The 121,896-nt window shown below is 44.4% G+C and overlaps 1 protein-coding gene, 2 long non-coding RNA genes, 1 other non-coding gene and 1 pseudogene across 7 annotated transcripts; 3 read left to right on the forward strand and 2 right to left on the reverse strand.

Moving 5' to 3' along the window:
* Positions 1-69,465: 69,465 nt before the first annotated feature.
* LOC139362909 (uncharacterized) lies at positions 69,466-121,253 on the forward strand. 4 transcript variants are annotated; one of them, XM_071095264.1, is made up of 7 exons: positions 69,466-69,573; positions 69,892-70,166; positions 110,545-110,747; positions 113,076-113,152; positions 114,654-114,856; positions 117,050-117,208; positions 121,142-121,253. In XM_071095264.1, the coding sequence occupies exons 2-6, from the start codon at positions 70,061-70,063 to the stop codon at positions 117,178-117,180; spliced, it is 720 nt and encodes a 239-aa protein (XP_070951365.1). In that variant the 5' UTR covers positions 69,466-69,573; positions 69,892-70,060; the 3' UTR covers positions 117,181-117,208; positions 121,142-121,253. The 4 variants fall into 4 exon arrangements, with proteins under 4 accessions (XP_070951365.1, XP_070951366.1, XP_070951364.1 ...); XM_071095265.1 differs by lacking the exon at positions 121,142-121,253 and adding an exon at positions 117,466-118,307; XM_071095263.1 differs by lacking the exon at positions 121,142-121,253 and having other exon boundaries at positions 117,050-117,340.
* LOC139362910 (uncharacterized) lies at positions 70,173-74,270 on the forward strand. Its single transcript, XR_011622531.1, has 4 exons — positions 70,173-70,943; positions 72,203-72,299; positions 72,391-72,699; positions 73,735-74,270. It is a non-coding gene; the product is annotated as an uncharacterized lncRNA (long non-coding RNA).
* Positions 74,371-82,068, forward strand: LOC139362913 (uncharacterized). Its single transcript, XR_011622542.1, has 2 exons — positions 74,371-75,863; positions 76,457-82,068. It is a non-coding gene; the product is annotated as an uncharacterized lncRNA (long non-coding RNA).
* On the reverse strand, positions 89,787-91,535 carry LOC105466294 (60S ribosomal export protein NMD3 pseudogene; annotated as a pseudogene).
* LOC139363038 (U6 spliceosomal RNA) lies at positions 91,996-92,107 on the reverse strand. The gene has a single exon (XR_011622926.1). It is a non-coding gene; the product is annotated as a U6 spliceosomal RNA (small nuclear RNA).
* Positions 121,254-121,896: the final 643 nt, after the last annotated feature.

The raw sequence follows: 121,896 nt of genomic DNA on the forward strand, positions 1-121,896 counted from the left end.
AAAGTGCTAGGATTACAAGTGTGAGCCACTGCACCCGGCCAGGTTCACGTACTTGAGTGAACAGTGATTTTAAAAAAATATGGAACTTTGGGAGGCCGAGGTGGGTGGATTGCCTGAGCTCAGGAGTTTAAGACCAGCTGGGGCAACATGGTGAAACCCTGTCTCTACTAAAAATACAAAAAATTCGCCGGGCGAGGAGGTGTGTGCCTGTAATCCCAGCTGTTTGGGAGGCTGAGACAGGAGAATTGCTTGAACCCAGGAGGCGGAGGTTGCAGTGAGCTGAGATCAGGCCATTGCACTCCAGCCTTGACAACAGATCGGGACTCCATATCAATTTTTATATATATATATATATATTTATATATATCAGGCCAGGTACTGTGGCTCACACCTGTAATCCTAGCACTTTGGAAAGGCCGAGTAGGGTGGATTGCTTGAGCTCAGGAATTTGAGACCAGCCTGGGCAACATGATTAAACCCCTTCTCTACTGAAAATACAAAAATTTGCTGGGTGTAGTGGTGCACACCTATAATCCCAGTTACTCAGGAGGCACAAGAGTCACTTGAACCCAGGAGGTAGAGGTTACAGGGAGCTGAGATCCTGAGAATGGACTCCAGCCTGGGCAACAGAGCATGACTTCACCTCAAAAAAAAAAAAAAAAAAAAAAAAAGAAAGAAAAGAAAAGAAAAAGAAAAAAAAAAGAAAAAGAAAAGCCAGACTCTGTGACTCACACCTGTAATCCCAGCATTTCAGGAGACTGAGGTGGGCAGATCACCTGAGATCAGGAGTTTGAGACTAGCCTGGGCAACATGGTGAAACCCCGTATCTACTTAAAATACAAAAATTAACCGGGTTAGGTGGTGTGTGCCTGTAGTCCCAGCTACTTGGGAGGCTGAGTCAGGACAATCTCTTGAACCCTGGAGGTGGCTGTTAGAGTGAGCCAAGACTGCACCATTGCACTCTAGCCTGGGTGACAGAGCGAGACTCCATCTCAAAAAAATAAAATAAAATAAATAAAATAAAAAGGAACCTGGCTGATTACATACTAGTTTCTCCCGAGTAGACGATTTGGGGTGTTTCTTCTGGTTTTCCTTCTCTACATCTGTTGCTTTTCAATTTTTTTCTGTAGTGAGGCTTTAATAAAATCAAAGAAATTTCAAATTATAATGAAAAACACAAAGGCTAACCTTAGGATTATAGAACGGAGTGATCAGGCTGGGTGCATTGGCTCACGCCTGTAATCCCATTACTTTGGGAGGCCGAGGCGGGTGGATCACGAGATCAGGAGTTCAAGACCAGCCTGGCCATCATGGTGAAACCCTGTCTCTGCTAAAAATACAAAAATGAGCCGGGTGTGGTGGTGTGCACCTGTAGTCCCAGCTACTCGGGAGGCTGAGGCAGGACACTCGCTTGAACCAGGGAGCAAAGGTTGCAGTGAGCCGAGATTGGGCCACTGCACTCCAGCCTGGGCAACAGAGACTCCATCTCAAAAAAAAAAAAAAAAAAAAAGAACAAAAAAAGAACTGAGTGATCAACATCGTTAACATTGTGAAATCCATTCCTTATCTATAAAAGCTCTATTTAAAAGTTGAGCTGTTAGGGAGAAAAAGCGTCGTGGGAACAGGAGTATGGGCTCTAAGCTGTGATAGTTACATGTTTGTCTCTTTTTTATTTGGATATCATTTGACATTTATAACATGCTTGCAAAAATAGTACAAAGAATCCTCTTATACCTTTTACCCAACATCCCCAAATGTTATCTTATGTAACCTTAGTATTATAATCAAAACCAGGATATTAACAGTAACACAGTGCTATTAACTATGTTAAAGATGTAACTCAAATTTGGCCAATTTTCACACTAATGTCCTTTTTTGGGTGCAGCATTCAATGTAAGATACCTCATTGCATTCCCTCCCTCCCTCCCTCCCTCCTTCCTTCTTTTGACAGGGTCTTGTTCTGTTGCCCAGACTGGATGGAGTACAGTGGCACGATCTTGGCTCACTGCAGTCTCTACCTCCCGGGTTCTAACAATTCTCCTGCCTCAGCCTCCTGAGTACCTGGGATTACAGGTGTCTGCCACCAGGCCCAGCTAATTTTTGTATTTTTTGTTTTGTTTTGTTTTGTTTTTAGTAGAGATGGTTTTGCCATGTTGGCCAGGCTGGTCTCGAACTCCTCACCTCAGGTAATCTGCCTGCCTCGGCCTCCCAAAGTGCTGGGATTACGGGCGTGAGCCACCGTGCCTGGCCCCTCGTTGCATTTAGTTGTCACTTCTCCTTGATCTCCCCAGAGTTCATACAGTTCCTCAGTGTTGAACGGTTCCACAGTTCTCTTTCAATATAGTTTCTCAGTGTTTGCCTTTCATGACATTAGCAGTTTTAAAGAATCCTGGTCCGTTATTTTGTAGAATGTCCCTGAAGTTAGTTTTTAAGAAAAATTTTGTAGAGACAGGGTCTCACCGTGTTGCCCAGATTGGTCTCAAGCTTTTTGCCTCAAGGGACCCTCCCACCCTAGCCTCCCAGGGTGCTAGGATTACAGGTGTGAGCTACTGTGCCTGGCTATTGAAATTGGGCTTGTTTGGTACTTCCTCATGTTTAAATTAGGATATGCATTTTTGGCAGTAATCCACAGGAGTTAGGTGCCCTGCTCTGTGTATCATGTCAGAAAAATCACATTATCTGGGATAAGTTTGCTCTCTTGGCTTAAGGGTTTTATAGAGATCCTTGACCAGGTTTCACCTCTGTAAAATTGCTGTTTCCTTTTGTAATTAACCAATGTTAATATATTGTGGGGAGATACTTGGAGACTATGCAAGTCTTTTAATCAAATTTAGCATCTACTTTGCCTCCAACACTTATTAATGTGGTGTTTACCAAATGGTCATTTTTTGTTTCTACCATTCCGTTTACATCTATTACTGGAAATTCTACTGTAAAAAAAGTATTGTCATTTTTCTCCCATTTCTTTATTCATTCAATTATTTGTTTTATTAGTATGAACTTATAGCTATTTATTTTATTCTGTGGGCTATAAACTATTACTGACAGATACATGAAAAGTTGAAGACGAGTGTTTTTGACTTGACATCACAGGTTCTAAGGTATAAAAATGGGACTGTTGGATAGAGGGGAGGAGGAAACAGCCTACTACATACTGTTTCGAGGTAGTTAGTTTCCTGTTACTTCGGGCACTTGCAAAGGTTGAGGAATCACTGAGTTAACAGAGTCCACCCCTGGCATCGGTAGGTGGACTTGGTGCCCTTGAAGGTCTCTTCTACCTTTGAGATCCTCTCAATGGCTTAAGCAGAAAACACAGATGGCCAGTTCATAACTTACTTAACTACTAAGCTTGCATAGTCAGGGTTAGCCTCTGGTGTATCAGTCACAAAATTAGTAAAATCCAGCGAGAACACCAGGCAATAGGTAAGGTGTGTAGAAGTTCAGTGTAAATGATCGAAACAGGCCATTCCTGACGATTCCACCACACTCATTTAGCTGAGGTCTCACTTGCAAGACTCAACATACTGATGCCTAAGTAGCTCAAAGGACTTTTCCTTGGCATGTATAAAGAAGATTATTTCATTTTCTGGTGTTGTTTTCTAATACCAGCTACACTGCCATATGATGTATTGCCTGCTGCCACCCCAAATCCTTTTCCAGCACTTTTTCCTTTGAATTTCAGCCTTGGATTATTCCCCCCGCCTGTCCCTGACATTTCCATATTTTTCACCCGACTTGTGTACATGTTCCCTGCCTCCTCCATTTGTCAAATATTTTCATGAAGCAATACAATGTAATAGTTTTAACACACATATTTTCTTTTTTCTTTCTTTCTTTCTTTCTTTCTTTTTTTTGTTGTTGTTGTTGAGATGGAGTCTAGCTGTATTGCCCAGGCTGCAGTGCAGTGGCTCCCCACAACCTCCGCCTCCTGGGTTCAAGTGATTCTCCTGCCTCAGCCTTCCGAGTAGCTGAGATAATAGGCATTCACCACCACACCTGGCTAATTTTATATTTTTAGTAGAGACAGGATTTCTCCATGTTGGTCAGGCTGGTTTCGAACTCCTGACCTCAAGTGATCCACTCACCTCTGCCTCCCAAAGTGCTGGGATTACAGGCGTGAGCCACTGCATCTGGCCTGATTCTTGTATTTTCAGTAGAGACAGGGTTTTGCCATGTTGGTCAGGCTAGCCTTGAGCTCCTGGCCTCAGGTGATCCGCCCGTGTTAGCCTCCCAAAGTGCTGGGATTACAGGCATGAGCCACCGTGCCCGGCCTTATTTTCTTTTTCTTACTATATGTTCTTTTACAACGTCAGTTAAATTTTCTTCCCTTTCAGTAGCCTGTAGTTACTAGTCTCATTATTGGCCCAACACTTGGGTTTTATTAATTTTCAATTAATTGTTAAATTTAGAAGGTCTTAGGTTTTATTTGAATTTCTTTTTTTTTTTTTTTTGTTTTTTTTTGAGACGGAGTCTCGCTCTGTCGCCCGGGCTGGAGTGCAGTGGCCGGATCTCAGCTCACTGCAAGCTCCGCCTCCCAGGTTCACGCCATTCTCCTGCCTCAGCCTCCCGAGTAGCTGGGACTACAGGCGCCCGCCACCTCGCCCAGCTAATTTTTTTGTATTTTTTAGTAGAGACGGGGTTTCACTGTGCTAGCCAGGATGGTCTCGATCTCTTGACCTCGTGATCCACCCGTCTCGGCCTCCCAAAGTGCTGGGATTACAGGCGTGAGCCACCGCGCCCAGCCTTGAATTTCTACTAGCCAAGTTTGTGCACTCCTGGCAAGAGTCCTTTGTTGACTACATTTTATCCAGTATGCAGTCCCTATGATTGCACTGTCTCAAGCAGATTTGTTTGAGTCAGTTTTGCAAATAAAATACCAAGAAACCTTGTAGAAATGGCTTTATTATTAATGTCCACATGTAGAATGCCTACCGAGGCTTCATCACAAAGTCCCATTAGTTTTTGCTCCTGCCATCTCATGTGTTAGCAGGCATCAAAGTCGCTTTAAAGCGGGTCACAAAAGGCTGCTTGGCAACATTCCACAGAAGCACAGATCAGAGATATTTTAGGGTCAGGTTGTAACTTTAACAGAAAAACTTCAGTGGTCACAGATCAGGAAATCACATGGTTTTCTGGTGTTATTTTTATTTATTTTCATAAAAAGCCCTACACTCAGCTGTATTGGTCTTTACAACCTTCCTTGATTGTATGATTTTAAACTTCATTGTTGTTTTTAGTTGTGTAACACTAATCTTTTTGGACCTATGGAATTCATAATATTGAAGTAATGTAGTCCCAGATTTGAATTTACCTGTTTATAACCGTTGAAGAAATACTTAAAGGGGGCCAAGTGTAGCGGCTCACACCTGTAATCCCAGAACTTTGAGAGGCTGAGACAGGTGGATCACTTGAGCCCAGTTTTGTGACCAGCCTGGAAAACATGAGGAGACCCCGTGTCTACAAAATACAAAAAAGCCCGGCATGGTGTCTACGTGCCTGCAGTCCCATCTACTCAGAAGACTGAGGTGGGAGGATCACTTGAGTCCAGGAGGCCCAGACTGAAGTGAACTGAGATGGCGCCACTGCATTCCAGCCTGGGCAACAGAGTGAGAGTAAGACGGCCGGGCATGGTGGCTCACACTTGTAATCCCAGCACTTTGGGAGGCCGGGGTGGGTGGATCACCTGAGGTCAGGAGTTTGAGACCAGTCTGACCAACAAGGTGAAACCCTGTCTTTACTAAAAATACAAAAATTAGCTGGCTTTGGTGGCAGGCATCTGTAGTCCCAGCTACTGAGGAGGCTGAGACGGGAGAATTGCTTGAACCCAGGAGGCAGATGTTGCAGTGAGCTGAGATTGTGCCACTGCACTCTAGCCTAGGTGATGGAACGGGACTCCATCTCAAAAAAAAAACCAAAAAACAAAAAAACAGAGAGACTGAGAAAAAAAAAAAAAAACAACTTAAAGGGGGAGGAAAAATGCTGTGTCCTTTTCTGTATGGTTGTAATTACTTCTAATATCTTTTAAAAATGCTTTCCTTTTTACTTTCTCTCTGTCTCTCTTTTTTTCTCTTCCTTCCTTTCTTTCTTTCTTTCTTTCTTTCTTTCTTTCTTTCTTTCTTTCTTTCTTTCTTTCTTTCTTTCTTTCTTTCTTTCTTTCTTTCTTTCTTTCTTTCTTTCTTTCTTTCTTTCTTTCTTTCTTTCTTTTTTTTTTTTTTTGACACAGGTTCTTATTCTGTTGCCCAGGCTGGAGTACAGCGGCATGAGCAGCTGGGACCTAGATACTACTTATTTGTTTGTTTACTTATTTATGTAGATACAGAGTCTCTTTATGTTTCCCAGTCTAGTCTCCAACTCCTGGCCTCAAGGGATCCTCCTGCCCTAGCCTCCCAAAGTGCTGGATAACAGGTGTGAGCCAATGCACTGGGCCTGGACATTTATTATTAAGTGTCTTTTTCTTTTTTTAAATTTGTTTTATTATTTTATTATTATTTTGCTTTTGAGACAAAGTCTCGCTCTGTCGCCAGGCTGGAGTGCAGTGGCACGATTTTGGCTTACTGCAACCTCTGCCACCTGGGTTCAAGCAATTCTCCTGCCTCAGCCTCTCGAGTAGCTGGGATTACAGGCACGTGCCACCAGGCCCAGTTAATTTTTTATATTTTTGGTAGAGATGGAGTTTCACCATGTTAGGCTGGTCCCAAACTCCTGACCTCATGTGGTCTGCCCGCCTCAGCCTCCCAAAGTGCTAGGATTACAGATGCAAGCCACGGCGCCTGGCCCCTTACTATTTTATTGTTTATTTATTTATTTATTTTGAGACCATCTCACTCTGTTCCCCAGGCTTAAACTTTAGGTTGTGAAATATTCATGCAAGTCTGTCTATAAGACATTTGTACAGTTAAGAATTATTAGAAAAAGAACACTTGGATGGGCATATTGGCTCACCCCTGTAATCCCAACACTTTGGGAGGCCAAGGTAGGTGGATCATCTGAGTTCAGGAGTTCGAGACCAGCCTGGCCAACATGGTGAAAACCTGCCTCTGCTAAAAAAATACAAAAATTAGCCAGGTATGGTGGTATGTGCCTGTAATCCTAGCTGCTCGGGAGGCTGAGACAGGAGAATTGCTTGAACCAGGGAGGCAGAAGTTGCAGTGAGCTGAGATCATACCACTCGCTGTACTCCAGTCTGGGTGACAGAGCAAGACTCTGTCTCAAAAATAAAATAAAATAAAATAAAATAAAATAAAATAAAATAAAATAAAAATACAACAATTAGTCGGATGTGGTGCTGGATGCCTGTAATCCCAGCTACTTGGGAGGCTGAAGTAGGAGAATCACTTGAACTCGGGAGGCGGAGGTTGCAGTGAGCTAAGATCATGCCACTGCATTCCAGCCTGGGTGACAGAGCGAGACTCTCTCCAACAACAACGAAAAATAAAATAAAAATACAAACATTCGCTGGGCATGGTGCTGGACACCTGTAATCCCAGCTACTCGGGAGGCTGAGGTAGGAGACTTGCTTGAACCCATGAGGCAGAGGTTGCAGTGAGCCAAGATCGCACTACTGCACTCCAGCTTGGGTGACAGAGTGAGATGTCTGAAAAAAAAGTAAAAAGAACACTCAATCACCGTGCAGTTAGGAAAGAAAGCATTGCCAGCCAGGTGTGGTGGCACATGCCTGTAGTCCCAGCTACTCTGGAGCCTGAGGTGGGAGGATTGCTTGAGCCCAGGAGGTTGAGGTTGCATTGAGCTGTGATCAGTGATCGGGCGGCTGCAATCCACCCGGGTTCACAGAGTGAGACCCTGTCTTAAACAAAAAACAAAACACACACACACAGGAAATAGAACATTGCCAATATTGCTGAATCCTCCATGTATGTCACTGTCCCATATTGTCTTCCTCCTAATCCATAAGAATTTTGTTTTTCTTTTTTTGAGACAGAGTCTCACTCTGTCACTCAGGCTGGAGTGCAGTGGTGTGATCTCTGCTCACTGCAACCTCTGCCTCCTGGGTTCAAGTGATTCTCCTGCCTTAGCCTCTCAAATAGCTGGGACTACAGGCATACACCACCACACCTGGCTCATTTTTGTATTTTTAGTAGAGATGCGGTTTCACCATGTTGGCCAGGCTGGTCTTGATAGGATAATCATTCATTCACTCTTCTTTTTTTCTTTTATTTTTATTATATTATTATTATTTTGTGACGGAGTCTCACTCTGTCACTCATGCTGGTGTGCAGTGGTACAATCTTGGCTCACTGCAACCTCTGCTTTCCAGGTTCAAGCAATTCTCCTGCCTCAGCCTCCTGAGTAACTGGGATTACAGGCATCCGCGACCATGCCCAGCTAATTTTTGTATTTTTAGTAGAGACGGGGGGTTTCACCATGTTGGCCAAGCTGGTCTCGAACTCCTGACCTTGTGATCTGCCTTCCTTGGCCTCCCAAAGTGCTAGGATTCCAGGCATGAGCCACCATGCCTGGCCTCCCTTACTCTGCTGTATAATGTTTTACCATTTCTGCATGGATGCTTGATAATGTAGTTCTTAAGTATTATGATTTCTTTGGGCTAAATTCCCAGAGGAAAGGTTCCTAGGCATGGGCATGCAGTTAAAGCAAAATGTTTTTTTGTGTAAAATTTGTATTTGATTTTATCTGAATACAAAATTAATCAGGTTTATTATAAAATTATTTAGGGTCATTACAAATGCATTAAACACCATCAAAATATATGATGTAGAAAGTAAAAGTTTCTGGTAACTACTCCACTACCAAATAACATATATTTGGTTATGTTCTTATGAGTATACAAACATTTATTATTATTATTACTATTATTTCTTTGAGGGGGACAGAGTCTTACTCTGTTGTTCATGCTGGAGTGCAGTGGTGGGATCTCTGCTCACTGCAACCTTTGCCTCCCAGGTTCTCCTGCCTCAGCCTCCCAAGTAGCTGGGACTATTGCTATATGCCACCGCACCTGGCTAATTTTGTATTTTTAGTAGAGACAGGGTTTCTCCATGTTGGTCAGGCTGGTCTCAAACTCCCAACCTGAAGTTATCTGCCCACTTTAGCCTCCCAGAGTGTTTGGATTACAGGCATGAGCCACTGCGCCTGGCCAACATATAACTTTTTAAATGACTTTTTTTTTGAGATGGGGTTTTGCTCTTGTTGCCCAGCCTGGAGTGCAATGGCACAATCTTGGCTCACTGCAGCTTCCGCCTCCTGGATTCAAGTGATTCTCCTCCCTCAGCCTCCCGAGTAGGTGGAATTACAGGCACCCACCACCATGCCCAGCTAATTTTTTGTATTTTTAGTAGATACAGGGTTTCACCATGTTGGCCAGGCTGGTCTCGAACTCCTGACCTCAGGTGATCTGCCTGCCTTGGCCTCCCAAAGTGTTGAGGTTACAGGCATGAGCCACTGCGTCCAGCCGAAATGACAGGTTTTTTTTTTTTTTTTTTTTTTTTAACATAAAGCAAGTTGAGAGAAGAATGCAATAAAGGCCACTATGCCTGTTATCTCAACAAAACAAGCCTTTTTCTCTGTGTAAATGACTGGAAGGTGTCATCATTAAGGTTAAATCTCTTAATGATAAGAGTATTCTACATGATTATGGCAGTATTACAATTCCTTTACATTATCAAAGTTCATCCTTAGATTTCTCCAGTTGTTTCCCAGATAAAACAATTTTGAGCCTGGGAGACAAGCACCAAGATCTGTCCTTGAAGTCCAGGAAGGGATAGCATTGCAATCAAATCAGTAAGTACAATCAACGGATTTGACAGAGAGCTGTGTAGAGATAGCAAAGGGAGGGGTGCTTAGTTTTATCTAACTGAAACTGCTTAAGAAATGCATCCTTTACTGTCACCTTTGTCCAGTCCTTGAGAGATGAATGGGTGATTTGGGGCTATTGGATGGGGAAAGGGTGCAATGACAAGGGCATTCTAGGACTTGAAGCAAGCCTGCTTGAAATAGCATTTGGCAAGGCTCCAGACCTAAGGAAATCATGTAGAGGCTGCAGTTTCCCAGGTGATGTTGATGTTTAGCCTGGTGCAGAATGCAGCTTGAAGGAATGAGAGTTTCATTTTAGAAAAAGCCCCTTAAAACTGCACTAATATTTGAAATTTGGGTACGGCAACTAAGAAACTGACTTTGTGATTTCATTTCAATTAATTTACATTTGAAACCTGAAGCAATGCACAATATTTTCCCCTGAAATAGAAATTCATCACTTTGGTACCACTACATGTTACTTTAGTCATTAAAAATTTACCATGTAGGCAGGGCACCATGGCTCACGCCTGGAATCTCAGCACTTCAGAAGGCCTGAGGTGGGGGAATCACCTGTGGTCAGGAGTTTGAGATCAGCCTGAGCAACATGGTGCAACCCTGTCTCTACTAAAACTACAAAAATTTTCCGGGTGTGGTGGCAGGTGCCTGTAATCCCAGCTACTTGGGAGGCTGAGGCACGATAATCACTTGAATCTGGGAGACAGAGGTTGCAGTGAGCCAAGAGAGCACCACTGCACTCCAGCCTAGGCGACAGAGAAAGACCTTGTCTCAAAAACAAAAAAACAAAAAAACAAAAAAAAAATCAAATAAATAAAAATTTAGCATCTGGCCAGGCACGGTGGCTCACGCCTATAATCCCAGCACTTTGGGAGGCCGAGGCAGGTCGATCACCTGAGATCGTGAGTTCGAGAGCAGCCTGGCCAACATGGAGATACCCTGTCTTTACTAAAAAAAAAAAAAAAAACGAAACTAGCCAGGTGTGCTGGTGCATGCCTATAATCCCAGCTACTCAGGAAGCTGAGGCAGGAGAATAGCTGGAACCTGGGAGATGGAGATTGTAGAGAGCCGAGATTGTGCCATTGCACTCCAGCCTGGGCAACAAGAGTGAAATTCCATCCCAAAAAGAAAATAAAATAATAATAATTTAGCATCTAAATTGAGATATATTAAATGTAACTTATACTTTGTATTTCATAGATATATTTTTAAAAATCAAATATTTAGTTTGTAAATGTTTTTGAAATGTTGAGATATTTTTGATACTGCCTTAAATTATATTATTACTAGTATTTTTTTTTTGAGATGGAGTCTAGCTCTGTCACCAGGCTGGAATACAGTGGCATGATCTTCGCTCACTGCAACCTCTGCCTCCCGGATTCATGCGATTCTCTTGCCTCAGCCTCCCAAGTAGCTGGGACTACAGGTGCCCACCAGCACACCTGGCTAATTTTTTGTATTTTAGTAGAGACTGGGTTTCACCATGTTGGCCAGGATGGTCTCGATCTCCTGACCTCGTGATCCACCCGCCTCAGCCTCCCAGAGTGCTGGGATTACAGGTGTGAGCCACTGTGCCTGGCCAAAATTATATTAATATTAATTCCATCTGATTCTGTTGGACAGTGCTTACTTAGAACAATATGAAGGATTGGAAGTGCTACATACTTAAAGCCACCGTCAATTTTTTTTTCTTTTTTTCTTTTTTTCTTTTTTTTTTTTTGAGACAGAATCTTGCTGTGTCACCCAGGCTGGATGCAGTGGTGCAATCTTGGCTCACTGCAACCTCTGCCTCTCAGGTTCAAGCAATTCTCCTGCCTCAGCCTCCCAAGCAGCTAGGATTACAGGTGTGTGCCACCACACCTGGCTAATTTCTGTATTTTTAGTAGAGATGGAGTTTCACCATGTTGACCAGGCTGGTCTTGAACTCCTGACCTCAGGAAGCTACCTTTAATTCTGAGACTAATTCTGTAAGGGTGTGAGTTTATACAAGATTAGGTTCTGTGGCCCGGCGCGGTGGCTCAAGCCTGTAATCCCAGCACTTTGGGAGGCCGAGACGGGCGGATCACAAGGTCAGGAGATCGAGACCATCCTGGCTAACACGGCGAAACCCCGTCTCTACTAAAAACACAAAAAATTAGCCGGGCGAGGTGGCGGCGCCTGTGGTCCCAGCTACTCGGGAGGCTGAGGCAGGAGAATGGCGGGAACCCGGGAGGCGGAGCTTGCAGTGAGCTGAGATCTGGCCACTGCACTCCAGCCTGGGCGACAGAGCGAGACTCCGTCTCAAAAAAAAAAAAAAAAAGAAAAAAAAAAAAGATTAGGTTCTGAAAATATTTGTCAGAACAATCGTTAGAGTGTAATCTCCATAAATCTGTTATCTTTTTTATTTTCTTAACCATTCCTAGAACATGTTTTAGATACTCTGTAAGTATTTGTTGAGTGAAGGCACTGAGGCATAAGGAGTATGAGTAGAGGACATGGGCTGGATGGAAGAGGTGCTAAGTATATCAGCTCTGCTGAACTTGGTGGCTGAATTTGGGTCTTGAACATAGGGATATTTTGAGAGGAGTCTTGGGTTATTATTAAGTGGGTATTGGGATTAAAGCATGTATGGGGAAGAGGTTTTGCATAACTTTTAGACATGGTTGAGTTTTGTTGTTTTTTTTGACACCGAGTGTCATTCTCTTGCCCAGGCTGGAGGGCAGTGGTGTGTCTTGGCTCACTGCAACCTCCACCTCCCATGTTCAAGATATTCTCCTGCCTCACCCTCCTGAGTAGCTGGGATTATAGGCACCTGCCGCCACGTTCAGCTCATTTTTGTGATGGGATTTCACCATGTTGGCCAGGCTGGTCTCGAACTCCTGACCTCAGATGATTCGTTTGCCTCCACCTCCCAAAATGCTGGAATTACAGGCATGAGCCATAGTGCCTGGCCTAGACGTGGTTGACTTTTGTCTGGTGAAGATAGCCAGTTGGTGGTTGATTGAGTTTGGAATTCAGGAGAAAGATCTTGTCTTGATAGGGAAGTTATCAACAAATAAGTGTAGGTTGATGCCAAGTATGTGGACAAGTGGAGAGATTGGACAGAGCGCAAAAGGGAACACCATCATTTATAGGTGGGCATGGGAACCTGCAAAAGTAAGTGAAATAAAGTGTGGAGAATTGAAGCGAGAATCCTAAAGGAGTGAGTAATACTATCAAAAGATATTCTAGTCAGGTGCAGGGGCTCAGCCTTTTATCCCAACACTTTGGGAGGCTAAGCCAGGAGGATCCCTGGAGCCCAGGAGTTTGAGACCAGCGTGGGCAACATAATGAGACCTTGTCTCTACAAAAAATTTAAAAATTAGCCAGGAATGATGGTGCGTGCCTACATTCCCAGCTACTTGGGAGGCTGAGGCAGGAGGAGGCTCAAACCCAGGGATTCGATGGTACAGTCAGCTGTGATCCTGCCACTGAAATCTAGCCTGGGCAAGAGTACCAAACTTTGTCTCAAAAAAAAAAAAAAAAAAAAAAAGAAAGAAAGAAAAAGAAGAGGAAATATATTTTAAAAAAGATGATTCTGGAATTCCATTGAATTTGGCAGTGGGGACTACGTTGGGTTGGTGAATCTTGAATAGTTTCAATGTAGTGGTGGAAACAAAAACCTAAATAGTAGTAGATGGAATATTGCATGTTAGACAGATATTGATTGCAGACAATTATTTGGAGGACTTTGGTTGTAAAATGGTGCAGTGTGGAAGGGTAGGAGCTAACTACTCCTGGAAGATTTTCCCCTCCTCCTCCCCCTCCACCTCTCCCTCTCCCTCTCCCTCTCCCTCTCTCGGTGCAGTATGGTAGGGTAGAAGCTAACTACTCCCAGAAGGTTTTGTTGCCCTTCCTCCCTCCCTTCCTCCCTCTCTCTCTCTTTCTCTCTTTTTTTCGTAATTTTTAGTAGAGGTGGAGTTTCGCCATGTTAGCCAGGATGGTCTCGATCTGATCTCGTGATCCACCTGCTTCAACCTCCCAAAAGTACTGGGATTACAGGCGTGAGCCACCACCCAGGTTTTGGTTTCTTAAGATAGGAAAGACTTGCTTGTTATTTCCTGTGGGGAAAGTGCCAGCAGGGGAAGATTTACAGATCTCCAAACTTTGGCTCCAGAAAGCTCTCTGATTTTTCTCTTAGGAATGTGTAAACACTTCTGTGCATATTACAACTAGCTCATTGCTGATGGTAAATAAATACTCAGTATTCTTGCAGCTTATGTTCTTAGAAAGTTGAGACAGAAATAGACATTACTTTTTTCTTTAAGGGGTAACATTAGAGGAACTGAGTAGAGACTCAAGACCATAGGGGCAATAATGAAAGAACTAAAAGCCTAAACATGGATTGGTGCCTTGTCGGATCATGAATTAACTAGTTATCTGATGGCCTTCTGCTTGGAGTTAGGCAAGGTCCCTGAAAGTTATCTTTGATCATGAGGGAGCATTCCACGAAGGATGACTTGACACTGGCTAACCCCTAGTGGAAAACAAATTTGTCATAGGAAGAATCTCCTGAACTCTTAAGGAGCATTTAAATGGTATTTGAATTAAAAAAGTGGGGGGGCAGGTACAGTGGCTCACCTGTAATCCCAACACTTTGGGAGGCCGAGGCGGGCAGATCACCTGAGATTTGGAGTTCGAGACCAGCCTGGCTAACATGGTGAAACCCCGTCTCTACTAAAAATACAAAAATTAGCCCAGCATAGTGGAGTAATCCCAGTTTCTTGGGAGGCTGAGGCAGGAGAATCACTTGAACCTGGGAGGTGGAGGTTGCAGTGAGCCACAGTGAGCAACACAGCACTCCAACCTGGGTGACAGAGGAAGACTCCGTCTCAAACAAACAACAAAAAAAGGTTTAAGTCTGCCTTCTAAATTGAGCCTTTACAATAACTTTATTTGTAAACCTTATTTGTAAAACCAGTGTGATTTAATCTTGTCTGATTAATCTATAATTATATGGTCTTTTAATTTGGTTTTAAAAAAATTATAATGGAAATTTATACTGGGGGATTTTTTGTTGGCTTGTTTTGTTTTTTGAGAGACGGTCTCCCTCTATCATTCAGGCTGGAGTGCAGTGGTGTGCCCACGGTTCACTGCAACCTCTGCCTCCCAGGCTCCAGTGATCCCTCCCACTTTCGCCTCCTGAGTAGCTGGGACCGCAGGCATGCACCACCACGCCTGGATAACTTTTGTATTAGGTTGGTGCAAAAGTAATTGCAGTTTTTGCCATTACTTTTTTTTTTTTTTTTGACGGAGTCTCATTGTATCACCCAGGCTGGAGTGCAGTGGGACCATGTTGGCTCACTGCAACCTCCATCTCCTGGGTTCAAGCAATTATCGTGCCCCAGCTTCCTGAGTAGCTGGGATTACAGGTGCCCACTACCACGTCTGGCTAATTTTTTATTATTATTATTATTTTTTTTTTTTTTGAGACGGAGTCTCACTCTGTCGCCCAGGCTGGAGTGCAGTGGCGCGATCTCGGCTCACTGCAAGCTCCGCCTCCCGGGTTCACGCCATTCTCCTGCCTCAGCCTCCCGAGTAGCTGGGACTACAGGCGCCCACAACCGCGCCCGGCTAATTTCTTTTTTTTTTGTATTTTTAGTAGAGACGGGGTTTCACCGTGGTCTCGATCTCCTGACCTTGTGATCCGCCCGCCTCGGCCTCCCAAAGTGCTGGGATTACAGGCGTGAGCCACCGCGCCCGGCAATTTTTTATTATTTTTAGTAGAGACAGGTTTTCACCATGTTGGCCAGGCTGGTCTCGAACTCCTGATCTCTGGTGATCCACCCGCCTCGGCCTCCCAAAGTGCTGGGATTACAGGCATATGCCACCACACCCAGCCTTTGCCATTACTTTTCGTGTTTTTTGTAGAGATGTTTTTTTCACCTTCAATATGGTGAAACCCCAGGCTGGTCTCAAAGGCCTGACCTCAAGTGATCTGCTCACCTCGGCCTCCCAAAGTGCTGGGATTGCAGGCCTGAGCCATCACACCCAGCCCTGGGGTATTTTTTAATGCTAATAAGTTTCCACTGGATCTTAGTCTCCCAATTATATGAAATTATAAAATATGAGGAAAAAGGTAAAAATATAGAACATATCAGGATTATGCAGAAATGAGGACGGTTGTAGTCCAAGGAACATTTGGAGGGAAAATGGACCATGACCTTTGACCACATCCTTAAGGAGTAGATTCTTTTTGTGAGACTCGGTGTGACTCTCAGCTCGCTGCAGCTTTGACCAGTGGAGCTCAAGTGATTCTTCTGCCTCAGCCTCCTGAGTAACTAGGACTTCAGGCACGCACCACCACACCTGGCTGATTTTTAATTCTTTTGTAGAGATGGGGTTTCGCCATGTTACCTAGGCTGGTCTTGATCTCCTGGACTCAGGCAATCCTCTTGTCTAGGGCCCCCAACGTGCCGGCATTACAGGAATGAGCCACCACACCTGGCCAAGGATTGGATTGTAAATCGAGTTCTAAATTTACCCATTTTCCCTAACAGCTTGCTGTGAGCTCAGTGTGTACTGTAAATACTGATTTTGGACATGAGATGGTAATATTTTGAATAGCAGTGCTACACCCCTACAACTCACAGATAACAGCCTTTCACAAAAAAATGAACACAACAGGCCAGTGGATTTGGAAATATGATAATCCGTACAATCTAAAAAGTAAACTACCAAAAGAAGCATCCATTGTAACTTTAATTCAGTACATCTTAGTTAGCATTAGTAACAGTGGAATTCACTGTGAATGTTAACACTTATTGTTTGCTACTGAATTTTAATTTTAGAACAGTGCCTGGGGGTTAGACACTAGGACCTTGTTGTTAGACCTCTGGTTTGAGAACCTGGCTCTTGATATTGATCTGAATAAGAAATGTTCTTATCAGTGAATGGAAATATTAACATTACTTAGTTGGAGAAGCAAAATGAGAGAATTCCTGTGAAGTGCTGTTCATAATGATATCTGGCAAGTAGCAAATGCTCAGTACATAAATAATAGGTGTTCATAATTCATAACAAACATGTATTTTCATATATGTTCATAACAAAATGTTCCTTTTTTTGTTTGTTTTTTTGAGACGGAGTCTTGCTCTGTCGCCCAGGCTGGAGTGCAGTGGCGCGATCTCAGCTCACTGCATCCTCTACCTCCCAGGTTCAATCCATTATTCTGCCTCAGCCTCCTGAGTAGCTGGGATTATAGGCGCCCACCACCACACCTGGCTAATTTTTGTGATTTTTAGTAGAGGCGGGGTTTCACCATGTTGGCCTGTCTGGTCTTGAACACCTGACCTCATGATCGCCCACCTCAGCCTCCCAAAGTGCTGGGTTTACAGGCGTGAGCCACTGTGCGTGGCTCAATATTCTTTTATTAATTGTGAATTTGAGACCGGAATTACTAGGTTTTTCTTAAATGTTGAAGGACAAGTAGAAAAGGGAGAACTATCTAATAGGCATTTTTCCTTTAAATAAGTCAGTTCATTTCAACATTAAGTCCAGGAATTTGGCTGGGCCTGGTGTCTCACACCTGTAATCCTAGCACTTTGAGAAGCTAAAGTGAGAGGACTGAGCCCAGGAGTTTGACAGCAGCCTGGGCAACATAGCAAGACCCTGTCTCTAAAAACAAACAAACAAACAACAACCCACAGATTATAGGAAAACATTGATTCACTTAATCCTCACAATGAACCTCTTTAATACGTGTTATTACTAGCTCTGCTACAAAGTTTGTTGTTTGATTCCCTCCAAACTCATGTTCTTAAAAATATATAAAATAGTTAAGATACTGAAAAGAATAATACACTAACCACCAGAGTTAGTTATTAACCCTTTTTTTTTTTTTAAGATGGAGTCTAGCTTTGTCACCAGACTGGAGTGCAGTGGCACGATCTTGGTTCACTGCAACCTCCATCTTCTTGGTTCAAGTGATTTTCCTACCTCAGCCTCCTGAGTAGCTGGGATTATAGGCAAACGCCGCCATGCCCAGCTAATTTTTGTATTTTTGGTAGAGACGGGGTTTCACCATGTTGGCCAGGCTGGACTCGATCTCCTGACCTCGTGATCGCCCACCTCACCTCCCAAAGTGCTGGGATTACAGGCGTGAGCCACCGCGCCTGGCAAGGTTATTAACCTTAAGCATGGGTGGGGGATTGTTCATGGAAAGTGTGAAGAATGAAAAGGTAGTAGGTTTTGCTTTAGAGTCCTCTAGAGCCTGAGCATGGCAGCATATGCCCGTAATCCCAGCCTTTTGGGAGGCCGAGGCAGGCAGATCACTTGAGCTCAGGAGTTACAGACCAGCCTGGGCAACAAACTGAGACTCAGTCCCTACCAAAAACAAAATGAAAGAAGTGAAAATAAAGTAGCGTCCTCTACTCCTAGACTCAGGGGAAAATATCTACAGTCAAGGGGTCAAGAGGTGTGGGAGTGAAGCTTCAAGGGAGATCTACATTTTAGAGAGTTTTCAGTGAAAATTCTCCTTGGAGGTCTACAAACCAGACCCTTAGGGGGTCGTAAGCAAGTTAAGTCTATGGTATTTAAGAAATAATTGAATTTGACTGATAATTAAATTATAATTTGCATAGAAGTTTACAATATTTGAATGAGGAGGGAAATTGGTAGAATGATAGTTTGAGGCAGATTGGAGGGTCTTAGAAGGTTTTTCCTCCTTCGGGAATAAATTGTACTGGCTCATAGCCCCAAAGAAAAAGGAAGATGGCCAGAAATACTTGTGAACAAGAGAACATTAGCTCTTAGTTCAGTCATGATTTTCTACACATTTGGAGCCAATCTTCAAATTACACATTAAAAAAAATTAAATAGAAGTTTTTGATTTCTCCCTCGATTAACAACCTGTTCAACTTCCCCTCCGCCCTTCTCCCCACCCCTGATTTATTTATTTATTTATTTATTTATTTATTTATTTATTTATTTATTTTTTTGAGACGGAGTCTCAAGCTGTTGCCCAGGCTGGAGTGCAGTGGCGCGATCTCGGCTCACTGCAAGCTCCGCCTCCCGGGTTCACGCCATTCTCCTGCCTCAGCCTCCTGAGTAGCTAGGACTACAGGCGCCCGCCACCTCGCCCGGCTAATTTTTTTTTTTTTTTTTGTATTTTTAGTAGAGACGGGGTTTCACTGTGGTCTTGATCTCCTGACCTTGTGATCCGCCCGCCTCGGCCTCCCAAAGTGCTGGGATTACAGGCTTGAGCCACCGCGCCTGGCCCCACCCCTGATTTAAAATGATTTCTTTTGAGTTCTAAGACACCCTGGCCAGATGAGGGTAGAGTTCTTGTTCGGGGTAGGAATGAGAAAATTAGAATATCAAAGTAATCCCAGCACTTTGGGAGACCGAGACAGGAGGATATCTTTAGCTCAAGAGTTGGACACTAGCCTGGGGAACATAGCTAGACCTTGCCTCTACAAAAGCAAAAAAAGTAGCTGAGCTTGCGGGGGGGGTCCCTTGAGCCTGAGAGATCGAGGTTGCAGTGAGCTGTGATCCTGTCACTGCACTACAGCCTCGATGACAAAGTGAAAAGAAAAGAAGCCTGACTCTAGTGAAGAAATTTTGGAAACTTCTGAAATCTGCTGTGGTTCCCAAACAGCCTAGATGTGGAGGAGCCATGAGGACCTACATCACCAAGGTAAGGTGAGTGGAGTCTAGCACCATACAGTTTCTCAGACCCACTTTTGGGGCAGCACTTTCTTTGACCCTGACTTTCTGTGGACTTTGAATCTCTCAGCTGATGGTTGTAGTCAGAGTAGGGAAACAGATCAGAGGCAAAGCTCCAAGAATATTAGGGATTCAACACTTGGTTTAGTAGCTGACTTCTTTTGTTTCTATTGTTTCACTCTTTTTCAGACAGAGTCTCACTGAGTCTCGCAGGCTGGAGTGCAGTAGAGAGATCTTGGCTCACTGCAGCCTCTGCCTCGCAGGTTCAAGTGATTATCCTGTCTCAGCCTTCCAGGGATTACAGGCACGCACCACCACACCGGCTAATTTTTGTGTTTTTAGTAGAGATGGGGTTTCACCATGTTGGTCAGGCTGGTGATCCACCCACCTTGGCCTCCCAAAGTGCTGGGATTACAGGCATGATTCACCACACCCGGCCAGCTTTCTTTTTATCCCTGAAAAAGGAAAAATAAATCGATGGCTGAAATTCTGAACTAGTCAAATGAGTTCATTTTGGCTGGGCGCGGTGGCTCAAGCCTGTAATCCCAGCACTTTGGGAGGCCGAGACGGGCGGATCATGAGGTCAGGAGATCGAGACCATCCTGGCTGACACGGTGAAACCCCGTCTCTACTAAAAAATACAAAAAACTAGCCGGGCGAGGTGGCGGGCGCCTGTAGTCCCAGATACTCGGGAGGCTGAGGCAGGAGAATGGCGTGAACCCGGGATGTGGAGCTTGCAGTGAGCCGAGATCTGGCCACTGCACTCCAGCCTGGGTGGCAGAGCGAGACTCCGTCTCAAAAAAAAAAAAAAAAAAAAAAAAAAAAAATGAGTTCATTTCACTTCTTTGGGAAAATAAGGTAACTATTGTACAGGTCTTCTTTGAAGAGATTTTTGTTGTTTTTGCCTTAAATGTTCATTTTAGATTTCTTCTTAGGTGAATCTTTGGCGGGTAGCTGGTTCTTTGTTTGTTTGTTTATTTATTTATTTGTTTGTTTGTGTGTTTGTTTATTTAATACAGAGTCTTGCTCTGTTGCCAGGCTGGAGTGTAGTGGTGCTCTCGGCTCACTGCAACCTCCACCTCCCGGGTTCGTGATTCTCCTGCCTCAGTCTCCCGAGTAGCTAGGATTACAGGCATGTGCCACCATGCCCAGCTAATTTTTGTATTTTTAGTAGAGACAGGGTTTCACCATGTTGGCCAGGATGGCCTCGATCTGTTGACCTCATGATCCACCCACCTCAGCCTCCCAAAGTGCTGGGATTACAGGCGTGAGCCACCGTGCCCGGCCTCTTTTTTTTTTTTTTTTTTTTTAAGACAGAGTCTCATTCTGTCACCCCCAGGCTGGAGTGCAGTGGCCCCATCTCAGCTCACTGCAACCTCTGCCTTCCAGGTTCAAGAGATCTCCTGGCCAGGCACAATGACTCACACCTGTAATCCAGCATTTTGGGAGGCCAACATGGCAAACCCTGTCTCTCCTAAAAATACAAAAATTAGCCCTGTGTGGTAGGGCACACCTGTAATCCCAGCTACCCAGGAGGCTGAGTCAGGAGAATCGTTTGAACCCGAGAGGTGGAGGTTGCAGTCAGCTAAGATGGCGCCACTGCACTCCAGCATGAGCCACAAAGTGAGACTCTGTTTCAAAAAACAAACAAACAAAACAAAAAAACAAAAAGGCCGGGTGCAGTGACTCACACCTGTAATCCCAGCACTTTGGGAAGCCGAGGCAGGCGAATCTCCAGGTCAGGAAATCGAGACCATCCTGGCTAACACAGTGAAAGCCCGTCTCTACTAGAAATTAAAAAAATTAGCCGGGCGAGGTGGCGGGCACCTGTAGTCCCAGCTACTTGGGAGGCTGAGGCAGGAGAATGGCATGAACCCGGGAGGCGGAGCTTGCAGTGAGCTGAGATCACGGCCACTGCACTCCAGCCTGGGCCACAGAGCGAGACTTCGTCTCAATTTAAAAAAAAAAAAGAAAGAAAGAAAAATAAAGCCTTTCAAAGTCTGTTCACTGACATGGTCAAGTAAGATCTTGACTATCGGTAGCTCAGGGTTTGTCAGCTGTTTTCCATCTTCATCAATAATCATTCCCTCCAGCCTTTTTTAGACTTTTTTTTCCCCAATAACCCTCCCCATGAAATTTTAATACCATGGACATACCATTTAGGTACTCTGACCCAATTGTAATGTCTCAGATTGTCCCCCACTCACCAACATCTAATTTTCATTTCTCTTGAGAATGCATAAAGTGAATAAATCAAATTGTTGAGGAAAGACCAAATTATTAATAAAGTATTATGTGAAACACAACAACGGGCAGCCCACAAAGTATTTATGTCTAATCAGAAGTGACACTGTCAGGACCTATGCTGTCAGCCTGAAAACTGAATGTTTGTGGAAAAAATTCAGAGACAACCACTGGTGTCTTCATAATGTTGACTTTAAGATCCTGAATTCCCTTCCTCCCACTGACACTACTAAGCAGTATAGAGGTCAGGCCCTGTTCTGCAACCAACCACCGTACAGTGGCCAGTACCACTGGCAGTTTAATTCAACATAATTTAAATAAAAAGAAAAGATCGACTGGGCATGATAGCTCATGCCTGTAATCCTAACAGTTTAGAAGCTGTGGTGAGTGGATTACTTGAGGTAAGGAGTTCAAGACCAGCCTGGCCAACATGGCAAAACCCTGTCTCTATGAAAACTACAAAAATTAGCCAGGCAAGGTGGCACCTGCATGTAATCCCAGCTACTTAGGAGGCTGAGGCACGAGAATCTTTTTTTTTTTTGAGACGGAGTCTCGCTCTGTCGCCCAGGCTGGAATGTGGTGGCGCAAGACGGGGTTTCACCATGTTAGCCAGGATGGTCTCAATCTCTTGACCTCGTGATCCGCCCGCCTCAGCCTCTCAAAGTTCTGGGATTACAGGTGTAAACCACCGCGCCCAGCAAAAGACTTTATTTTTCTATATGATTTGAGTAGCTCTTTCTTTGTTGGTTGTTGTTGTTTTTGGAGTAGCTGTTTCTTGATACAAGAAATACTGCATGGATGGAGTGTGTGTGTGTGTGTGTGTGTGTGTGTGTGTGTGTATGTATGTGTATGTGGCAGAGGGGCTATAATCAGATTATGTTCAAATGACCCAGTCATTTCAGAATAAAACACCACATTGCTCCTTTAGACTGGATATAAGATTATCAAGACAATGGGAATGTGGAAAAATGAGAGAATGGAGAGGGTTTAGGGACTATTAGACCAAGACTTGATCTAAGGAGTTCAACATTATTCTTGTTTCAGAGTGGGCAGGATGGTCCCAGAGCAAGTTCTAGTCCTAGGATAATTTTTAAAAGTCATGTGAAATATAACTGAATAACAAAGTTCAAGCGTTCTTAATTAAGCTCATTAATTAATGTGAATGTCTTAAGAAGATTTCCTTTTCTTTTCTTTTTTTTCTTTTTTAAGACAGAGTTCCACTCTGTTGCTCAGGCCAGAATGTAGTAGTGATACTCCTGCCTAGGCAGGCGGATCACCTGAGGTAAGGAGTGTGAGACCAATCTGGCCAACACGGCAAAACGCAGTCCCTACTAGAAACACAATATTAGCTGGGTCTGGCGTTGCGAGCCTGTAATCCCAGCTACTCGGGTGGCTGAGGCGGAAGAATCACTTGAACCTGGGAGTTGGAGGTTGCAGTGAGCCGAGATCACGCCACTGCACTCTACCCGGGACAACAAAGCAAGACTCTGTCTCAAAGATTACTGTTATTATTATTGTTTTAGACAGGGTCTCTGTCCCCCAGGCTGCAGTGCAGTGGTCCAATCTCAGCTCACTGCAACCTCCGCCTCCCAGGCTCACATAATCCTCCCACTTCAGCCTCCCAAATAGCTGGGACTACGGGCACGCACCACCACGCCTGGCTAATTTTTAGTAGAGACCGGAGTTTCACTCTTGTTACCCAGGCTGGAGTGCAATGGAGGGATCTCGGTTCACCGCAACCTCCGCCTCCCTAGTTCAAGCCATTCTCCTGCCTCAGCCTCCCGAGTAGCTGGGAATACAGGCAAGCGCCACCATACCTGGCTAATTTTGTATTTTCTGTAGAGATGGGATTTCTCCATGTTTGTCAGGCTGGTCTCGAACTCCCGACCTCAGGTGATCCGCCTGCCTCGGCCTCGCAAAGTGCTGCGATTACAGGCACGAGCCAACACTCCCGGCCTCCCATGGGAATATTTTTCTTGAGGAAACTGTTAATGAATAAACTTTACCCACCAATGGATAGCAAAGGGAACATCAGCAAAGGGACAAGCAGGAGCACTGAGTGTATAGAACTGCAAAACTAAGACTAAGCAAACCCAGGTTTTGGGGAGAAACAGAATGTAAATGTTACCTACTCTGACAACATAGAAATGATGCAATAGAAAAACTAGGAGGACAAAGATTATGGAAGAAATGAAGTAGGGTGAATTTTTATAGGCTGTTTCATCTATAATAACTGAGTTAAAAGATATTATTTAAATCACATTTAAATAATGGTGTAAGAAGATCTTATTTTCCAAAAGGCCAATGAAGTTTTTACATTATCCTTGGCAAAAATCATGTCAACAAGAGGAGGAACAGACAGGGGGAGCACATCTAGTAGCAGGGGTTTGAGAAGAGAGGAATTCAGTTGACTGTGAAGCAAATGATATTTTAAACTGATATTTAAGTTATACATGCACTGATATGAGGTCAGTTAGAGAAAACACCTCGAATCAATGTGTATATACATATATAACTTAAATGTCAGTTTTAGTGAAGTGAACTTTTTCCTATAGAGCTCTTAATTTCATTAAAATCAGGTTTTAGCCAGGTAAATAGCAAACATTCCTGTTTCTTGGCTTTTCAGGTCTGAAATTTACATCAAGAGGGAGTTTTGGAGATGGGGCATATTTGTTTACTGGAGGTCTAGGGTAATCACTATTTAAAGTAGTTTGTCTCTGAAATGTTTTAATAAACAGTTTCCTTTCTTTCTGAGTCTATGTTTTCATTTAGCTTAGGAGAGAAGGCTAACCAAACAGAACAAAGAGTTGCTAATACACTCTAAATATAAACCCAAATTTTGAAACAAAAGTACACCCGAATAAGTGACTGAAAACCAACAGAAATAAACACGCATGAGACCAAACCCAAAAAGTCTTTTTATAGCTTTAATCAGGGTCTCCAAAGACAGCAGAAAGTTTTAGCTCATTCATAATCAAAACCTCTTCCAAAGACAGCTTACTACAAGTGGGGTGCAATCATGTCGGCAGGCCCTATCTTCTAGAGTCTTTGCTTCTCAGCTGACCACAAAGGCCAAATAGAAGACTGAAAGAGACAGCAAAATAGGAAAACCAGGCTGGGCGCGGTGGCTCACGCCTATAATCCCAGCACTTTGAGAGGCGGAGGCGGGCAGGTCACGAGGTCAAGAGATTGGAAACATTCTGGCCAACATGGTGAAAACCCGTCTCTACTAAAAATACAGAAATCAGCTGGGCCTAGTGGTGTGTGCCCATAGTCCCAGCCACTTGGGAGGCTGAGGCAGGAGAATCGCTTGAACCCAGGAGGGGGAGGTTACAGTGAGCCCAGGTCGTGTGACTGCACTCCAGCCTGGGGACAGAGAGAGACTCAGTCTCAAAAAAAAAAAAAAAAAAAAAAAAGGCCGGGCGCGGTGGCTCAAGCCTGTAATCCCAGCACTTTGGGAGGCCAAGACAGGTGGATTACGAGGTCAGAAGATCCAGACCATCCTGGCTAACATGGTGAAACCTCGTCTCTACTAAAAAATACAAAAAACTAGCCGGGCGAGGTGGCGGGCGCCTGTAGTCCCAGCTACTCGGGAGGCTGAGACAGGAGAATGGCGTGAACTCGGGAGGCGGAGCTTGCAGTGAGCTGAGATCTGGCCACTGCACTCCAGCCTGGGCGACAGAGCGAGACTCCGTCTCAAAAAAAAAAAAAAAAAGAAAAAAAAAGAAAACAAACGCAGTCCGTGGGGTTAGAGAAGATCACAAATGAGTACTCCAAAGACACGGTAAGTCTCCAAGGGATATATTATAAATTTTGCTGCAAAGTCGAACAGACTGTTTGAGCTTAAGGGTTTTCTTGAGGGAGTGAAAGAAGAGCTGTCTTAAAAAATCAAATCTCTTATCTCAATGCAGAAGCGGCTGGGTGCGGTAATGCCTGTAATCCCAGCACTTTGGGAGGCCGAGGCGGGTGGATCACCTGAAGTCAGGAGTTCAAGATCAGTTTGGCCAACATGGTGAAACCCCGTCTCTACTAAAAATACAAAAATTAGCCAGGTATGGTGGTGGGCACCTGTAATCCCAGCTACTCAAGAGGCTGAGGCAGGAAAATCGCTTGTATTCAGTAGACAGAGGCTGCAGTGAGCCCAGATCGCTCCACTGCACACTCCAGCCTGGGCAACAGAGCCAGACTGTCTAAAAAAAAAAAAAAAAAAAAAAAAAAAAAAAAAAAAAAATCAAGCCAGAAAAAACAGAAAGTGGAAAGTGACCCTTTCATTAAACTTTGTTTAAAACCTGGTTCCAATTATGCCTGCAAATGCATTAGTAATTTAGAAATTTCAGAAGATCTTCATTTTGGCCATTGTATTTTGGGGTTATCTCAAGCCATGTGGGCCCATTTAGCTAGACATTTGCAAGATGGAGTCCTGTAGGTATCATACATAACTCCAGCTACTGTTTCCAAGGGGAGTTGCCCCAGAAGGGAAGGCTCAGTTTTGATGAGCAGCTTCTTATAATTTAGGAACTTTTCAAAAGTGATCAAAGCCAGAACCGTGCACCAGGTAAAAATGTGCAGTTTATGAGCATCATTCCTCAAGCTGTCACCCAAGAGTTGTGAATCACAGGCCAACCCTTAGGTGCACCTTCCAGTTGAGCTAAAAGTCCCCGCAGGTGTGAGGAGTGGGGACTTCTTGTGGGGAGCCCCTGTGAGACTTGTACACATTGTTGAGAAATGGTATGCATCATTTAAAAGTGTCCCAGCACCTCTGCTAAATCTCTAGTTGCCTAGGGCACCTAAATGGGTCAGACGGAGCAATTGCCTCTTCTATTTGGAGTGAGAGAGTTCACCCTCATGCACCTTTTGGTTTGAAACTGACAGAAATTGGTCACAAATGAGAAAACAAGTTCAAATTACAAGGACTGGGAAAAAGCTGCAATTTTAAAAGCATATTATGTGATTTTACTCCAAGAAAAGTGAAATTAGGCTGGGCGTGGTGGCTCATGCCTGTAATCCCGATACTCTGGGAGGCTGAGGCAGGTGGATCATCTAAGGTCAGGAGTTCCAGACCAGCCTGGCCAACATGGCGAAACCCCATCTCTACTAAAAATACAAAAGTTAGCCGGGCGTGGTGGCAGGTACCTGTAATCCCAGCTACTCGGGAGGCTGAGGCAGGAGAATCGCCTGAACCTGGGAGGTGGAGGTTGCAGTGAGCCGAGATCACACCACTGCACTCCAGCCTGAGTGACAGAGTGAGACTCTGTCTAAAAAAAAAAAAAAAAAAAAAAAAGTAAAATCAGCAGCGTTAGACTACTAGTGTCATACCCCAGACCTCCTATCATTAGGCAGAGAAAGAAATTTTCTTTTCTTTCTTTCTTTCTTTTTTTAAATTTTGAAACCTGAATCTTCTGCCTGTGACTGAAGATAGAAATGTCTTTCCTAGAAAGGGAGGGTTGAAAAGAACAGCTCAAGTAAGGTCTAGGCCTCACTAACCAATAAGGAGGTCTAAATTCAGGAAGACTCACTCCTTACACTCAACAGTGTACTTGGAGCCAGAGGAACACAAGAGATTCTGGTTGACCACATACCAAGTCCAGGAGGCGTGTTGGTTAGTTGGGGGGGTGGGAAGAGAATCTCTGAATCCTGCAGTCGCTCGCTGTACCAGAAATGTTGACCTAACAAAAAAAGCTAAGGTACAAAATGTAATTTTTTTATTTTTGAGACAGAGTTTTACTCTTGTTGCCCAGGCTGGAGTGCAGTGGCATGATCTCAGCTCACTGACACCTCTGCCTCCAGGGTTCAAGAGTTTCTCCTGCCTCAGCCTCCTGAGTAGCTGGGATTATGGGTGCCCACCACCATGCCCAGCTAATTTTTGTATTTTTAGTGAAGATGGGGTTTCATAATGTTGGCCAGGCTGGTCTTGAACTCCTGGCCTCAGGTGATCTGCCCGCCTAGGCCTCCCAAAGTGCTGGGATTACAGGTGTGAGCCAACTGTGCCCAGCCACAAAATATAATTTTAAAGAATTTGCTTCAGGCCAAGGTGAGGATGACTGCTTGGGAGACTCAGACTCAACCTCAAATAGGAACCACATTTGGCCTTTGTTACAAGATTCATAAAGACAAAATAATAGGAAGTGGGTTGATACAATGTTGTTAGGAATTCGCACTGGTTTACATATATGCTGGTACACAGAAAGCTTGGCCCCTGATTCACAGCTCTTGGGTGACCCCTTGAGGAATGATGCTCATGAACTACACAAGAAATAACACTGATAGTTATTGAATATACATTGTTGAACTACAGGGTATGGGTTTTGTTGTCCAGCATGTAGAATTGAGGTTAATGTATAGCCACTTGTGGCATCAGTCCAGATTCCACAGAGCAAGCAGCTTCACAAAAAGATTACGTAGCTCAAGGGGGGAAGTGAGACAAAACTGTTGCCTAATTTCTGTGCCTGCATGGGCCTAATAATTTAGAAGTAGTTCACATTCCTCAGATTAAAAAATTTCTGCCTGGTGCAGTGGCTCATGCCTGTAATCCCAGCACTTTAGGAGGCTGAGGCAGGTGGATCCCCTGAGGTCAAGAGTTCGAGACCAGCCTGGCCAACATGGTGAAACCCCATCTCTACTAAAAATACAAAAAAAATAGCTGGGCATGGTGGTAGTTGCCTGTAATCCCAGCTATTCAGGAGACTGAGGCAGGAGAATTGCTTGAACCTAGAAGGCAGAAGTTCAAAAAAAAAAAAAAAACAAAACTATTCTTTTTCATTGTTAATTGATTTTTTGTCCCCAGTGCAGAAGTTCAGGTGTAGGGGGAGAATACTGTCCTGGCATGCCCACCTGGGCATAAATACTCCAACTATGAGCTGCCAGGCTCAGTGGAGGAGGCAGATAAACAACACGGCTCAGCATGGGCAGAGGCTCATTAAGGAAATCACTATTTTGGGGCTGGTTTCTGCTTGCAAAGGGTATGCATGGGCATAACCTGGATGCTTGGGCAGCCTTCCCTCCACACACACCAGTATCATGAAGCACGCCTCCGTTTCTGGTTGGTTTATGCTCTGAGAGGAAAACTCTTCGCGAGGTTTGTCTTCAGCGGAAGAGGAAGAAGAGGTTACCTAGAACCTCAGGTACTGAGATTGCAGATTGGGTTAAGACTGAGCCCTTTTATTAAGGATGGTATGCATGGAAGAGTCATGGAGCCATTTCAGAAGGATACAAAAATGTGTCCCTTATGATTATTTGGGGAAGTGAGACGAGAGTGGAGAAGATTTTCATTTGTTTGCCGTTTTAAAAATCGTTATTTTATTTTACCATATAATGTACTGACCCATGGCTGGGCGCGGTGACTCACACCTGTAATCCCAGCACTTTGGGAGGCTGAGGCGGGTGGATCACCTGACGTCAAAAGTTCAAGACCAGCCTGGCCAACATGGTAGAACCCCGTGTCCACTAAAAATACAAAAATTAGCTGGGTATGGTGGCACATACCTGAAATCCCAGCTACTGGGGAGACTGAGGCAGGAGAATCTCGATTGAACCCAGGAGGTGCAGGTTGTAGTGAGCCGAGGGTTGAGTGTTTCCAGTGAATGATATCAGGAGAGTCAAGGATATGTGGGTGCCTGTGAATCACCCAGCATGGGTCAGGAAGGTCCTGGGCTGGAGGGAGACTCCAGGTGTCGTGAAAAATCGAGGCTCTGTTCCGCACACAGGCTGTCACATTGTAAATTGTCCTGTGATCTCATGTTTCTCCCAGGGTCAGTGGCAACTGGAGACACAGAGGAAATGAGTTCTGAGGACAGATCCCTCCCCCATTCAGTTGTCACCATATAATTCTGCCCACTCGCACACGCGCACACGTAGGTAATGATGTGGCCTTGTAACCAGACCCAGGTTCAGCTGCTCACCACTTAAAAGCCAGAACACAAGAGGTGAGGGTTGATGGGAGGAAAAGCAGGTTTAATTGGAGAGCCAGACAACCAAGAAGAGGGTGAGCTAGTGCTATAAAGTACCATCTTACATTTTAAAATTCACTATAGCAGTTTTAAAGGGAAGCTTGGTGTGAGAGGCATGTGGGCGTGGTGCGGGGTGCAGCGTGCAGGTCTGTGGATCCTCTTCCAGCAGCTATCTAGGAGATTTGCCCTTCCGGAGGTCTGGTTGGTGATTACCTGACTTTGGCCTGATGGTGGTGGACTAATTGTGCCCAACGCCCCGCTAAATGGGAAAACTCCACAGGGGCTCCCTGCCTGGTTTATTTCAAAATTAGTCTCTGGATTTTTTTTTTTTCTTTTTTTTGACAGTATCTCAATCTCTCACCCAGGCTGGAATGCAGTGGTGCAGTCATGGCTTGCTGAAGTCTCGACCTCCTGGGCTCAAGCAATCCTCCTACCTCAGCCTCCTGAGTAGCTGGGACCACAAGTATGTGCCACTATGCCTGGCTAATTTTTTAAATTTTTTTGTAGGGATGAGGTCTCCCTATGTTCCCCATGCTGGTCTTGAACTCCTGGGCTCATGCGGTCCTCCTGCTTTGGCCTCCAAAAGTGCTGGGATTACAGGTGTGAGCCACTGCACTCAGTCTGGAACTTTTTAAGCGCATAATTGGATAAGCAGGCATTGCCAGAGGGGATTATCTAGAGAGGTTAGGAGTAAAGCGGTCAGAGGGGAGGGAAGGAAGAAAAAGAAAGAGGGTGATTTAAATAACTGAGGTCCCTGGTTACAAACTCCCTACTGTCAAGTTTCATTCTGTCTCTATGGAAAACAGGCAACTGATTCATTCTGGCTACTTCGCATTGAAAAGGGGCATAGTCAGGGGGCTGTGGAATAAACCTATCCACCCAGAGTTGAAAGTGCTTGACAGTCCCTGGAGTTAGAGAAGAATAACAGCAATACAGTCCACAGCAGAAGAATATTCCTATCCCTGTAATCATGAGCAACTTTTCCCACCAGGAGGGGCCTGATACAAACCATGAGGTGAGCCATTGATTTAAAGACATTGTGGGATCAGACATAGCATTGGTTTGCTTGTGCATGTCTCGTAGGGCTGAGGATGATTCCAGAGTTATCCTGGAAGTACATAGCATTCAGTCTTTTTTTTTTTTGAGACAGTCTCATTCTGTGGCCTAGGCCGGAGTGTAATGGTATGATCTCAGCTCACTGCAACCTCTGCCTCCTGGGTTCAAATAACTCTCGTGCCTCAGGCTCCTGAGTAGCTGGAATTAGAGGTATGCACCACCACGCCTGGCTAAGTTTGTTTTATGTTTAGTAGAGATGGGGTTTTACCATGTTGGCCGGGCTGGTCTCGAACTCCTGGTCTCATGTGAGCTGCCTGCCTCAGTCTCCCAAAGTGCTAGGATTACACGTGTGAACCATCGTGCCCGGCCAGCATTCAATCTTAACTATTAAATTGATTAATAATTAAGTTCTGCACTGTCAGTTGTACCCACAGCTTCTATGGTGATCTGACAGCAGAATGGTTACACGTATTTAACAGGTTACAGGAGGAGCTGTGAATATTCATGAAGGCAGTCCTGACACATGCGTATTGAACCAATACATATGCATGTAATATATGACCCACGTTCATTTTGGGATGGAGACAACATTTAAATGTACAATTAGACCCTATCTGTCAAAAGGTCTTTTCAGGACACAAAGACATGAAGATGTATAATTTCTTTTTTCTTTCTTTTTGAGATGGAGTCTCACTCTGTTGCCCAGGCTGGAGTGCAGTGGCAAGATATTGGCTCACTGCAACCTCCACCACCGATATTCATGTGATTGTCATGCCTCAGCCTCCCAAGTAGCGGGATTACAGGTGCACACCACCACACGTGGCTAATTTTTAAATATTTTTTGTAGAGACAGGATTTTGCCATGTTGGCCAGGCTGGTCTCGAACCCCTGACCTCAGGTGATCTGCCTGCCTTGGCCTTCCAAAGTGCTGGAATTACCGGCATGAGCCACCGCACTCGGCCCATAAATTGTTGTAATATTACTTATCTTAAGGCCAATACTTCTTCGGCTGCTAGAGAAAAAAAAAAAGAAATCTTGTGCCAGTTAGAATCTAGTTTACTTTTTAAGTGTAGGAGTGTGTGAGTTAACCCTTGCCAGGCATGGTGTTAGGTCTTGTTTATAATTTGGTATCTTATCGTTATGAAGAGTCTGTATTGTCAGTCTTAGGAAACCAATTTTAATGTTAATGCTGGTCAGTTGTTCCTAAACTCCCAAGTGGGGAGGGTATGAAGAGGCACATCCAACCCTCCTTCCCTTCATAGCTTGAACTAGTTTTTCAGGTTTCTTTGGGATCCCCTTGGCCAATTTTAATTACATATACATTTTTTACATAATTTTTTTATCACAGCTTACAGAGACCATCTATAACATGCTAAATAACTTTTAAATAACCTCCAAATTATATACAATTATCTTTTTCTTAGTAAGAACACAACTTACAGAATTATATACCAACTAGAATTCTTATTCTTAGAAACTTTAAATTTTAGTGAAAACCTAAGCAGCAAGAAACCCAGAGATGTCTATCAGATGTTAGTATTTTATAGATGAAACCATTCCACAAGTTTTAGAAACATGTTTCCCCATATTGTAAACTTTTGCATAATTGGAAATGACCCAGACATCCAACTAGCATCTGTTATTTAATTCAAAATAATTTTAAGGTATTATTTTTATTTTATCTTATGTATGTATGTATGTATTTAGAGACAGGGTCTCATTCTGTCACCCAGGCTGGAATGCAGTGGTGCAATCTCGGCTTATGCAGCCTTGACCTCCTGGGCTCAAGCGATCTGCACATCTCAGCCTCCTAAGTAACTGGAACTGTAGGTGTGTGCCACCATGCCTGGCAAATTTTAATATTTACTTTAATTAATTAATGTATTTATTTTTGAGACAGGATCTCGCTCTGTCACTCAGGCTGGAGAGCAGTGGTGCAATCTCGGCTCACTGTGACCTCCTCCCTGCGGGCTCAAGCGATCCTCCCACGTCAGCCTCCCGAGTAGCTGGGACCATAAGCAGACACCACCATGCCTGGCTATCTTTTTGTATTTTCAGTAGAGACAGGGTTTCACCACTTTGGCTAGGCTGGTCTTGAAATGTGTTGTGAGAAGCTCCCCTCCAATGGAAGTTGTTTTTGAGAAGCCTGGGTTTGTTTCTCTTGCTTTTCACAAAGGAATATCTATTTCATTCTCTTAAATTCTCTAAGTAATCTACTTCCCCTTCAGTAATGTTCTTTGAGTTTACAGTGACAATCAGTTTTCTCCATGGCCTATAAGAGACGGTGTGATCTCACTGCTTTTCCATTGCTTTTGAGGACAGAAATATCTGCATATTACTGATACATTTTATGTTAAACCATGTTTTCACTTCTATGTTTGCACCATGTCTGAAACGTGTGAGAGGGGTGCTGAATTGGGATGTGTTCATCAGTTCCAGAAATACCACAGACAGAGGTTGTGTGTTTTCTGCTTTATGATTTCCTATCCAGTGGAGGTTTCAAATGTGATTTTATGGAAATGTATACTTAAGAAAACAAAGCATCTCCCTAAATATTTGAAAGTCTAATGCTATTTTACTTCAAAATAATATTATGAGTATTTTTAGTATAAACTGAGATTGGTAATTTAAACTCTGTGTGCCCAAATTCTTCAATTGCAATACAGTTTAATGTACCTTCATCATACATTTCTCAAATATACTCTGTTACTGGGGAGCTTAAAACATTGCTGAGCATATATTAAACTCCCACTTGTTACTTTCCTTTTAAGTAACTGTCATTTTGTAATTTTCTCCTGTTTGGTATCAAGTTTACCAGGACCTTCATATATATATATATATATATATACACACACACACACACACACATATGCATTTACATGTGTATATGTGTATCTGTGTGTGTAATGTGGTTTTTTCCACAAATAATTGGGTAACTGTATTCATTGTGTACAGTGTAATGATTTTATATGTGCCTACATTATGAAATGACTAACACAATCAAGTTAATGAGGACACACATGTATCACCTCACATGGTTACCTTTTTTTGTAGTGAGAACATTTAAGGTCTACTGTCTTAGCAAATTTAAAGTATACATAACATTATTAACCATAGTCATGAAGCTATACATTAGATCTCCAAAACTTATTTACGTTATTACTGAAGATTTGTACCCTTTGAATATCTTCCATCTTCTCCACTTCTGAGCCCTGGCAACTGCTTTCATATTCTGCGTCTGTGAGTTCAACCTTTATATATTCTTCATAGAAGTGAGATCATACAGTGTTTATCTTTCTGTTTTTGGCTATTTCACTTAGCATAATGTCCTCTAGGTCCATCCATCTTGTTGAAATGGCAGGATGTCATTTTTTATGGCTGTATAATATTCTACTATGTATATATGCCACATTCTCTTCATCCTTTCAGCATCCACAAACATTTAGATTGTTTTCACATCTCAGCAATTGTCAATGATGCTACAATGAACATAATGTTGCTGATATTTCTTTGAGATGCTGATTTTATTTTCTTTGGTTGTATATGCAGAAGTGGGATTGCTGGATTGTTTAGTGGTACTATTAAAAAGAATTTTTTTAAATAAAAACTCTTTCATATTGGTTTTCATAATGACCCTACCAAGTTACAACTCACCAAGAGTGTACAGAATTTCTTTTTCTTCACTTTCTTGTCAACTCTTGTTATCTCTCTTCTGTTTGCTATTAGCCATCATAACAAGTGGAAAGTGATGTCTCAGCATGCTTTTAATTTGCAGGTGCATGATGATTGGTGATGTTGAGCACCTTGTCATATACCTGTTATCCATCTGTATGTCTTTACTGGAAAAATATCTATTCAGCCTTTGGCTTATTTTTCAATCAGATTATTATTACCGTTATTATTGTTTTTGCCTTTGATTTGTATGAGTTCCTTACCTATTTTTGACATTAGTCATCTATCAGATATATGGTTTGCAGATTTTCTTATTTTATTGTTTTCTTGACTGCAGAAGTTTTTTAGTCTGATGCAGTCCAACTTGTTTATATTTGCTTTTGTTTGCTGTTGTATTCAGAAATTCATTGGCAAGACCAATATCAAGGTGTTTTTAAAATGTGTTTTCTTTTAAGATTTTTGAGTATTTATGTCTTACATGTAAGTCCTTATTTTCAGTTAATCTTCGGGTATGATGTAAGATTAATGGTCTAATTTTGTTGTTTTGCTTGTGGATATTCAGTTTTCCCAGAACCAAGTATGGAAGAGACTATACTTTTCTCATTGTGTATTCTGAGTGCCCTTGTCAAAGATTAGTTGGCTTTCTATGCCAACTAATTGTTGGAGTTGCTTCTGGGTTCTCCAATTTTTTTGTCCATTTTTGTGCACATACCATATGGTTTTTATTACAATAGTCTTCAAATATAGATTGAAATCAGAAAGTATAATGCTCTCAGCTTTGTTCTTATTCCTCAAGATTGCTTTGCTTATTCAAAGTATTTTGTAGTTCTATATAAATTTTAGGATTGTATTTTCTTTTCTTTCTTTCTTTTTTTTTTTTTTTTTTTTTTTTTTGAGATGGAGTCTCGCTCTGTGGCTCAGGCTGGAGTGCAGTGGTGTGATCTCGGCTCACTGCAACCTCTACCTCCCAGGTTCAGGCAGTTCTTCTGCCTCAGCCTCCCGAGGAGCTGGGATTACAGCCATGTGCCACCATGCCTGGCTGATTTTGTTGCATTTTTAGTAGAGACAGGGTTTCACCATATTAGCCAGGCTGGTCTCAGACACCTGACCTTGTGATCCACCTGCCTTGGCCTCCCAAAGTGCTGGGATTACAGGTGTGAGCCACTGCACCCAGCCAGGATTGTATTTTCTATTACTGTGAAAAATGCCATTGGAATTTTGATAGGGAGTTCATTGAATCTATACATCACTTTAAGTTATAAGGCAGTTTAATAGTATTTATCCTTCCAATAAATGAACGTGGAATATTTTTGCATTTATTTGTGTCTTCTTCAGTTTCTTTCATCAATATCTAATATATTTCAGTGTAAAAATGTTTCACCTTGGGACATGGGGTTTGTACCAAGAAATTTCTCTCTGTGCCTGCACAGTACCCACCACCCATTGATTCACCTTATCCAAAGCAGTTTCCTTTGAATCGGCCAGTTCTATATTCATTAGATCATTGCCTCCTTTGTAACTTTTCCTGTTTGCCAAGAGCACTGGGAAACTAATCCTTTTAGATAGTAGCTTTTTGATGCACAAAACGTCACATTTAAATTTAGTTTAAAAATGCTTTAACTTTTGTGTCAAAAAGGAGGAGTTGAGGAGTTGAGCAGGATTCATACATAGCCCCATTGTATAGAAAACATCAGTTTGGTTCAGGCATTTGTCACATTTCAGGTTTAACTTGTTCTTTTCAGAAGGCTAAAGGCAGAGGAATGGGGGCTGGGCCAGTCCCTTTGAGCTCTCAGATCTATAGACAAGCTCTGTGAAAACAGATGTAATCTTGCGGCAAATACTAATATAGTGGGGATGTGGTTTATGTGACCATCAGGTTCCTCTAAAAAGTTTTTCTTCCTCTCTTTGGAGCCAAAATAAAAGCAAACTATGCTGTTTGGATGAAGTCACAATTAGATGCTGTCAGTTTGACCCAGCTGGTTTTGCTTATGGTCAAGTTGCAATCTGTTGAGAGAATAGGGATCAAGTTTTAAATCCTCTTCTCTCCCTGTTTCTGGAATCTTCATGGCCAGAGTTTTCCTTTTTATCCTGCTTGCTACCCTTTTGTGGTATGGAAAAGTGATTTAAACCCAAGACTAACTTAAACCCTTCCTTGACCTTCTTGTTTTCTGTTCATTTCTATGCCAAGGAAATAGCTGCCCCAGTGTCTATGTCTTGCCTTCTCTGAGTCGTTGTTGGCAGAGCAGAGAGGTACATTGAGCAGTCACAGCTGCTTTTCATTCATCACTTCTCTCTTCTCCCCAAGATCTGACAGAAGCCAAGCAAGTGTTCTTGTGTTACGTCTGAACTTAGCACCTGTGATCGTTGGGGTATGGATGGATGTGCACGAGAGAGAGAGAGAGAGAGAGAGAGAGAGAGAGAGAGAGAGAATGCAGGAGTGAGTGTGAGTGCATACATAGGTGCTAAGGAATTGCGATTGCCCCATGTTCTGACTTACGGCAATTTGACTCTGCACTTGGGGGTCTGTCCGTAGAGTTACTTATGTCATTGTAATGATTTCACTCCTAACTGTAACATTTTAGTCAAATGTGTGAATAAATACATAAAGACTGGTACAAAAAATCATTTGCCTTGGTTAAAGTTACTGTTAAAAGTTTAAGATTTTGATGCTATTGTAGCTGAGTTTTTTCTTTTTAGCTAATAGTTTTCTATTAGTGTATGAAAACACAGTTGATATTTGTATGTTAATTTTATATTCTGCATATTTACTGAGTATGTTTATTATCTGAAACACTATTTTGGTGTATTATTTATGGTTTTCTAATACAAGATAATCTCATCTATAAACAGCAACATTTTTACTTCTTTTCAACGTAGATGGCTTTAAGAAAGTGTTCTAGCCTAACTGTTCTGTGTGGGATTGCCAGTACTGTGTAAAAATAGAACCATTAAAAATGGACAAAGTGCAGCCTTATATGAGTGTCTGTGAATTTGAAGGAGCAAACACCTCTTCCAATTGTTATAAACTGACATCAGCAAGTAAAGAGCTTCTCCTGTGGAGTCCTGAGGCTGATGGGACACCTTTTGGGCTTGCATCGGAGATGAGTGGTAAGTGGGTCATAATTATAAGGCTGCTGTTTGGGTCTGGCTTTAATGGGTTTGGTACCAGTAGCCTGGGTGGTTTTTAATCTTGTCATACTCCTGGGCAAACTGGATTGCCTTCAGGACTTTGATCTCTAGGGCTGGCACTAAGGCAGGGTTCTACAGTTGGGTCTCCCTATGGTGGGCCTAAATCCAGGTTTGTGGATGAGTATGGCTCCCACTTAGTACCTTGCAGGATCTCCCCAGGTCGCTGTGTGGGTCCTTATGTGGACAGAACTGGCCATGGACTGTGGCTACGAGGGCTGAAACTGAGTACAACTGAAGTGCCTGCCTCCAGGCATGAATGAACATCTTTCCCCTGGTCTCTGGATGGGCAGGACCACTTCTGGACCATGGCTGGGAGGAGTTGGAGATGGGTAGAGTCACTTTTAAATTGTAAGTAGGGTCAAGTTGAGTGGACCATTTCCTGGTGTGTAGCCAAAGCCAGGTCCTCAACTTTGCCACCTAAATGAGGGTCAGCCTTCTCAAAATGACTCCCATTCATCTTAGGCTTGAGCAGGGTTTCACCACCTTCTTTCTGAATCTCAAAATTGTTATAAAGGCTATTTCTTTAAGACATGGTCTCACTATAATTACCCAGGCTGTTCTCAAACTCCTGGCATGAAGATCCTTGTGCCTCAGCCTACCAAGTAGCTGAAATTACAGGTGTGAGCCAGAATGTCTGTCAAGATGATGGACTCCCTGTATCACTTCTTGTAGGTGTGTTGTAGAAGTGGCAGGCACCTTCAACTTCTGTTATTTTGGAAAGTCTTTATTTTTTCTTTGTTTTTGGAGTACATTTTTCCCAGGTCAAGTCCTCTTGTTTGATAGTATTTTATTTTATTTATTTATTTATTTTTTTTTTAAATTTTTTTTTTTTTTTGAGACGGAGTCTCGCTCTGTCGCCCGGGCTGGAGTGCAGTGGCCGGATCTCAGCTCACTGCAAGCTCCGCCTCCTGGGTTCACGCCATTCTCCTGCCTCAGCCTCCCGAGTAGCTGGGACTACAGGCGCCCGCCACCTCGGCCGGCTAGTTTTTTGTATTTTTTAGTAGAGACGGGGTTTCACCGTGTTAGCCAGGATGGTCTCGATCTCCTGACCTCGTGATCCGCCCGTCTCGGCCTCCCAAAGTGCTGGGATTACAGGCTTGAGCCACCGCACCCGGCCGATAGTATTTTATTTTTAATCACTTTGAGATTTTGGAAGTTCTTAGTCCCTTTTTTCTTCAAATAACCCCTCTACTGTGTTTCCTCCAATAAGTTCCATATTGTATCTTCATGTTTCTCCATTTTTAAGAAGTTTATTTCCATGACTTAATATTTATAAATGATACATCTTTCTGATTCTTTTACCTACTTTATTAATTCTGCTGTTTTGATTCTAGTAAATTTTTCAACTATTATTTTATTCTTCAGCTCCACAATTTCAATTGGATTGTTTTTCATAGTTTTTAGCTCTTTGTTGTTATCTTATTTCTTTTGCATCTTTGTTTGTTTATGTTCTAATTTTGCTTATTGAGCATATTTAATATAATTGTTTTGAAGCCTTTGTCAGACAGTGTAAAGTTTTGTTCCTTCAAGAGGGGCATGTTTCCTGCCTTCTCTTTGTGTCCTGAACTCCTTTGATGAGATTTGGAAATTTATAAGCAGTCAACTAATGTGGTGTTTAAAGATAGGCCTGCTACAGGGGTGTACTGACACCCGTCAGCCAGGCTATAGATTTTGGGGCTTCACAAACATGTTCCCAGATGTGTCTCTGGACTTGTGTGTGTATTTTCTCAGTTAATGGGATTTTTCCTCATTTCATTTCCAGGTTCTGTAGTCTTTTGCTTCCCTGGTTGACTGTGGCACTGCAGTTTCTCTAGTGTTGTAATAAGCATCCACTTTTCTTCTCAACAGCTACAAACTCTTATCCTATTACCCCATCATTTCCTTTAGCAATCCATGTTAGCGGGGACAGAATATAGTCACCAGACAGTTCTTTAAAATGCCACAACTTTGAATGTGTGTTTCACTCTTCTAGGTCACTCCTGAGGGAGACACTGGGAGTTGTTTGTTTTTTCCTGAACTTAATTTCTATTCCGGGAAAGAAGAAGGGATGTGGTGAACAGCATTTAAGCATGCAGCAAAGGAAGTATCCCTGGAATGTAAAGGGAGAAGACAATAGCTATACACCCAGATTGGTGGGAACGTATGAGCAGAAGAGATAACACATGTGAGAGGCCCAGAAGTCAAAGAGGAAACCAGAGTTCAAAATGTGGTTTTGCAAGCTCTGCTTCAACAGAATTGTTTTTTGACAAGCCTGGATTTATTTTATTTATAGTCACAGAGGGCAACTGCCTGCACTATGCTTATTATGCTTTTAAATTCTCTAAGACTTCTCCTGTCCTTCAGTGATCTCCCAGTGCTTTCACAGTGAGGGGCAATCTCTTCCCTTTATGCTGTGGGGGACCTGTGTGATCTGACTGCTCTTCCATTGCTTTGAGGGATCTGGATAAATTTGTGCACATGTTTGGAGACCTCTATGTTAGGCTATTTTTAAAGATCTGTTTGCACCTTATGTCAGCAGTCTGTGATGGGAGCACTGGAGACATTGGGATTTTGTTCAGAAATTCCAGACACACCAGGAACAGATGTCATATGTTTTCTGCTTTATAATTTCCAGTCCCATGGAGGTTTCATACATGACCCTACAGAAAATGAGACCGAGGAATTCCATGAGAGCACAAAGCGTCTCATTAAATATGAAAAAAAAATCTGTTTTGCTTTAAGATTTTCTTTTTATTAGTAGGAGCTAAGTTTACAAATCTAAACTCTATATGTCAAATTCCTCTACTGTAGAATAGTTGATCGTATCTACTCATCTCATAAAAATTTTAAAAACACTAATACCATAGGGAAACTTGGAACATTGCCTAGCATGTAGCAAATTTTAAATTGTTACCTACTTCTTAATAACTATCATCCTAGAATCCTGTCTTTAGTATAGAAATTACCAGGACTGTATCCTAGGTGTTTTCACTTTCTAATTGATCACATGCCAAATTTGCCTGTAATTTTAGTTTCAAAGTTCTGAAATAACATGTTTGATTTTATTATATAAAAAGAAAATTAGATAATTAGTAGGCACTCCACTTTTATTAAAATGTTTGGTTTTCATGTTTAAGATTACTCTTTGTAAAAAGTTATCATTAGCTAGGCTCATGCTTCCTGGGTTCAAGTGATTCTCCTGTCTCAGCCTCCTGAATAGCTGGGACTACAGGCACCCACCATCATGCCCGGCTAATTTTTGTATTTTGTAGAGATAGGGTTTCACCATGTTGGCCAGGCTGGTCTCAAACTCCTGACCTCAGGTGATCTGACCGCCTAAGCCTCCCAAAGTGTTGGGATTACAGGCATTAACCTCACTAATGAAAATGTGGTGGCTCATGCCTATAAGCTACTTGGGAGGCTGAGGCAGGAAAATTGCTTGAGCCCAGGAGGCAGAGGCTGCAGTGAACTGAGACTGCACCACTGCACTCCAGCCTAGGCAAGAGAGCAAGATTCTGTCTCAAAAAAAAAAAAAAAAGTTATCATTAGCATTTTCATTGATTTTTCTTAACATTTATCTTAATGATAGGATAACTTGTCCCTAACTGTTCACTTTATACATCAGTGTTTATCATTATATTTAGCATTTATAAATGTATTTTAAGCATTATATTTAGAAATTTAACATTTTTCTTTGCTTCTAAAAGCCAGATTATAGCTTTTACATTTTGTATATGAAGAGTAGCAATATACTAATAACATAATACAGAAGTTTCTCAGAAGCATTTCTCATAATATAGCAATATATTAATAACATAATACAATATATTAATAACATAATACAATATATTAATAACATAATACAATATATTAATAACATAATACAATATATTAATAACATAATACAATATATTAATAACATAATACAATATATTAATAACAGTACAGAAGGAACAAGAAAATGCTTATGATAATTTTCTCATCAAAGCTTTTAATAATTATGTATTTTCTGTGAAATTTATTGCTCTCACTTTATATTCATGATTCAAAATTTATGCTCTTCAATAGCAAAGACACAGAATCAAGCTAGGTGCCCATAAATGGTGGATTGCATAAAGAAAATGTGGTCCATGTATACCATGGAATACTATGCAGCCATTAAAAAAAGAATAAAATTGATCAGGCACAATGGCTCACACCTGTAATCCCAGCACTTTGGGAAGCTGAGGCAGTTGAATTGCTTGGGCCCAGGAGTTTGAGGCCAGCCTGGACAATGTATTGAAACCCTGTCTCTACTAAAAATACAAAACTTAGCGATATGTGGTAGTGCATTCGTGTAGTCCTGGCTACTCAGGAGGCTGAGACAGGAGGATTGCTTGAACCCAGGAGGTCAAGGCTGCAGTAAGCTGTGATTGTGCCATATAAAGATGGGAACAGCAGACACTGGAGACCACTGGGTTGGGGGGAGGGAGTGGGCCAAGGATTGAAAACCTATCTGTTGGGTACTATGCTCACTGCTTGGCTGATGGGATCAATCCTACCCTAAACCTCAACATCATGCTATACACCCTTGTAACAAACCAGCTCATGTAACCTTTGAACCTACAAGTTGAAGTTTTAATAAAATCAAATATTTCCTCTTTATGGATGCCCAGTCATAGTTGAAAATTGTATGGGCCGGGCGCGGTGGCTCAAGCCTGTAATCCCAGCACTTTGGGAGGCCGAGACGGGCGGATCACGAGGTCAGGAGATCGAGACCATCCTGGCTAACACAATGAAACCCCGTCTCTACTAAAAATACAAAAAAATTAGCCGGGCGAGGTGGCGGGCGCCTGTAGTCCCAGCTACTCGGGAGGCCGAGGCAGGAGAATGGCGTAAACCCGGGAGGCGGAGTTTGCAGTGAGCCGAGATAGTGCCACTGCACTCCAGCCTGGGCGACAGAGCGAGACTCCGTCTCAAAAAAAAAAAAAAAAAAAAAAAAGAAAAAGAAAATTGTAGGTATCTAGAAGGATTCCATAGTGAACTATGCTTATTCAAGACTTTTTTGGTTAACCTGTTTTTAAATTTTTGTTTTGCAATTTTATTTTATTTTATTTTTTGAGACAGAGTCTCGCTGTCAGCCAGGCTGGAGTGCAGTGATGTGATCTCGGCTCACTGCAGCCTCTGCCTCTCAGGTTCAAGAGATTCTTCTGCCTCAGCCTCCTGAGTAGCTGGGACTACAGTTACATGCCACCATGTCTGGCTAATTTTTTTCTTGTATTTTTAGTAGAGATGGGATTTCACCATGTTGGTCAGGCTGGTCTTGAACTCCCAGTCTCATGTGATCTGCCTGCCTTGGCTTTCCAAAGTGCTGAGATGACAGGCATGAGCTACCGTACCCAGCCTAGAATGTTTTTATCTTGTGAAACTAATACAATCCGTGTGAATCCTATTTCCCATTGCCTGGGCCTTTCCAAACATTATTCTATTTTCTAATTTTAATAGTGGAACTACTTTAGATATCCCATATGAGTGGATTCATATAGTGTTTTCATATAGCTTATTACATTTAACATAATGTCGTCAAGATTTATGTTTATGGCAGATATTAGAAGGTTTCCTTTTTTTTTTAAGCTGAATAATATTCCATTATTTTTATATTCCAAATTATACTTATCCACTTATTTGGTGTGGGAAGTTTGGGTTGCTTTTACCTATTGGTTTTTGTGAATAATGCCACAATAAATGGTGTTAATAACTCATTTGACCATGCATGTGACAGTTTTTATCTGTTCTGCATTCTGTGTTGTTGGTGTAGGGTTCTACTTTTATGCCAGCACCAAAGTGCTTTGATTACCCTACCTTCGTTTTGTATTTTGAAATCATTAAGCACGATGCCTCCAATATTGTTTTTCTTTTTTAAATAGGCTCTTTGTGGTTTCTTAATATTTCATATAATTTGGGAGTTGTTTTCCTATTTTTGAAGAAGTGAAATTTGGAATTTGAAAGGGATTGTATTGACTGTGTAGATAGATCACTTTGGTCAGTATGGCCATCTTCACGATATTCAGTCTTCCAACCTTTGGACAGGAGCATGCTTAAGAGTATATTGTTTAATTTTCATATTTTGTGAATTTTTTTGGTTTTCCTTCTTTTAGTGATTTTTAGTTTCATTCAATCTTGGCCAAAAATAATAGTGTGTTATAAAGTGGATTTCTTCCCTGCAGTGTCTTACACCAATTTACCAGGATAGATATTGAGAATTTCTCAAGTTTAAAAAGTGGATTAAGACTTGTTTTATGAGATAACAGGTGTTGTATCCAGGAGAATTTTCTTATGAGCTATTGAAAAGATTGTGTATTCTGGCCGGGCGCGGTGGCTCACGCCTGTAATCCCAGCACTTTGGGAGGCCGAGGCAGGCGGATCACAAGGTCAGGAGATCGAGACCACGGTGAAACCCCGTCTCTACTAAAAATACAAAAAATTAGCCGGGCGCGGTTGTGGGCGCCTGTAGTCCCAGCTACTCGGGAGGCCGAGGCAGGAGAATGGCGTGAACCCGGGAGGCGGAGCTTGCAGTGAGCCGAGATCGCGCCACTGCACTCCAGCCTGGGCGACAGAGCGAGACTCCGTCTCAAAAAAAAAAAAAAAAAAAAAAAAAAAGAAAAGATTGTGTATTCTGCTGTTGTGTGGTGTATTTTGTATATGTCTTTTAGGTGTAATTGTTTTACAGTGCTTTCAAGTCCTTTGTTCCCTTATTAATATTCTGTCATGCTTTATTATTTATTACAGAAAGTATTAAAGTATTCACCCAGTATTACTTCATTTCTGTCAATGCTTGTTTTATATATTTGGGAACCCTGATAGGAGATATAAATAGGTTCCCAGTGAATGAACCATTTTATTATAATTTAATGTCCTTGTTTGTCTATTGTGAGTTTTGACTTAAACTATATTTTATAAAATATGTCAGCTTTTGACTTAATATAATTAGTTCTCTGCCTCTCATTTGGTTAACATTTGCATGGAATGTCTTTTCCCATCCTGCCACTTTCAGTCTATTTTCTGAGGTGAGTCTCTTGGAAACATGACATAGGTGGATTTTGTTTTCTAAATTTAAAAAAAAAAAAAAACTCTTTAATATTTGCCATTTGATTGGAAAGTTTAGTCCATGAATATTTTATTTTATTTTATTTTATTTTATTTTTTGAGACGGAGTCTCGCTCTGTCGCCCAGGCTGGAGTGCAGTGGCCAGATCTCAGCTCACTGCAAGCTCCGTCTCCCGGGTTCCCGCCATTCTCCTGCCTCAGCCTCCCGAGTAGCTGGGACCACAGGCGCCGCCACCTCGCCCAGCTAATTTTTTCTGTTTTTAGTAGAGACGGGGTTTCACCGTGTTAGCCAGGATGGTCTCGATCTCCTGACCTTGTGATCCGCCCGTCTCGGCCTCCCAAAGTGCTGGGATTACAGGCTTGAGCCACCGCGCCCGGCCCATGAATATTTTAATACTTTTCTGAAGGGAAATGACTTGCAATTGCCATTTTATTGTTTTATTTGACCTCTGTAGCTATTTTGTCCCTATTTACCTTGTTTTCCTTTGTGTCTTGTTGATATTTGCAGTGACATGCTTAGATTTTATATTTTCTATTGTGTATCTGCATTTTTTTATGGTTACCATTTAAATTACATAACATCTCTTAAAGTTACAACTGTGTATTTTAAACTGGTAACAACTTGCCCTCAGTTGCATACAAAAATGCTTGCTCATTACATCTGTGCTCAACTTGTGATGTCGCTGAGTATATCATGTATTAATGGGTGTTTTAATTTTCATGATGTCTTTCAGATTTTTTTTTTTTTTTTTTTTTGAGACGGAGTCTCGCTCTGTCGCCCGGGCTGGAGTGCAGTGGCCGGATCTCAGCTCACTGCAAGCTCTGCCTCCCGGGTTCGCGCCATTCTCCTGCCTCAGCCTCCCGAGCAGCTGGGACTACAGGCGCCCACCACCTCGCCCGGCTAGTTTTTTTGTATTTTTTAGTAGAGACGGGGTTTCACCGTGTTAGCCAGGATGGTCTTGATCTCCTGACCTCGTGATCCGCCTGTCTCGGCCTCCCAAAGTGCTGGGATTGCAGGCTTGAGCCACCGCACCCGGCCGATGTCTTTCAGATTTTAAAGCACAATTGTTTTCTGCCTATTTATTCTAATACTACAAAGTATTATTTTTGTGTATGTGCATATCTTTCCCAGGGAGTCATGTATTTTTATATGATTTTGTTCGTTTTCTATCATTTTAAATTTTCTTTTTTTTTTTTTTTTTTTGAGACGGAGTCTCGCTCTGTAGCCCAGGCTGGAGTGCAGTGGCGCGATCTCGGCTCACTGCAAGCTCCGCCTCCCGGGTTCACGCCATTCTCCTGCCTCAGCCTCCCGAGTAGCTGGGACTACAGGCGCCCACAACCGCGCCTGGCTAATTTTTTGTATTTTTAGTAGAGACGGGGTTTCACCGTGGTCTCGATCTCCTGACCTTGTGATCCGCCCGCCTCGGCCTCCCAAAGTGCTGGGATTACAGGCGTGAGCCACCGCGCCCGGCCATTTTAAATTTTCAATGGGAAAGACTTCTTTTTGCATTTCTTGTAGGACAGTTATACTGGTGATGTACTTTCTCAGCATTTAAGTTATCTTGGAAAATCTTTGGTTTTTAAAATTTTCTAGGACAGTTTTGCTAAAACTATTTTTACCTTTAGCACTTGGGCTATATAACCCAACTCTCCTCTTATCTGCAGAGGTTTTGTTAAAAAATTCACTGGTAATCTTGCAGGAGCGAGCATATAGGTGATACATCCCTCTTGTCTTTCTGCATTCAAGATTCTCCTCTTTTCTGTGACTTTCAAAATTTTGTTTATGTTGTGTCTTGTTATGGGTCTTTCTATCCAAGTTGGAGTTTGTTGAACTTCAGTTTTTAATGTTTTTTTCTTACTTTGGATAATTTCTCAGTCTTTTTTTTTGTATTCTTCTGCTCCAAAACTTGTTTTTTTTTTTTGTTGATATTCTTATTTTTCTGATTACACTTAGTTGTTTGTGTTCCCATGTTATACATTGAGGATAATTGAGATGGTTATTTTGATTTTTTTCTCAGATAATTTTTACATCTTCATTTCTTTAGGGTTGATTTCTGCATACTTCTTTCTTTGATTGGGCCATGTTAGTCTGATACTTTGTAGTGTTTGGTTGAGAAATGTGCATTAAAAATAAAAAGCCACCTATCACAGTCTGTATAAAGTGGCTTTCTTTCCTGCAGTGTCTGACACCAATTTACCAGGATAGATATTGAGAATTTCTCAAACCTGTTCTTAAGATGTCTCTTCCCTAAGATTTGTGTTTCCTTTATTGAGTTATGTGATTTTGCCCATGTTTCTGCTTAAGAGCCTGTAATTAGTTGGTACACCGGCTGTTTCTCTGTGGTCCTACAGTCTCTCTGCTGTTGTAACAATCCTTTACCTTTTGTCTCACAGACACTAACCTGACATTCAAAGTATAGCACTATTTCTTTTCTTTTCTTTTTTCTTTTTCCTTTTTTTTTTTTGAGTTGGAGTCTCGCTCTGTCACCCAGGCTGGAGTGCAGTGGCATGATCTCACTGCAACCTCCGCCTCCCGGGTTCAAGCCATTCTCCTGCCTCAGCCTCCCGAGTATCTGGGATTACAGGCACCGCCACCATGCCTGGCTAATTTTTTGTTATTTTAGTACAGACAGGGTTTCACTATGTGGGCTAGGCTGGTCTTGAACTCCTGACCTCATAATCCACCTGCCTCGGCCTCCCAAAGTGCTGGAATTACAGGCATGAGCCAATGTGCCCGGCAAGCACCATTTCTTTCAGCACTCTATGTCACTGTAGACAGAAACCAGTCTTTGGAAAGATCCCTCAAAGCCAGAAGTATGGACACATGTGCCACTATTTTTTTTTTTTTCACTTTTGAGAGAGAAGCCAGGAGTTGAGTGTTTACACTTAAAGGCATTATTTTGCATTGGGGAGGAGGTATGGCTGTGGTGAGTAAATGCAACAAATGCTTCTTTGTCTTCTATGTGGCTCTTGGCATCATTCTCATCTATGGCACTGCAATCTCTTAACTGGTTTTTAGAGCTCTTACAAAGGCATTTTGGTCAATATATTTTTGTTAAGTTTGCATGTCTATTAAGGAATTTGGGCATGTGGTATTATGCCATCTTATTGTGCTGGTATAATTTTATATTTTGTATTTGTAAAGTATATTCTCCTGAGTCTAATAAGTGGTATAATTTATTTTTATTTCTTTTAGCTGTGTCCTCTCGTTTTACTCCAGACCTTTTGCCTGAGCAAAGCATAAACATTTATTCCCAAAAGTGATGCTGAGAAGATATGAAAGCTATAGAATTGAAAATTTAAACTTAAGAAAAGACTGGGAATGTGCGGGTGACTGTAAGGGACAGAAAAAAAGTTGTAATGGACTTAACCAATATTTATCAACTACCCTTAGCAAAATCTTTCAATGTGATGAATGTTGTAAAGCTTTTAACCAGTGCTCAATCCTTACTCAGCATAAGAGAATTCATACAGGAGAGAAACCATACAAATGTGAGGAATGTGGTAAAGCCTTTAACTGGTTCTCAAACCTTATTCAAAAGAAGGCAATTCGTACTATAGGGAAACCCTACAAATGTGAAGAATGTGGCAAAGCCTTTAACCAGTGTTCACACCTGATTGGACACAAGAGAATTCATACTGGAGAGAAACCTTACACATGTGAAGAATGTGGCAAAGGCTTCACCCAGGGCTCACATCTCACTGGACACGAGGCAACTCATACTGAAGGAAACCCTACGCATGTGAAGAATGCGGCAAAACTTTTAACTGGTTCTCATACTTTTCTCAACGTAAGGGAATTCATACTGGAGAGAAACCCTACAATTTTGAAGAATGTGCAAAAGCTTTTATGCATGCCTTAATGCTTACTAAACATAAGAGAATTCATACTGGAGAAAAATGCTACAAATGTGAAGAACGTGGCAAAACTTTTAATCTGAGCTCACATCTTATTGGACACAAGATAATTCAAACTGGAGAGCAACGCTACAAATGTGAAAAATGTGGCAAAGCCTTTAACTGGTTCTCAAACCTTACTAAACATAAGAGAATTCATACTGGAGAGAAACTTAAGAAATGTGAAGAATGTGGTAAGTCTTTAATCAATGCTGAATCCTTACTGAATATAAGATAATTCACATGATAGAGAACCCCTACAATTGTAGGGAAAGTAGCAAAGGTTTTAATTTGTGCTCATCTTTTACTGTAAGTGAATTCATTCTGGAGAGAAACCCTACCAAGGTAAAAAATGTGGCAAAACCATTAATGAATGCTGACATCACAATCTACAGCAGTGATTTCATCCTAAATAAAAGTGGTATTAATGTAATGACTGTTGCAGGATCTTTCACAAAATAGAACCCTTAATGTGCATGAGATTATTTTGGTGAAGGAAAGCATTGCAAATATAAAGAAAGGCACAATACCTTACTTATACCACAGATTGTATTGTACACCTGGAAAATTTATACTGAAGGGAAACTCTCCGGGAGTTCCTCAGACTTTCTGTTGGGGAGAAACCCTATGGATGTAATAAATGTGGAAGAACTTCTGTTCCATACATATACCTTAGAAAACACTGGACAGTTTCTACTAGAATATATTATACAGATTTAGGAAATGTGAAAAAGTAAATTAGAAATCAAGCCTAAGTAAAAGTCGTAGATTGACAGTAGAAAGCGCCAAGGCAGTAACAGTTTGAGACATTACTCTAATCGGTGTTGAATATAGAGAATAATTTAAAATAGGTTGCTTACTTGTATGTAAGTTTAAATGGAGAAGATTGATTTTCTCTTTTATGGACAGTTATGATTACATTCAAATTACACTTTTTGGAATTGAAATAATTATAATTACTTTGAAAAGCAAATATTTATGTCAAGTAAACTCACAAATTTCTTGATGTTATATTGTCATTTCAAGTGCTCATGTGAAAGCACGTGGTTAATGGTTTCTGCATCAGAGCTTGGAGACATCTGCACCATTAATACACTTTTCCGTGGAACACTAAGGACACTTGAATGTAAGACGCATGAAGAAAATCTAAGTGGAGAGGCCCTTTATAACAGTGTTGTAAGTGATTTATGAGGTAGGTGTTCAGGATAATATGATTCTGCATTGTAGGAGAAGAGAGGCATTTTGAATCTTAGAAGTAAATTGTTTTACCAGTTACCCACTGAAATAATAAAATGCAGTGGAGTTTAAAATGCTTTTTGAGATAATGTTTGATCTTAATTTATTTTAATGGATAAAATTGTTTTCAATATGTTAAGACTATTTTCCATTGAATGAAATGCATCTTACCACCAGCATTAACCTATTCCACCTTACTCCATGTTGTAGGTAACTGATGGTCACAATATACTATTGGATAGCATAGTAGAGGGTAACATAGTACAATGACATCTTTTGTAATCCCTTTTCTCAGTGGAATATTGTTACCAGAGGTAATAAATTTATTTTTTTCTTCTTTTTGTAACTACAGGATCATTATGGTTATAATAATAATTACATAAGACTATAATAAAATATATTCACATATGGTTATAATAAAGATTACATAAGACTGTAATAAAATATATTCACATATTTCTGAATTCTGAATGACTATTTTAAAATTTTATTCTATATTTTTCTGAACGTGCCCACTCTAGTCTGCAAAACACAGATTTTTAGTTTTGATTTACATGGATTTGCATATACAAATATATCACTTTATAGATGAACTTCAGGTGTAAGAGATTTGTGGTGAATGTAGTTATGTTTGTGTGTGAATGTGTACCTATTTTGAGAAGAAAAGACAAACATTAGATCAATATAGATAATTTTTAAGAGTGTGGATAATTTACTAGGCAGATCAAAACCTCAAAGATTCTGAAAGCAAATCTATTTTCTCTGCTTTGTGTTGAATTCATTTATCTAAAATCTTATGGCCCTTTGGTTCAGAATCTCTATGGAAATCCTGTTTTTTTCTTGCCTGTTTCTTATGCTGGACCTAGTATATAATTTTCTCATCCCAAGGTTCATGAAGTATTCTTTATATGATGTTCTCTGGGATTATAAGAATGACTTTTATGAAATGTAATCATGATCAGAAAATAACTTTTAGATGTTAGTGTTTCTACAGTGAGTGTTTTAAGTTACATTCCATCCTTTTTCTTTTAATTGGAGAACTCCATTTAAGCCACTTTTTCTTTCATGATTGTTCTTTTTGTAATTGACATAATCAAGTTTATTGAGCCAATTTGTTTGTGTAAACAATAGGAGGCTTCATACACCATGAGGTTGTTTTGGCACATAAATGAACATACACAGGGCAGTGCTCGCTGTGTAATAGAAGCTCCATAATTAGCAGTAAACATGAGAGGCCCAGGGACTGTCATCTTTGTTCACTGAATTATGCCAGGCATCTAGAAAACTGACTTTACACATTGTGCTGAAAATATATGTACTGAATAAACAAACCTCAACAAGAACCTCCTCAGATATCTGAGTTGGGTAGGGAATCCTCTTCAGCACCCTAGGAAGTTTGTTCATTCTGTGTCAAGGACAAAATCCAGCTAGAAAGAATCTCAAATGTGGTTTACCAATGCAAAAACAGCTTTGCTTTCTAGGTGCTGTTTCAAATGTAGAGGGACACAGGCCAATGGAGGAGAATTTCTTGGGCAAAAAGACAGAAAAAAATATATAGAATCAACCAGAACATCCTAAGTAGCCTTTGTACAGAGCCAGGCACTAGACATCTGCTTGCTGTGTCTTATGCCATTTAGTCCCTACAAGAACTCTATGAGGTTCATCTTCTCACTTTTCAGAGGCATAGACAGGCTCAGAGAGCTGCAGTGATATTTTTAGTACCCACCTGGTAGCTTACAGAGTCATCACTGTGTCTTGAAGGAGACAAGACACTACTAAATAGCTTACCCAGGAACTGTGGATTGGTGGTGAAGTCCTGGTGGGAACCCAGGAAGGTGGTAAAGAAGATGTGTCAACCTGGAAGTCTAGTACCAGAAGCTGATTCAGCTTCTCTCTTGTACCTGGCTGGGAGTACCTGCATTATTCTCATCTCAAGGTTTAGGGTAGACTTATTTTTATGTGGAGGGGAACAAGAAGAGACATATGGTCAATGACAGCACTGTGAACCACTGGCAGATTGGGGACTGGGGCTTACACAAGGAAGGTCCTGTTCTTCAGAGACTTGTGCATGTGGAGGACACAGTACAGTGTCCACGGTGAAGAAGGTTCTAGGCTTCAAAAGTTTTATGTGGGCCATGTGCAGTGGCTCATGCCTGTAATTCCAGCACTTTGGGAGGTATGTGAGTGGGTCACCTGAGGTCAGGAGATCAAGACCAGCCTGGCCAACATGTAGAAACCCCATCTGTAGTAATAATACTAAAAATTAGCCAGGCCTGGTGGCGGGCGCCTGTAATCTTAGCTGCTGAGGAGGCTGAGGCAAGAGAATCGCTTGAACCCAGGAGGTGGAGGTTGCCATGAGCCAAGATCGCACCATTGCACTCCAGCCTGGGTGATAAGAGTGAAACTTCATCTGAACAGGGATGCCCTCTCTCACCACTCCTATTCAACATAGTTTTGAAAGTTCTGGCTAGGGCAATCAGGCAAGAGAAAGAAATAAAGGGTATTCAGTTAGGAAAAGAAGAAGTCATATTGTCCCTGTATGCAGATGACATGATTGTATACTTAGAAAACCCCATTGTCTCAGCCCAAAATCTCCTTAAGCTGATAAGCAACTTCAGCAAAGTCTCAGGATACAAAATCAATATGCAAAAATCACAAACACTCTTATACACCAGTAACAGACAAACAGAGAGCCAAATCATGAATGAACTCCCATTCACAATAGCTTCAAAGAGAATAAAATACCTAGGAATCCAACTTACAAGGGATGTTAAGGACCTCTTCAAGGAGAACTACAAACCACTGCTCAGTGAAATAGAAGAGGACACAAACACATGGAAGAACATACTATGCTCATGGATAGGAAGAATCAATATTGTGAAAATGGCCATACTGCCCAAGGTAATTTATAGATTCAATGCCATTCCCATCAAGCTACCAATGACTTTCTTCACAGAATTGGAAAAAACTGCTTTAGAGTTCATATGGAACCAAAAAAGACCCTGCATTGCCAAGACAATCCTAAACCAAAAGAACCAAGCTGGAGGCATCACACTACCTGACTTCAAACTATACTACAAGGCTACAGTAACCAAAACAGCATGGTACTGGTACCAAAACAGAGATATAGACCAATGAAACAGAACAGAGCCCTCAGAAATAACACCACACATCTACAGTCATCTGATCTTTGAGAAACCTGACAAAAACAAGAAATGGGGAAAGGATTCCCTATTTAATAAATAGTGCTTGGAAAATTGTCTAGCCATAAGTAGAAAGCTGAAACTGAATCCTTCCTTTACTCCTTATATAAAAATTAATTCAAGATGGATTAGAGACTTAAATGTTAGATGTAAAACCATAAAAACCCTAGAAGAAAACCTAGGGAATACCATTCAGGACATAGGCATGGGCAAGGACTTCATGTCTAAAACACCAAAAGCAATGGCAACAAAAGCCAAAATTGACAATTGGGATCTAATTAAATGAAAGAGCTTCTGCACAGCAAAAGAAACTACCATGAGAGTGAACAGGCAACCTACAGAATGGGAGAAAATTTTTGCAATCTACTCATCTGACAAAGGGCTAATATCCAAAACCTATAAAGAACCAATCACATTTACAAGAAAAAAACAACCCCATCAAAAAGTGGGCAAAGGATATGAACAGACACTTCTCAAAAGAAGACATTCATATAGCCAACAGACACATGAAAAAATGCTCATCATCACTCACCATCAGAGAAATGCAAATCAAAAGCACAATGAGATACCATCTCACACCAATTAGAATGGCAATCATTAAAAAATCAGGAAACAACAGGTGCTGGAGAGGATGTGGAGAAATAGGAACACTTTTACACTGTTGGTGGGACTGTAAACTAGTTCAACCGTTGTGGAAAACTGTGGCGATTCCTCAAGGTTCTAGAACTAGAAGTGCCGTTTGACCCAGCCATTCCATTACTGGGGATATACCCAAAGGATTATAAGTCATGCAACTATAAAGACACATGCACACGTATGTTTATTGCAGCACTATTCACAATAGCAAAGACTTGGAATCAATGCAAATGTCCATCAGTGACAGACTAGATTAAGAAAATGTGGCACATATACACCATGGAATACTATGCAGCCACAAAAAAGGATGAGTTTGTGTCCTTTGTAGGGACATGGATGCAGCTGGAGACCATCATTCTCAGCAAACTATAGCAAGAACAGAAAACCAAACACTGCATGTTCTCACTCATAGGTGAGAATTGAACAATGAGATCATTTGGACACAGGAAGGGGAACATCACACACTGGGACCTATTGTGGAGAGGGGTGAGGGGAGGGATAGCATTAGGAGATATACCTAATGTAAATGAGGAGTTAATGGGCGCAGCACACCAACATGGCACATGTATACACATATGTAACATACCTGCATGTTGTGCACATGTACCCTAGAACTTGAAGTATAATAATGATAAAAAAAAGAGTGAAACTCCCTCTGAAAAACAAACAATGACAACAAAGTTTTATGTGGGGGTGGAGAATAATTAAGCCATTAACACTTTCAAGGCATCTTCATGATACTTCATCATCTGTGGAGCAACAGCACCCTTCTATATTAATAACCTATATGAAGATTAATTATCCCAGTGAGTCCTCAGAAAATGTCCTTCTTGTAGAGTTGGGAAAACACAGGCTTTGCAATGTCAAGTGTCTGCTCAATAGCACACAGGTCAGAACTGAGAACTGTAAACAGCAAGGGCTGCAAGAAATTTCCTTCAAGCTACTCGAGGCTCTGTCTGCTCCTCACATGGATGGAAAGGGCCTCAAGAAGGCTCATTTTCTATTTTAGGGTGAGAGACAGTGCACAGGGCAAGACAGCCTAGGAATACCTTTTTGACTTTAAGCAACACAATTTTTTAACATTAGAAGAAACCTTGTCAAACAGCTACAATTCTAGACATGACAAGAGGGCAAACGCTGGGAGAGTCCAGGGTGGGAGAAAGCCCACTTAAAGGGCCAAGAATCCGAGCAGGTGACTCAGGGAAAACACATATGTATTAAGCAATTGAAAGATCACTTGAGGGCTAGGCACAGTGGCTCATGCCTGTAATCCCAGCACTTTTGAAGGCTGAGGTAGGTGGATCACCTGAGGTCTGGAGTTCTAGACCAGCCTGGCCAACATGGTGAAACCCATCTCTACTAAAAATAAAAAAAATTAGCTGGGTGTGGTGGCACATGCCTGTAATCCCAGCTACTTGGGAGGCTGAGGTAGAAGAATCACTTGAACCTGGGAAGTGGAGGTTGCAGTGAGCCGAGATCACACCATTGCACTCCAGCCTGGGCAGAAAGAGCAAAACTCCATCTCAAAAAAAAAAAAAAAAAAAAAAAAAAGAAAGATGACTCGAAAATTTCAGTCAGGAAACAAAATCAACATGAGTCAACATGATTTTATTTGCCACATGGATACCAGATTGGCAAAACATTAAAAGAAACTTACCATCCAGGAGAATCTGGATTCAGGGAAGTAGCTACATTCAGACATTGCTGGTGGCAGTGTACCTTCCAAAGCCCTTTTGGAAAGTGATCGGTCTATAGCTATTACAATTTTACATGTGCATATCCTTCCACTGAGTAATCTCCTGGGAGTTTGTCATCTACACGGGAATAATATGTCCAATGGGTTGAGTGGTGTCCCGTCCCCAAAGTTCACGTTCTAACACTCAGTGCCTCAGAATGTGACTGTATTTGGACATATGGTCTCCAAAGAGATTATAAGTTTTGAGTTCATTGGAGTGGACCCAAATCCAATATGACTGGAGTCCTTATTAGAAGAGGCAGTAAGGACACAGAGATAGAAGTCAGCCATCTGCAAGCCAAGGAGAGAGTTCTGAGAAACCATCCCAGCTAACAGCTTGTTGTTAGATTTCTAGCCTCCAAAATTGTGGGAAAGTAAGTTTCTGCTGTTAAAGTCCTTCAGTCTGCAGTGGTGTGTATGGATGCTCTAGCAGATGGTTACAGACTACTGGGGCACATATAGGATTTTCCTGAAGAGTGGCCGAAATTGAAACAGAAGATCATCATGTCCAGGCTCCACCTGCATTGCAAGGCTGAACTGCTGAGGGAAATGGCCTCCTTCATGGAATATTATGAAGCCATGTGAGGTTGCAGCTCCAGCCCTGATGGGGCTACAGGAATGAGTTCTGTGGGATAACCAATACATAGAGCAGCTTAACCATCCTTCCTCCCCCTTTTGGCTCCCTTTTTGTGTAAAAAGCATACTAGAGTGTGGACTTTTACATCTTAAAGGTCTGGCAGGGCAGTGGGGTTGCCTGCTACAGGAAATACATGGGGTGGGTGTTTAAAACAATATAAATAGGCTGGGCATTGTGGCTCATGCCTATAATCCTAGCACTTTGGGAGGCTGAGGCAGGCGAATCACCTGAGGTCAGGAGTTCAAGACCAGCCTGGTTAACATGGTGAAACCATGTTTCTACTAAAAATACAAAAATTAGCTGGTTGTGGTGGCACCTGCCTGGAATCTCAGCTACCTAGGAGGCTGAGGCAGTAGAATCGCTGGAACCCAGGAGGCAGGGGTTGCAGTAAGCCTAGATGGGGCCACTGCACTCCAGCCTAGGTGACAGACCGAGACTCTGTCTAAAATAAATAAATAAATAAAGCCAATATAAATAGTAGCAACATGAAAAAGATACTCATGGCCTAGTGTAAACAATAAAAAACTATTTTTCTCTCCTCTTTCTCCAACTATGTGAGCAAGAACTTAGGACCAAATCAAGTTTCTGTTGGTGATGAATGGAGGTCCAATTCTTTTGGGAGGGGACTGTGGGTCACTTAGGTATGAAAGCCCTTCGACAGGGGCAATGGAGGCTCTATATTTGAGTCTGGGCCCTGGTCCTGCCTTGATCTTTTTGGATTCCTGTCTGAGGTGACCCCTCTGTTCCTACTGTCACCCCAGACCAGCGCTGGCCATGGTTGGTGGTGTGGTGCTCCTGCCCTTTGTCCAAGGAGATGGAGTGGTTGAACCTATCACTCATTTCTACTGATCTTCATGAAGCTCTGCAAGGAGAGTGCCCAGCAGCTGGGCCAAGAGGTGTCAGTGAACTGCCTGGCTGTCTCTGCATGGGGAAAGCCCAGTTAGAAATTCTGTTCCGTGGCTGGGCGCAGTAGCTCACACCTGTAATCCCAGCACTTTGGGAGGCTGAGGTGGGCAGATCATGAGGTCAGGAGATCGAGACCATCCTGGCTAGCACAGTGAAACCCCGTCTCTACTAAATATACAAAAAAAAAAAAAAAATTAGCCGGGCATGATGGTGGGCGCCTGTAGTCCCAGCTACTCGGGAGGCTGAGGCAGCAGAATGGCGTGAACCTGGGAGGCAGAGCTTGCAGTGAGCTGAGATCTTGCCACTGTACTCCAGCCTGGGCGACAGAGCGAGACTCCGTCTCAAAATAAAAATAAAAAAATAAAACGAAATTCTGTTCCACAGACCAGGCACATATGAGCATCTGCATAGACCCCCAGTCAGAGAGAAAACTAGGTTACAATGTGAAGTCTTAACATCTGAGTACACAAACTTGTTCCCCAACACTCACTTCTTATCCTGCCAGCCATGACCTGGGACATGATCTTGGCAGACCCATCAGGCTCCCAACACCTGACAGCCTGCTCCTGTCCGGGGAGGGAAGCCTCATCTCTGGCTCCCCAGACACATGGTGATGGGCAGGGATGTGGGGTTGCCCGGATGGGATCACAGGCGAGGTCTGGCCTGGATGGGTCTGCCCTGAGGTGCCCTGTGTTACCTATGTGTGTCCCCTGCCAAGTGACCTGAGGATTTGTGGATGAGAGCTAAGCCAATATCTGCATCATTGGAAGATGCCCTCACTTCAAGCCTTCCACAGATGAGAGCCTCAGGAGGTCAGGATATAGCAGAACATCTTGCTCCTGAGCATCTCCATGAAATTAGCTTGGTACAGGGCTGTGTCTAGAATAAGGGTTTCTGGTTACCAGAGTTTGAAGTTCTGGTGGGTCTGTCACCAAGGACATGAGGTTACTTGAAGGTTCCATCACCTGGGCCCCTTCTTTCAGTGTGACCTGCCCATAGGCCCTGCTGGGGTCCTGACTCCTCACCCTCCTTCTCCGTGTCAACTTCTAGAACTGTCTTAATTGCAAATGACGTAATTCTTCACATAAAAATGTGTAAGAGTTTCACTAAAATACCACTAGAATTAATAAGTTGATCAGTGTCATAGGATACAAGATACACATACAAAATTACACTTAAAGCAGCCAACAATGAAAATCAAATGTATACATTTGATTTATAATAGCTTCAAAAATATTTAGAAAAAGTAATAGAAGTGCAAAGATTTTACACCTAATTTTGTTTTTTTTCTAGACAAGGTCTTGCTCTGTCACCTAGGCTGGAGCACTGTGGTGTGATCACAGCTCACTGCAGCCTTGACCTCCTGGGCTCAATTGATCCACCTGCCTCAGCCTCCTCAGTAGCTGGGACTACAGGTGTGTGCCACCATGCCTGACTAATTTTTGTATTTCTTGTAGAGACCGGGTTTCTCCATGTTGCCCAGGCTGGTCTCCAACTGGGCTCAAGGAATTTGTCTGCTTCTGCCTACTAAAGTGTTGGGATTCCAGGTGGGAGCCACCATGCCTGGTCTATGCTTAATTTTTATTAATGCTGAAAGAAATTAAGATCCGAAATAATTGAAAAATGTCTAATATTCAAGGATAAAATTACTTAATATTTTCAAGATAACAATATCCCACAAATAGACCAATAAATTCAATATAATCCCTTCAAATTCCCAGCTTTTTTTTTTTTTTTTGTAGAAATTGACAACTCTCCACACACCGAAACCAATATAGATATACACAGGAAACCAAATACAGGAAACGATCTTGAAGAACAACTGACTTCCACTTCCCAATACAAATTCTTGCTGCAGGCAGGGCACAGTAGCTCACACCTGTAATCCCGGGACTTTGGGAGGCCGAGGGGGGGCGAATCACTTGAGGTCAGGAGTTCCAAATTAGTCTGGTCAACATGGTGAAACACTGTCTCTACTAAAAATACAAAAATTAGATGGGCGTGGTAGTGGGCGTCCGTAATCCCAGCTACTTAGGGGACTGAGGCAGGAGAATTGCTTGAACCCGGGAGGCGGAGGTTGCTGTGAGTTGAGATCACACCAATACACTCCAGCATGGGTGACAGAGTGGGACTTTGTCTTAAAAAAAAAAAATCTTACTACAAAGAATAACATCTATTACCTCACTTTCTCCCCATTTTTTTCTCTGTCCAAACTGAGAATTACAGAGTAACTTGACTGCTCTGTGATACGGCCAGCTGCAGGTTATTTCCTGCATGCTTAAACCCAAACTGGGACCTTGAACATTCCCAGGCACTGATAAAATGTGTAGGATGTTGCCCACAGCATTGAAAGAAACTAGCCCTGGCCCTAAGCCACATTCCTTAAAGCTGCATATAAACTCCATAACCAGACCCACTCATTGCAGACATACTGGGGTAGAACATCTTTGTTTTGTCCCTTGCAAGGATCCGCTGCAGCCCCGTTTGTGTGTCTGTTCCTCTAATGCATACTTTGGACAGACCACTCTGGGCTTCAGAGCTCGCTCTTTGGAATTCCAACTGTCCCGTTTCAGGACAATTTGGGGCAACTCCCTTGCTGTCACTTTTGGGGCAATTCCAACCATGGTTCGGCCTGACGGAAGAACTGGTATAGTCCTCATTACTCTAAAGAATGGACTGGGAGGCCGGGCGTGGTGACTTGTGCCTGTAATCCAAACACTTTGGGAGGCTGAGGTGGGTGGATCACGAGGTCAGGAGTTCAAGACCAGCCTGGCCAACATGTAAAAATACAAAAATTAGCCAGGTGTGGTGATGGGTGACTGTAATCCCAACTACTCAGGAGGCTGTGGCAGGATAATTGCTTGAAGCCGGGAGGTGAAGATTGCAGTGAGCCAAGACCAGTGCACTACAGTCTGGGTGACAGAGTGAGACACCATCTCAAAAAAAAAAAAAAAAAAAAAAAAAAAAAAAAAAAAAAAACGGAGAGAGGATGGGTTAGGGAAAACAGGACCCTACAGAGGAGATCCTGGGATGCCTGCAAGCACCTATGTGAGGCTGTGTCATCCACAGCCTGATGCCTGCAGGCTGCCCTGTGAGTGCCAAGATGCTGTGAAAGCTCTAGCAGGCTACAGGAGGCTGATGGGGGGTTTGAAATTGCCAAGGAGCCAAGAGCTTGGCGGGCAGAGAGGGGTAAGGCTGGCCTCTGCCACAAGCACTCCCCCTGGATACAAAGGCTCTGCTGGGGGCCGAGAGCAAGGTCCCCGAGTTAGAGGAGGAGGAATGCACCTAGAGGAAGGCCTGCCCACTGCTGTCCACTCTGTTACCTGCCTCTGGAGGTTAAATGAAAGAAAGGCTCTGTGGAGAGGTGCCAGGGGAGCCTGCAGCCTCAGGCCTGCTTCTGAGGGTGGCTTTGGATGGTCGTGGCAGTAGGGAGTCTGGGTCCCATTTTCCGTGGCAGGCAGAGGAAAATAAAAGGAAAGAGAAGCTGCCCCACCTGCCCCACACTCACCTCAAGCTCACTGGGGCTCTAGGTGGTCTGAGGCGGTAGCTGGGCCAGGCCCTGAGGGGCAGGGCTGAGGGCCCCAGCAGTGGCTGTTTTGGTGTAGACAGCAGGCATGGCTGATACTGGGACCTGTGCAGGCCAGGAGTGGAATTTTTGTGGCCAGCGATGGAGTGTGGGTGCCAGTGTGAGGAACAGGCTGGTCCCGTCGCTTCTTCCCTCTCCCAGGAGGGGAGCAAGCACTGAACCCCCAACATGACAGGAGGGTCAATGTTCTCAATGTTGGGCCATTGAAGGGACCAGAGGCCCCATGTGGCTAGAATGAGTCACTGGCCCCTTCAGAACAAGCAATGACTTTTGGCTCTGAGGGGTCTACATCTTCCCAATCCCCCAGCACATGCTGGGGACAAACACTCTCCTGGGAATTGTCCTTGAGGCAACCTTAGACAAGTTCTGTCTCTAGGTGAGGGTCGCAAAAGCCATGCTCTGAGGGGAAGCCAAATGGAAGCTGGTGACATTATCCTGCACAAGAGGAGTGGTGTGCATCAATGTCGCATCTGAGGAGGGCACAGGACATCATAGCTTTTTTTCTTTTTTTTTTGACAGAGTCTCACTCTGTTGCCCAGGCTGGAGTATAGTGGCACAGTCTTGGCTCACTGCAACCTCCACCTCTCAGGTTCAAGAGATTCTCTTGCCTCAGACTCCTGAGTAGCTGGGATTACAAACACGAGCCATGATGCTGGCTAATTTTTGTATCTTTAGTAGAGATGGGGCTTCGCCCGTATCTTCCGTGCTGTTCTTGTGGTAGTGAGAGCCCTCACAAGATCTAGTTGTTGAAAAATGTGTGGCAACTCTCCCCTCTCTCTCTTGTTCCTGCTCCAGCCAGGTAAGATATGCCTGCTTCCTCTTCCCCTTCTGTTGTGATTTTAAGCTCCCTGAAGCCTCTCCAGAAGCTGAGCAGAAGCCACTTTGCGATTCCTGTACAGCCTATGGAACTGTGAGACAGTTAAACCCAGTTCCAGGTATTTCTTTCCTTCTTTCTTTCTTTCCTTCCTTCCTTTCTTTCTCTGTCTCGCTTTCTCTCTCTTTCTTTTTTTCCTTCTTTCCTTCTTTTCTTTCTTTCTTCTTTCTTTGTATGGAGTATCACTCCATTGCTCTAGGCTGGAGTACAGTGGAGCAATCTGGGCTCACTGCAACCTCTGCCTCCTGGGTTCAAGCGATTCTTCTGTCTCAGCCTCCCGAGTAGCCGGGACTACAGTGACACACCACCACATCCGGCTAATTTTTGTATTTTATTGTAGAGATGAGGTTTCACCATATTGGTCAGGCTGGTCTTGAACTCCTGACCTTAGGTGATCCACCCACCTTGGCTTCCCAAAGTGCTGGGATTACAGGTGTGAACCACCACACCCGGCGCCCAGGTATTTCTTTATAGCAGTGTGAGAATGGACTAATATGCCTCATTTCAAGAAAGGGCTGTATCTGCAAAGGGATGCCCAACACAGAAGGAGTCAAGAAACCAAAGAATGAGACAGACAAATCCAGTTTGTCAGTAAAAGGTAATTTATTGGGGGGGGGGGAATTTGTGGACAGAAGCATGGTCTTAGGTGGTAACAAGACAGGTAGTTCCCCAGGCTGTTATCCCCAAGATTTAGGGCTTACTTAGTATAGGAAAAGGGTAAATATGCACTATAAGGAATGTGCAGGACAATTAAGGTCAGCCTTCCAGAAAGAGAATGAGGTGCACATCGTAGCCTGTAGTTTGTGTGATGACATCTAGGTAGCTTTGACCTAAGGAGAAGATTTACCGTAAGTATGTGCTCTTACACGAGAACAGTAGATCAAGTAGAAATCTTAAAGGCATCCCCAGAACTGGGGTTAACCCAAAGTCAACATGGTGGATTCACATCCAAGATGGAGCTGCTTTAGCTTCCACTGAGCTCCCTCCCCAGACCCATGGAGCCCTTAGGGTTTACAGGACCAGCGTAGAAATTCTCATCCAGGCAGTTTGATCCTTTTGGTTCTCAAAAGGGAATGGAATGTACACATCTGCTTCTTATTCTCAAATAATTTCTTCTTTCACTTTATTATTTCTTAAATCTTTCCTTCTTTTCCCTCTTCACAGAAAAAGTTCCAGAAAATTTAAAAATCTTTTCAGAAAAGACAGTACACTGAGCAGGATTTGCACATCAAGAAAAAGTAGAGGTGGGAGATGGGAGTCAAGTGTTTTGGGGGGTAGAGAAAAAGATTAGGCTGGAAGGGGTACTGGGCCAGGTGTAGGGGTGTGCACACGTGTGTGTGTGTGTGTGTGTGTGTATCTTTCTCACTGAAGGTTTACTTGAAAAACTCCAGCCCTGTCTAGTCTGGATTAACAGAATGATGTGTGTTTGCCCATGGGCAGGTTGGGGGCTTGGGGGCAGGAGACCCCGGAATGGGATGTGGTGTTGGCAGCTGGGCTGTTGGGCAGGTGAGATGAGCTGCAGAAGGAGCAGGGCTCTGGTTCCCACGCTCGTCCGTCCTGCTGGCATGGAGCGTCCTCCAGGCTGTGGGGTGGGTGTGGTAGGTGGGGCTTCCTTCCTTCCCCAGACTAGCCCAGCAATTCCCCAGGAAGCCAGGCCTCTGCTACTGCTTCTTTCTGCACCTCTACAGGGAGAGTCACCCTGTCTGCACCAAGGATGGGGACAGCAGAGGAATCTCACAGGCCAGGTGTGTCTCAATTGGTAAACGAGGGGTGAACATACGTGTGTTTGCCGTAGCTCCCCACTCTGTCCTTTGCAGACATTGCTAATCAGTCACAGTCACAGGATTCTCACCCCAGTGCTCACTGAGCACTACCAAAAGCTCCACATGGTTTATAAGTATCTTGAGACTCTTGCATTCCCTGTGGATCCTTCCTGACCAGATCTCAGAACCTTCCCTGGAAATGAGGAAGTGGCATGTCACCGCCCAGTACCTTAGGAAGACCCTGCCCTGTCAGTCAGAGATGGCATCTTGGGTGGCCACTCCCTGAGTGGAGGAAGAGAGGGTTCTGTGCAGGGAGCTTCCTTGGTGGATCATGGGGTAAGTGATGCCTTTGGTCTGGCACAAAGCCTGGCGTGTGGAGCAGAAATTCCAGTGGGGCTGGGACAAGCAGGTGCTGCTCAACCAGGCCTCCAAATACACCTTGTCCCCCTCCCACCATAGCTGAGCCTGAATGGGAATGTGGACACCCACAGACTCCAGAGGATGGGACCCTGCTCAGTGGTGGTGTTGGGGTGTGGGGTGAAGGCAGGTGGGACAGGGCCTCCGGGTGTGGGAGGAGCCAGCCTTTCTTGTGAGGGCCTGGGCACATCGCTGCCCTCTTTGGGCCTCTGTTTCCTCCTCTGGCAAATGAACAAATGATGAGTCTGTTGTGCAGGCCCCACAGGGTCATGATGGGACTCGGGGAGGAAGGGAATTTGAGGGTGCTTGTGCCTGGCTCTTCCCACGAAGGATGATGGTGAGAGCAATGCTGAGAGTCACATGAAACCGAGTCCTCAGGAGGCCCTGTGAGGAAGGTGTGGTTCCCATCACACTTCCCTTTTGAGAAAACAGTGTCAGGGAGGCCTGGCCACCTGCCCAAGGTGACACAGGCAGTGTTGGAGCTGGGAGTGAATCTAGAATCAGGGCTCACTGAAGGTGGTGGGAGCATTGCAACAGCTGACTCAGGCCGGTTATCCAGGATCTGAGGTCAGCGGGGCTGATCCTGGCAGGTGGGGACCTCCAGATTGGCCATGCTGGAGACGAATCCCCAGACAGCGCAGATGAGGCTGTGGGGCAGCAGGTGAGTGGGTCTGTGGTGGGAGGGGCTCCAGGGAGTCCGAGGACAGGCTTCTTTCCCCCCAGCTGGAGGCCTCCACACTAAGAGAGCTGGAGGTCTTCATCCCCCAGCCCTGCCCTCCTGTGGCCACAGGGCCTGAAATACCTCCATTAGAGAGACCAGAGAAACCGCCTAGGTGAGCTGCGCTCAGTGTAGATTTGGGGAATGATGGGACAGGGGACCCCATGACCTTATGACTTGTTAAAATCCTATCATAGAGGTAACTGGGGGTGTCTGGTGGCCTTGGAGGCCATCTGGGGAGATGGGGAGAGGAGGAGGAGGGCTGAGGGAGGCAGCTGAGGGTCCTGGGCTGTTGCAAGTGGGAGACCTGGGGAGGGGGTGTCCAGGCAAGAGTGGTTGGTGAGATTTCAGGGGACAGGTCTTGGGTGGGCACCTGACAATGGGAGCTCACCACCATGACCACCCCAATGGCCCAGGGGTATGTGCCTTCTCTGGGCAGTTTCCTCACTTACCTGGAGAAGCTGCACACTGCCATGCAGGACTGTGTGAAAGGGAGTGAGCCTGGGGCAGGCAGGTCGGGTACCGGGATCCTGAGGCTTGGGAGGAGAAAGCCCTGGACCCAGCCCTTCCATCTCAGCAAGGCTCCTCCCTTGTGAGCCCCATGGTCCTCCCCATGCCCTGTGAGCTGGGGCGTCAGGCCTATCTTACCTCTGAATGGTGGAGGCTCCAGAGCAGCTGCCAGTCCCTGCTCCTTGAGTGGTGAAGCTGCAGAGCTGCCTGACTGCAAAGCTGCAGGAGCTGCAGGAGCTGGACTCAGCCTCCCACTCAGAGATGCCCATGGAAGGAGAGGGAAATTGGGCCCCTCCCAGGTCAGGCAGCTTCTAAGCATTTTCTTTCTATACAAGGCCTCCGTTTGCCTGTCTGTTTTCAGAGACTGTTGGGGCAGAAGGTCCCTGAGCCACAGTTCCCACACCTCCTCATCTAGAGCCCAGAGCCTGATGCAGGGCCCAGTGCTGTTCTGTGCACATCCCTCACCCCTGCTGGCCTGACAGTAGTGCAGCGTGGGAAAGTGTGGGGATGGGGGAAGTCATGGGCCAGGGGCCTCTCTGAGGGTCTTTGGCTGGCTGTCTTCCAGGGAAATGTGATCAACACCCAGAAAGGAAAAAGGGGAGCAGCTGGGGCCCTCACTCCTCACTTGGGGGAGGGTGGAGATGTGGAAGTCAGAGACTCCCACCCACTTACGCTGGGTACAACACTCCCCGGTTCCATCCTCTGCATCCTGGATTTATTGGGAGGGTTTGATACACAGAGGAGACCCATCCCAATGGAGGCTGTGGGTAGGGGACAGGAATCATGGACAAATTCCTAGGGGGTCGCTGTTTATCTGTTTATATCTAACTCTGAGAAAAGGGTGGGACTGCATGGGATTGGAGAAGAGGGGACCCATTAAGAGAAAAGCCCTAGAGATCGGCCTCAGTTTACTCCCTCCCTAAGGGCCCTTCAGCATCTTCCACCCAGGCCCTGTCAGCCTCCTGTTTTTCCCTCTGGCTCCAGGAGATCAAAGTCCTCCAAAAATGCAGCTGCTTCAGTGACAAGAGGGAATTATCTTCAGACTCAGGAGGAATATGGGGTTTGTTTCAAGTCCATGGAGTGGCACAGTCTGATTGAGAGGTGAGAACTTAGCGGATTGACAGAGAGTGGGTGGAGACTGTCTTGTGGTCAGTTTCAGACAGTCTGTGGCCACAGCTCTTTGGTCAGCAGCAGGCCCTGTTGAATGGGAACTCTGGACAGGGACTGGGAGGGAGGCCTGAGGTGTGGCTCCTGGAGCCTCACAGCTGCTGCTCTGTCCTACAGCTACAGCCTATCCTGCCACTGAGCCCCCATCCTAGGAGGCCAGCCACGCCCTCAAGGCCAAGAAGACCAGGCCATGAAGAATCTCAGGACCACTGAGTGCCCGGGTGGCAGGGGCAGAAAGCCTCAGGGCTCAGTGAAGTTTGGGCTGAGCATGGGCTCTGGGAGTCAGACAGCTGCACTGGACTCTCAGCTCCACCATGACCAGCCCTGTGACTGGAGGAGGGGACTCACTGCTGTAGTATTTGGGCGTCATTTTCATAAATTTAATGTGTTCATCCAATCATTTTTTTCTTAATCTATCTTCCTCTATAATCACCATGTACTAATGATCGTTGTTAGTGATTGTGTTCAAATGAATAAACTTGTTATATAGTGTGTATTATACTTCCTCATGATTTCTTCACTATACTGTATGACTCCACTCATACATGGTACTTAGAGTAGTTGACAGAAATACAAAGTAAAAGACTGGTTCCCAGGGCTACAGGAAAGTAGGTGCGGTGTTTAAAAGGTACAAAGTTTGAGTTTTGCAAAAACACTCCCTATAAATGTGGAGGATGCTCGTAAAACAGTGTGAATGTACTTACTTCCTTTGACCTGCATACTTAAAAATTGTTAAAATGAAAAAAAATTGTTGGCTGGGTGCAGTGGCTCATGCCTGTAATCCCAGCACTTTGGGAGGCGGAGGTAGGTGGATCACCTGAGGTCAGGAGTTTGAGATCAGCCTGGCCAACATGGTGAAGCCCCGTATCTACTTAAAGTACAAAAATTAGCCAGGCATGGTGGTGCATGCCTCTAATCCCAGCTACTCAGGAGGCTGAGGCAGGAGAATTGCTTGAACTTGGGAGGTGGAGGTTGCAGTGAACCAAGACTGCACCACTGCACTCCAGCCTAAGCAACAGAGTGAGACTCCACCTCAAAAAAAAAAAAAAAGTACAGACTATAGCTATTTGCAATACATGAATGAATATCACAAATATCATGTTGTATAAAAGAAAGTAGATGTAAATGTATACATACTATATAATTTGAAAAATCCAATAAGCAGACAAATCTGAGGTCCTGGCTTTCAGTAATACCAGATTAGCTTGTTGAATTAACACAGATTATAATGATGACATCAGCATAATATATTATATATTGTTACAGTAAGAACTGAATGGGGATTTCAGCTGTGCCCACTGTAGGGGAGATAGGTATTGACGTTTGAATCCAGCCCAATTAACACTTGTAAAAAATAACACCGCTGTTAAAGGTACACAACAGAAATGAGCGTCTCTATAATGATTCTTTACAGTTTTAGTACACAACTTTAAAATTCATGATACATGTGAAGAAACATGAAAATAGAATCCATACACAATTTAAAGAGCAGGCAGTAGAAGTGATCCTAAGATATTCAAGGTGTTCTAATTCAGGATGTTTAAAGGCAGGTATTATAAATCTGTTCATGGGGGTAAAGGAAAATATTCTAACAGTGAAGAGATGTGGAATCTCAGCAAAGAAATGGAAATTATGAAACAATAGGAAGATAAGGAAATTTGAAAAATACTTTTGAGCTTATTCAAAGATTAGAAACAGAAGACAGAGCAATAGAAATTGCCCATTCTGAATAAAAGAGTGAAAAAGCTTAAAGAAAATGAAGAGTCTTAGAGACCTATGGAGTGATTGAGTCCAAGTTGGAGAGGGGGCAGAAAAATTAAATGAGGTACAAAGTAAATCACCAACAAATAGCTGAAAACTTCCAAAAATTGGTCAACCTCCCCCCAATTTTTATACCCAATATGTCAACAAACCTCTCCAAAAAATACAAATAAAACCATACCAAGGCCATATTGTGATTCAGGAGAATGGCAGGGCAGAGCTTTCTGTTGATTTGCTGTGATTTCTAATTTTAACTACTTAGAAGAATGAAAAATAGGTTCTCCTTAGAGTTTCCTTTTTTTTTTTTTCCCTTGGAGAAAGTCTGACTTAGCCACAGATGACTGACTGACAGTTATTAAAGGCAGATGACTTTCCAGATTTCTCTTATATTTCCAGCGTCTTATGTTGAAAATTATTTGAATTTGTTCCTTCCAAATCCTGCAGTAACACTGATGCTCCAGAAAGATGTCTCACGGAGATTCTGCTCTTGTGCATCCGTCCTGCACGGAGCTGAGGCTGTGCCTCCTCTAGTTTCATTAGCACGTAGTCGTGGGGTACCGCGAGTTAATCTGAAAAACTAAGTGTTAAAATGGATTCAGGCCAGGCGCAGTAGCTCACGCCTGTAATCCCAGCACTTTGGGTGGCCAAGGCGGACAGATCACTTGAGGTCAGGCGTTCGAGACCAGCCTGGCCCACATGGTAAAACCCAATCTCTACTAAAAAATGCAAACATTAGCCGGGCGTGGTGCTGGGTGCCTGTAATTTCAGCTCCTCGGGAGGCTGAGGCAGGAGAATCGCTTGAACCTGAGAGGCGGAGGTTGCAGTGAGCCCAGATGGAGTCACTGTACTCCAGCCTGGGCTACAAAGTGAGACTCTGTCACAGAAAAAGAAAAGAAAAACGGATTCAAAAAATTATCACTGTTAAGTTCCACCAGCAAATTATTAAACGTGGTTCCAAAGGGATATTTAAAAAGGGAAATTAAAATTGTTTCCAAGAAAGCCCTATTCACAGCAGCAATGCAGACACTGTTCATGACCTCACCACACAAACTTCCCTCATGTGTTGGGACCAAGGGGCTCTCTGGTTCTGCACCTGCGTTAATTATGGCATGGACGTCCACAGTAGGACCCTAAGAGCTAGTAGTCAGCCTGGGTCGGGGGCAGAGAAGTGGTGGATGTGGCTCCCAAAGTGGCTTAGGGGCTCCCTTCCCTGTGGCTGTTTCCTGACTGGATACAGCAAGGTCAGGCTTTTCGGTGTGACGTTTTCTACTCTTTATTAGAGTGGCAGGAGCGTCCCTGTGCCAGGTCTGACCCAGGTGTGGGCCTTGCAGCCAGCTCGGGGTCCAAGGGGCACTCCTGGGGTGCAAAGGAGGATTTGTGACAACCCAGAGGATGGAGGAAACGGCGGTTTTGAAAAGGCAAGTGCCAGGTTATTAGGGCTCGCTTATATCCATTTCTGGCAGTGAACTGACAGTTTCAGACACTCACGAGGGAGCTTCCCGCTTGGGATCCCAAAATGTCCCAGAAGTGTCAGACATCCTGCCATTAACGCCATTCCCACTCAGGGACCACACTGCGCATGTCCGAAGAGGCGTGTCAGGGGCGGAGCGAGGGTAAGGGGCGGTGCCGAGAAAAGAGGCGGGGCGAGGAGAAGGGGCGGTGCTGAGGGGAGAGGCCGGGCCAAGGGAAGAAACTCGGCGCGAAGGGGCGGGGCCGAGGGAAGCGGCGGGGCGAGTCCAGCTTCTGGAAGAGTAACGTTACTATGGCAACCCTGACAGGTTTGTGAGCAGCCCCCGGTTCCCTGCTGCTTCGAGAGAAATCAAACTTCTGGCACTGACAAAGCATGAAACCAGCATTTTAGGAAGAGGTAGTGGCATAATTACAAGGTAGGACCAGCCGCCCTGGTCCCACTGTCGCCTGGCAGGCAGAAGGGGCTTGGGAACAGCCAGGCTCCCCTTGACATGGCAGTACTGATCTGGAAGCGGGGAGGTGTGGATTGGTGGGTGGGAGCTACACCTGGCACACTGAGAGTTGTCGTCTTTGATTAGCTTCCAGTTTTTTAATCGCAGGGCGACCGGATTACAATCCTAGCCAGCGTGAACATGGGGCGTCCCGCAGTCCTGAAGCGGGAAGCCGGGCTCTGGCGACCTCGCTGTGCATGCTGGGAGTTGTCGTCTCTTCACTGCTCCCGCCCGTTGTTTCAGGCGCTTCGGGACTACAATCCCAGCATAACCCAGGCTCGGGGACGGGGCGCAGTTCTCCGGGGAAGAGCCGGGCGGCGAGCGCCTGGCTAGGCAGGCTGGAAACAGTGGCTCTTAACGGTTCCCCACCGATTGGTAGCAAGACGGCTTAACTAGAATCCCAGCAGGCGACATGCAAGGAGGCGGGCAGCCAGGAGGGTTGGAAAAGGCAGTGTGGACCTCGCCGCTTCCACAACTATGCTGGTCTACTGATCGCGTGCACCTCCTTGCCAAGGAAAGTGAGTCCGGAGAGGGATAGGAGGGGCAGGTCCGGGCTGGGTAGTGAGGAAGGCGTGACGCCGCGATATGCACCTCGCCCTTGTCCAACTCGGACGGGTGTGGTCCTCACCCCACTTCCCGCTGCTCAGCTGGGTTCCCTCTCCCACCTGCACACGGGGTCTTTCCTGGGCATCGCGCCTCCTGCAGCCCTGAGAGCCGCCTGCTTTTCTAAGCGCTGTGGGAACTGGCCTCAGGTCTGGGAGCTGTCCATTGTGCTGCTGCTCTCTTTTCTCTCCAGCCAGAGAGCAGTTCCACCGCTCTGGGGAGAAATCCGCCGCCTGGCCCGCCAGTGCACAAGTTCAGACCTTTGCACGGGGTGACATGGCCTGTGGCTTCGTGAAAATATCACCCTCACCAGCGCCTTTTTTTGCGGATGTGGATGTTGAGGGGTCAAGGAGGGCCACTATTGGCTTACCCAGGAGATGCTAAAAGCAGAGGAGAAAATCTGAATTCCCAGGCTTGTGTCTCTGGTGCACCATTTTTCACCAACCCATTTGGTGGAAAGTCCCCCAAATAACTACCTAAAGATTAAGATGGTTTAGGCATTTTACACGTCATATCATTGGCCTCATCTCAACAGATGCCTGATTGGCCAGTGTCTCAAACACAGATGGCAATCCTCAGGAACAGGTGGGAGCGACTTTCAAGGTGTGGACCACTTGGGGAGTCTTTGTAACTCCTCAGGCTTCACATCTTTGCTTTGAATGGAAAGCTCATTATCCCCGGCACTCGCAGAGGTACCTTTACTCTCTCAGGCTTATCTGTTGACTTTTTCTGCCTAGACAATGGAAACTTCTGAGAGCACTTCTAGTTTCGTGTATCTTCCTAATAACTGATGTCCCTAATTTCCATACGTCCTCAGGGACGGTTCCTTTGACTCTGGAATGGCGCCAGCTTTTATGTCTAATCCATAAAAACCAAGGTGTTAATCTACATGAAAATAAGACCTTGTTCATATACATTCCAATAGGCTTCATTTGTGATTTCTGAATGTGGATTACTATTAAAAAAAACCTAAAAACCCTGGTCATGGATATTAGACACTGTTATTGTACTTTGTGAAGAATTTTACTCCTTCAGGATTAATTGCACACAGGCTCATGAGCACCTTTGTAAATAAAGGAACAAGAACCATGTGGTATCTATGGATGTGGCAAGATGAGGAAGTATAGGGAGACCACAGCGCAGCGATTCTCCTCTTGTTTTCAGTAGAGGCTGTGGGGTCGAGTACCTGCGTTCCTCCCCCATCCCTCAATATTCTCATTCTACTCCTGACTGTTCCCTCGTTAGGTGGGCATTTCCAAATATACTTGTCTGCAATAGTTGGTGGGGATGTTGTAACGTGAGGACATCCACCATCCATCACCTTAAAGATAAATGGAGAGGATTTTGTGGTGTGTGTTCAAGAGGCACTGCTGTTGGGTGTGTTGCTGCCAAAACACGTGATCTCAGCTGTCCCCAGCAGCTGTCTCAGAAGATTGGTCCTGATGCAGCCACAGCTGCTGTTCACAGAGCCAGGAGCTCTTTGCAGTTTAGTGTATTCTGCTGAGATTTATGGCTCCGACCCTCCTCTGTTCTGCCATTCCTGGTAGTATCTGCACAGTTGCCTGGTTTGCTCCAGTGTTTCCTGGGACCCTGTTGTGTAACTGCATTTCTGAGGGTCTTAAGGGATTCTACCCTCACTATACCAGTCACTCTACACTGGCCATGCACTTAGCCTCTTGGGGCCCTGCATGTGTCCTCTTCAGTGGAGCTGTGAAGAGTTCTAGTTAGGGATAGATCTCATTCTTACATGCCTCAGGCTGCTTAGAAAGCTGATCATCTTGTCTTTGGACACATGGATATTGTTCCTTTTGTGTATTTTGAAGTCCGATGCTGTTTTTTTTTTTTTTTAAAACAACGTGGACGCTTGCATTAATAGTCACTTTTAAATATCTTTGTGAATTTAACTCTGGCAACAACTTGATGAAGTTGACATGCGATCCCCATTTTATAGGTGATGGAACTGACACTCGGAGAGGTAGAGTAGCTTTATTTACTTCACACAAGCTGTGGATGAATTTCAAATCTCAACCTAGCAGTCTTCCTCTAAGGTATGATCATGACATATTCTACTTTGTTTCTCTGCCAGCATCCCAAAGGGGTCCACATCTCATTAGGACTCCATTTTCTTCTTAATGACAGGAAACTTGCAGAAACAGGCCTTTGGTTGGGGAGAGCACTTGCTGGCACTTGGCCTTCCCTGTCCTCTGCCTTCCCCTTGTCGGGGTGTAGGTGATTTGAGGGAGCTGGAGCAGCGGTAGATCCCAACCACCACTCACCTGGAATGCTTGCTGTTATGTAAAGATAACACCCTCTCACTTTCTTAGGTGTGATTTTGTTGTTGTTGTTGTTCTAATTATTCCTCTGGGCCTTCTCTTCTAGATTTGTTCTGTGCACTAACATGCAATACAAATACTGATGAAAATAAAACTATTGCCCTCCTACCAAATGGTAATAGTGCTTACATTTTTCCTCTTTTTCTAATTATAAAAGAAATGCATGCTGTTTTAAGAATGTTAGATCATAGAGATCTTTATGTAGTGAAAATCTCCCATGTCTTCCTCTTTGTTCCAAACTCACTCCATTCTTAGAAGGAATTATTATAGCTTGGGGTTTATTTTTCTGGATGTTTTCTATAAATTTATAAATACATATAAAGTTGGCCAGGTGCAATGGCTCACGCCTGTAATCCTAACACTTTGGGAGGCTGAGTAGGGAGAATCACTTGAGCTTAGGAAGTTGAGGCTGCAGTGAGTTGTGATCATGCCATTGCACTCTTATCTGGGTGACAGAGTGAGACCCTGCCTCCAAAAAAAAAAAAAAGAAAAAGAAAAAAAGGTAAATACCTGTACAGTTTTTGAACACATTATATCATACTATATTGATTTTTATTTTGCTATTTCACAAGCAATATATCAGTTACGTTATTCCATATCAGTGCATGAGATTCTAACTCTCTATTTTTTTTTTTTTTTTTTTGAGATGAAATCTTGCTCTGTCACCTAGGTTGGAGTGCAATAGCACGATCTCAGCTCACTGCAACCTCCACCTCCTGGATTCAAGTGATTCTTCTGCATCGACCACCCAAGTAGCTGGGATTACAGGTGTGTGCCACCATGCCTGTATTTTTAGTAGAGACGAGGTTTCACCATGTTGGTCAGGCTGGTCTTGAACTCTTGACCTCAAGTGATCCTCCCGTCTCAGTCTCCCAAAGTGTTGGGATTACAGGCGTGAGCCACAGCACCTGGCCTCTATTTTTAATGTCTCAAATATATTCCAAAGAATGGGTATACAAGACTTGTTTCACTGTTTATTCTTTGATAGAAACTTAGATTATTTCTAGTTTCATCGTTATTAAAAAATGCAGCGATAAGATTCCTTTACATAATTTATTACACTGATAACTAACTGTTCAGTTTATCTTGCCTTCTTTTAGTCAGAGAATATGTCATGAGTTTAATATTTATTTTATGATTTGATTCTTAGGGAAATTAATGTTATGACTGGATAAAGACAATTGTGAAGAAACTGCATTTCGAGGTTGTCTATCTCTGTATTCTGATGGAAAAGCATGGAGTTTAGAAGCATTGCTCGCTCCTTCAGTTTCTAACAAATCCGTGTTCTCATAGCAATTTAAATTTAAATGTTTGAATTGCTTCTCCTTCCCTGGTTCAGAATAAGTATGTAATTTTTCTGTTTGTGAAACTTCTGACTCCGGGTTTTTTCAGTTGGGCTTTAGAGAGGATAACTCCTATATTGCTGTTGTATCTATTTCTCTTCAGCATCCGGCTGCGTGTGATAAAGATCATAGAATTAGACCTGGTCCTGTATGTATTTTGGGACCAAAAATTCAAAGTAATCAACTCAAGATAGAAGTCTCCAACTTTGATTCTTAATAAAAGATATCCTTTGATTTCCCTAAATCTTTATGATTCCTAGAAGAAATTCACCCATGGATGAAGCATGTGGCTGAAGAAATTCACCCATGGGTGAAGCATGTGGTTCTGTTGAATAATGTTCTGTTGGGGATTTCCACATCAAATTTCATGAGGCATACTGTTTTACAGGTTTTTTTGTTTTTGTTTTTTTTTTTGGTACTGCCTTTCCCTGATTCTACTGGAGAGTAATACTATCTTCCTAAAATATATTGGGAAATGTTCCCTCTTCTTCTACTTTTGGACAATATTAAACTCATAATGACAAGTTTTATTTTTTTGTGAAAATGCTCTGAAAAAAATATAGGGTAGGCTGGGTGCAGTGGCTCACACCTGTAATTGCAGCACTTTAGGAGGCTAAGGCAGGCAGATCACGAGGTCAGGAGTTTGAGACCAGCCTGACCGACATGGTGAAACCCTGTCTCAGCTAAAAACACAAAAATTAGCCAGGCATGATGGTGTGTGCCTGTAATCCTAGCTACTCAGGAGGCTGAGGCAGGAGAATCACTTGAACCCAGGAGGCGGAGGTTGCAGTGAGGTGAGATCACGCCACTGTGCTCCAGCCTGGGCAACAAAGCAAGACTCTATCTCAAAAAAAAAAAAAAAGTGTAGGGTGCCTTTTCCTTTTGTACTGCATAATATTATTTATCTTGATTGTATTTACCCATATACCTGCCAATGCTTTAATGAGCCCTCGTCTTCTACCCTCCAGTCTCACCATACTTCAGCCCCTCCTGCCTACTTTCTGGTACTCAGCCCCGTGTTTTTCTCTCCTCACATTCTCAACCCTGTCTCTTTAACGTGAGGACTTCCATGCTCTGCCTATATCCTCCCACCCTGCACTGCCAGGAGGCTCTGCAGGCTCTAAGCTGGGGCAGCAACATGGTCCCCTCTCTGGGTTTCAGCCTGCAGACCACTGTCCTGTGCTTCTTGCAGATGCTGCTAGTGTCTGGAAACATCTGGATCATGTGGTTGGTCTGGCTTCCTGTGTGTTTGGTGCTAGAGGGAGTCTGTTTCTTGCTCTTCCACCATACAGAGAAGGCAGAGCTCTGAATTGATTTTGAAATAAATTATCGGTTATTTCGTTTGGACTGAAATAAATTGTCTATTACTTTATGATGACATAAATATTGTAGCTTAGTTTGTGGTAGTTAGAATTTCATGTTTATTTATTGTTTTACAGGCTATGCCACCATGCCCAGCTAATGTTTTATTGTTTGGCAGAGGCATGGTCTCACTCTGTGGCCCAGGCTAGTTTCCAATTCCTAGGTTCATGCAATTCTCCCACCTTGGCCTCCCAAAGCACTGGGATTACAGGCATGAGCCACTGTGCTTGGCCAATAGTTAAAATTTTAGATTACTACGTACAGTACTGTGATTAGCCATATTTAACTTATTCAGAGGCAAGGCTTTAATAAAATATTACTTCATGTTAGAATATTTTTCTTTAATTTTTTCAAATTAGTTTTCATTTTTTTTCTCTAATCTTTTTGTTTTAGCCTCAGTCACCTTTACCCTGAGTTTCCATCCTGGGCAGCAGAAGCAGCTCCATGGATGATGGGCCTGTGGCTCTCTGTACTTGGAGCTCTTACCAAGTAAGACTTTGAGACCAGGAGGGGGCCACAGGCCTCTTTTCAGGACAGATCATATGAGCGAAAAACAAAGGAAGAGCCCTTCCAGGTTAGGAGTACTTGGCCAAAATCTTTTTGCTTTCAAGGTTTCTTTTTGTTTGTTGGTTTTTTTTTTAGACAGGGTCTCACTCTGTTGCCCAGGCTAGAGTGCAGTGAGGGGATTTGGGCTCACTGCAACCTCTTCCTCCCGGGTTCAAATGACTCTCTTGGCTCAGCCTCTCAAATAGCTGGGTTTACAGGCTCACATCACCGTGCCCTGATAATTTTTGTATTTTTAATCCATGTTGGCCAGGCTAGTCTTGGACTCCTGACCTCAGGTGATCCACCTGCCTCGGCCTCCCAAAGTGCTGGGATTAAGGGCATTAGCAACTGTGCCCAGCGAGTTTTTGAGTCTTTATCCATCATTGAACACAATAAATATCCAGACACACAGATGTTTCCCGACACGTCTATGAGTTTAGAGATTGGACATTTCTTTTTCCAGTGATCCTGGTTCTTGACCTTCTCATTTAAGGTTTTGCCATCTTCCAGCAGCAGACACAAGGTCTCCTTAAGCCCTGTTGGTGTAGAGGGAGGGTCTTTGAAAAGCACCAAGTATACACTGTATTTCAGGGTGTATCCACATTTCTCTGTCTCTTCCAGGCCAGTTCTTGGAGAGACCAGGAAGCCAAGAGTTTCCTCAAAGAATAGGGATTCCTTGGAAGAGAGATTCATTTTGAGTCAAGAAAGACGAATCACATGCAGTCATAGGCAATTGCCCAGGGTCTCAAGAACAGGGCCAGAAAGAAGAGCTGGGGCTGGTGGGATTGTGGGGGTCCTCTCTCCCACCTGAAAAGCTACTGCTGCCTGCTGACCCTCTCAGGAAGAGACCTCTCTGGTCTCCAGCACCTAAAACAGACAAAATTGGGAGGATGCTTCTCTCCTCTGTGTCACACATGTCCTAGAGAAAATCTGTGTATCTGAATGACCAAAGAAAACTATGAGAAAAAATGCAAAATCTGTGCCAGGCCATTCAGTGTCTAGTTGGGGCCCTGGGGTGTACGTACATTTGAAGAAGACTGAAGGGTGCTAAGCCTGCAGGAAATGTCCCTCAGACCTGCCTGTCACACCTGGAATATGACTGCCCATCCAGGTTCATGATGCAGAACTGTCTTTAAAAGGCCACTGTAGATATGGAGAGAGGGATTTCTAACCCTGATAGAACATGACCAGCTCTCCTGCTGGGGAAAGCCGCATCCACTAGTGACATGCTGCCCAAACTGGCCCAGACCACACTCTACTACCTAAGGAATAAACCCCACATTTGTTCTTTTTGGGTGAAGGCAGAGGGTGAGACAGGAGAAGAGTGTCCACACAGACATGAGAAGCCTGCAGATCCAGATGACCCCCTTGCTGATCAGCACATTAAAGATCGATGTATGGAAACAATGACCCTGTAGCAGATAAGCTTCTACAGCAGGCTTCAACAACACGTCACCTGGACCCACTGGCACAGAAGTCTGCCCCCACTCTGTGTTGATGATCTGGGGGATAAAATTACTGAGACAGATATAAGAAATGATCTCTACCTGTGGGCGAGATCCGGACAGTCACTGTTATGCAGAGACAGAAGTGTGCTCTCATCAGCTTTCCACGGGGCAGGCAGGAAATGGCCACTGAGAAGTCCTTCTGTAAACTGATTGTCCATGGCTGCAGAATCACCATCTAATGGGGGGAGATTCCAAGTCCTCAAGGAAAAGGAGAAAGAGAAGGACAGAACAGCAGACTCTGGGATCCTGTCAGAGCCTATTTCAGGGCCACCAGGAGCCCCTCCTCCTGCTACAGCTCTGGTCTCCACTTTGGAGCCTCCTTCCAAGGAGTGAGACTACCTTTCTGACTTTTTCTGACCATAGACAACTTTTCTGACTATTTCTGTCCTTGACACCTGGCAAGGACAGTAGACCCAGGGACCTGGGCTCCTGGGCCCATTCTTGCACAGCTTCGTCTTGATCGTGCGATTTGAAGTCGTTCTTGTGCGGTGGAAGCAGGGCCCTAGGACCACCCGATAGATCAATGGTCTCTGGCCTCTGCCCCACCGATGGTCAGATGGTGGCCACTCAGGGTGCAGGAGTCCAGCCATCGCTGCTTCCTTGAGTTGAAGAGGTTGGATGCTGGTCCAGTTGCTCCTATCCCACCCTTGGCGATGTGGATGGTTGCTCTTTGAGCCTGGTAACATCACTGACTTGGCCCTGCCAGGCATGCCCTGCCTTGTGGGGGCCCTGTGTACTCACACACTGCTTTAAGGGGCTTGCCCTTCCCTGGGCCAAATTCTAGTTTTGGCCAGTGCCCCAGGAAGCTCAGTCCCCTGTTTTGTTATCTTGGCTATTTCTGTGACACCCGTGGCTCCCCTGGGCCCCTTTTCTCCCAGGGCTTGGGCTGGGCTGGGCATCTGTAGGTCTGGGATGTTTGCCCTGTAAGGGAGGCTCTGTCACACCAGTGGGCAGGCATGGGGACACATGACAGGTTGCTGGCTGGCTAGGGCTCTGCAGATGCCACAATCCCCCTCCCCTCCAGCAGCCTCTGAGTCCAGCTTCCCCAGTGACACTGATTTCTCCGGGCTGAGGAGCTGTCTGGGGTTATCTGGGTGCAGTCTTGGCTCCTTTAAGGCTGTACTGGTCAGTGGCCCCTGAGAAAGGTCAAATCCAGGTGCCACCATGCAAGGGGAGTGTCTATGGCCCTACCGCTGGGTTTTCAGTGGGCTGGGCAAGGCCTGGTTGTTGGGGTCCTGATGGGGTTCAGTGCCAGGGCCTGTCCTATGGGGTGTCCAGGGAAGATGTAGAAAGAACAGGGGTTTGGAATCCCTTCTCAAAGTTACACTGTGGATACCATGAGATCCGGATGTCCAGGTCCATGGGGTGTTTGGGAGAGAATTCCAACACAGAAATCGCCAAAAAAAATCCCATGGTCTATCCTGAGATAGGAACAGGCTTGCCACATCTTGAGCCACTGGGCCCCCAGAGAGTGGCCTGCTGCCCTGGGCTCTGTGGAATTCTTCTTGTGCTGCTGGGCCTTGGCCTAAGGTCAGCTTCTGGGCTTCTGGAGCTGGGCTGGTGGGCCAGGGAGGGCCAGCCTGTCCTTGGGGAGGGTCTCCATGCTAAGGGATGCCCTCAGAGGACTGGGTGCCAGAGACACTCACTCCAGGACCAGGGCCTTCCTAGCTGAATGGAAAGCAAACTTGGTCCACTTCTCCCCGAAGCCCATCTGACTCTTGTACGGCTAGGCCCCAGATATCTGGGTCCTTGGAGTTTTGGGGTCTCTAGTAACCCACCTGGTCTGACACTGAAGAAACCCCTACAGGCTGCTGATCCCACAGTGAGGGGTGTGTACCGCCTGGGGTATGTATGGGCGCTCGTGAGTGAGTGTCCCTGCTGATCCCACAGTGGGGGTGTTTACTGCGTATAGTATAGGAACTCGTGAGTGGGGACCCCTACTGCACTCTGGCCCTGTTGGTGCTGGCAGCTATGGGTGTGAGCTAGCACAGACGGGACCGAGCCCTCCAGGGGCCTCCAGGGTTCTTCTAGGGCAGGAGGGCAAGTGTGTGGTGGGGGCTTGGAGGGGTCTTGCCCTCATCCCCTGCCCTGTTACTGAGGTGAGTCCAGCGCCTGCCCTGGGGCCCAGCTGGCCTGTTTTTAGAAGCTTCTTAGAGAAGGAAGAGGAGAAGGAAAAGGAAGGCTTGGGGAGCAGGGATGGAGGGTCCTGGGCACTCCCCACTATTTACTGTCTTAGATGGTGACTCAGGAGGGGACCTGGTGCTGGAGACCACGTTGGGGGCAGTGGTCACAGTGCATCTTTCTGAGCTCAGCCATGGAGGCCTGAAAGTGCTTCACAACCACATCATCATCCAGAGCCCAGGCCTGGGACAGTGCATCTTAGGAAAGCTCCCACAGGACAAACAGGGAGAACTTCAGGAGAGGGGTCTAGGTTTGGGGCTGGGCATCAGGCCAGGAGGGGTCTCCTGGGAGGGGTCTGTGCCTTCACCCTGTTTCTGCCATGGGCACCTCACACTAGGCAGTGCTGGGTCCTTTCTGGACACCCCTGGGGTCCAGCTCTGCACAGGAGGCCACAAATGGGGGGAGGCCCCGGCAGGGAAGTGGTCTCCACACTCATGGCTTTCATCCGAGTTGTGTCAGGGGTGGGTTCAGTTTCCAGGAGGACTCATGGTGCCCTGTCCAGGCCACCAGGCCTGACTTGATTTGGCCCTCCCTCTGGGTTAAAGCAGAGGGTCCTGTGGACAGCGTGAGCACTGCCCTCGGGCCAGGTTTTGTGTGCTTGTGTGCTCCCTCGGCACTCTCGGGCACATGGGGACAGGGTTCTGTGCACTTTCAATGCTGTATGTGCCCTGGCTATGAGCATGCACTTGCCCTACAGAAGGCAGATGTACCAGATCCTCAGGATGAGCTTGTGATGAGCTTGAAGTAGGGGTTTGTGGGAGCAGCAGGCATGGGAGGACCTGGCCCTTCATGGTGGAGGGCTGGTGACCTGAGCAGGGCCTACTGGGGCCTCAGTCTGTGGTGTCGGGGTCCCCCTCTGCATGGGATGAGACCTCCCCCAGGAGGCTGGATCAGATAAGGTCCTGCAGCTCCTTATAGGGGTGTTCTCATGTCCATCAAATGTGACCCCTGAAAGAGGGGGCTCCCTAAGTGCTCTCCCAAGATGAGTCCTGGCCCAGTCTGCCCAGGATGCTGGCCCTGAGTCCCAGCCCCAGCCGTGTGATGCCCTCTCTCAGGCAGGGCATGGTTTGTGTGCCCTGCAGGGATCTTCCTCTGCCTCCTGTGCAGAGGAGGGGAGCTGGGTCCTTCTGGAGGAGCCAGACCCCTGGGCAGGGTCCCTGGACTGGGTTTCCTGTGCACACTTGTCCCATCAATCAAGCACTGTAGGGGCCACTTTAAGGTGGCAGTCTGGGTGCACAACATTTTCTTGTCTTCGAGGAAGGAGCAGAGGTGTTCAGAGCCCCCTGGACTGCCCTGAAAACCTCACTCTTCCGGGCCCCTCTGCAGACCCTTCTGAAGGCCAGATCTCCAGGCAGTAGGCTGGGCTGTCACCCTCTTCTCTGAGACCCTACCCTTGTCCTGCGACCTCCCCACTGTCCCTCAGATGCCCCATCCCTCCGGATTCCCCACCTCCCCTGGGACCCTCCAGGCCCCACCTGCCTTACTTGACGCTGCAGCGTTCTCTGAACATGGCGTGGCTTGTGAAGGTTTGGCTCACATCTAGGTCATTCTGGTGCATGTTCACTGAGGACATCTTGGCCTGCTCCATTTTCTATAGAGCAGTGCCAAGCCTCAGAACAGACACAAGACTCACTGTCAAAACTGCTGTCATAAAACAGCCGTTCTGCAAGGAAAGGGGGCTTTTTCTGCAGATACTTCATTTCCATAGCCAGGGAAAGTCAGCAGCGTGCAGCTCACCTGTGTTCCCCACACCACTGTCTGCCCAGGATGTGTGACTGATCCCTTCCGCCCCCTTGGGGTTGACTTTCCCTCCATCTGGGTAACTGGGCTTCTGACACAGTCTGGCCTATGCATCCTACTCTGGTTGGGTGTGGAAGGGCCAGACCTGGTGTTTCCTTGGGTTCTTGGCCTTTGTCTTCTCGACATTCAGTAGGAGTGACTATGCTGGGCCCCAGACCTCTGTAAGTATTCATTTGTAGACCCAATAAGACATCTATGGACAGAAGATGCTCTGGTGAGACAGACTTCAGGGTGACCTCAAGGGGGATCCAAGTCTAAGGATTCTGGAAGTTTCCAGTCTTTGGCTGCACAGTTCCTCAGGAGAGGTTCAGTCTGCCTAGGACTGGGCCTCTTCATGAAGAGTGGGCAAGAGCTCAGGTTGTGAACTCTGATCTGGATTTATTCCTTCCTATGGGGTGTCCAGAAGGTGTTCCTGTTCCTGCCTTAGAAGCGGCCCATGCCCAGGCATCGGATTCCTCCCAGCAAGGTGATCCTTGCAGGGATGGGCAGGAGGGCTAGGGACAAGGCCTGTTGTCCTTTTGGTGAGGAAAGTGTGCCCTGCCCTGTCTGAGAGGCAGGCAGCACCAGGAAGCAACAATGGGCGCCTGTCCTAAACCCTGAAGAGCAGTCATGGGGGACCCTCACTCACAGCTGCGCCTTCTTGTTGTACCTAGATTTATTCCAGTTAAGCATTTATAGGCATTTATCTGTATGTCTGATGCCCTGATGTTTTTGCTGTCGGTAAGAAGTGATGGAGTGAGCTGAGCTGCCAGGTTTCCTGGAGTGATTCTTGGATGCTGGGTCGTGTGGTTAGGGGTCCCGATGGGACTGAACTGGAAGGAGCCAGAATAGGACAGAACCAAGGCCCTGATGAGTGGCCACTGGTGGCTTGGCCTTATGACCACAGAACACACTGTTCCCAGGGCACAGACACCCTGGGCTTTGGTTGGGTCTTGGCCTCCAGGTAGGGCCTGGTGGGCAGCAGGCAGCGACTCCTGAGACACTACTGTGATTCTCGGTGGTGGCTGTGGTACAAAGCCTGCAGGGCTAGAGTTTGGAGTGAGATTCAGCAGGAACTGTGGCCTCTCCCAGTGACGGTGTGTCACTCCCATTCCCAGCACGCATGCCCACAGGCCACAGCCTCCGCATCACACACCCCCTGCCAAGTCGCCCATCTATGGAGCAGCCCCCATACAGCAGGGTCAGGCTCTTACCTCCACCTCCAGGGCACAGACAGGGGCAGTTCTGTCTCACTGTAAGGCAATGGAAGGAGAGCTGAGGACCTGGACCAGGCTGGGGGCCAGGTCTCAGCCCAGGAGCCTGCATAGGGAAGAAAGGACAGACAAGGCCTCCGTGCTGGCTGACACTCAGGAGGGGCTGGGGCAAAGGAGCAGAAGGAGTACAAGATCAGGCAAGGACTGCTCAGGATCCATGGGGGCTCGGGCTGCACAGTGGGGCTGCCCCTCCTGGGCTGCAGGCAGCGTCCCCTGTGGGAGCTGAGCAAGTCCAGTCCTGAGATGGGACAGTGTTGCCCAGGGGTGTGTGGCTGGGCCCTGACAACAGTCTCCCCAGAAGTGACCACATCACCCGGCTCAATTCCAGGAAGGCTGTGAAGTGCCCAGTACACCTAGGATGCACCTGGAGCCCATCCTGTCTAATAGACTCTGACCATCGCACGTCCACCAGCCTCTCCTGCATATTGGCCACCACCCCTTCCCTTTTCCTCATTTCTCCATCGTGTCTGACCCAGAGACTGTGACCCTCTCTCCAGCCACAGTGGCCCTTCTTTTACCTTCATCCTGTAAAAGCCCTTGAGCAAGACTACTCTGATCCATGAACATGCCTGCCTTGTCCACTTACTAATTGGGCTGCTGTGCACTGCTGCTGTGGCACCAGAGGTAATGAGGTAATGAGGGTGACTGAGGGCCCCACAGGTGGCCAGCTTGGCCCTCTACCCAATTCCTAGCCTCAGGAGGTTCTCAGGGGCCCTGGCTTGGGGCACCTGGCTGTCCTCCTCCCACCATTCTTTTCTGACAACCTCACCCACCTGTCCTCTGTCCAAGGTGCTACTGAGCTTTGGGGACTGACCGAGGCTCCTCTGCTGAGGGGTCCCAAGTGAGTCGCTGCCCCTGGATCTACGTCATCCGCTGTCCTCTTCAGCACCATCCACTCCACCCCAGGCCGGCTCCATGCAGATGCATCCCCGAGTCACCAGTCTCAGGGTCCTCTGTTGTAGGATGCAGATTACTGTACCTGCTGTACACATATTTATTATGTGAAATAAATTATATATATAATATATAAAGTAAATGAGGACTTTGATCTGCATTTTCCCGATGAATACTGATGTTGAGCACTTGTTAGCCATATTTATATCTTTTTTTTTAAAGATAAATGTCTATTCAGGTTCTTTGCTTGTTTTTAAATCAGTTTATTAGATTTTGGTGAATATTCTCTTTTCTATTCAGTTGTGTGAGTTTCTTATGTATTTTGATATTAACCCCTTATGAGATATATTGTTACAAATATTTTCTCCGAGTTCATAAGCTGCTTTTTACTTTCATTGATTGGTTTCTCCTGTGCAGAAGCTTTAGGGTTAGATGTACTCCTACTTGTATTTTTGTTTTTTGTTTCTTGTGCTTTTAGTGTCATATTTAATAAGTTATTATCTGAACCAATGTCAAGGAGCTTTTGCCCTATGTTTTCTTGTAGGATTTTTACAGTTTCTGGTTAAATAACAATGAGATATCACCTCCCATCTGTTAGGATGGCTGTTAAAAAAAGGACAATAAATAACAAGCATTGGTGATGGTGTGGAGAGAAGGGAACATTTGTACACTGCTGGTTAGAATTTAAGTACAGCCATTAAGGAAAACAGTATGAAGGTTCTGGAAATCTAAAAATAGAACTACTCTATGGGTCAGCAATCCCTCTCATAAATTATATATCAATAGGAAATGAAATCAGCATCTTGTAGAGATATCTGCATTCTCTTCCCCCTGCCCAACCGCAGCATTGTTCCCAACAGCCAAGCCATGGGATCAAGTTACTGTTCATTGATGGATGAGTGGAGAAAGAAATTGTGGGGGAGGTGTTTGTGTGTGTGTGTATAATATATAATAATGTAAATATTTCAGCTTTTATATATATATATATATATATATATTTTTTTTTTTTTTGAGATGGAGTCTCACTCAGGCTGGAGTGCAGTGGCCAGATCTCAGCTCACTGCAAGCTCCACCTCCCGGGTTCACGCCATTCTCCTGCCTCAGCCTCCCGAGTAGCTGGGACTACAGGCACCCGCCACCTCGCCCAGCTAATTTTTTATATTTTTAGTAGAGGTGGGGTTTCACCATGTCAGCCAGGATGGTCTTAATCTCCTGACCTCGTGATCACCTGCCTCGGCCTTCCAAAGTGCTGGGATTACAGGCGTGAGCCACCGCGCCCGGCTATTTCAGCTTTTAAAAATGAGAAGATACTGCCATTTGCGATAATATAAATGAACATGGAGGATATTAAGCTAAGTGAAATAGCTTAGGGAGAGAGAAAAATACTGCATAATTTCTGTTATATATGAAACTTTTAAAAAGTTTAAATACATAGAGACACGATAGAATGATGACTGGGGAGAGAAGAGACACAACGTTTCAGTTATATAAAATAAACGAAACTGGAGGAATAAAGTACAGTTTAAAGGTTATAGTTACTATTTTTATACTATATGCTGGTAATTTTTGAATAGGGTAAACTTTAGGTGCTTTGACACCAAAAGAAAACTACATGAGTTCATGCATATGTTACATTGCTTTACTGTAATAATCATTTATATGTGTATGTATATATGAATATAATTATGGGCTCATTAAATTTAAATATTATAAATAGGTAACAAAGAATAAAATTAATTGGAAAACTGTGTCATTAGACTTGATTTTGCCTAAATGACAAACTGAAAGTACCTCCTAAATATTAATATTTGTACACCACATAAATTTCATATATTGGAAATATGTTTAGAGAAAGGAATTATAAATTTTAATACACACAAAATGATGCAGTAAATGCAAAATGGTAGAAAGAGATGAAAATCTGATTAATCAGAGTGGTTAATTCTTAGATATTAATGATGTGTTAGCTGTAATTTCAAGCCATATGCATGTACATTTAATACCAAAGAGTTCACTGTGTACACAGAGATTAATTAAATGAAAAACTGATACATTTACAATGTTATTAATTGATTTTAAAATGATCACAGAAATCAACTGTCTGGTATTAAAAAAATAAAGAGTGTTAAGTAATTATCATAAAGTTTGAAACTAAAAAAAAAAAAAGCCGGGGACGATGACTCCTGCCTGTAATCCCAGCAATTTGGGAGGCCGAGGCAGGCAGATCATGAGGTCGGAAGTTCGAGACCATCCTGGCCAACATGGTGAAACCCAGTCTCTACTAAAAATACAAAAATTAGCTGGGCATGGTGGCGCATGCCTGTAGTCCCAGATACTCAGGAGGCTGAGGCAGGAGAATTGCTTGAACCTGGGAGGCAGAGGTTGCAGTGAGCCAAGATTGTGCCACTGCACTCCAGCCTGGGGACAGAGCTAGACTTTGTCTCAAAAATAATAATAATAATAATAATAATAATAAAACCCAAAGTTTGAAACTTTATTAGAAAGTTAATAAGTGGAAAATTGATCAGCATTTTGGAGCACTAAACAGAGGATGGACAGAATTTTCTAATACCAAGAATATCATTTAATATTGCAAGGGTTTAAATCTAAATTAGTGTCTTTAACTTCACAAAGGCAGAACTCCCATAAGCAATGTTTCTTGAACACTGTAAAATGACAATAAAAATTAAAGTAACAAGTAACATGTAGCCACATGCAAATTTCCTTTCAGATTATTTTATTATTTTTTTAATTTTAGGCAAATTTTTATTTCAATAGGTGTTTGGGGAACAGGTGGTGTTTGGTTACAGGGATAAGTTTTTTGTGGTTATTTCTGAGATGTTGGTGCATCCATCACCTGAGCAGTGTACACTGTACCCAATGCGTAGTCTTTTATCCCTAAGATTGTTTTAAATGACATCTAGATTAAATAGAACGTTCAAACTGAGATGACTTTTATAGCACCAGAGAAATGCTAAGGAGGAAGCTTCATGACTGAAACTAAAAGACCTGAATTTGTATATTTAATTCTACTAATTAAGATTCTTACTTTTAGAGAAGAATAGCAATTCTGCCCACATGCAGGAGTTATGCATTACAGTGGAGCATGATCACTTCAGGTATTTGTCCAAAACATAAAAATTCTTCCAAGTATTAAGAAAATATTTACACTTCATAGATAATGTTAGTGTATAATACATGGGCATTGAATAAGAAAAATTAAAATTTCTCATGTGGCACTGTTCTACACAAAACATTTATGTAAAAATTTTTACTCACAACACGTGTGTACATTTGATGTTTTAGTACAGAATAACATATTCTCAAAGGTCATTTAATGTAGTAACTTAAAAATCTTTAAATTTTACAAGAATTCTAAAACTGCCCAGCATAGCTGGTAGAAAAATACGGGAACTTCCCAGGACCAGAAGTGAATCAAGAGACATACTAACAAGAGTCATGAAAGCGAGAAGTTAGAGCCGCCTTCAGATACGGCTCTGATTGCAGGGCTGATTACACAGACCTAAAGCCTGTGAGGATTGTCCACTCTGCCCCTTGGAATAAACAGGGAAAATTACTAAGTGGGGCCATCCCAAATGTGAGGTCTGTACAATGTAAGAACCAAATTGTAAATTATGAAGCACACAAAATAAGCTACCCAAAAAAGGGAAAGAAGAAATTATATATCACATAAACTTCATAGATTGAAAACATATTTAAAATAATTCAGTAACACAAATGGGGAAAGAGAATATCAAAATAATTTTGAAAACACATGAAGTTCTAAAGCGGGCACTGGGGGCAGTGGCTCATTCTGTACTCCCAGCACTTTGCGGGGGCCAAGGCAAGAGGATCACTTGTGGCCGGGCGTTTGAGACCAGCTTGGGCAACAAAGCAAAAGCTGTCTCTACAACAAATAGATGCAAAAAAAAAAAAAATAAGCCAGGCACGGTGGTGTGTGCCTGTAGTATCAGCTGCTGGGGAGGTGTAGGTGAGAGGGTCTCTTGAGACCAGGAATTTGAGGTTGCAGTGAGCTATGACCAGCACTGAACTCAAGCCTGGATGACAGATTCTTTCTCAAACACACACACACACACACACACACACACACACACACACACCAGGCATGTTTTGCAAAGACTGAAATAGAAATTGAACAACTGAAACTTAAATAAATTTAATATACAATGTATGGTTTAATTATTAAATGAGACCAAATTAATAACAACAGGATTAGTGAACTAGAATACTGAAATGAAGAAATAAAACAACTACGGAAAAACAAAATAACCACAATACAATTATGATTATACATGTACAAAGAATAAAATGAGATGAAATCAAACACATTGGTTTCACTAGCTTACATACAACTAACAAATCACACTAATAACAAATAGTTATAAATTTCTGAAACTGAATATCAGATGGGAACCCTTGAATGCGAAGTGTATTGTGATTAAAAGTGGCCACCAACAAAAAATACTCAACAGAAATAAAAGTCAAACTGTATAACACCCAAGAAAAGAAAAAAAAGTTAAAGCCATGAGAGAGAAGAGAGAACCAATGAAGGTGAGAGCAAACTCTCCAGAGCCGGTGTTCAGCCAGAAAACAGAGAAATAAGTAAGAGTGCTGGGAGAAGTTCCTGTTCAACAAATAATTAGATACTTCACTAACATATTTTGAATAAGTAAGGATGCACTAAATGATTTCCAAAAGTAAAAAAAGGAGAAATCTTATTACCAACATGAGCTTATTAAGAATACACTTCAAAAAGAAAAAAAATTAAAATGAAGTTCAAGGAATTGAAATGCAACAAACTGTAAACCTATTGGGCTATCAAATCACGGTGGACGATGAACTAAAGGATCCCTCAAGTCTTTGGCAGCATCAGTTTTCAAATGATTAACATAAAATAACAGTGTTAAACTCTATACATGTAATGAAATAAAATATCAAATTTTCTGATACTTGAATAATTTAACTGGTGTTAGAATCTCTTTTTCAGATAATTATTTTGAAAGAAAAAATATGTGATACTTCTGTCTCATCATTTGCAGAATATCAATTATCCTTTTTTCAGACCTTATTAGCACCAAAGGGCTCACAGTGGCATAGGCACTGTTCACAAGCTTCTGGACACCCAGGATGGCTAGCTCATATCTTGATACCAGGATCGAGTAGGATGAGAGACTTAAATCCATCTGGTACATGACCACGAAGAAATTCACCAATGGCAAGATGGTCTTGGTGGCCCTTTTTTTCTGGAGAGACTCTTGGGGAGATTGTTTTGTTTTTTGTTTGTTCGTTTGTTTTTTGACTTGCTCAATCTCTTGATTTAGTGGCACACATAGAATGAATGAATTAGCTCTTAGTTGTGGTATACTTAGTAAGTCTGATCTTGCTTGGAGAAACAGGATCTTAATACTTCAGTCTCAGAACACTTTAAAAACCAAGCCACAGTTTTTCTTTCAAGGATGTGGAAAACATTCCTCATTCAAATCTGATTAATGGTTTTATAAAGTATGTACCTCATTTTTATTAGTCATTACCTTCATGCTGGATTCTAATATTCTTTCTGACGGTGGCGTGTTCAATGACAGAAACTTACAGAGAGAAAATTCCTTCCTTCTCAATTTATAAACAAACATTTTAAAAGCAACATTTTTGACCTGGTAGGAAGATATTTATATGACATACGCAGCAACCACCTTAAATTGGCAAAAATAACAGAAGAAAAAAATTGTTATTTAATCTTTAAATAATGAGTCTCTATTTGCTACAAATCTACAAATATTTTAAATATATTTCCTTCTACTGCCATAAAAATTAAGATAATCCTCTGTTTAACAGCTTTTGAATATATTAATTTTATAAGGAAATAAAAAAGATTGACTTGCCTCCTGAATCATTCAGTGATAAACTGACCCTAATTTCCCTCCCTCAAGAACATAAAAATGATGTAAGGTGTATCAAAGTATGTAACAATATTAACAATATTAAAAATGATTTTTCCTATGGTCTTTCACTAAAGTAATCAATGTAAAAAGAATATAAAAATGTGTTTTTGCTTGAAGATTTAGTGAATGTCCAAGGAATCACAATTTTTGAGCTTTTACATTCAGGGTACTATACTATGTGAAAATACTATAGTGCCTTATATAAAAAAGCACAGTGATAAAATTTCACATGAAAAATAGCCTAAATATCAATAATAATTACATTCTCCGTAATCATTTATTATCTAAAACTTCAAAGCCATTCATCTTTTTCAGTGCTTTGAGTGAGCAATCAAATCAATCATGTTTATTCAGGTTTAAAACTTAATTTCTCTGCTTGAAATCTGGAGGCATAGATGGAAGAGACACTTAAGGTAATTTTGTCCAACTTCTTAAGCCCACGTATGTTGAAACAGTCTATAGTGTCTCATTATGTCATCATTGATGCAACTTCTTCACCAGTGGCATCGTGGGAAATATGAAGGTCTTCAAGCATCTCAGTCAGACTAATTCGAGGTGCTCCTTCATCATCATCACTTTCCACAGGGATGGTTGATTCTCTGTAAATGTTGACTTTTTTTTCTAATTGCCTCATCTTCTTCAAGATCTTCAAGAAAATCTTGGTATTGCCTTTCATCATCTGTATCCATGTTCTCTCTCTCGCAAACTCTTTCAATTTCCAGTTTCTACATCACTGATGTTTGGTTCAGTCTTACTTCTTCTTGATTAATATCACATCTGGAACTCTATCCGAGTTCATTTTGTTGACATGCTCATCATTTAAATTACAGCTGGCCAAATCAAACTGTAACACCAGGTCTCCAGGATTTAGAAGATGTCCCAAATGAGTACGACAAAAATACTGTTTGTCTGTATTCATTTCAGATGTCTTCTGTACCCAGACTTCCCTGAGGGTATGCTTTTTTACATCATTCCAGCATCTGCACCACATTTTATATCTCGGACTATGCTGCATTCCGTCACAATAAACTCCTCTAGCTGTCTGAGATGACATAAACTATTGAAAGGGTTACTCCAGAAAATGCTCCCATCAGTATCTGCAACTTGTAGGGTGTTTGGATCAACGAGGTGAATGGCACTGGTTACTCGAATACACACACAAATCTGGTTCATATTTCGCAGGCTTTGCACCGGTTTTGGAGACAGACAGACATTTTCCTTACATATTGGAACAAGTGTGTGTATGTTTGTGTGTCTGTAGACATACACAAACATGTAAAGTAGACTCAGAATTGCTAGTCCATTTGGGAAGCATTTGCTACCCTTTTGGGAAGCAAATTGTTCAACTAGAATACAGTGTTTTTGTATAGCTCTTGAGTCTTACAGTATCCAATTAAAGTACTGTTTTCCAAAATTGCTTAGGTCAGGACCTTCCATTCTCACACATAGAATGGGATATAGTTTATCTTAAAAAAAAAAAAAAAGGCTGGGCATAGTGGCTCATGCCTGTAATCCCAGCACTTTGGGAGCCTGAGGCAGGCAGATCGCGAGGTCAGGAGTTCAAGACCAGCCTGGCCAATTTAGTGAAACTCCATCTCTACTGAAAATACAAAAATTAGCCGGGTGTGGTGGCGGGTGCCTGTAGTCCCAGTTACTCGGGAATCTGAGGCAGGAGAATCGCTTGAACCGGGGAGGCAGAGGTTGCCATGAGCTGAAATTGCACCACCGCACTCCAGCCTAGGTGACAGAGGGAGAGTCTGTCTCAAAAAACCAAACAAACAAACAAAAAACACCAAAAAATTTAACCATGCTACAACATGCATTAACCTTAAGGACAGTATGTCAAGTAAAATAAACCGATCACAAAACAACAAATTCTAAGTGGTTCAGCTTTTATGAGGTACCTGGCATAGGTAAATGCATGGAGACAGAAAGTACAACAGTGGTTGCCAAGGTCAGGGGGAGGGGAAAATGGAGATTGTTGTTTAATGGGTGCAGAGCTACACTTTTCCAAAACAAAAAATGTTCTGGAGGTGGATGGTTATGATGATTGCACAGTAATGTGAAAACATTTATTACTTCTAAAATGTACACTTAAAATAGATACAATGGTAAATTTTGTAGTATGTGTGTTTCATCACTATTTTAAAAAGGGAAGTTGTCAGCTTTAGTATAATAATAGGCAAATACTATAAATCTAAAAATAAAAAGTAATTATCATTGTGTAAGAATACACACAGTTCTTAAATAATATTTTTAAAAATATATTACTGATAGGTGATTGATTCAAATACAAATAACATGAGAAAAACAAACTTAAGCATGAGAATTTTATATGATACTTGGGAGGGCTTCTGTAAGTATAAAATAAAACATCAAAGTAATTTAGGATAAGATTCGTACATTTGAATGTTATTTTTTCTAAAAGCTTAAACAGCAACAAAGTCAAAATTAATTAGAGACTATATAATGAATTACAGCATATTCTGTATGCAGATAATTTATTTTAATAAAAACTCCAACAAAACAAAACTAACAAAAGTGGGCCAGTTATTTGAAATACAAATAATATTGCCTAAAATGCTTCATGAATTTGCGTGTCATCCTTTCCCAGGTACCATGCTCATCTTCTCCGTGTCATGCCAATTTTAGTATATGTGCTGCTGAAGTGAGCACTGGTTGTGGATTTATTAGTTAATTTATTTTTGAGACAGGGCTTCACTGTGTCTTCCAGGCTGGAATACAGTGGCATGGTCATGGCTCACTGCAACCTCCGCTTTCCAGGGCTCAAGAAATCCTCCGGCCTGAGCCTCCCAAAGTGTTGAGATTACAGGCATGAGCTGCTGTGCCCAGCCTGGAATGTTTGTTGTACTAGACACTCCCACTACTTTTTTCTTTAAAAATTACTGATTTGTTCAGCTCCTTAAAAGGATCTTTGGTGTTTTAGACATCAAAATATATGAGGCCAGGCATGGTGGCTCAGGCCTGTAATCCCATCCGTTTAGGTGGCCAAGGATCACTCTAGGCCAAGAGTTTGAGACCAGACTGGCTAACACAGTGAAACCACCATCTCTACAGGAAAAAAAAAAAAAAAGCTGGGTGTGGTGGCACAAATTTGTAGTCCTAGCTACTTGGGAGGCTGAGGCAGAACTACTTGAGCCCAAAAGTTTGAGGCTGCAGTGAGCTATGATCGTGCCACTGCACTCCAACCGGGATGACAAGGCAAGACTCTGCCTCAAAAATAAATAAATAAAATCAAATAGACAATAGAATCTTCTGAGCTTTTCACCCTTTCCACAGGGTATAGGTGCCTGTAAGAAATAGTGAATGTTACAGGCTAGACATTTTTCATTGCAATGCAACTAGGATACCATTTCTAACCATGTTCCTGTGCAGACATAGAATGAAAAGCCAGTCGACTGGGGGTGTAGCAGGAATTCAGGCATTGTGCAGATGGCTCAATTTGAAGGGCCTTTTCTTTTTCTTTTTTTTTTTTTTGAGACAGAATCTTGCTTTGTCACCCAGGTTGGAGTGCAGTGGTGTGATCTCAGCTCACTGTCACCTCCATCTTCCAGGTTCAAGCAATTCTTATGCCTCAGCCTCCTGAGTAGCTGGGATTACTGCTGTGTGCCACCACGCCCAGCTAAGTTTTGTATTTTTAATAGAGATGGGGCTTCACCATTTGGCCAGGCTGGTCTTCAACTCCTGATATCACGTGATTCTCCAACCTCGGCCTCCCAAAGTGCTGGGATCACAGGCATGAGCCACCATGCCTGGCCGATACCCTCCTCTTAAGTCTGGATTAGACCTGCTGGCTTGCTTCTTTTTTTTTTTCTTTTTTTATGAGACAAGGTCTTGCTTTGTCCTCCAGGCTGCAGTGCAGTGGTACAATGGTTCACTATAGCCTCAAACTCCTGAGGTCAAGAGATCCTCTGGCCTCAGCTTCCCGAGTTACTGAGACCACAGGCACATGCCAGCACTCCCATCTAATTTTCTGTACAGGCAGGGTCTCACTATGTTGTCTAGGCTGGTCTTGAACTTCTGGCCTCAAGTGATCTCACTTCAGCCTCCCAAAGTGCTGGGATTACAGGTGTGAGCCACTGTGCTGGCAAGAAGTAAGAAGGTTTAATTTATTGGTGCGAGCTGTCTGGTTGGCTGTGCAGAGAGCTGCTGATGTGAGTGGGTTCGGGGCCAAGGTGAGAAGGTGTGATCCTTATGAGCTTCTCTGCACCTCCCCCTTCTGGAAAAGGGCAGGGTCCCCAGGGTCAGATTCCCTGCCAGCTCTTGGTGGGCCCTGACTCAACACCCTTCTGACTTGCTGTCATTGTGGTTCTTGGCATGTGGCACTAAGCACTATTTTTTTTTCTTTTTGAGTCAAGGTCTCACTCTGTTGCCCAGGCTGGAGTGCAGTTGTGCAATATCAGCTCACTGCAACCTTGACCTTCCAGGCTCAAGCAATCTTTCTGCCTCAGCCTCCAAAGTAGCTGGGATCACAGGTGCCCGCCACCACACCCAGCTAATTTTTGTATTATTATTTTTTTAGAGATAGTGGGTATCCCTATGTTGTCCAGGCAGATCTTGAACTCCTGGGCGATCCTCCCACCTCAGCCTCCCAAAGTGCTTAAGTTACAAATGTGAGTCATCACAACCTGGACAGAGTTTTTTAAAAAACTAAATTGAGATTTTATTTCAAAATGTAAACAAGATTTTAAAATGTTTAAATTAGGCTGGGTGCAGTGGCTCATGCCTTTAATCCTAGCACTTTGAGAGGCCAAGGCAGGCGGATTACCTGAGGTCAGGAGTTCGAGACCAGCCTGGCCAACATGGTGAAACCATGTCTCTACCGAAAATACAAAAATTAGCTGGGCATGGTGGCACATGACTGTAATACCAGCTACTTGGGAGGCTGAGGCAGGAGAATCGCTTGAACCCAGGATATGGAGGTTGCAGTGAGCTGAGATTGTGTCACTGCACTCCAGCCTGGATGACAGAGCAGGACTCTGTGTCAATAAATAGATAAATACAATATTTAAATTATTTTCTTAGCTGGGCATGGTGGTGTGCACCTGTGGTTCTGGCCACTTGGGGGCCTGAGGTAGGAGGATGGTTTGAGCCTGGGAGATAGAGGCTGCAGTGAGCTATGATCATACCACTACACTTCCGCCTGGGTGACAGAGCAAGACCTTGTATCAAGAAAAAAACAAAAAACAAACAAACAAAAACTATTTTCCTCTCAGTCCCAGGTATTCTAACAAGCCTTGATGGCCCCCATTTTGAGATTATAGCCTGTGGCAAGGGCCTGGCAAACAGGTTCTCTGTGCAGAATTGAGGTTGTTATGGAGTAACCTTTCCTTGGGCTGCATCAGCCTGTGGGTGAAAGTAAAGTTGGGTGCGGTGGCTCTCCCCTGGATTCCCTGATGCTTTTAACATCCTGAGTCCTCTACCCCACTCTGCACGAGCCACACTGACATTCGTGCACCAAGGTACGGGTGTGGCCCCAGTGCCCACAGGATCGCTTGTGAGAACTGCTCCTTCGGCTCCACCTGTGGCCTCTCCTCTCGGGTAAAGTCTGGTTCCTGATGTTCATGCCACGCTCCTTCTCACCAGGGTGCACACGCATCACTGCCTCCAAAACACCTGATTGAAACCTGTTCCTGGTGGGGCCACCTCACCTCTCCAGGATGGCTTTCTCTGAAGCCAGTTCTTCCATCACAGGGGAAGTAAAGAAAATTATGAAAACTAGCAGGGAACAGTGGTTCACGCCTGTAATCCCAGCACTTTGGGAGTCTGAGGGGGGCAGATCACTCAAGGTCAGGAGTTCGAGACCAGCCTGGCCAACATGGCAAAACCTGATCTCTACTAAAAATACAAAATATTAGCTGGGCATGGTGGCGTGCACCTGTAATCCCAGTTACTCAGGAGGTTGAGGCATGAGAATTGCTTGAACTCAGAGGTGGAGGTTGCAGTGAGCCGAGATCATGTCACTGCACTCCAGCCTGGGCCACAGAGCAAGACTCTTTCTCAAAACAAATAAATAAAATTATGAAAACTCTCTTGAATATATGGGCACCTCCTGAACAGGAGGTGGTTGAGGGGAGGTCCTGGCAGGTGGGACAGGGTATCCTGGCAGGGCAGGAACTGGGACTTCAGTGTATTGTTTTTGGACCTCAGTGGTGCCCTTTGTCACAAGTATCCATCTGCATCCACTGACTTATATGGGGGAACCTGGGGAAAAACCAATGACATGGTTTGATTGTTTCCCAACCAAATCTCATCTTGAATTTTAGCTCCCATAATCCCCACATGTTGTGGGAGGGACCCAGTAGGAGGTAATTGAATCATGGGAGCGGGTTTTTCCACTGCTGTTCTCTTGGTAGTGAATTAGTGAATAAGTCTCATGAGATCTGATGGTTTTATATAAGGGCAGTTCCCCTGCACACGCTTTCTTGCATGCTGCCATGTAAGATGTGCTTTTGGTCTTCCTTTGTCTTCCGTCACAATTGTGAGGCCTCCCCAGTCATGCTGAACAGAGAGTCCATTAAACCTCTTTCCTTTATAAATTACCTAGTCTCAGGGATGTCTTTATTAGCAGCATGAAAATGGATGAATACAACCAACCTCAATAGCTTAAGTGGGTCCAGCCATCACTCCAGAAGATACAGGATCATAAACCATGGCGGCATCCACACGGTGCTAACTCAGCACATGGGCAGAGTACATGAGCTGTGGGGCTATGGTGGCCTCCGCCTAGATTTTTATAGTAGAGACAGGATTTCACCACATTGGTCAGGCTGGTCTCAAACTCCGGACCTCATGATCCACCTGCCTCAGCCTCCCAAAGTGCTGGGATTGTAGGCGTGAGCTACCGTGCCAGGCCAAAAATGCAGATTTATGAGTGTCTCCCAGTGCTCTGAATCTAAATTTCTGAATGTCTAAATCTCTGTATATCTAACTTTTAACAACTTTGCTCTCTATATCTAATATCATTTTAACCTGGAAAATATGCACTCACCAACCCTTCAATCAATATTATTACCTGAGTTTTCCTGATCATAAAGGTCACTAGAGGGCTTGATAAACATACGCATTCTTGAGCTGGGAGTAGTGGCTCATGCCTGTAATCCCAGCACTTTGAGAGGCTGAAGCAGGTGGATCATGAGGTCAGGAGATTGAGACCATCCTGGTCAACAAGCTGAAACCCCAACTTTACTAAACATACAAGAAAGAAAGAAAGAAAGAGGAAGGAAGGAAGGAAGGAAGGAAGGAAGGAAGGAAGGAAGGAAGGAAGGAAGGAAGGAAGGAAGGAAGGAAGGAGAGAAAGAAATAAATTACCTGGGTATGGTGGCACGTGCCTGTAATTTCAGCTACTTGGGAGGCTGAGGCAGGAGAATTGCTTGAACCCAAAAGGCAGAGGTTGCAGTGAGCCGAGATCATGCCTCTGCATTCCAGCCTGGTGACAGAGCGAGACTCTGTCTCAAAACAAAACAAAACAAAAATCAAACACATTCTTAGGTCTCTCTGCTGGTGGGATCATGTATAAAACAAAGCCCAAGAATCTACATTTATTTATTTATTTTTTAAGTTTTTTTTTTGCTTTTTTTGAGATGGAGTCCCACTCTGTCGCCCTGGCTGGAGTGCAGAGGCATGATCTCAGCTCACTGCAACCTCTACCACCTGGGTTCAAGCGATTCTCTAGCCTCAGCCTCCTGAGTAGGTGGGATTACAGGTGCCCGAAAACATGCCTGATTAATTTTTCTATTTTTAGTAGAGACAGGGTTTTACCATGTTGGCCAGGTTGGTCTCGAACTCCTGACCTCAGGAGATGCACCCACCTTGGCCTCCCAAAGTTCTGGGATTAGAGGTGTGAGTCACCATGCCCAGCCAAGAATCTACATCTAAATGCAGTTGTTAAATGTTCTAAGTAACTACACACATTTATCTGTTTTGTGGAATTACTGGAATATAGATCAGTTAAATTTTGGATAGCCTTAACCCAATATGATAATTTTAGTTTTTGAATAGCAGTTTATTTTAAGCCATTGGTTCTGGAAGAATTTAATCTGATCCAGTGTTGCATTTTTCTCTCACCCATAGATACAAGAATGAAGATAATAGCTATGGCATTTAATGAGCATTAACTATGTGCCCGCCACCATGTAACTGAACCTCCTCAAACCCTCTGAGGCATGGACCACTGTACTACTGCCATCCCCATTTTATGGAGAAGATACTGAGGCAAAGCAGGGTTACGTATCTTGCTAGGCCAGGCAGTTATTAACATGGTAGAGTTGGGATTCCAAACTATTCTTGTAACCAACACAACACTGCGTCTCTGGACTTAATCCAGACCAATTTCTCTGATGCTCAAAATTTGCCTGCTTTTTTTTGTGTGTGTGTGAGATAGAGTTTCACTCTTGTAGCCCAAGCTGGAGTGCAATGGTATGATCTTGGCTCACTGCAACCTCCATCTCCTGGGTTCAAGAAATTCTCCTGCCTCATCCTTCCTGAGTAGCTGGGATTACAGGCATGTGCCACCATGCCCGGCTAATTTTGTATTTTTAGTAGAGACAGGATTTCTCCTTGTTGGTCAGGCTGGTCTTGAACTCCCAACCTCAGGTGATCCATCTGCCTCGGCCTCCCAAAGTGCTAGGATTACAGGTGTGAGCCACTGCGCCTGGCCAATTAGCCAGCATTAAATGTGCTTTTGTGAAATATAGATAGATAGATAGATAGATAGATAGATAGATAGATAGATAGATATAGAGATATAAATATATAGATATTTGAGACGGAGTATCTCTCTGTCACCCAGGCTGGAGTGCAATGGTGCAATCTTGGCACACTACAACCTCTGCCTCCCAGGTTCAAGCAATTCTCCTGCCTCAGCCTCCTGAGTAGCTGCAATTACAGACACCCACCACCATGCTAATTTTTGTTATTTTTAGTAGAGATGGGGTTTCACCATGTTGGCCAAGCTGGTCTCGAAACCCTGACCTCAGGTGATCTGCCTGCCTCAGCCTCCCATATTGCTGGGATTACAGGCAGGAGCCATTGTGCCCAGTCAAAACATATTTCTAATATAAAAGAGAAAGTTTTCCTTGCGCCACGTTCTACTCATGGCTAAAAGTTTCCTAAAATGGGCTGGGTGCGGTGGCTCACGCCTGTAATCTCAGCACTTTGGGCAGCCAAGGCGGGCGGATCACCTGAGGTCAGGAGTTTGAGACCAGCCTGTCCAACATGGCAAAATCCCGTCTCTACTAAAAATACAAAAAAAAATAGCTGGCGTGGTGGCGGGTACCTGTAATTCCAGCTACTCGGGAGGCTAAGGCAGGAGAATTGCTTGAACCCAGGAGGCAGAGGTTGCAGTGAGCCAAGATTGCGTCATTGTACTCCAGCCTTGGTGACAGAAGTGAAACTCCATCTCAAAAAAAAAAAAAAAGTTTCTAAAATGGACCTTGTTCTTTTTTTCTCCTCCCCCTCCCTCTCTTTCTTCTTCTTCTTCAGCTAGAAAGAACCTTCTTTTTAGCCCAAACAAACTTCTTCTAAAAATATTTTCTGTATCAGTGAGACTAATTAAATTGGAAAAGATCACCAACTAAATGATAAAACAAGGTAAAGCCTTTTGCTAATTATTTTTGAATAATTTATTCCTGGGCTCCCTGTGACTTGTTGAGGAATTGGAAGATACTGGGAAGTCTCTAATTAGGGAGTTTTAGAATAAACAGAAGTATAAACATTCATAGGAGTTAGATTTGAAGACAACTGCTTTTAACACACAGACCCACCAGGAAGTGAGCATCTTGGCCAGGGTTATTTATTATGTGTTTTACTTTGAACAGAGCACATGCACATTGATTAGGTCAAAAATGTTCTTATCCTAGCATAGTGAAGAAAATGTAAGCAAGATAAGGATGAATGTGGTATGAAGGGAGATCCAGGCATGGCTGGTGTTTGGCTTTGCTGTTGGCTGTAATGTGGACTGTGGACTGTGGGCAAATTAACTCACCACTTTATGAGTGGGCCTTGGAGAGGGAATCCTAAAAGGATCCCAGGACTTGCAGCAGCCACACAGGAGATCGAGTATTCAAGGGAATAGAATGCTGGAGAACACAGAGACACTTAGGTTAGCTAAAGAAGATGAAAAATGAGGCTGGGCACAGTGCTTTATACCTGTAATCCCAACACTCTGGGAGGCCGAGGCAGGAGGATCACTTGAGCCCAGGAAGTTGAAGCTGGCCTGAGCGACATAGTGAGACCCCATCTCCACAAAAAATAAAAAGAAAGCAATCAGGTAAAGTGGCATGCACCTGTGGTCTCAGCTACTCAGGAGGCTGAGGTGGGAGAATCGCTTGAGCCTTGGGAGGTGAGACCCTGTCTAAGAACAAGAGGAGGAGGAGGAGGAAGAGGAAGAAGAGGAAGAAGGAGGAGGAGGAGGAAGAGGAAGAAGGAAAAGGAGGAGAAGGAGGAAGAGGAAGAGGTAGAAGAAGGAGAAAAAGAAGGAGGAGGAGGAGGAGGAAGAAGAAAGGGAAGAAGAAATAGAAGAAGAAAAAGAAAGAGTCTCTGAGCAGCCATGAAGAGTAGGAAGATAACCCAACCTATCTCTCACTGGGTCTATGGGGAAAACGTTGATTAAAACAGAGCAGGTCTTCAGAGAGAGACTAGGTTTGGTGAGTAAGAGATTCGAAAAGCTAGAGGAAATGGAGGATGTTTAAGTTACTCTTACGGCATAATACATAACCCCAAAACTTCAGGTGCTTAAAATAACAATCTTGCCGGAGGCTGTGGCTCACACCTGTAATCTCGGCACTTTAGGAGACCAAGGCAGGTGGATTACCTGAGGTTGGGAGTTCTAGACCAGCCTGATCAACATGGAGAAACCCCATCTCTATTGAAAATACAAAATTAGCTGGGCATGGTGGCACACGCCTGTAATCGCAGCTACTCAGGAGGCTGAGGCAGGAGAATCACTTGAACCCAGGAGGCGGAGGTTGAGGTGAACCGAGATCACACCATTGTACCCATCCTGGGCAACAAGAGTGAAACTCCGTTTTAAAAAAAAAAAAAGATTTTTTTTTCATGGTTCTGGGAGGTGATGGGTTCACGTAGGTGATTTTCACTCAGGGTCTCTCACGCTGTTGCAGTGGCTGGGGCTGGAGTCTTCGCAAAGCCTTCTTTAGTCCCATGTCCGGCAACTGATGTTGGCTGTCATCTGAAACCTGTGCTGGGACTGTTGATTAGAACATCAAAATGTGGCCTCTCCCTGTGATCTGGGCTTCCTCACAGCATGGTGACTGGGTTCAAAGAGCAAGCATCCCACGAAGACCACAGAGAAATGGTGTCCCCTTTTATGACTCACCTGGAATCACTTCTGCCAGTCACAGACCTTCTTAAATTCAAGGGGAAGGAGAACAGACCTGACCTCACCATGGGAGCAATGTTAAGGTCATGTTGAAGAACAGCACACTCTATTATTATTATTATTATCACTATTATTATTATTATGTCTTGCTCTGTCACCCAGGCTGGAGTGCAGTGGTACAAACTCAATTCACTGCAACTTCCACCTCCCGGGTTCAAGTGATTCTCCTGCCTCAGCCTGCTGAGGAGCTGGGATTACAGGCTCCTGCCATCAAGCCCAGCTAAATTTTGCACTTTTAGTAGAGATGGGGTTTCATTGTGTTGGCCAGGCTGGTCTCAAACTCCTGACCTCAAGTGATTCATCTGCCTCGGCCTCCCAAATTGCAGGGATTACAGGTGTGAGCCACCGCACCCAGCATATGCTATTACTAAAATGTCAGAAAACAGTCAGGTGTAGTGGTTTACACCTATAATTCCGCACTTTGGGAGGCTGAGGTGGGCAGATCACTTGAGGTCAGGAGTTCGGGACCAGCCTGGGCAAGAGAGGCCTGCATCTCTATAAAAATAAAAAATAAATATAAAATTTAAGTCAGAAAACCACAGATACTGGTGAGGATGAAGAGAAAAGGTAATGCTTATACACTATTGGTGGGAATGTAAATTATTACAACCATTACAGAAAACAGTATAGAGATTTCTCAAAGAAATAACAATCTCACTACTGGGTATCTACCCAAAGGGAAAGAAGTCAATACATCAAAAAGATTACAGGCTCATGCTTGTAATCCCAGCACTTTGGGAGGCTGAGGCAGGCAGACCTGTACTCACCTGTAATCCCAGCACTTTGGGAGACTGAGGCGGGAGGATCACCTGAGGTCAGGAGTTCGAGACCAGACTGACCAATATCCCCATCTCTACTAAACATACAAAATTTAGCCGGGCATAGTGGTACCCGCCTGTAGTCCCAGCTACTCGGGAGGCTGAGACAGGAGAATCGCTTGAACCTGGGAGGTGGAGGTTGCAGTGAGCTGAGATCATGCCACTGCACTCCAGCCTGGGTGACACGAGCAAAACTCCATTTCAAAAAATAATTTTAAAAAAGTACCTGTACTCATAGGTTTATCACAGCCCTATTCATAGTAGCAAAGATATGGAATCAACCTAAGTGTCCATCAATGGGTGACTGGATAAAGAAAATGTGGTATATGTACACCGTGGAACACGACTCAACCACGTAAAGAATGAAATCATGTTTTTTGCAGTACCGTGGATAGAACTGGAGGCCATTATCCTCAGTGAAGTAACTCAGAAACAAAATCAAATACTGAATGTTCTCATGCATGGGAGTTAAACAATAGATAGACATGGGGAACAACAGATATTGGAGACTCCAACAGATGGGAGAATGAAAAGAGGGTGAGGGGTGAAAATTTTCCTATTGAGTACAATGTTCACTATCTGAATCATGGCTATACTCAAAGCCCAGACCTCAGCATTCCACAACATATGCACATAGAAAACCTGTACCTGTATCCCCTAACAGATCAAACATTTTTTCAGTTTTATTTATTTAAAAATTCAACTGACTGGGCATGGTGGCTCACACCTGTAATTCCAGCACTTTGGGAGGCCGAGGCAGGTGGGTCACGAGGTCAGGAGTTCAAGACCAGCCTGGCCAAGATGGTGAAACCCCATCTCTACTAAAAATACAAAAATTAGCCGGGTGCAGTGGCAGGTGCCTGTAATCCCAGCTACTCAGGAGGCTGAGGCAGGAGAATCACTTGAACCGGGGGAGTAGAAGTTACAATGAGTCGAGATCGTGCCCCTGCACTCCAGCCTGGGTGATAGAGTGAGACTCCCTCTAAGAAAAATAAATAAATAAATAAATTCAAGTTTTGCCGGGTGCGATGGCTCATGCCTGTAATCCCAGCACTTTGGGACGCCAAGATGGGTGGATCAATGGAGGTTGTGAGTTTGAGACCAGCCTGGCAATATGGCAAAACCTTGTCTCTACTAAAAATAGAAAAATCAGTCGGCCTGTGGTGACATGCGCCTGTATGACGTGAGCCGAGATTGTGCTGCTGCACTCCAGCTTGAACGACAGAGCCAGACTTCGTTTTGAAAAAAAAAAAAAAACTCTGGGCGTGGTGACACATGCCTTTATCCCAGCACTTTGGGAGGCCACCATGCCCGGCCTTAGTATATTAAATTTAAAATGTTAACATATAATCGCACCTAGAGGAAATTCCAGCTTATTTTTTTTATCAATTATTTCTATTCTTACAGTAATTACCATACTCATTCTTGACTTCTTTTTTCATTTGGTTTTATAGTACATCAGCCCCCTTTGCTGGGCGCAGTGGCTCACACCTGTAATCCCAGCACTTTGGGAGGCTGAGGTGCATGGATCACCTGAGGTCAGGAGTTCGAGATCAACCTGACGAACATGGTGAAACCCCGACTCTACTAAAAAAATACAAAAATTAGCCAGGCGTAGGGATGGGCGCCTTTAATCCCAGCTACTTGGGAGGCTGAGGCAGGAGAATCGCTTGAACCCGGGCGGCAGAGGTTGCAGTGAGCCGAGATCGAGCCATTGCACAGCAGCCAGAGCAACAGAGTGAGACCCTGTATCCAAAAAAGAAAAAAATAGGAATATTACTATCAGTCACTTCTTGATATAACTGGAGATCTCAGATATTATAACAGCTGTGGCACTGCTATGGACCAGAGAGGGGACAGGAGGCTTCCCCAAGAGCAGCTGTAGTTCAGTAATCCATTAACAAAAGTCTTTCTTCTAAAATCTCTGTCTTTCTTTTTTTTAAGACAGAGTTTCACTCTGTCACCAAGGCTGGAAGTGCAGTGGCGTGATCTAGGCTAACTGGAGCCTCTGCCTTCCAGCTTCAAGTGATTCTCCTGCCTCAGTCTCCTAAGTAGCTGGGACTACAGGTATGTACCACCATGCTCAGTTAATTTTTGTATTTTTTTTTTTTAAGCAGAGTTGGGGTTTCACCATGTTGGCCAGGCTGGTCTCAAACTCCTGACCTCAAGTAATCCTCCCACCTCACACTCCCAAAGTGCTGAGATTACAGGCGTGAGCCACCATGCCCAGCCAAAAGTCTCTTTCTTGAGTCTAAATTGCTTCAAATGCATAGAAGCTCCCATAAAGTTGAAATATAACATATAGCAAAGTAAGTCATAGGGGCTATGTAGGAATTAATGTTTCATGAAATGCACACATTTATGTACAGACAGGTGATGTTATAGATAATAAAGCTAGGACAGGTGATGACCTAAGTCTATTTTGCTGAGCAAAGGGTACCAAAGGGCAAAAGACATCAATTAAGAGGACCATTTATCTCAATATTTAACTCTGATGTGACTGTTTAAGTTGCATTCCAACAGACATTACCCAGAATACTGAATAATAGAACTGCTAAGAAAGGGAACGTGTTACCATTAACGTCTTACTGTTAAAGTAGAATTTCAGCCTATTGGCAAATACATTGGTTGCTGGGATACTGAGCTTTGAAGCAACATGCTCTACAATACTCCTAAAGCCACCAGATATTAGGAAAACCTGAACATTTCGCTCTCCTAGGCGACTTACCAGATCCCTGAAAAAATAAAATGCAAAATATCAAACACTGAGTAACACACAAAGAAAAAAAAAAAACAAAAGAAACATGAAGAGGAAACTAAGATATATTTTCTTCCTCTGAATGCATTTTCCTGAGGTATATTTGACAAGGTATATTGCCTGGACAGTTAATGTTTTACATATGCTTTCCCTTCCTCCCTCCCTCCCTCCCTCCCTCCCTCCCTCCCTCCCTTCCTTCCTTCCTTCCTTCCTTCCTTCCTTCACAGTTAATGTTTTACATATGCTTTCTCTTTCTTTTTTCCTTCCTTCCTTCCTTCCTTCCTTCCTTCCTTCCTTCCTTCCTTCCTTCCTTCCTTCCTTCCTTCCTTCCTTCCTTCCTTTCTTCCTTCCTTCCTTCCTTCCTTCCTTCCTTCCTTCCTTCCTTCATTAGATAAAGTCTCCCTCTGTTGCCCCGGCTACAGTGCAATGGCACAATCTTGGTTCACTGCAACCTCTGCCCCCTGGGTTCAAGTGATTCTCCTGCTGCCTTAGCCTCCTGAGTAGCTTGGATTACAGGCATGCACCACAATGCCCGGCTAATTTTTGTTTTTTATTTTTGAGACGGAGTCTTGCTTTGTCACCCAGGCTGGAGTGCAGTGGTGCAATCTTGGCTGACTACGACCTCCACCTCCCAGGTTCCAGCGATTCTCCTCCCTCAGCCTTCCAGGTATCTCAGATTACAGGTGCCCACCACCATGCCTGGCTACTTTTTTAGTATTTTTAAGTACTAAAAACATCATGGTTTCACTGTGTTGGTCAAACTCCTGACCTCAAGTGATCCACCTGCCTCAGCCTCCCACAGTGCTGGGATTACAGGCATGAACCACCGTGCCTGGCCTAATTTTTATATTTTGAATAGAGACGGTGTTTCACCATGTTGGTCAGGCTGGTCTCGAACTCCTGACCTCGTGATCCACCCACCTTGGCCTCCCAGAGTGCTAGGATTACAGGTGTGAGCCACCACGCCTGGCCTTATATGTGTTTTCCTAAACGCACTTAGGAATCAATGGCTAGGGCTTGGTGCTTTTAGGAAACCATTATAGAACTCTACTCTTCCATGGACCCAGAAAACCGCAAGACGAGGACAAACAAGGAAAGTTTCGGTTTTCCCTGGAGAAAGAGGAAAGGCGGAAACAGGCAGGACCAGACAACCAGCCAGACAAGACCATGTGTAAGTGCCAAAAAAACCACACAAGCTATGCCTTTAATTCTAGCACTTTGGGAGGCCAAGGTAGAAAATCACTTGAGGCCAGGAGCTTGAGAACAGCCTGGGCAACATAGCAAGACCCCATCTCTACAAATTTTTTTTTTTTTTTTTTTTTTTTTTGAGACAGAGTCTCGCTGTCTCCCAGGCTGGAGTGCAGTGGCTGGATTTTGGCTCACTGCAAGCTCCGCCTCCTGGGTTCACACCATTCTCCTGCCTCAGCCTTCCAAGTAACTGGGACTACAGGCACCCGCCACCATGCTCAGCTAATGTTTTGTATTTTTAGTAGAGACGGGGTTTCACCGTGTTAGCCAGGATGGTCTCAATCTCCTGACCTTGTGATCTGCCCACCTTGGCCTCCCAAAGTGCTGAGATTACAGGCTTGAGCCACCACGCCCGGCCTACAAAATTTTTTTTAATGGCTGGGTATAGTGGCTCAAACCTATAATTCCAACACCTTGGTGGGCAGAGGGGGGAAAATTGATCACTTGAGCCCACGAGTTCAAGACCAGCCTGGTCAACATAGTGAGACCCTGTGTCTATACAAAATTATTTTTAAAAAATTAGGCATGGTCATCTACATCTGTAGTCCCAGCTACTTAGGAAGCTGAGACAGGAGGATCCCTTGAACTCAGAAGGTTGATACTGCAGTAAGCTGTGTTCATGCCATTGCACTCCAGCCTGGGTGACAAAGCGAGACCCTGTCTCTCAAAAAATTTTTTTTAATTAGCTGGGTATGGTGGCATGCACCTGTAGTCTCCACTACTAAGGAGGCTAAGGTGGGAGGGCCACTTGACCCCAGGAGTTTGAGGCTACAGTGAGCCATGATTATACCACTGTATTCCAACCTGGGCAACAGAATGAGACTCTGATGCTAAAAGAAATAATAAGCCAGGTGCAGTGGCTCACATCTGTAATCCCAGCACTTTGGGAGGCCAAAGCAGGTGGATCACTTAAGGTGAATAATTCGAGACCAGCCTGGCCAACATGGCAAAACTCGTCTCTGCTAAAAATACAAAAATTAGCCGGAGGTGGTCGTGGGCGCCTGTAATCCCACCTACTCTGGAGGTTGAGGCAGGAGAATTGCATGAACCTGGGAGGCAGAAGTTGCAGTGAGCTGAGATCGCACCACCACACTCTAGCCTGGGTGACAGAGTGAGACTTCGTCTCAAATAATTAATAAATAAAAATTTGCCAGGCACAGTGGCTCACGCCTGTGATCCCAGCACTTTGGGAGGCCGAGGCGGGCAGATCACCTGAGGTCAGGAGTTCAAGACCCGCCTGACTAACATGGCAAAACTCCGTCTCTACTAAAAATACAAAAACTAGCCTGGCATGGTGGTGGGCGCCTGAAATCCCAATTACTTGGGAGGCTGAGGCAGGAGAATTGCTTGAACCCCGGAGGTGGAAGTTGCAGTGAGCCAAGATCACACCATTGCACTCCAGCCTGGGTGACAGAGCGAGACTCTGCCTCAAAAAATAGGTAGATAAATAAATAAATAAATATTTTAAAAATAATAATAAAATTAAAAAATAAAAATGAAAATAAACCACCCAGAGGGCGCTCTAAAGGAATAGTTAGATGCTCTCAGGAGAATGTGTCCCCCAACACTGGTGCTGAAATACACCTGGAGCAGGGGCTCCTCTTACCTTATGCCGGGGGTCAGGTGTGGGGGGTGCTCTGCTATGATTCTCTGCACCAGCTCCCTGGAGGGCTGGATGAGGGCTAAGCGCTCCCTCAGAGAAGCTTTGAAAGGCACTGCCCCGCCCATGGCTCGCCGTGTCCTGGGAGGGAGACCCAACAGTCAGGCCAGCCAGGTTCGATGTCCTCGAGGTTAACATGCCTTACTGTCCCAGGTCTGCACAACATCCACCAACAGGAAGATGCTACCAAGAGCCCGTGCAACAGACAGGCTTTGCTGCTATGAGAGCAAGGCCTTGGAATAAACTTTTGAAGGTTTGCTTGAAAATAACATTAATAGGTCAGGTGCAGTGACTCATGCCCATAATCCCAAACACTTTGGGAAATTGAGGTGGGCAGATTGCCTGAAGCCAGGAGTTCAAGACCAGCCTGGCCAACGTGGTGAAACCACATCTCTACTAAAAAAAAAGGGCAAAAATTAGCCAGGCATGGTAGTACGTGCCTTTAATCCCAGCTACTTGGGAGGCTGAGGCAGGCGAATTGCTAGAACCCAGGAAGTGGAGGTTGCAGTGAACTGAGATCACACCACTGAACCCCACCCTGGACAACTGAGTGAGACTCCATCTCAAAAAAAAAAGAAAAAAAAAAGAAAAGTCACACGGCCTATCCATAGGTAGTTTTCTTGAAAGTCATGAGCTGTCATAAATCAAGAAAGAGACCAAAGGCTAAATGTTCTTCCATGAAGGGCAGTTTAAAACGAAATGGTGGCCAGGTGCGGTAGCTCATGCCTGTAATCCTAGCACTTTAGGAGGCCGAGGCAGGCAGATCATGAGGTCAGGAGATCGAGACCATCCTGGCCAACATTTTGAAACCCCATCTCTACTGAAAATACAAAAATTAGCTGGATGTGGTGGTGTGCGCCTGTAGTCCCGGCTATTTGGGAGGCAGAGGCAGGAGAATCGCTTAATAGACTGGAGAGGGGGAGGTTGCAGTGAGCTGAGATTGCACCATTACACTCCAGCTTGACTCCCTCTCAACAGAAAAAAAAAATGCACAGTAGGCTGGGTGTGGGGGCTTATGCCTGTAATCCTAGCACTTTGGGAGGCAGAGGCACGCAGATCACTTGAGCCCAGGAGTTCAAGACCAGCCTTGCCAACACAACAAAACCCCATCTCTACCAAAAATACAACAATTATCCAGGGATGGTGGTGTGTGCCTGTGGTCTCAGTTACTTGGGGGGCTGAGGTGGAAGGATACCCTGAGCCCAGAAGGTCAAGGCTGCAGTGAGCTGAGACCATGCCACAGAACTCCAGCCTGTGTGACAGAGTGAAACCCAGTCTCAAAAAAAAAACAAAAATTTTTTTTTAATTACTCCATTTAGCAGGAGCGCAGTTGCTGGTGCCTGTAATCACAGCACTTTGGGAGGCCAAGGCAGGTAGATCATTTGAGAACAAGAGTTAGAGACCAGCCTGGGCAACATGGTGAAATCACATCCCTTAAACAAACAAAAAATTAGCCGGGCACAACTGTGGTCCCAGCTACTTCGGAAGCTGAAGCACGATAATCGCATAAACTCGGGAGGTGGAGGTTGCAGTGAGCCGAGATTTTCGTCACTGCACTCTAGCTTGGGTGATACAGTGAGACACTCTCTCTGAACAAACAAAAACAAAAGATTATTTAATCAATCAACAATGACATCTTGAAATTGAGAACTCTTCCTTACTGTTCACTCAGCAGTGAGTTATATTTATTTATTTAGAGATGGAGTCTTGCTCTGTCACCCAAGCTAGAGTGCAATGGTGCCATCTCGGCTCACTGCAATCTCTGCCTCCCAGGTTCAAGAGACTCTCTTGCCTCAGCCTCCTGAGTAGCTGGGATTACAGGTGTGTGCCACCACACCCAACTAATTTTTGTATTTTTAGTAGAGGTGGGGTCTCACGATGTTGGCCAGGCTGGCCTCAAACTCCTGACCTCAAATGATCCACCTACCTCAGCCTCCCAAAGTGCTGGGATTACAGGCGTGGGTCACCGCGCCCAGCCAAGAAGTTCTTTTCAATACAGACTATATATAACTATGTTACCAAAGGTTAAAAATTTGATAGTGGGTTGATGAGGCATTTTTGTCATGCCAGCCTTTTTGTGGGCTAGCATATTTTGCACCGGCACTCTCAGCACATAGACATTTAATATCATGGCCTTACCTGAAACTCTGACTTGACTCCGTATTTTCAGACTGACCTAACTGATTGAATTTAGCAGCAATGTTTCCAGACACCTGCACTGACCAAACGATTCCAGTCATCATCATTTTTGGTTTCTCCCAGATCACAGGAGTGATAGTGAGTGGTGAATCCTTTTACAGAAACCAGACTTCTTCTAAGCTGGGCCACGGCTGTGATAAATCGGCTCCCAAGTGGACGGCCACAGTGATAAAGGAGTCAAAACCTGGTTCCAAGGCCCGCTTGCCACTTGTATGGCCTGTCTGTGCCCTCGGGATTATTGGGAGGAACAAATATTTGGAAACGGCCATTCCACCCCCTCCTGGAATCTTGCTTTCCGCCTCTCTACCAAGACTGGTGGAGTGTGCCTGCAGTCCCAGAATTTTGGGAGGTGGAGGTGGGAGGATCGTTTCAGCCCAGGAGTTCGAAAACAGCCTGGGCAACATAGCAAAATCCAGTCTTACAAATAAAAACATTTAAAAATGTAGTCGGGCGTGATGGCGCGTGCCTGTAGTGCCAGCTACTTGGGAGGCTGAGACAGAAGGATCGTTTGAGACCAGAAGTTGGAGGCTGCAGTGAGCTGAGATCGCGCCACTGCACTCCAGCCTGGGCGACAGAGTGAGACCCTGTCTCTAAAAGAAATAGGCCAGGCCGGGCGCGGTGGCTCACGCCTGTAATCCCAGCACTTTGGGAGGCCGAGGCGGACGGATCACGAGGTCAGGAGATCGAGACCATCCTGGCTAACAAGGTGAAACTCCGTCTCCATTAAAAATACAAAAAATTAGCCGGGCGTGTTGGCGGGTGCCTGTACTCCCAGCTACTTGGGAGGCTGAGGCAAGAGAATGGCCTGAACCTGGGAGGCAGAGCTTGCAGTGAGCCGAGATGCACTGCACTCCAGCCTGGGAGACAGAGCGAGACTCCGTCCCAAAAAAACAAAAACAAAAACAAAAACAAACAAACAAACAAACAAAAAAGAAAAGAAATAGAGAGGCCAACCCGGAAGAACCGCGTCTGCAGCCCGGGTTTTGTGGCTTCTCTCCGACGCCCTCCCAGTTGCAGACGCGCCCACTTTCAGCCCTGTGCGCCGGAAATGGCCGAGTCCCGTAGGCCCCTGCGGGTCGCTAGCCGTCGCCATGGAAACGACAGCGGCCAGGGAGTGCTCAGCTCAGACGCGCCAGCTCTGGTGGGCTCCGGCTGACTACGCCGCGGCAGACAACGATGCTGAAGGCCAAGATCCTCTTCGTGGGGCCTTAGAGGTGAGGCCCGGCCCGGCGCGGCAGAGGGAGCGGGGAGCGGGAAGCGGGTCTCCGGGCCTGGCGGAGCGCAGGTCGCCACCCCTCTGGTCTGTGCCTTGTTCCTGGAGGTGGGAACCCGGGCCCACCGCGCCCACCCCGGCTGGCGACCCTGGCCTTTCCGTGAATTCCGTGCTTTCAGACCTTGATTCCAGCCACTGCCCGGAGGAGATAGTGGAGGCAAGCCCGGTGTTAATGAGCCCCGAAGGCCCAAGGTACTGAGTGGCATCGTTGGAACCACAGCCTAAGTCTGGTGACTCTTTCCTTTGCCCCCGATATCCCCCTAATGAATGCGTCTGTGGATCTGGACTTTTGAGACAGGGACTCTCACTGTCGTTTATGCTGGAGTGCAGTGTTGTGATCATAGCTCACTGCAGCCTCGACTTTCCTGGGCTCAAGCAGTCCTCCTGCCTCAGCCTCGTGAGTACCTGGGACTACAGGCGTGCACCACCATGCCCGACTGAGTTTCTTGTTTTTGTTTTGTTTTGTTTTGAGACAGAGTCTCGCTCTGTCACCCAGGCTGGAGTGCAGTGCCTTGATCTTGGCCCATTGCAGCGTCTGCCTCCTGGGTTCAAGGGATTCTCCTGCCTCAGCCTCCTGAGTAGCTGGGATTACAGGCGCACACCACCACCCCTAGCTAATTTTTGTATTTTTTGTAGAAATGGGTTTTCACCATGTTGACCAGGCTGGTCTCTAACTCCTGACCTCAAGTGATCCGCCTGCCTCGACCTCCCAAAGTGCTGGGATTACAGGGATGAGCCACTGCGCCTGGCCTAAATTTGTTAATTATTTGTAGAGATAGGATCTCGCTATGTTGCTTAGTACCTAGGCTGGTCTCCAACTCCTGGGCTCAAACAGTCCTCCTGCCTCAGCCTCCCAAAGTTCTGGGATTACAGGCGTGAGCCATTGCTTGAGGCCTGAGCTTTTTACTATATGGTCCTGCAACCCTTGGCTATTAATGTGTGTGTCGGGGGAGTGATAGTGGGGAATCACATCTACATGTATACTTCACATCATCCACAGAAATAAAGCTCAGATGAACTAAAGCTAAATGCGTTAAAAATAAAAAATAATAAATAAAAAGTAAAAAGCCCAGGTGTGGCAGCTCATGCCTGTAATCCCAGCACTTTGTGAGGCCGAGGCTGGTGGATCACCTGAGGTCAGGAGTTCGAGACCAGCCTAACATGGTGAAACCCCATCTCTACTAAAACTACAAAAATTAGCCAGGCATGGTGGCACATGCCTGTAATCTCAGCTACTTGGGAAACTGAGGTAGGAGAATCACTTGAATCCGGGAGGCAGAGGTTGCAGTGAGCCAAGATCGCACCATTGCACTCCAGCCTGGACAACAAGAGCGAAACTGTCTTAAGTCCTAGGCCAGGCACAGTGGCTAACTCCTGCCTGCACTTTGGGAGGCCAAGGTGGGGAGCTCACTTGTGCTCAGGCATTCAAGACCAGCCTGGGCAAGATACGGAAATGCCATCTCTACAATACAAAAATTAGCCGGGCATGGTGGCGCACACCTGTAGTCCCAGCTGCTCAGGAGCCTGAGCCAGGAGGATCACTTGAGCCCTGTAGATGCAGGCTGCGGTGAGCTATGATTGCGTTGCTCCACTCCAGCCGGGGCAACAGAGTAAGACCCTGTCTCAAAAAAAAAAAAAAAAAGCAATGTGGCAATGTGTATTACTCATATAATTGAGGTGGAGAAGCAGCTCCATGTGAGATTGTGAGACAACTAGTCACAAGTCCCTAGGCTGACTTGATCCTCTGTGTGACCTAAAAACTCCTTGGCCAGGCTCAGGGGCTCATATCTATAATTCTAGCACTTTGGGAGGCCAAGGCAGGTGGATCACCTGAGGTCAGGAGTTCCAGATCAACCTGATTAATATGGTGAAACCCGGTCTCTATTAAAACTACAAAAATTAGCTGGGTGTGGTGGCACATGCCTGTAATCCCAGCTACTCAGGAGACTGAGGCAGGAGAATTGCATGAACCCAGGAGGCAGAGGTTGTGGTGAGCCAAGATCGCTCCATTGCACTACAGCCTGGGCAACAAGAGAGAAACTCCATCTCAAAAAAAAAAGAACTCCTTAATCCCATGCTCCCTGGGCCCCAGACCAGGCTGTGGCCACCATCCTAGAGCAGGAGAGTGACGTCGTAACCACCCCAGTGATCTCACGGTGCCCGTTACCTCTACTGCATCACACCGATTCCAGGCCACCTCTTGGGGTGCTCTTTTTGGTTTTCTTTTCTGCCTTTCAGCAAAGACCTTTATTTGCTCTCATTTTCACAGAGTGGAAAAACTGTTCTGGCCAACGTTCTGACAGAATCTTCTGACATCACTGAATACAGCCCAACCCAAGGAGTGAGGTGAGCCCTGACAAATCTGTGTCCCAAAGAGTGCCCAACTGGCTGGGCAGGGAGGCTCATGCCTCTAATCTCAGCGCTCTGGGAGGCCAAAGCAGGAGGATTACTTGAACTTTGGGCAATATAGGGACACCCCATCTCAACTAAAAATAAAACATTAGCCAAGTGTGTTGGCATGTGTCTGTAGTCTCAGCTACATGGTAGACTGAAGCAGGAGGATCACTTGAAGCCCGGAGTTGGAGGCTGCAGTGAGCTATGATTGTGCCACAGCACTCCATCCTGGGTGACAGAGTGAGACCCTGGCCAGGGTCGGTGGCTCACGCCTGTCATCCCAGCACTTTAGGAGACCAAGGCAGGTGGATCACCTGAGGAGAAGAGTTCGAGACCAGCGTAGCCAACATCACGAAACCCCGTCTCTACTAAAAATACAAAAAATTAGTCAGCATGGTGATGGGCACCTGTAATCCCAGCTACTTTGGAGGCTGAGGCAGGAGAATTGCATGAACCCGGGAGGCAGATGTTGCAGTGAGCCAAGATCGCGCCATTGCACTCCAGCCTGGGCAATAGAGTGAGGCTCTGTCTCAAAAAACAAAACAAAACAAAAAAATCAGCTGTCCACCAGGCACCATGGAGTTGGGCCTGGCATGTTTCCTGGCACGTATGAGAAGCTTGATAAATTATTTGCTGACATGCATTGCTTTATACACTTTAGTGATTAGGCTATGATGCAGTTAGCAGTCATCAACCTTGGCCAGGCGTGGTAGCTCACGCCTGTAATCCCAGCACTTTTGGAGGCCGAGGCAGGCAGATTACCTAAGGTTAGGAGTTCAAGACCAGCCTGTCCAACATGATGAAATCTCATTTTAAAAATAAATATATAAATAAATAGGGGCCAGGCACCATGGAACACACCTGTAATCTAGTACTTTGGGAGGATGAGGCAGGCAGATCACCTGAACTCAGAAGTTTGAGACCAGCCCGGCCAACATAGTGAAAACCCAGTCTCTACTAAAAATATAAAACTTAGCCCAGTGTGGTGGTATGCACCTATAATCCCAGCTACGTCAGGAGGCTGAGGCACGAGAATTGCTTGAACCTGGGAGATGTAGGTTTCAGTGAGTCAAGATCGTGCTACTGCACTCCAGCCTGGGCAATAGAGCCAGACACTTGTGTCAAATAATCATAATAATAAAATTTTTTTTAAATGAAGAAATCAGCCTTTACAAAAAATAAAATTGACCTGATATGGAGCACACCCGTAGTCCTAGCTACTCAGGAGGCTGAGGCAGAAGGACCACTTGGGCCCACATTGGAGGCTGCAGTGAGTTATGATCCCACAACTGCACTACAGCCTGAGAGACAGAGCAAGACCCTGTCTCTTAAATAAAAAAAAAAAAAAAGGAAGTCATGGACCAACTTTTAATACTAAGATATTCTTTTTAAAGTCCACAGTTAGAAACCAGAATAACCTAAATTTCCCCCTTGTTCCTTTTCTTCCTCACAGGTTTGAGTCCTGCTGGCCAGCCCTGATGAAGGATGCTCACGGAGTAGTGATCGTCTTCAGTGCTGACATCCCAAGCCACCGGAAGGAAATGGAGATGTGGTATTCCTGCTTTGTCCAGCAGCAGTCGTTACAGGACACACAGTGTATGCTAATTGCACACCACAAACCAGGCTCTGGAGATGATAAAGGAAGCCGGTCTCTGTGTAAGGAAACTGGAATTTCTCTTCCTCTTTTGTCTTGAACATTTTGGACACCTACATATTGCCCCATGTCCTAGAAACCAGCAGCTCTGTCCAGTTACTGAGCACCTATGTACCCTAGGCAATTGTTGCCCTCTCCATGTGAGTCAGAATTGCCAGGTCTGGCCAGGTGCAGTGGCTCATGCCTGTAATCCCAGCACTTTGGGAGGCCGAGGCAGGTGGATCACCTGAGGTCAGGAGTTTGAGAGCAGCCTGGCCAACATGGTGAAACCCTGTCTCTACTGAAAATACAAAAATTAGCTAGGCATGGTGGCAGGCACCTGTAATCCCAGCTACTCAGGAGGCTAAGGCAGGAGAATTGTTTGAACCCTGGAGGTGGAGGTTGCAGTGAACTATTTCACCACTATACTTCAGTCTGGGTGACACAGCAAGACACCATCTCAGGAAAAAAAAAAAAAAAAAAACAAGGCCAGTTACGGTGACTCACACCTATAATCCCAGCACTTTGGGAGGCCAAGGCAGGTGGATAGTCTAAGGTCAGGAGTTCGAGACCAGCCTGACCAAATTAGTGAAACCCCATCTCTACTAAAGATATTTTAAAAATTAGCTGGGCATGGTGGCACACACTTGAAATTCTCTGAGCCAGGAGAATTGCTTGAACCTGGGAGGTGGAGGTTACAGTGAACGGAGATCACATCACACCATTGTACTCATCCTGGTCGGCAGAGTGAGACTGTCTCAAAAAAAAAAAAAAAAAAAGGCGTGGTGCGGTGCCTCACGCCTATAATCCCAGCACTTTGGGAGGCCGAGGCAGGCGCATCATGGGGTCAGGAGATCGAGACCATCCTGGCTAACATGACGAAACCCCGTCTGTACTAAAAATACAAAAAATTAGCCGGGCGTGGTGGCACGCGCCTGTAGTCCCAGCTACTTGGGAGGCTGAGGCAGGAGAATTGCTTGAACCCGGGAGGCGGGGGTTGCAGTGAGCTGAGATCGCACCATTGCACTCCAGCCTGGGTGACTGAGGGAGACTCCATCTCTGAATAAATAAATAAATAAAGTACTGTGTTACTGTGTGCTTGAATGAGAGTAAATATGTGCTTGTGTGTGAGTCTGAGTGCCTGTGGGAGTCTGTGAGGGGAGTGACTGTATGTGTATGGGTGAGGGTGAGGGTGAGGGTGAGGGGAGTGGTGGGAGAAGACAAGGTGCCCTTTCAGGCCAGCTCAAAGAGTTTGGCTTCATCTTACAGGCATTACTGTGCCACTGACAGATTTTCACTGCAGATTAATGTGGCCAGAACTACATTTTAGAAAAACCCTTCTGACATCAACTTGGGGGCTGGACTGGGAGGAGAAGAAGACAAAGGGGATTAGGGGAGAGACCGCTGTAGTCCTGATGAGGCCATGGGAGGAGAAAAGACCCTATGGGCAGAGAAGAAAATGGAGGACTCATAGATTCTCCTCTATGTCTAACTTGATGCTGATGCTGTATGAGCTTCCTGTTGCTGCTGTTGCCAATTACCACAAACTTAGTGGCGTCAATTAGGAGAAATTAACTCTCTCATACTTCAGGAGGCCAGCAGTCTGGAATCAGCATCACTGAGCCAAAATCAAAGTGTCATCAAGGCCACATGGCCTCCAGAGGCTCCAAGGGAGAATCCCTGTCTTGCCCCCTGGTGGCTGCTGTCCTTTGCTTTGTGGCTGCTGTCATCACCCCAGCCTTCAAGGCCATCTCTACTCGGTCCCCACATTGCCTTCTCTATGTGTCTGTCTCAGATTTCCCTCCCTCTCTCTTATGCTATTCTTTTTTTTTTTTGAGATGGAGTCTCACACTGTTGCCAGGCTGGAGTGCAGTGGCGCCATCTTGGCTCACTGCAAGCTCCACCCTCCAGGTTCAGGCGATTCTCTTGCCACCGCCTCCCAAGTAGCTGGGATTACAATTATCTGCCACTAGGCTCGGCTAATTTTTGTATTTTTAATGGAGACAGGGTTTCACCATGTTGGCCAGGCTGGTCTTGAACTCCTGACCTCAAGTGATCCAACCACCTCAGCCTCCCAAAGTGCTGGGATTACAGGCATGTGCCACTGCACCTGGCCCTTCATTTTCAAATATGCTGAATGATAGGATTTAATTAAAAGAGACATGATTAAACATCATCATGATAGCCAAAACAACCTTTGAAAAATTATTTTACAGTAGCGGTTCTCCAAGTGAAGTTCCTGGACCAGCAACAATCAGCATTATCCAGGAAATGTGAATCTTCAGGCCCTACCCAGATCTGTGGAAGCAGAAACTCTTGGAGTAGAGCTCAACAATCTGTGGGTTAAGAAGTCCTCTGGGTAATTCAAATGCATGGTAAGGTTGTGAGTCACTGTTGCCCACTGTTGTATCTCCCCTCACACCTTAAACTCCGTTGCATTATGAATGGGTCTGACACCCTCCCACATGTGAGAACCTGACTGTTTACAAAGGAAGAGCTTTCCCACCCACTGGCTCATTTGTTCTGATTGACACCCAGGCGGCCACACAGCCCTCTTAGCTACTTCTTATTGTTTCCTGTCTTTAAAATCTATCTCATGGAGTTTTCATCAAGTTATAATTCTACCTAGCAGAAGATTACAGGAGAAGAGGTAGAATGAGAAATGCGAGTGGGAGAGCTTCATGAGAAAAAGGACAAGAGATGGAGAGAGGTATTTGGTTGATTTTTGCCAGCTGTTGCAGTCTCTTTCTCATTTATCTGTCATATTTATGTATCTGTCAATGTATGTATGTATGTATGATCTATCTGTCTATCATCTCTATTATCTATCTATCTATCTATCTATCTATCTATCTATCTATCTATCTATCTATCCATCTATCTATCTACCTACCTGTATTAGTCTGTTCTCAAGCTGCTATGAAGAAATACCTGAGACTGGTTAAAGAAAAGAGGTTTGATTCACAGTTCCACATGGCTGGGGAGGCCTCAGGAAACTTACAATCATGGCAGAAGGCACCTCTTCACAGGACAGCAGGAGAGAAAAAGAGTGAAAGCAGGGGAAATGCACGATGCTTATAAAACCATCAGATCTTGTGAGACTCACTCATTATCACGAGAACTGCATGGGGAAAGCTTCTCCCATGATTCAATTACCTCCACCTGGTCCCGTCCTTGACATGTGGGGATTATTGGGATTACACTTCAAAGTGAGATTTAGGTGGGGACACAGAGCCAAATCATCTATCTATCTATCTATCTATCTATCTATCTATCTATCATCTATCTATCATCTATCTATCTGTCCTATTTATCGTCTCTATTATCTATGCTATTTATCATCTGTATTATGATCTATTTATCTGTATATCATCTATCCATCTATTATCTGTTATCTCTCTGTTTGTCTACCTGCCTTTCTTCTATTTATCTAAGTATCCTAATGTGTGTCCTTCTGTTAGTCTATCTGTCCCTCCGTGTACCTGTCTCTTTGACTGTCAACCTATATGTCTGTATGTGTATCTATTCATGTATTTGCATTTTTTTTTTGAGACAGAGTCTCACTGTGTTGCCCAGGCTGGACTCAAACTCCTAGCCTCAAGCAATCCTCCTGTCTTGGCCTCTCAAAATGCTGGGATTATAGGTAGGAGCCACTGTGCCAAGCTCCCCTTGGTTTTAGACAACCCCAGACTTCTCTGCTTGACTCCAAGGTCATGTATCATCTAGGTTCCACTGGTGTCTCCAATCCCCTGTTCTCTCACTCATTGTGCTCCAGCCACACTGGCCTGTTTCTCAGAGCAGGATGAGGAGCAAGACCAGATTGAGGATTGAGAGCTGGGGTCCTTGTCTGCAGGAGGAGGGTCCCCAGGATAGGGCAAGTAGAAAGGAAATGAGCTCACCTACTGCTGACTTGAGGGGATATGAGGCCAGGGATCCTGGTGAGCTCTGAACTCCCCTTCATCCTGATTATACCTCACAGGGTCCATGACTGTAGTTTGGTCCTAAAAATGCAAACAGAGGGCCGGGCAAGATGACTCACACCTGTATAATTCCAGTGTTTTGGGAGGCTGAGGTGGGAGGATCGCTTGAGCCCAGGCATTCACAACCAGCCTGGGCAATGTACTGAGACCTCATCTCTAAATAAATTTTTTAAAATTAGCCAAGTGTGGTGGCATACACCTGTATTCCCAGCTACTTGGGAGACTGAGGTGGGAGGATTGCTTGAGCCCAGGAGTTGGAGACTGCAGTAAGCTATGATTGCACCACTGCACTCCAGCTTGGGTGACACAGTAAGACCCTGTCTCGAAGAACAAAAATGCAAACAGGAAGAATGAGATCATACCGAACACTGGTTTTTCCAGGGCTGCTGTCATCAAGAATGTGAACTGAGTCTGATTGTGGAGCTCTTCCCTTCAGTAAGCAATAATTAAACACCTGTGATGCACACAGCATCAGGCTAGAGCTGAAGACATATATCCCATCCATTCACTCATTTGTTCATTAGTCCACAAATTCTTACTGAGCATCTTCTATGCATCAGGTATCAGTTTAGGTGCTTGGGTGTATTAGTCTGTTCTCATGCTGCTGATAAAGACATACCTGAGACTGGGTAATTTATAAAGAAAAAGAGGTTTAATGGACTCACAGTTCTACATGGCTGGGGAGACTTCGCAATCATGGCAGAAGGCGAAAGGCATGTCTCACATGGCAGCAGGCAAGAGAGAGCTTGTGCAGGGAAACTCCTGTTTATAAAACCATTAGATCTCATGAGACTTATTCACTATCATGGGAACAGTAGGGGAAAGACCCACCCCCATGATTCAATTACCTTCCACTGGCCCATTCCCATGACACATGGGAATTATGGGAGCTACAATTCAAGATGAGATTTGGGTGGGGACACAGCCAAAACATATCACTGGAATATGTCTGTGAGCAAAATAAAGATTTCCATTCACAAGGAGCTTACAGAGTGAGTGGAGAGAGAATAAATCTCCACTTAAAACAATAGATATAAATATGATACATTTTTATAATATGATAAATGTAATAAAGATATATTAATATATAATATAAAAATACAATAAATATAGTAAATAAATTCATGTATAATAAATTATTCTGGGTAACATAGAAAGCACAGCAGGGTAACAGGAGTGCAGGGGTGAGGTGCAGTTTTACATACAGTAGATAGGGTAGGCCTTGCTGAGAAAGTGACATTTGAGGAAAGTCTAACTGGAGGTGAATGAGTGATCCAGGCTGCTCTATGGCGGAAGAGCATTTAGGCAGACCCACCAGCCTTTGCAAAGGCTTTAGCACCCTAAAGATTTATTGAAAATCACTGACGTAAGGCAGATTGATTAATAGGAGAAAAGGCATACAAATGTATTTAACATATATACACAAGAACCTTCAGAATAAAGACCCAACCTCCCAATGAGTTACAGAAGATTATATGCCACGTTGGCGGGGTGCAATGGCTCATGCTTGTAATCCTAGCACTTTGGGAGGACCAGGCAGGAGGACTGTTTGAGGTCAGGAGTTCAAGACCAGAAGCTTGTAGACTTGGAGGGTTACAGAAAGAATGGGGGCCTGGATCCTGGTAAAACAGGTTATGGGAAAGGAGCACGGAGAATAATTCTGTTGAGGGGATTACTAGAGAGAATGAATGGATTGGGGAACTTGTTAATAGTTCTCTTTGGAATTTAAATGATCCTTGGAGACAATCTTTATACTTGTAAAAGGGTCTATTCAGGTGTGGTTACGTCTTGGTCTCCTTTTCTGCAATAGACAATGAGATAGAGAAGGGAAGGAAAAACAGCTGTTCTCCCTCATGGTTCTGGATCTCAGGCAGATAAAGGAATTGCAGCTTCTCGGGTATGGAGGTGGGGAGGCCAGAGAGACCTTGAAGCGCCTTCATTTCAGCATGTCTAAATGCCATATTTTGGGACATTGGTTTCTGAGCCAGTGGGTGTGAGAGACAAGAGGCAGAACAACCATACTGAGAGTGTTCCAGTAGGCAGTCAGGTGGACATGAGCACGGCAGGAGAGGACACCCCCACTCCAAACCCAGCAACGTCAGGCGGCCAGCAGGTGATGGGCAGGTGGGTGGCTGTTACGCTGTCTCTCTAAAATATAACTGGTCGCAGCCAGTGCCAGGGAGAGGCAGTTTCCCCATAGACAGGAAAAACCTGAAACTGGTGATTAGCAGCTTCCCAATGAGACCTCAGGAGTTGGGTGAGTGGGCCCAAGCATGCACCCTAAGGGGCAAAATGGCCAAGCTTCACTAGTATATGACCTTCTTCTAGGAAAACTTGATTGATAAGGGAAGAACGCCTTAAGTGGGCATGCGTACAATTTCAGGAAACACACTGTGCACGCGGCCCCTCCCAGATGCTGGAAGGCCACTGTGCATGTGGAGAGCCTACCCTACGGGAAGAATCAGGGGAGAAGGAATGCAACCCTCCGGAAGCAGGCCAACCTATAAAACCCCAAGTCTAAGGTCAAACTGCACTTGCTCTCGTCACTTGTGTGGTCCTCTTCCAAGTGTACTTTACTTCCTTCCGTTCCTGCTGTAAAGCTTTTTAATAAGCTTTCATTCCTGCTCTAAAACTTTCCTCAATGTCTTCCTGTGCCTTATGTCCCTTGGTAGAATTCTTTCTTCCGAGGAGGCAAGAATTGAGGTTGCTGTAGACCCATGTGGATTCGTGGCTGCTAACAAAAGTGCCCCATGTACAGAGACTCCATGTATCTTGTTCACCTACTGTGTGCTTGGCACGTCGTAGGTGCTCATTAAATATTTCTGAAATGAATTAATCCATAGGATGTGGCTACTGATTGAATGTGGGGCAAGAGAGAAAGAACACAATGAGGAGAAGGCCATCCATTGCAGTAAAGACTCAAGCTACACTCAGGAGAAGTAGGAAATGAAGGAGAGAGGCAAACAAATGAAAACCAGAAAACAAAGGGGAACTAGAAATAAGAAGACAAAAACTCAACCACACATGACCAAAGACATGCGCTCTGACCCCCAGCTGGGACTTCTAGACCAGTGGGGTGTGGA

Source organism: Macaca nemestrina, chromosome 4 (genome assembly GCF_043159975.1).
Source record: "Macaca nemestrina isolate mMacNem1 chromosome 4, mMacNem.hap1, whole genome shotgun sequence".
Classification (NCBI taxonomy): domain Eukaryota; kingdom Metazoa; phylum Chordata; class Mammalia; order Primates; family Cercopithecidae; genus Macaca; species Macaca nemestrina.

What these genes read in the sequence shown, in the direction of transcription:
- LOC139362909 (XM_071095264.1), top strand. Translation starts at nt 70,061, where the DNA reads ATGCAAGGAGGCGGGCAGCCAGGAGGGTTGGAAAAGGCAGTGTGGACC. An exon ending in GCACCTCCTTGCCAAGGAAA is followed by an intron (nt 70,167 to 110,544) that starts GTGAGTCCGGAG and finishes ACGCCCTCCCAG; the next exon opens with TTGCAGACGCGCCCACTTTC. An exon ending in TAAAGGAAGCCGGTCTCTGT is followed by an intron (nt 114,857 to 117,049) that starts GTAAGGAAACTG and finishes ATTATTTTACAG; the next exon opens with TAGCGGTTCTCCAAGTGAAG.